The following is a 144,179-nucleotide window of genomic DNA, read 5'->3' as shown; positions in this document are numbered from 1 at the left end:
ATCTCCACTTCATCAAAGATTAAAAATTTATCATCATCAAAAGAGGGGTTCATCTAATAGGATAACAAATTGAAAAACCAAAACAAAAAGCTTTAAACGAATAATGTCTTCACATGAGAAAAAGGTAAACACACTTAAGAATGACTTTTTAATTAAATTTTGCGTCAAAACATTAATAGCATAATTAAGGACCTAAATAATAATTACATAATAATGGACCAGAATGAATGAAAGGGTACTCGTATCATAATTTTGAATAGCAAAATAAAAACGGGGAATTCCTTGATTCTTGATATAATAAAATTAAAAGTACAGACAACGCAGAAAATAGGAAACGATATGAAAATATTCCACAGCGAGAAAGCCAGTCCTAATATTTCTCTCACTTTGCATACAAACTGAACTGAAATGAGTTGTTATCTGATGAAATCGCTTAGTCATGTTATAACGAAGGACGACTGTAATAATTCCAAGGACATAAATTTAATGTGACCTCATCAAATATTCACCCCTTTTCGAGGAGGGGAATTAATATGTGCATAATAAAAATTCCAGTATCATGGTGCCAGCCTCATATAAAAACATGACAATCACTATGGAGCTAACAGTCTGAAATACATATTACATAGATTACAAATTACATTTTAAATGAGAAGATTTATCATTTAGATATCACCAAAACCGTGCCATATACATAAAAACAAAATTTCTAACATTAGAACATGGTACCACTTATTTAAATATTCCATAATTCTATACAAAAAATAAATAAACTCAGTCTTCACATAATTTTTACACATAATTTCACCTAATTTCAGCAAATTTTTATGCAAAATACATATAAGTGCATGATATAATTATGGTACGTAAAATTTTCTAATAAACCGTATTGTAAGTACACAGTACACAATTATAAATGAAAAATTTCTATGATAAAGCAAAAAGTAATTTTTGTTTATTCCCAGTTACACTTAATTAGATAAATCACATACAGGATGAAGAAACAATACAAACTTCTATAATCACATCACATCAGGAAATTTTGAAATCAAACACTTTTATGCACTTGTTTATGTTAGGCACAATGTCGTTGAATCTCGAAATGATATTTAAGGGTGATCAAGACTTAAACTCTAATGATTATGCTCACACAATCGAGAAATCAACAAAAGACGCATAACAATCAATTTCGAACAATATTAATTAAACATACTGCATAACTTGTAATAATGTTCTATGATAATACATAAGGATGAGAGGAAAAAAAAAAAAAAAAAGAATTAAGTGTACTGTCAATTTCTAAGATTATATTGAAGGGTGGGAGAATCTTTTAGGATCCAAACGAAGACAATTGATGTGAACTCTAAATGGCTGAGAAAAAAATCATTGTCAAGTGCACAAAAACATAATTTACATCTTTTGCTTTAGAACAAATAACATAAAAAGTTTCTGAAAAGATATGCTTGAATGTAACCTTAGATTTCACATACACTATATCATTAACATTGAATGATCTTAATTTGGCATTTTTCATTTGACGAGTATTCTATTCTATTTGCTTTATTCCAACATCTCATAGGCATGCTCATAACTTAGTTTTAGTTGTGTTCAAAGATCACACAAATAATGTGATTTATCCAACTGAATGGCCTTGGATCAGGATTAAACATATTAAAAGGTAACAATAAATTTCTTCTAAAATGCAGAATATTAGGAGAATAACCAGTTGGAGTATGAACAGTACCATTGTAAATATTTTGATGGACGAGCAATGCATTTTCAAATGGAATACCTTTTTCATGAAGTATAAGCAAAGAGCTCTTGATACAGGCATTAACACGTTCCCAGTGGGATAATTTAATATCCAAGGATTTGGTAATCGATTCAAACATCAGTGAAGGGTATTGTGTGCCTAAATAAATTAAGATCATTTCTGGTCTTCCAGGTACCTATATTGTAATAAATGTGCTGTAACAGTTTCAGCAGTGAGATTTTTGAGAGGTTACTTATACTGTTAAGGAAATAGACAGAAGCATATTACCCTACGAGGAGAAAATTTTAATTTGTTTAAATCAATGGATCTTGGCCATTACACTTAACTTCATGTCGAAACAGGTATTCAGTAGATGATTAGCTAATTTCTCCTATTCAAGACCATAATTTTGTACTCATAATTTCAGAGGCAGCAGTATTTTATAGACTAAGTGCATCAGTTGCAACTTAACAAAATCTGTGAGATAATTAACAATCTGATGCACATAATACTCATGCCTGCCTATAGAATATGCCTGCCATTCGTCAATCATGATAGTTATTCCCTCTGCCATGTGCTTCTTAACAAGACACTTGTTGTTTTCTTTCCTAAAGCATGAAACCAATGACAATGAAATATGCCTGATCCATTTCCATTGAGACATGATTTCATGCTATGTCTCTCAGAACATGTTTATGATTGAAAAATAATCCTGTGAGACACTGCAGACAAGTATCTTCATCTCTGACAATTTCCTTAATTAAAAAAAAAAAAAAATCTATCTATTCATAGCTCAAAAACTCTAACGTAGAAATCAGAAAAAATGGCAATAAAATAAGTGAAGAATCAATTACACGTGGGAGAAAAAAGCAATGAAGGTATTGCACAGTAGTACCAAATGCAATTTCATGCACAATACTGAAATTATAAAAGTGTCAAAAGAAAACTAACCTTATAAAGTATTTCTCCTGCCTTTCCAGCGTGCCTTCGTGGTGTAGTGGTCGGCATACTGAGCCAGTATTTCAGAGGTCCGCGGTTCGATTCCCGGCGAAGGCGATTGCTCATTTTCATTCTCTCTTGCTTCCAAAAATCCTAATGTCTCTACAGTGGCGCCCGAGCTAAAAAGTGGACCATTTTTGGGAAAAGTTGTAAAATCAGTTTCACCTCCTTCAATATACTCCGTGCATCTCAGCCAATGGTAAACAGGTTGAATTCGAATCTAATGGCTGTTACACCCACACATTTTCACCTGTCAGCATTTCCAGCGTGATGTATTTGCGACAAGATATATCAATACTAGCACCTGAATCCCTTAATATAGGAACTTTATGACCATTTACGTAACCCATACTAGTATGAGGTAATAGAAATTTATCCTCTGGTTTTGTACTAATTCTGTTAAGATTAGCAGGAGATTCGGTACTATTCTTAAGTTTTGGACATTGGTCTTAAATGTTGATAGGATCCACACTGATAACATAACATTGTGGCGTCTTTCGTTTTTCATATTTATGATCTAGATGTAGATGTAGGCCTATGGAACCAGCTTTTCGAATAAGATCAGGATGATAATTTTTTTTTCACTTCTATTTTATTATCTGAACTCACTTTACCTTGAGTTAGTGCATCGTATCTTTCTTTCTGCCGATCCACTACGGGCCTTTTTTGAAAGTTTCTGCGAACGTTTTCATAGGCATCAAGTTTTTCAGCGAATTTTTTAGATGAAATCATCTCTACCTATTCATCAAGAAAATGATCTCGAATTTCAGGAGGAACTCAACGTTTAAGTTGGTCAATTACCATCAAATCTAGCAACTGATCAAAAGTCTCTTCTCCTAGACCAGTCACCCATTCTTTGCAATAATTTTCGATTTCAGAGTTGAAATTGACTAATGTGGATTCGGTACTCTTTTGATGTTTCATAAATTTCTGCTTAAACGTTTCCGGGCTTAGCTTAAACCGTCTAACTAATAAATTCTTCAAGTGTTCATAGTCTTTAGCTTTATCGGAGGGTTCTCTAGCTATTAACTGTGTTACTTCGTGTAATAATCAATGGGTGGTGTGCGCAATAATCCAGAAATACTGGATAACGTGCAGGATGAAATGTGTGATCTGAAAAAAAAATATGGAATCAAAGTGACTTACCCCCAAAGGATGACACTTCAGATAATGTGAATTATGAGAAATTTATTATATCTTGACATATTGAAATTTTAAACTAATGCTAGTATAAATCAAGAAAACATAGCCAGACAGAAGATAATAGACCGCGAACTACTGCAGCAAGTAAATATCAGTCCTAACATTTTGAGTCCTAACCTTTCGTTCAGGAAATGCGTAATATTCCAATCTAAGTAAATCTCAGTTCATCTTCGTTACACAAAGTTACATGATAACAAAATTCAATTTTTATAACGAAGGAAATTGAGTTGACTGTTTATTCCAATATATTTTTGTAGAAACACAAGGCAGATTCTCGCACCAAGATGCAACATGTGCACATGAATTCCTTTCGAGGATATCTCAAGTCGTAGAACATCATTAATTTACTGCAGAAGTCAGCATCTAGATAAATTTAGTTGAATCTTGAGTGCCAATTTTTTTGTATTAGGCAAAATGCATTCTCTTCAAACTATATGGAGATGGTCGTCAGAAAGGCACGAAAAAGAACAAAATTGCGGACACGCATCATCCGCGGTGAGGACGGACAGCAGCCTGTCCTACACCTTCGGCGTCTAGCAGCAGAAGAGAAAGAAAACCGGTTGTAGTGGTCAATCTTGCTTTGTCATTGAGCGGTCGCAGTGAACAGACTTGATGTTGAATAGATATGGACGCTTGCCTGCACACTTCGTAAGGAAGTAGTCCTAGGACCCTATTCAAGACAAGGAGCTTAAATAAAGAACTTCTCTTAATGGACGACCGCTAAATTTCACGGCTCCAGTAACCGTAAGGACTGTTGGTTAAATTGGCATTCGTGACAACGACCGTCGGAGGGATCCTTACGGTATTTAACCTTCGTTCGAGAGTTGAGGAAGTTCGTTAAAATAAGCCAATCATATTACAGCTACTAGAGATACAGGTTGACTCATCAGCCATGTTCAAGCGTGGGCCTCGTATTATAGCCACGCTTTAGGCTTGTATTTCAGGTTTGGGGTGCCATTTTTAACTCTTTAGCGGTGTTCGCTAAAACGTTATTATTTAACATTCTAGGGTATCCAAACTTCCGATTTTTTGCATTCATATAAAGATGTGTGGCTTTTGACCCCCTTTTTTTCTCTGCACTTCAGCTTCTTTCTTGTATTTTTTTTAAACTGCCAAATTTCTCATATGATTCAAGTTATTTTAAAAGTTTCTAAAACATTTTCATATATTATATTTCACATTTGTATATTAGTTAAAAATACTTTCTTTACTGAATTTTCAATTTTTACTTTTAAATACATGTATAATGTTAAGCCTCTCAAAATCTATTTTTTGACAATAAATTTCTCCCAGCTGTATGCTTAAATTTTTATGAGGTTGTACTGGATTTATAATCATACTTTCATAGTTATTTAACTTTTTTCCTTTTAGAATTCAAGGTAATTTCATGTGTCATATAAAAATTAGAAGTCTCTCAGTGCTCTATTTGTATGATAATTCTTAATTTCTCAGCTATGGCATTTCAGTACTGATGGAGTTAAGCATATTACTTTTATTTACATTACATTTTAAAATATTTAGAGGTCATTAAAGCTGTGGGTACAAATTGGTATGAATACAACTTCAGTAATTTTTAAGTTTCTAAAGCTTTCCTGAATCAACAGATAATTTTCTAAAATTGTCAATAAATTTTTACATGATAAATACATAAGTGCATGCTGGCGCTTTAATATATCTAGCAAGTTTACAGTTTAAACTTCTGAAAAAAATTAATAGCATGTCTGCATATAAAACATGTTTTTTATTTTAAATATGCTATTTGAAGTTTGCTCATATGGAATCTAACATCTATTATTGTAGCAAACTGGTTAAAAATGTTATTTTGCATGTGTTTCCAGAAAAGGCAGCTAAAGACTTTATGATTTTAAATACTGGTTCAAGACATGCACCTTTAAATTAAAATGCTTAGATTGAAGTGCAGAATGCTGTAAAAAATACTTCAGTTCTCTGATGGCAAAAAAATAAATTTTTGTATAGATTTAGTAGAGTAAAAATTCCACATCAAAAACATTTTTTCACCTTTATTTAGGTAAAACGAAGTTAAAAAAAGAATACATAAATAAATACATACATACATAAAAATAATACTTTGACATACGGAATTTGCAGATATTATTTACTAATTAATTATTTGTTATTGATAGCTACTTTTTATAATACATAGAAAAACTACTGATAAATGTATAAGAATTTACATGCATTAAATGATGAAAAAAACATACGTATGCTGTTAATATTACACTTATCTGATTATTTAATGCTTATTCAATCTATACCACTGCAAGGACAATGCTTAAATCACAGTTCTTCTTATTATTTAATTTCCATATGTAAAAACATAAAAATATCATTTAGCTACAGATCTATAGATTAAGGCCTCTTCTAACAAGCATATGCAAAACACATATAATGAAAATAATGCAAAAATAGAAATAAATTGCACTACATTAGGAAAAAGACTTTTCACTCTTTTTCCATTATATTAAAATAAATACAGCAGTAATTTGATATTTTTTCTATTATAAATCAACAGCTTTATATAGAATGATCTTACTTTACTGGATTCTTATTTAAATGAATGTATATGGAAATATCAAAATAAATGGGGGGGGAAGGTTTGAATAAATCTTAGCCAACACTGCTAAGATAATATTCTTATTTTCAATAAAATGTTTCAAGGTATATCATTTTAGTTTAGTTCTTTTTCTATTAAAGCAGCTAACCTAGAGCATATACCTCATTAATTTGTTAAAAATATAGCTTAAGAAAGTTTTATGTGCATACTGAGAAGGCAGGAAAAAATAGCCTTGATTTAAAACCTGTTTTAAAGCAACAAGTATATAAAATACACTGGTTCTATTTGCATGTCAACAAACAAACAACCAAATAAATAAATAAATAAATAAATAAAACACTGTTATGTACTCTAAAAACAAATCTCAAGTATCACATTATGATACATTACACTCTTACAAAAGAACTATCAGATTAGGAATACACTCTTTTATGTATTTGATAACAAAGAAGAGTAAAACATATGCAACATCACATTATGAAAAATCCTGCAATTCATTACAATAATAAGGTAAAAATTATTTGATCATTCTTTCACAGTAGCACTAAGTTTTCCAATCAAAATTATGAATACGCCAAAACAAATTCACTGTCGGTGCCTAAAAATTAAGGTCACACAAAAGTAAATTTGATTTAGCTGAACATAAAATCTTCCACGAGAAATTTATGAACAAATTGATTTTCTTTAAAATGTACTTGCAAATTTAACAAAAACATGCATGAAATTTAACATTAAAATCTAAAGCACTAGTATTTAATAACAGTTACATGTATTAAATGAATTTAACCACACTTTTAAGAATGCAATTTTCTGATAAATTTTAATTTTTATACAAAAATAGAATTAATTTTGTAAAGCTGCTTAAAACATATTTCTTGTTCACACATTTAAATAAATTTAAAGTAAGTATACTTAAAAATACAACATGAAGATTTACTACTAGATAAAGCATGATATTGGGCTCAAAACAATTTGTCGAATATTTAAATTAATACTTAACTTCTTCAAAATTCCTAAAAAACACAGAATATATTGATCTTACTATAAAGAAAAAACAAAATTATTTATAATTTAGATCACACTATCAAGTTTTTAACACTGGCGCCAACTAGCAGATTTGGCGACAATATATTAGAATCAAAATAGAATGCTACTTTAAATTACCAGTCGTACAGTAAAATTAAATAAAAATAAGGCGCATCCCATTTTTAACCTTTGTGATAACCCAGCACAAAGTTTACATGAAATGTAGGATACAATTTTACAAACAGTATAAACTATTTGCGATAATAAAAGAAACATCACAAACAGTATTAGCAGCGATATTTTACTGCACAAACATATGCACATTCCGCAATTGATTTTGTATTTATAAAATCAATTGATCGTCAATAAGTGACAGTGAAATTAAAATACTCATTTTGAAGAAATACGAAAAGTAATTTTTCTAACATTCTATGGATTCTAAAATACGAAGCTGAACTTACCTCACCAACGACACTCTCCTGGGCCCGGAAGACATTAATCTTGACGATAATTAATTATCCATTGTCTATATTGTATGTAAATAGACCGCATTGCTTCGATCACGGAAAATTCGCTGCCGACGCAGAGAAATTCGACTGATTTCATCTAAATACGCTTCAGCTAAAACTGACGAAAAACTTCCGCCATGTTTATTGCCGGAATTATAACCATCTGTTTATTTAACACGAAGGGTCAGACCTGTCCTTACTTTAACAGCCTTCTCGTCAATTTAACGGTCAAATTTAACGCTAGCTTTGATGAGAATACCAATACTTGCGATTTAACTACTTGTGACGTCAGAGTACCACGTGATTCCGTAAATCTCACTTAACGCTGTGGTTAAAAATGTCATGAATCATAAAAAAACTCATGATTGCTTTACCTTGTACTGCTCCGTCTGCGGGGCGTCTTCTTGTCTGGCCTAATTCCTAGGCTTGCGGCATCTTGCTCGCCCCCCTTCTGCCTCACCTCATTCTCTTAACTCCTACCACGTCAAACTTCTTACCGTCATGTGCCTACACATCATGTGCCGCCTGCCTCTCCTCATGAGCTGGAAACAGCGCGCTTCGCGCGCTACTCCAGCCATACTTGTTCGGATCACATCGGATGTCATGAATCGGGCCCCTAGTAAGTGAAATACAAATTCTTCTTTATCAATTTGAGCCCATTCTGCTTGCCTTAAAAATAGTAGCAAATATAGACTGATATCTCCTTTCTTGTCATCGAATTTCTACACAAGGTGACGCAGCTCCGTTTTCGGCCTGACCTGTCCGGTAGTTTGAGAATTTTTCTCTGCTTCAAGTCTTGAATCTCCCTAATTCGTACTATTCTTTTCTTCTCCGCTCTTCTGCTTCTTCCTGCCTCTTACGTTCTTCTTTTTCCTCCCTCTCTTTCCGTTCTTCTCTTTCCTCCCTCTCTTTTCGTTCTTGTATTATTGTGTCTAAGACTCCTTTGGCGAATACTTCATCATTATCCCTGCTTTCAACAATTTTCTGCTTTAAATTGATTATTTTCAAATCTGCAGTCACATAAACTCCCAGTTCAGCAGCGAGATTTTGCAAATCTTCCTTACGAGCTCTTCCTAAGACATTGTTTCTATGTTTAAAATGGAACAGCTTCAATATAGCCCACCTTCAAAGTTTGGCGAATTTATTTTGGCGCCAAAGCGCGTGAAATACGTTGTTTTTAAAAATAGTTACCATCGAGATTTTCGACGAAACTCTGTGTTTCAAAAATGGCGGTTCAAGGAGTGATTAATGAAAATGATTAAGGTTAAAAGGATCTAATTTTAAAAACAACACTGGAAACCTTTAGCTATTTCACCCTTAATAAATAATTTGATAAAAGCACAGACTAAGCTGCACCAACAAAGTTGAGAAGGCGGAACTGTGTGACGTCTATAAATGGCTGGGTCTAAGTCCTGGTCCTAATGGGGTTTCTTATAAGGTGCATGGATAAAACATTGTGACGTCACAATGTTTTATCCATGCACCTTATAAGAAAGGTCCATGGTCTTATAAGCTCCATGGTTTTATCGCATTTACACTACGCGTACTTTCTATTTTCGCTTAAGGCCAACCAGCGGCCGAGCGGTAAAGTCGCTGAACCCTGGTAGTTCGGTCGGAGGTTCGAATCCCGCGAACGGGCTGGTTGCATGAGCGTTTTCATGGTTTTCCCCATGTGTAACGTGTATGCGAGCCAGTTTCCCTTAGGAAGTCCTCCACGAAGGCATCCCTCCCTTTAGGCAGATTGCCCTCGAGGCTTTGCCATAATCACATACACACACTATTTTAAAAATAATAATATTGAGTTGTTTATTATTGTAAATTAATATCAAATTCTTTACTTTTAATTTACATTTATATCATTTAAGCTTAGGCGCTACTGAAAATAAGTATAATAAATTGTTTATATTTAAAATTACCACCATGATACCGTAAGGGAATTCTACCAATTATTAAGACCATAAACAACTTCGCAGTTTCTAACACTTGTATTTCATACAAGTACTTCATGCGTTTTATCAAGGAAGATCGGTCTACGTTGTTAAGATTTGGAGTCTCACTGTTGCTGTCTTCGTGGATAAACATTCCTGGTGTCAGTGGTGCCAATTCACACGGGTCGTCTTGTATGTAGGTCAGAGGTCTAGCATTTATTACTGATTCACAGTCACACAGGATCGTGTGGAGCTCTTCATAATCTACGTGGATTTTCCTAACACTCTACGCAGAAGTTCCTTGAGCAGTCTTACCATCCGCTCTCACCACCCACTCCATCATGCGGCTGTGAGTGGAATAAATTTCCGAGTGATCTTCTGAGCTGTTGAGTACACGGCTATCTTGTTCCAATGTAAGGCTTCTAATGCACTGTTTGTTCCTACAAAGTTCGAGCCGTTATCCGAGTAAAGAACTAAAATCCTGCCTGTTCTTGCAATAAATCTTCTTGAGGCTTGGATGTAAGCATCTGTAGTGAGTGACCGGATTAATTCGAAATGTACCGCTCGGTATACAGCGCAAGTGAATAATTTGATCCAAGCTTTACCTTCTGACTTTAGGTAGAGAGGACCAACGTAATGCACACCAGATACCTCAAAGACTCTTGTCTGAGTAACTCTATCTCTAGGTAGTGGAGCGAAAGGAACTTTCAAGGGATCTGTAACGCTTGCGCGTTACACATTTAGAAAGAACTTGTTTTACTAACGTTTTAGCTTTCAGAATCCAAAACCTATCCCTAAGCCTGGCAAGTAAGATTGAAGGACCTGCATGCATTGTTTTTTCGTGCTGCTCACGGATTAACTTGAGGACGATATCACAGGCAGGCAAGAAAACTGGGTAGCTGAAAACATCGATTTCAGGACTGTTCAAAAGTTTGGTTCTTATTCTTAGGAGCCCTTCTTTATCTTTAAAGGCTTGCATTTTCGTAAGAAACTTCTCATCTTGAAAAGTCCTTAACTGTATGAACTTGAACAAGAGAACTTCTGCCTTTTTTAAATTCTTCAAAACTAAAGTTACATTTTAACTTATTTTCATGTGAAATGTTATGGAGAAAACGCAGAATCCATCCCGCTACTCTGATATTTCTACTATAGGTGGAAAAATAATAGCTACAGATTTTTGTTACTTGAATATTTACCAAAGAAGACACGATTTCTTTTCTTTTCTCTTTAAGTACTTCTTCTTCATTGACATCTAGTTCTGCTTCGGTACCTGGCCATTCACGAGGTGGAAGATACGACCAGTTGGGATTTTTTCACTATTTTGGATTGCATAACTGTTGCGCTGAACAACCCCTACAGGCCAGATCTACAAGGTTTAAAATTCCGGGAACCTGTCTCCATGATTGAAGAGGTGTCAGATTCCTAATTTCCGTAACACGATTCTGAACAAATAAACCCCACGAGTCTTCTCTTTTTAGCCAAGCTAATACCGTTGTAAAGTCAGTCCAGAAATAAACATTGTCGATTTGAAACTGTTTTAGGATCTCCGAGGAAAGACGAGCAGAAATAGTAGAACCAAGAAGTTCCAACCTAGCAATTGTTGTATCTTTTTACCCACAAGGAGTAATTCTAATTTTACTCTGTACCAGTTGTACATGAGCAGTGCTTCCTCTCGCAACTCATAGAAAGACTACAGTCGAAAAAGCAATTTTGCTCGCGTCACTGAAAAAATGTAATGAAATGTGCTCGAGTCCTTCATCACACAGGAACCATCTTGGCACCTTAACATGCAGCAAATAATTAAGCTCATTTAGCCATTTAAAAAAATCTTGACGCGTTTTTTGTATCAACTTCTTCATCCCAACAAACTTTTAATTTCCACAAGTTTTGTAGCCAGGGTTTTGGACGCAATATCACTGGACCAGTTATGCCGAGAGGATCAAAACTTTGTGCGAAACAGCTAAAATATTTCCTTTGGTGATTACTACGTTCGTTATTTCTTTCATATCAGGGATGTTTATGGACAGAGTATCACAATGTCTGTCCCACATCATTCCTAGATCATTTGTTGGACTTGCTATACATTCAGATGGGTTAGTGTACTCCCACCCTCGTAAATCAAATTTTCATCCAGCCATAATTTCAGTCGCTACTTCAATAAATTGCTTCAGGTCTGATTCAATTTTGTCACTAGTCAAGCAATTATCCGCATAAAAGCTGACCATCAGTTGTCGGATAATATCTTGAGAATATTTTTCATTCTCTTGCTTGGCTTTAGTTTCCTTTATACATGGTATCGAATAGTTGATCCAAGTAAGAACGGACTACAAGAAACACCAAAAACAACTCTGCGATGTTCATAATGTTTGAGATTCCCTTCTTCATCGTACCACAGAAATCGGAGGAAATCTCTATTTTTTTATAGAGACTTATTTGTAAGAACGCTTTGCGTATATCAGCTGTTATGCCAAATTTATACAAGCGAAACCTCGTTAATATGGAAGTAATTAATACTAACACATTCAGCCCCTTCTCAAACAATCATTGAGAGTAGGAGTTCCCTTTCCTTTAGAAGAAACATTAAACACAAGTCTAATTTTAGTCGTACTGTTTGCCTTCACCGCATGTCGATGGGGCAAATAATGACAAGATGACTTAATTTCTTCTTTAGGAACCTCTTCGATGATACCTTCTCGCTCCCATTCTTTGAACACATCTCTTTACTCTTCATATAAATTCTCAGTTTTAAGCTTACGGGTGGTCACTTGTAAGCCTTTTAGTGCCAGATTAAAATTGACTGGTAGAGGTAAATGAACGTCAAGCCATGATAAACTAACAAGAAAACGTTGATTTTCATCAACTTTGACAGTCCTTAAAAATGTTCTATAGAGGCCTCATAAAGTTCTTTAGTTCTTTGTTCTTAAGGATCTTGTATCCCTAAAGAATCCAATTTCTACATTTCAGAAATATCTATTTCTTTCAAAAAAGGGAAGTTACGAGCATAGCATTGGTTGAAGATAACTCTTTATCAGGTAATTTTCCTGATAAGATCCAACCAAGTAAAATTTCTATTGCTACAAGTCTACAAGTTAATATTTTACGCTGACTGGTCATAAGTTTTCCTATCACGTCAGCTCCAAGGAGTTACTTGAACAGGTTGTGACTCTTTGCCCACGTCTGACAATGCTAACTTCATTTCTTGAAGCTCTTTGATCCATGGACCTGAACTAATAGGTGTAATATTATCCCATATAGAGGGCTGTTCTAAAGCTTCCATGTTGCAGGTTATATTATTTTGTGGATTCCCTAGTCTGATTCCATAACACGTGTGTTCACATTTTTCAGAATCAGTTCCTCCAAGTAAAGAGTGAATAAGAATTTCTTTTGTTACTGGACTATATCCCATTTCTTCCGCTAGATTTTTTAATAGATATGTTTTTTGGGACCCTGAATCTAGGATTGCTCTAATAAGTACTTCCTTATTATCTGACACTAGGTTTATTTTCATATTTTGAAGGAATACCTTTAGGCCATAAGTGATGTTAGACATACTAATTTCAGAACTTGCACATTTTTCACCCCTCTCGTCCGATTTCTTGTTTCGAGCATCTGGAGTAAGTACATATAAGTGGCACATGTTTGTTACCCCATACTACACATTTCAGAAACACTTAGCTCTTACAAACTGGATATCCAGCTGTCAGTCAAGCGAAGCAGCATTGTTTATCTCTTAAAATATTCTGCTTCTTAGCTAAACTCATCTTTTGAGCAGAAAAACAGCCTGAGCTCGCATATTTTCCTGAAGAAAAAATGCATGCTTTCTTCACATTCTTTGAAGCTGCAGAGAGTAAATTGGCAGCTGTAGGTACTCTTCCTGTTGTCAAATGCCTTCCTTTTTTCTTAAAAGATTAGCGATTTTCACTTAAACATGAACCAAAACCTGACATGGCTAAATTTATTTTTTCTTCTCCTTCAGTTTCAGTCTTAAGGAAAGACATCAAATTAGTCAACCGTTCCTTAGCATCAGTTGAAAATGCGGAAGAAGCACTTCTGTTCCATGTTTTTAGGAACTCTTCTTTAAAACAAGATTCAATCATAGGCCAAAGTTATCAGGACTTGTATTTCTCTTGATTTGCGTTGGAAACATAAATGGTCCTGAATAGGAACAGGGAGCTTACTCAAGCTATGTTCAAGAATGTGTGAAGTAGACAATATAAGCAGGAAGGGTATATGAAACCCTTTATTTTCAATACTTTACAGGTGTTCCCGAACTTCGGGATACAGAGACCAACTACTTGTGGTCTGAACGTCAGAATATAAAAACTACTAACTAAAACTCTAACTAAAAGCTAATTTTGAATTAGTATACAAATGCCTAGCACTAAGATTGGCCTTTAAAAGGTACGTATGTAGTACTCCGAGCTGCTAAAACTACGATACGTCTGCAATTATCAAGAGGGCTAAACCTCTGGCCTTAAAGGCAACCCGCAATAGAGTGAAAACTCGTAAAACTACAGTGGCAAGCGGCTTGCTTCCTATAACTCCTTCCTCTCTCTCTCTTGGCAAAAAGCCACAACTTAAGTACTTGGCGTTAGCAAGACAATTTGCATAAACAAGTTAAAGCATATAATTCTGTCCGGAAGTAGAAAATAAGGAGTGATAGTACAGTTTTAAAATAAAATAAACGTTAGTAAAACTTAGGATCCTTACAAAGTATTGAAGCACATTTATCAGTAGTCACTCCCAGGGTTTCTAGTGCTCTAAGATATGTTTCGAGTTTATCATACAGATATGCAATTGAAAGTTTTTCATGTTTTTGAACCGATTTAAGTGAAATTTAATTTAGGTGCAATTTCTTCCTCATTATGAATGTGTTGGAACTGACAGACTAAAATAAAGAACTTAAAAACCTTATTTTTATTTAACGTTATTTTTTAACACCCCTGCGATGTTAAAAAAGACAGTGTTCCTTAATGTTCCTCAGAGTTTATTGAAAGATAGAAATTCAAAAAGGCATGTTGATGTTATGTATTTTGAATTCTAAAACATGAAAACTACTGAAAGCTTTCCCAACAGATACCCTTGGTCTTGCAACAAGTGCTATCATGATGCATTAATATTTAACAGACAGCGTTTATACTCCCTGATTTCTACGTATCCTTCGTCATATATTTTGGGCAGAAGACCAAATCTGGTATTTGGGTAATTTTGGGTAGAAGACCAAATTTGTGCACGAGTTTAGATACTCCACAAAACCGTAGTGGCTAATCGCACCGACGGTGCGAATAGCCAAGAAGCTATTCACACCATCTACGTTCGCGCATGCGCACAATCAGCCCCGGTACCAGCATTTTACGCCGATTTCTGTAAGACAGGCGGTAGAGAGAGCGAAGGTTGTTAACCCTAACTCAGCAGTAGGGTTGTTAATAGTTCAGTAGCAAGGGTTATTAATAGTTCACCAGCAAGAGAATAATTTGCAAGTAATAATTATCAGTACAAAGACGAGGTCAATCTATATACATGATAATGTTCAAGAAATGATTAGATAAAATAGGTATTTAATGATAGTTCTAATTGCAAGCGAGGACGTGTGATTAGTTAAAAAATCTTTAATGTATTGACAAAAAGAAAATTTCAGAAAATATTTAAATTCTTTTATTTATTAGAGGAATTTTTATGCAAACTTAGACCCTAGTCTTATAGGACTGTCAGAATTTATTATTCAATAAGAAAACTTACTGAAAATTATAATATTTTCAGTAAGTTTTACTGAAGTACTTACTAACTTACAGTAAGTTTCAGTAAGTAAAATCGTCACTTTTTCAGTATCCACACATGTTTATAGGTTCAAATACCATATTTAAAAATGAGAATTATTTATGAAATAAAACCTTATAAATCATTTATGTCTGCAAATTTTTAAATCTAAATCTCTTACACTAAATTAATTTTGTCTTTTAAATTACATCCCGTTATTTTTTAAATTTGATTTATTAACGTGTTTGTACTAATATTTCAATGTTCTTTGAAATACTTTTTGTTTCCCGATATTGCCAAGTATTTCTATAAAAAAAAACAAACAGCAATACAAAATTGTTAATAACCAGTATTATATGGTTAATTATTCATTTAATAGTTGATATACTCGCCTTTAACTTATTTCATGTCTAAATTTTCCAGACAGAAATCCTCTATCTGATTTTTATTATCTTTTCTAAGACGAAAATTTTCAAATAGGAATGAATTCAAGTCTTGATTGTGCAGAACATATCTTTGAAGCTAAATGTATTCTAAGAAGAACAAAAAATGTGAACAAGATTTTGTCCCCCTCCAAACCAGTCATTTAAACTATTCCAACCGTTCAGGAAAACGATAAACATTGTGAACATAAAAATCTGCACTTTCTTATATATACTTTAATAAAAGGAAATTTTCCGTTTTGTTAGCGCAGGCGATAAATTCGCCAGTAATGGTAAACTGATGCCAAACTGAATATCCTAGCTGGTAATCTCTTACGCCTCATTTTCAAAACAAGTCACAACCATTTCTTATCAGATTATTGTCTTTCAATATTGGCATACAATTACATAGAATTTTTACTAGATAGTCCAATTTTATGCCCTAAAGGCATTCGCGGGAATTAATTAGGATACAATCACACGGCTCAACCGAAGGCGATAATATAGAAAAGGCAAAGGTCAAGGGTTAAATTCATCAATTCTAATGAAAATGCACTAGCAAAGTAAGGCACTGAAGTTTTACATAATTTCTGAGTAAGCTATTCGTACGAATTGAAATAATTCTTGTATTCCTTATTCAGATTTAACTGGAAATTAATATAGATAATTATTGAGAAAATTAGCTTTTTGTAACGTAGTTTTCGTCATGGACCTTATAAGAAATAGACCAACCCAAAAGGCTTTTCTCCCTCTTCTGACGCATTCCCGATTGTCACCTTGACCACATCTGGAGGAGTAGGGACAACTTGCAGAAACTTAAATGGTTGGCTATTGCAGTGTGTATAATTGCCAAAAAAATAGTTGGTTGTAGCGCCTCATTTCACAAATTAGAATTGTTAGGTAATCTACATGAATACATGTATGTTTCTCGCACTGTGAAAAAATGACGGTATCTGGACTCATCAAATTTTGAATAACGTAATCCTCTACTCGAAGAGCCGAATTATGAATTTGTTTTAATCCATTTCATATTTTGTAAAACTTTAACGAATCTTTGATTAAGAAACTCAACGAGTTCAAAGCGAGCAATGGCAACAATGTACGGAAAATAACATTTTTATTCAGGCAATGGTACTAACTTTATGGTAGGTAATAACCTTTTCCAGAAAATTAATTGCAAGGAAGGGGAGGGAAACCCCACAATTAAGAAAATTTAATGGAAATTTAATCCTCCTACATAGGCATAGTGGGAAGGTTGGTGGGAACGACTGATTAGAATTATAAAGGACATGTTGAAGAGTATTTTAGGCAGGACAAGCCTAGATTACGAAGAATTACTCACTGTGTTATATGAAGTTGAAAAGTCGTCAATTCCCGTCCTTTGACATACATATCGTAAGACAATCAAGATTTAATGCCTTTAAATCCAAATATGTTTTTAATGGACACTGTAGAAGGTTCTACGATTGAATTTGATCACATAAATGGAACAGAGCTGAATAAGCGTTGGCAGTATCGTCAGAAACTCAGACAAGATTTATGAAAAAGATTCAGAGCTGAATACTTAGGACGACTTAAAAATTCTAAGAAAGCCGGTAAAATCAAGGAACAAGTGAAATTAGGAGAAATAGTTTTGGTTGGGAATGAAAAGAGTAAACGGATTGATTGGCAGATAGGAAGAATGATTAAGCTATATCCAGGGAAGGATGGACATGTTCGTGTTGTTCAAGTAAAAACAAGGAATGGTGACATAGTAAGACCCGTGCAGAATATTTATCCTTTAGAAATGGGTGAACAAGCAAACAAAATGACGGTTGTGCAGTCTATTCCGAATGGAAGAAAATAGGAGAAATAGTTTTGGTTGGGAATGAAAAGAGTAACTATTCCGGATGGATGAGTCAAAGCAGACCTGATATCCAAGAAAAGGAACCCATTTTCCTTTCTAATCTTTTGAAAGTCGCCAAATGATTGGGCTCAAATGACGGAATCGACGCATGAGTGGTTTATGTTAGTGCGAATAGTTCAAGCGGCTAATCGCTCTGGTTTAGTCTTAAACCAGAGCACGCATAAAAATATTTCAGTTGATAAGAGATTTTTTTTTAAAGTTCTGTATCAATCGTAGTAATTTACTTAATTCATTATTGAAAAACATGAAAACAGTATCTTCTTAAGGGTGGAAGACTTTCATGAAGAATATACGAGTATTTAAAAGAATATGACTTCTGTTCATGCGACGCAAGAGAAATATCCCATGCAGCTAGCCTGTCCACCAGTGTTCAAACTATTAGTGCTTCCTAGTCTTATCCGCTCGAGTGCTGATGAATATTAATTATGGAAGTTGGTAATAATTTTTCTCAGTGTGAAACTTTTGTGACCATTTTATAGAAGGTTTCTCACTCTAGTCTGCTTCAGAATCTTCGGATGAAGTTGTCATTACATGATATATCATTTTTTTTATATTGAAACTGATTGGGAAACTGCATATTTTTTTCATTTGGAATAATTGTTCCTAGTAGCAGAATAACTGCACACAAAGGACTCTGTTTATAATTGTTATTCTCCAAGCAGATTTAATAAATTAATATAATTTAGTTTATTATGCCATTGTTGTATAAGGTTCAAAAATGGCTTTAAGACAAATGGGTGGTATCTGAGTATAAGTGTGCTTTTAATTACAATAATTGACATTCATTTATTGTTCTACAATGGTTTATAGTAATGTTATGTTTTCCTAATATCTAACATGTTAAACAACAATTCTATTTTGCTTGGTTTAAGGTTGGTTCCAAAGGACCAATGCTATATTTAATACCTTAAGAAATGACTGATGAAATGTTAAATTGGTAAAAACAACTTATTTGTACATAGAAAACAAACACCTGAAATTTAAAACTTCAGGATATATTTTGTGATTATGCATATGATCCATGTACAAAATATATTTTAAAATATAGTATTAAAAACAAAATTTACAGAGTTTAAGAATTTATAAAAAATATTCATATTATTCAACATAATCTGATGTTTTGAGCAATATATATTAAATTGTAATTTATCAACCTAGATAAAATTGTGATTAAAATATCTAGTGGTGAGCTATTAAAATACATTAACAAAGAGCACATACTTTATTTTATAAAATCAAAATACCAAATTATGTTTAGTTTTTAAATGTTTTAAATTTTGTTTTAAATGTTAAAATTTTTTACAAAAACGGAAAACAAATAACTGTGCATTAAAAAAATGAAATAAGAATTATGATGGAAATTACATAAAATAGCAAATATATTTCATGATGTGCCCAATTTGTGCTAAAAGTTTCCACTCACTGTTTTCTTCTCATCTCAGTTTATAAGGTATTTCTCCCACTTTCCTAGCGTGCCTTCGTGGTGTAACGGTAGCACGCTGGGCCGGTATTCCAGAGGTCCGTGGTTCGATTCCCGGTGAAGGCGGTTGCATATTTTTCATGTTTTCTACTTCCAATTAACCTAATGACTCTACAAGTGTCGCCCGAACTAAAAGGGTTGTGGATGATGATTCTCCGCACCCAGGATTTGGCGACTAGGTCCCCTAAAACCCTAGTCGCCCTTTAAAAAGGGGAGTATATAAGGTATTTCTCCCACTTTCCTAGCGTGCCTTCGTGGTGTAACGGTAGCACGCTGGGCCGGTATTCCAGAGGTCCGTGGTTCGATTCCCGGTGAAGGCGGTTGCATATTTTTCATGTTTTCTACTTCCAATTAACCTAATGACTCTACAAGTTTTGGAAAGATTTAAGAATCAGCAGAGATTTTTCAAAAAGTTTTTACATTCTGCTAAAGGTTTCCCCATTTGGCATTGTCTTTAAATCTAAAACTTATTGTGAGTCAAACAAGGTCTTATTGTGGAAACGCTTTTTATAAAGCTTAAAGTCTGCTTAGCTTCACCTCTATTAATACTAATAATCTTCATAATAACTATACCTTTCTTTACACTATTAGGAATTCCATTATGCAATTTTCATGTTAAAACCATCTCAATGGAAATCCTAAAATAATTTATTTATATTTCATGTTTTAATGTAAAATTTAATGCTTTTTAAAGTATGGTTACAACATGCAAGACGTTTTCCCTGGAATAAGTAATAAGCAAACAAAAAGAACATGGAGTTTGCAACTGCATGACAAACTGAGCAAAGGACGCGTGCAAACTTCGTAAATTTCATCACTGAAGATATCATAATGGACTTTTTGTACCCCGTTTAATGTTGCAAAAACCTAATATTACTGATACTAAGAATAGGCTAAATAGATTTCACTTGCATATATATCAAAGCTATATTTGCAGACATCTTTAGAAATTTCAAGACACTTTCAACTCAGAGTAATCGCCAAGGGTTCATTTCCATTGTAGAATTTATGGCAATGAAAAAGCTGATTTCATCACACAGAAAGAACAAACTTACTGAGTGCATTAGATTTCACTTTCTAAAGCTTCTGACGAATTTAATTTGTAGATTTTTCATGCACAATCATTGCAGGCATGTAATCGAAGAACTTGGAATGCTGTTCGAACAAATCCACCTGATATCCCAGGCTGTCAAAAATATATAGTTGTCACAATTCAAAATTTGGCAGGTCATGAATTTAAAGATTAAAATAAATCAAAAAGGCTTAGACTGATGTAGAGTTTGTATAATTCTTATTAATTTTGAGTGTTATCTAATATATGTTCTTCAAAAAGCCAGGAATAAAAACCTTTTTTCATTTTTACTGAAGAGGAGGACCTATGTTAGTTATTTCTTAAAACTGACAAGAGATTTTATGTTAAGCTGCTATTTTTGCCTTACTTAAATTTCACATGTTTTTGTTAGTTAAGTATGATATATTTTTATCTGCTCTTGAATGTCAGAAACTTTAATTTTTCTAAACCATGGGTTGTATCAAAATAAAGTACTTTGGAAGTACATTTAAGCAAAATAAGTATGTTTCACAGAAGACTATAAGTATTCCAAAAATATAAATTCTAATTGTACTGGAAGCCTATAACTTTAAAATACATAATTACAAATGTTTGATATGTACACTGCTAAAAAAAAAAAAAAAAAATGGGACAGTGCTGTATCTCCCGTTCTACTGGGGCGTTTCACGAAATTCAAATTGCGTTCTTCGTGTCTCGAAAGCGCGACTTAGGATATATATTAGATTTATAGATAGCACTATTCTAACACAGGTATTTTTACACAAAATCGGACTTTTTCTGAAATAACATACCAATTTTTTTACATATTTCGATTCTACGACTCAAATTATCCCAGAATACGAAGTTTTGTAAAAATCGTACGAGTAGTTTTTGCATTATTAGCTCTCAAAATTTTAGCTCCTCAATGTTAATTGAATTTGGCAAATATTTATTTATATCTCTTTTTTTATTAAACTTTTTTGATTTTTTCTCTCACATTTCAAAATTTAGGTTCATTGTAAATAAAATTTACCCATTTTTTGTGTTTTATTTTTTTAATTTCTATTTTTAAATAATTTTTATAAATTTTTCGAAAAAAATTTTGAATTATAACCTATAAAATTTTTACCATCATCTTAAAGTAAGTATATTTTTAAGCATATCTGCAAAAAATTAGACTTTTTTATTCAAAATTTTCTAAGATATACACAAATTTACATATTTTCGCGATTTGAAATTTGGCATCTTTTTTTTTGAGCGATAATAACGCCAAATATGGTCTATGGATTTTTGTTACACTGTATTCCCACAGTTATTTTTAACCTTAAATTTCAAGCAAAATTTTACGGAGAATTTATTATATGACATTTTTCCCTCAATGATGCGTAATAAATATTTATTAATACTATATGAAAAGCTATTTTTTTAAATAAATTTTTTAATATTTTTTTAAATTTCTCTCTATCTTTTTTTAGTCCAAAGGGACTTGAGTCCCGAAGGACTATTACTTTCGTTTTGGCATTTTGCGTCGGACGGATAAATGTCGGTTCACTTTTCAAACTGTTGCCATAAAATGTTAGAGTCCTGCATTATATTTGAAGAAATTAAATAATGAAAATCTGCGTAAATGTATGTATATTTCTCACATTGTCATAAAATAACGGTACATAGAGTCATCAAATTTTGAATAACGTAATCCTCCAACAAATATGAGCATGTGGAAGACCAAATTTGAAATTTGAAATTTGTTTTATGATCGATTTCCTATTTTTTAAAACTTTGACGAATTTTTGATTAACAAACTCAAGGATTTCAAAGCGAGCAATGGCAACGTTGTGCAGAAAAAACATTTTTATCTCCAGCGCGTGAGTCTCTGTATCGGAAATTCTAAAGATATGCTCGTTTTAAAACTATTTTGCGATATTGCTGTTGCACTGGATATAAAGAAAGGTAACACACAAAATGGAAGCACTTCCGCAGAGAACCCGGTAAATGCAAACATCGCCAACTTTGGCGATAATAGTTCAAATCTGGTAACCTAGCTAAATCATCCTATTCGCTTGTGCGAAGGTTGTCGTTGTTCGCATTTGGAGATTTATATTCTTCTTCTCTTATTGTTATTTTTTCTGAATTTTTTAACAACGAATAGATAGAAATATTTTCGCATAATTAAAGAAGTTTTCGTCGAAAGATGCCGGTTCTCGGCTCGTCAGTTCGGGATCAAAGGAAGAAAATATGGCGGGAGAGGTGAATGCTAATTTGTAACATGCCGTTCACGTTATGTTCTTAATTATTAACAGTTGTAAGCACGCAGAACCATGAGGTTTCCAAATCCTAAAATAATTTTAAAATGTATAAAGTTCTAGTTTTATTAACTTAACAATGCTACTGAAGAAAATTTCATTACTGTTGAAGGTTATTTGTATTGTGAAATATATCATGAAAAAGGACAGGTATTTGTTGCAACGTAAAATGCTTTAAGCTGTATGCAAGTAACTTAAAAAAAAAAAAAAAAAAAAAAAAAAAAAAAAAACTACTGAAAACTATGTAAAATGGATGTATTAAAGGTCATGTATTCATTAATTTATTACATGGGCATGGCTCTTACCGAAATACATCAATCAACAGGCCAAGTACTTAATAATGAAAAATGACACTTGTGAAAGAAATATTAGTATTCTATATGAATTAGAGAAAATACATATAAGTATAACGTAAACGTAAGTATAAGAATACTAATTTTTATTTTTTAAATGAATTTCTATTTCCCGTTATGCTTAATGCACTGTTTTCTGTGCTAACTTGAATTTAGTACAAATTTATTTCGTATATCACGTTTAACCTGTTAGTTTTACATCTACACACTTATTATCTGTGAATTTTTACTACCATTGTCTGCTAGCTTGAATTTACATACACTAAAAACCACGTTTACGGCTCGGCTCATCGGAGCTTGGCGAGTAAAAATGCAACGGCGCCAACAGGTTCTTTCCCGAAGCGCCAACGGGTTCTCTGCGGATGAAAACCCCACAAAATGTTAAAAAACGCCCCTTTGGACGTAATTTAAAATCTGAAACATTTCAGATTTTTTTTTTTTTTTTTAAATAAGAGTAAATTTTTGTAAGAGTAAATTTTTATCTTCGGCGTTTTATCGTCTGCTACTTTACTTCGTTTAAATCAAATTGTCTAAAACTGAGAATTTTCGTTTGATGTTTATTTGAATTTTATGACATTAACTGCACAATTTATTTCTGAACAAACTGATGCTTTTCAAGTGGCTGAAAGAGCGGCTGGTACTATCATCCATATTTTTAAAGCACAGTATATTTTTATAGAAACATAAGATTTAGAATAATCATTTTTATAAAAGTCAAATTAGGATATAAATATACAACCCTCTAGAGACTGAATTAATGGAATTTCAATGGTTATGTAGAAATAATCTGCAGCTACTTAATCGCTGGATAAGTCAGCAGATTCCTTGGACAAGTAAGAATAATTATATAAAAGACACCCAACATTCTGAATTCAATTAACAACGAGGATACGATGTTTATTAAATGAATTCAAGAAGTTTTAAAACATAAAAAATCAACTCATTTTTTTATCCTAAAATGTATTTTTGTGCGTAGCGTATTTTCATTATTCTAATTTAAAATTCTAATAATTCTTAAAATTCTAATTTAGAATGTAATTGTCAAGAACTGATTCCTAATCATCAGTAATATAATAAGTAATTATTACGGTTATTAATAAATCCTTCTTATAAAGTAATTGCAAATATTTCAAAAAACTTTCTGTCTGAATGCAAATATTTTCCTGTGCAAATATTTTTAATTTTATATTAATCAAGATTGCACACGATATTATTTATTTGCACTTCAATTCTTAACTTCAGTTCTAGTAGAAGTTACAAATCAATTATATTTAATTAAGGATTGGATTGGATTATTTAATTAAGGCAAAGCACAAGAGGGCTATCTGCCTAAAGGGAGGGATGCCTTCGGGGAGGACTTTCTATGGAAAACTCGCTCGTATACACGTTACACATCGGGAAAACCACGAAAACACCCATGCAACCAGCCCGTTCGCGGGATTCGAACCTCGGACTGAGCAACCAGTGATCAGCGTCTTTACCACTCGGCCGTTTGTGGGCCTTTATGAAATGGAAGGCGATAACTTTATGTAAAATGTTTGTCAGAAATACGAAAATGTTTCGAAAAGTTGGGTACTTTTTAACATACTTTCAGAATGCTTAAAGAAAAAGAGAAGAAAAATAAATTTTTTCGTAAAATTTAGTATTTGTATTTTTTTAAATTTAAAACTTTTCAATGTTATGATATTTGATTCTTGCGATTTCAAAAATAAAATATGTGACTAAAATATGAATAACATTTTAAGAAACCAAATGTAGGATAAAATTGTGTAAAGCAATGTGCAGAATGATAAAACTGTTTAAAGCAGTGTATGTAAGTCATCCTAAGTTAAAATGTCGGTTATACATCTCTCTTATTTATATATATCTTTTCTGAACGGAACATTGAAAGGCGTGTAAAACTGTGCTTTACTGTATTTTCTCTTTTAATATAGTATGCAGTTTTCAAACTCATCGTAGTCTCGGTTACAAAGTATTCTTCCGAAAGAAACGCAGTTCAAATAAATAAAATCAAATTCTGGAAAATTGATATTAATAAATATATTTAAAATGCTCAGTTCGAAGAAATAAATAGAAAATTTTAAAACAATTATCTGAAGAGACAATGCAACACAAACAATTAAAATAAAAGTGTAAAAATTTAAAAATTACCTAAAATAATAACTATGACGAAAAATATATATAAAGAAAACTATTTGAAAAAAATAAACGCTGCACCTTTATTTACGCAGTTCGAATAGGTAAATAGAAATTTTTAAAACAGTTATTCGGAAAAAAAAAAAAAAAAAAAGGTGCAACTTAAACAATTAAAATAAAATTCGAAAAAGAAAAAATTACTTAAAATAATAAGTTATAATTAAAAATATAATATAAAGAATATTATTTGGAAAAAAGGAACGATGGTGACTTTTCTTCCTCTCACGGGAAAGGAAACTAGGTTGCCATATATTAAGAAGTTCGCCAAGTGAAGTATTCTTGGCGCTAACTGACAAAAAAGTGCCAACATAAATTTGTGAATTTCTCCGTAAATTTCGCTCCAAATTTTACAAAATTTCATAAATAGGCGTAATTTGAGTCGTAGAATCGAAATATGTAAAAAAATTGGTATGTTATTTCAGAAAAAGTCCGATTTTGTGTCAAAATACCTATGTTAGAATAGTGCTATATATAAATCTAATATATATCCTAAGTAACTAATACTATAAAGCGCGACTTAGAATATATATTAGAGGTTTTGGTTTATTTAATTATGACAAAGCACACCAGGGCTATCTGCCTAAGGGAAGGGATGCCTTCGTGCAGGACTTTCTAAGGGAAACTGGCTCGCATACACGTTACACATGGGGAAAACCACGAAAACGCCCATGCCACCAGCCCGTTCGCGGGATTCGAACCTCGGACCGAACTACCAGCGTTCAGCGACTTTACCGCTCGGCCGCTTTTTCACCAGGAGGAAAAAAAATCCTCTTTAAGTGACACCCACATACATCACTGGATAAACTCCTGAATCTTCAAATAATTCGAATGAGAAAATCATGGGATTCTCCATTTATGGTACGATATGATGTTCTATAACGTAATTTAAATTTATACAACTATATAGTCTAAAATCAGTTATTCTTCACTTTAATCTGCAATGATGTCATTTTTGTCTTGTTAACCACAAGCTCAATTGATGGTATTTTCTAGTGTACACGTCCAAGTGTTTTCTCTTTGAGCACCTAAATTCTTTAAAGTATACTGAAAGTATATTCAAAAGCGTCCAACTTTTTGAAACATCTTGGTATGTCTGACAGCAAAATTTCCCTGCAAATTTTTGCTTTTTTTCTCCCTAATTTTCTTCTTTCCTTCTACAGTTGTTTTCAGCGCTCACACAAGAAAATTAAGATTTTTCGATTGCTAGATTTTCATAAATTTTGCATTCTTGTCAATTTTTTAAAATATCAATTGCATCAACTGTGTTTCATCTGAAGACAGCTTTTCATTTTCTAGTCATTTTAAATATAAATAAAGTTTAAAGCGAAGTCCAAAGGATAAAATGACAAAGAAATAAAACAGTCCAGTAAGGCTTATTCTGTACCACCGAGTGACTCGATTCTTATATCGGCTGAAACAATCTAAATCATATTAAAGATCATGTTTTTTTATACAATCTATAACGCGAGAAAAACAATTAAGAGGATTAATATAAAAGATTATATTTATATTTATATTTTTAAAGCTGGGACATGAACCAAACTGTCAAACTTTTAAATTTACATGGTGGTTATAATTAAAATTCCAATTTGAAATGGTCATAAAAGGAAAACTACCGGACCAAATATTATCAAACTTGGGAATCGTGTAAAGGAGGTTATGGGAATTTATTTTCCGAGAAAAAAAAAAAAAAAGAGTTCCAAAACTCACCACCAGGGCGAAAATGGCGCTGTATACAATATTGTTAAATGAAATAAGACACGAAAACATCTGTTAAAAATGTGTTTAATAGTTTCCGAAAGGTGTTACAAAGCATGTTCAATGTAGCGTCCAGCATTTTCCGAAAGCAAGTTAAATCCTGTTACTGCATTCTCAACAGCAGCTCTTAGCATATCAGGAGGAATGTTACGGACATGTCAGTGTATCACATTTTTCATTTCTGCCAAATTGTTTAGATTATCACCATAAACAGTGCTTTTGAGATAATCCCATAGCCAAAAGTCACAGAGGTTGAGGTCTGGTGGGAAGAGGGGAAGTGTTGGCCTACAAGACATTCATTCGTGAAATGTTGCCTAAGTAACTATGCGACACACGTGAGGTTAGGCCCAGCTCTGCATAAAAATCGTAGTATCTAAAATGCCACTTTACTGCAGTTCAAGTATCACGAAACATTTTAACATTGACTCTAAGTGAGCTGCAATCACAGTGGTCCAGCTGTCGACTGCTCTTCAGAGAAAAATTGTTCAATTATAAAACTAGCTGTCATTCAACACTAAACGGTGTGGAATGACTGCTATGCAATCGAATGCAGTAGGAGAATGCAATGGAACTAGGTAGATAGCATGAGGGACTTCTTTCGCCCAAATCGATTAAAAGCGTTTTGAATCAGTGTCTTCATGTTTTAGGGCCGAATTCAGGGTTCAAAAATTACAATTTAGCGATCTGTCAGAAAGCGATTTCCAGATAGTACGCACTTGTGCGAGTGATTTGCGTTCTCACATTTTCTAATCGCTAATTCGTGGTTTTCACGGACGAATTTCTCACTTACACGGATGGCGCACTCGATGTTTATCGAATTTAACGCCTTTAAATGATATATTGCTTAATTCAAAGTTTCTTAAGGGTATAAAACATATTAAACTCGTGTAACAAAAGGTTAAGTTAGATTCCGACCCATATTTCGTTTAACAATATTGTATACAGCGCCATTTTGCCCTGGTAGTGAGGTTTCGAACTTCCTTTTTTCGCGGAAAATAAATTCCCATGACCTCCTTTACACGATTACCAAATTTGATAAAATTTGATCCAGTAGTTTTCCTTTTATGACCGTTTCAATGTGGAACTTTAATTATAACTACTCTGTTTATTATTAAATTTTAATTTGAAGCTATGCGTTATATGTATACCATGCGTAAATTTTTTGCTTTTATGGAAAAATAAAGCAAATATACTTAGGGTAATGGACCAAAACTGAAAAAATTTCCCCTCCCTCCGAAAATCAAATATTGAAACTTCGACCTTGAATTTATTGGGTTATCGAAATATTTAATTTGACTTATTTCTAAGTCCTAGTTCTGACAACAATGCCGTCAAGAATTCTGAATTACTTAAGCTGAAGTAAAAGATTTAGTATATATTCACTGTATGTTAGTAAAGTAATCAGAGTGTAATAAAAATAGATTATAGAATTTACGCTGATGCAACTTTTTGTCTGACTGCACAACATGTAATGGAAGAGAAGGCTTGTCTGTTTTTGACATGCCTCTAAAAGTAGATGTCATACTCATTTTGTCTCTTCAATATAAAAAAACTTTCCTTTGAGAGGCAACTTTAGTTTTTGTGAAAGAAAAAAATCACAAGAAGACAAATTTGAAAAACATGCAGGACGATCAAGTACACATACTTATTTTAGGAACACAAGCGGTTCTCCGACTGGTTATTGAATAATGAAAAGATGCATTGTCATGCAATACAAAACATTTGGAATACGTTTTCTGACTGAATAACGTAAGATTAAAGTCATCTGCTTAATTCAGAGCCATTTACAAGTCAACTACTCGGCAATTGCAGAATCGTTTTGATCCTGAGCTTGTAAGACAAACCTAATATCACTGGATTTAAACACTTCTTTAATCTTGCGAGAACATTCCTTCTTTAGCTCATATTCCAAGAATATTAAGTGAATACAATTATTGCAAAGGAATTGAATATTCATTTGCACTACGGCTTGGTAGTTAACTAACGAATTAACAAAACTTAAATTCTGCTTTTTGTGTCTAAGAATACAACAATATTTTTTAAATATTTACAAATAAAATATTAAATTGGAGATTTACTTGGAGCCTCATCAGTTGCCTGGCATTTGAAGATTGTTAAATACTAATTGTTTGTTGCAACGTCTAACCCAGGCTTGCATGGTTGGTTTTCATAGTTTTCTATGTTCTCCTTACAAAGGTTCTCTATGAAAGAATCTTAATCAAATAGCTCCCATGTTCCTTCTACGTTCAAATAACCAATTAACCAAGTTTAAGCGCAATTTCCAAGTGAAGTTACTAGAAAAAACCCAAATACTCATTAAAAATCATGTAGCTTGCCAATCGAAAGTAACATGAAAGATACGGCGCCAATAATTGAATTGCTGTTACGGTACGCTGTTTCTAAACTTAGATGGTCATTCCTTAATTAAATAGCCCATCAGCGGCCGAGCGGTAAAGACGCTAAACACTGGTAGTTCGGTCCGAGGTTCGAATGCCGCGAACGGGCTGGCCGCATGGGTGTTTTCGTGGTTTTCCCCATGTGTAACGTGTATACGAGCCAGTTTCCCTTAGAAAGTCCACCACGAAGGCATCCTTCCCTTTAGGCAGATAGCCCTCGTGTGCTTTGCCATAATTAAATAATCTAATAATCTAATCCAATCCTTAATTACACATAATTGATTTGTAACATCTACTAGAACTGACGGTAAGAATTGAAGTGCAAATAAATAATATCGTGTGCAATCTTGATTTATTTAAAATTAAAAATATTTGCACAGAACAATATTTGCATTCAGAAGTTTTTTGAAATATTTGCAATTACTTTATAAGAAGGATTTATTTAACCGTAATAATTACTTATTATATTACTGATGATTAGGATTCAGTTCTTGACAATTACATTCTAAATTAGAATTTTAAGGATATAATGAACATACGCTACGCACAAAAATACATTTTAGGATAAAAATGAGTTGATTTTTTATGTTTTAAAACTTCTTAAATTTATTTAAGAAACATCGTATCCTCGTTGTTAATTGAATTCAGAATTTTGGGTGTCTTTTATATAATTATTCTTACTTGTCCACAGAATCTGCTGACTTATCCAGCCATTAAGTAGCTACAGATCATTTCTACATAACCATTGAACTTCCATTAATACAGTCTCTAGAGCAGGGATGTCAAACTCATAGGTACACTTGGGCCAAACAAACAAGGTTTAACTTTAGGCGGGCCGGAAAAAAAAAAAAAAAAAAAAAAAAAAAAAAAAAAAATCAATATTCATAGAAACGTAGATTTATTTCGAATAATACAATAATAAACATTAATATATATTTATATAGAAAAGAACAAGAAAAATTTAATGTTTACGTCCTGATACTTGACATCTCTTCTCTGCTATTATCTTTCCTATTTCGGGAGAAATTTTGTTTGCAGTGATAACTTTCAACGCTGACCCAAGGTGAGCATCATTAATACGGTTTCTAAAAGGAGACTTATTACTTTTCATGACTGAAAATAACTGCTCGCACCGATAAGTGCTACCAAACATGGAAATAATTTCATATGCGAATTTTCGAGTATTTTCAAACCTGGCTGGTAAATATTTGTAAAATTCAGGCACGCCCACTTCAATAAATTTTGCTTTCAAATTTGAGTTGCATTGAATCTCGATCACCTCCATTTGCATATGGCTAGGTACTGAGTCAATACTTATTGAGAAATTCGAAGAAAACAAACAAAAAAAAAAAAAAAAAAAAAAATTGTCTTCGAGGGAACTAAAATCATTAAACCTCGTTTCAAATTCGGTTGTTAAATTTGCAATTTTTTCTGCGTATTTTTGATACGAACAAGTATCATCTAAACTTGATTTGTCCATGCTGCACGTCGGGAAGTGCGTCAAATCTTCATTTTAAAGTTGTTTTTCCCAAAGAACTAGTTCCGCTATCGGGGGATGCGTACAAGTTCTGAGTGCACGTGTCCCCCAAAAGCCGAAGGTAGCTGAACGCAAACTGCTCACACGCATTTGTAATTTAAGTAGTGTGTGTGTCAGCTCGCTGTGAGTAATCTAACAACTCTGAATAAAATATCGTTAATTACTTAGCAGTAAACATTTCATTTTTTTCTTCGTCGATATGTTATTTTATTATTATATATTACTATTTGCCGATATATTGGCCGGGCCGCAAATATATTTGTTGTGGGCTGCGAGTTTGACATCCTTGCTCTAGAGGGTTGTATGTTTATATCATAATTTGACTTTTATAAAAATGATTATTCTAAATCTTATGTTTCTATAAAAATATACTGTGCTTTAAAAATATGAATGATAGTATCAGTCGCTCTTTCAGCCACTTCAAAAGCAACAGTTTGTTTAGAAATAAATTGTGCAGTTAATGTCATAAAATTCAAATAAACATCAAACGAAAATTCTCAGTTTTAGACAATTCGATTTAAACGAAGTAAAGTAGCAGACGATAAAACGCCGAAGGTAAAAATTCACTCTTACAAAAATTTACTGTTATTTATATATAAAAAAAAAAAAAAAAAAAAGAAGATAGAGAGAAATAGTCAAAAATTTGAATAATATCATCTATAATTTAAAAAAAAAATAGTTTATTACATTGTATTAAAAAATATTTATTACGCATCATTGAGGGAAAAAATGTCGTATAATTAATTCTCCGTAAAATTTTACTTGAAGTTTAACGTTAAAAATAGCTGTGGCAATTCAAAAATCCATAGACCACATTTGGCGTTATTATCGCTCAAAAAAAAAAAAAAAAAAAAAAAAAAAAAAAGATGGCAAATTTCAAACCTCGAAAATATGTAAATTCGTGTATATCTTAGAAAATTTTGAATAAAAAGTCTAATTTTTTGCAGATATGCTTAAAAATACACCTACTTTAAGATGATGGTAAAAATTTTATAGGTTATAATTCAAAATTTTTTTCGAAAAATTTATAAAAATTATTTAAAAATAGAAAATTAAAAAATAAACACAAAAAATGGATAAATTTTAATTGGAATGAACGTAAATTTCGAAATGTGAGAGAAAAAATCAAAAAAGTTTAATAAAAAAAGAGATATTAATAAATATTTGCCAAATTCAATTAACATTGAGGAGCTAAAATTTTGAGAGCTAATATTTTAAAAACTACTCGTACGATTTTTACAAAACTTGGTATTCTGGCATAATTTGGGTGGTAGAATCCAAATATGGAAACAAATTGGTATGTTATTTCAGAAAAAGTCCGATTTTGTGTCAAAATACCTATGTTAGAATAGTGCTATATATAAATCTAATATATATCCTAAGTCGCGCTTTCGAGACATGACAAACGCAGTTTGAATTTTGTCGATCGGCCCAGTAGAACGGGAGATATAGCACTGTCCCATTTTTTTTTTTTTTTGAGCATTTTACATTTCTTATGTGTTGAAATTGGGAAAGAATTCCAGATTTTATTAGATAAACAAAGCAATTTAATAAAATTTCAGGCAAAAGTGTGCAGAATCGCCCACTTCTTTATTTGGTGTTTGTTTGGCGCTTTTTACAAGAGTAAGAAGAATTGGATTTTTGTCAATTTTCTTTGACTTTTTAAGTGAAAATAGATCAATGTGTACATGCATAAAGTCAAGGGAGTGCGCAATGCCATTTTTTGTGCAATTCTGGCATTTTTTTTAAAGTGAACATAGGTTGATGTGCACATGGATACCGAATTAGTGCAATTCGTAAAAACGCGCCAAGCAGTGGACGATTCTGCACTTTCCCCAAATTTCATATTAATCTTTTCAAAAATGCAATATATTTGAGACTTTTACTATCAATTTATTCAACGTGTTACATTTCTTAAAAAAACAATACAAAAATGCAATGCATTTTAGAAAAAGTTCAATTAAATTATAATTTGTTAGTATTTAGGAATATTCGAATATATATATATATATATAAGCATGTGGCTTTGTTGGCTAAATTTGGGTACCTAAAAATGAAAAAGCAATACATCTTTTGCACAGGACAACTGGAGAAAGCTTTTCTCATGTGCATATTTTACTTGGTGATCAAAAAATAAATTCTCTCTGTAATTTTCAGTGCTACAAAACAAAGTGAAATATCCAATTTAGCATACAATTTTTGCAATACAACACTGTACACCTTTTTTTTGGCGGGGACAGGCTAGAAGTTTTATTACAAATTTAACGCGAGAATCCACCGAATTTTCCGTATTCACTCCGGTGTCTTTTATAGAAATAAAAGTTAGCAAATTATTATAAACTGATGTGAAAAAGAAGTCATCAAAAGATACGAAAAGAGGATTATGAGCGGAAAATAAATCCAAAAAAACAGTCTCCGGCGATGGCTTATTCTGATTAATTGAATTTCTTCACTTCCCGGCGGATTTTAGCCATAGACTTTCTTTGTTTTAGCCGCCCGTCAAAATTTCCCTTTCATCTCCAGAGTCACTTCTGTGCAACTCAACTCCAGCAAAGTTTAGCTGTTGTTTTCCTTGTGATTGTGAATTGTTGCCGCAGAGTAAATAATGACAATGGTAAAAATATCTGTTATAATCTGTGTTGCAATTATTAAAATTTAGTATGTTATTCCATAATTTAGATCTGAGGTTGAAGTATGGAATAGATCGCTGTTTATTTTGTTTATTACGCATAAAAGTATTGACATGTGTACCGGTAATAGCCGGGCTGTCATAGAACATAAATACATTTCATTGAACTTTTAAGAATTTTCTGTTGAAATAATTTTCTTATTTTATTACCTTTAAACAGTTTTCTCTTTAGAGTTTTCGGTGTTTAATGCTTTGTTATGTGTAAACGAAATAAAAAAGTTATAACCAACGATGTGAACACAATTCGCACCCCACCCGCTTGCAAATTTATTAATGTGAATTCTTTATGTATACAATTTCGTGTATTTTCGGAAGCAGTTAGTTATAAAATATAGGAAATATAAATGTGATACAATGAACCTGTATTGCTGTAATTTTGAAAGATATATGTAGAGCATTTAGTGCATTCAAGTACTATTGCGCAATCTTCGTATCTCGGCAATTGCCTTTTTTAGATAATAGTTGATTTCTGTTAGCCTTGTGATATGGATCTGCTTTTAGTAAAATCCTAGTATACGGTGCAGCCTTGCGCTATTTTGAAAATTATCGCCAATACCAAAAATGACCCAAACAACGTCTATGTACTATACACTATATACATACTCAAACAACGTCTATGTATATAACTATACACTATATACTGAGTATACACTGTGTATAACTATATATATTCTTTGAATGACCCGTTTACTACTCATCGTATATGTCCCTTTTTATTGCTCATCATAAATTCGCCAAAAGTAGCCAAATCCCGTGTGCACCGGATACTAGGATCAAACCCTGCTGTTCTTTAAATTAGTTATATGGCATGCTTATTATGTAATTTTTGTGGTGAGGTAAGACTTGCAAAATAAAATTTGTATTATTTCTAGTGTCTGTAGTCCAGATGCATTTTAAAATGCAATTTGTTGTTTTGTGTTGAAATTGATTTTGGATACTCCAAAAGTATAATTTCTGCAAACAGATAATCGTTTTGTATATTACATTGTATGGAACAGTTGCTTAACCTCATAAGTGTTGTATATTTCAGAAAAACGCACCAAAAATGGAATTTTTTTTTTTTTTTTTTGCTGTTTAATTTAGTTCTTTATATCAATATAAAAGTTAGAAAATAGTTATTTAGTAAAAAAATAAAATTTTAATTGCGTTAGCTGATATAAAGGTTGAAGCTATACATCGTTTGGGGTATCAACTATTGCACCTGCTTGTGTAGACCGAAGTGGAAACTTTGGAGAGGCAGGAGGAAGGTTATCAAAACGTAATAGCTTCTAATATCTACACAGAGAAATATCATTATCATCCTGACTTTCTGTATATTTATTGGTAGAAAAATCTGTATTCGATCCTGAAGAACCTGAGTGTAAAGTGCAGAATTGCCCACTTATTTGTTTGACACTTTTTTACAAGAGTGAGAAGATTTGGATTTTTGTCAATTTTCTTTGACTTTTTAGGTGAAAAATTGGTCGATGTGTACATGAATAAAGAGAGTGCACAATGCCATTTTTGTGCAATTCTGGGATTTTTTTTTTTAAGTGAAAATAGGTCGATGTGTACATGTATAGAGTTTGTGCAATTCTTAAAAACCCGCCAAGCAGTGGGCGATCCTGCACTTTCCCCGAACCTAAACTATACTCATCTTTGATGTCAGACTCAGACATCGGAAGAAATGAAACCTTTTATTATAAAATTCACAGAAAAACAACAAAAAGTAAATGTGTGAAAGCAAAACTCTCATTCTTAACATGTTGATATTTAGATTGAGCAGCTGAACACACCCATGCCTTCTCCCGACTGAAATCAGTGTAAAAGTATTACCAATAATGCAATTATGAAAATAGTGAATTAAGTCTTAAGTGAATAACCTAAAGCAAAAATAAACTTAGTTCAAGCTTCACAAAATGGAAACACTAATTTTTGTTCTTCCCGGACTCGGTTTGCACATCACAAATACTGCACTTTATAGTTGCCCGAACTGAACTCTTGTGACATTGGTAAGAGGTAATAAATACTGCTTCAGAAAATGCCATAGTAGAAAAGTAAATTCATAACTACCTCTTAAGTCTGGTAAATGTCCATTTCTGGATAGCTGAGCTTATAAGAAATGAAGTTCCCTTAAAAAAAATCCAGTAATTTTCTGTTATGCAACTGCCATACATTTTGGGATTTGTGTGCATAATGGAAAAGTAACTATTGTGTGCATGTGCCATCTGTAAATTATTGTCAGTGGAATGCCAGATGAGTGGGAAAAGTGTCCCTTCTAAAAACAATTATGTTTGTAACCAGCTGAATATTAAAAGTGCACATTTAAAATTATATAAGATTAAAAAAAAAAAGATTTCAGACATGAAAGCTGATGTACTTTGTGAGTCTTAAATATGGAAGTAAAATATCTAATACAATTATGGTTTGGTTTATTTAATTATGGCAAAGCACACAAGGGCTATCGGTTAATCTTTAGATATGAAAACTTGGCGACCAACCCTGCTAGAGCAACCTGCTAGTTTTTGTTTGGACGCCATTTTGTTTTCACGAAGTAAAGGCATTTTTTTTTTTTTTTGCTCAGCATTTCCAACATTCTGCTAGCCGAATTACGCTTATGCTAGAACTTTTATGGAACAAATGTGCTTAATCATGATGAAGATTAGGTGCGAAATTGGGACAAAGCGCAGAATCGCCCACAACTTGCCGCTTTTTTACGAATTGCACATACACGGTTTCATCCATGTACACGTCGAACTATTTTCACTTAAAAAAAATCCCAGAATTGCACAAAAATGGCATTGCGCACACTCTTGACTATATCCATGAACACTGCTAAAGTCCTAGCTAGTAACATTTATCGCCTTACCAAAATGTCGCCAAACTACCTGTGACCATATTCCAAAGATTAGCAGGGCTATCTGCCTAAGGGGAGGCATGCCTTCGTGGAGGATTTTGTAAGGGAAACTGGCTTGTATACACGTTACACATGATGAAAACGCCTATGCAGCCACCCCATTTGCGGGATTTGAACCTTGGACCGAACTACCAGTGTTCAGCGACTTTACTGCTCGGCCGCTGGTGGCCCCTAATACGATTATGAAACTGGAGAACGAGAAAGTTGACAGATGTCACAAATCATTCTGGCAGAAGTTTAAATGAGCAGGTCATTTTTTTATTTAGTTAGATAAAGAAATGCAAATTACTGCTATAGCGTATAAAAAGAACTTAAATTACTTGTAATTTTTCGCATTACATCACTAAAGTTGTATCTGTTTTCAAAGCAAGGCATCCTTTTTTTTTTTTGATGCCCTAATTTTGTAATATATCACTTCATACCATCCTAAGTATTAATAATTTTTCCCATAGTGTCAGGAAAAAGAAAACAACTTTTATTCTCTAGAAAAATTAAACCTTTGTATTGAGAACTAATAAAGTAAGCATTCAACCAAAATGAGCTTTTTGTGTTTGTGTTGTGATATTTTGTTTATCCATTATTGGCACTAAATCACACTATTGGGTGACAATATATAGCTATTAATAGTGCTATGAGGTCTATAATGGCTTTAAAAAACTCTTAATTTACTTAATTTTTCAGGGGGGAGTTTCTAAAATTTTAAAATATTCCAGTTACTTTAACTTTCTTCCACTTAGTTGAATGCTGGATAGTCAAACATTTACTGTACTAAAAATGTACATAATTTAATAAATGAACTCAATTATTATTCCATGTATTTAGATCCATTTTATTGGAAAAATCACAAAAATATAAGATGGTGAAGTTAGTTTAAAAGGTCTCCGGAATCCGGAATTTTCAGATTTGTGAAATGTATACTCTGTAATTGTAAATCAGTAAAATCAAAACAAATTTTTAGAACAAATACAGTTCAAAGTCTTTAATCTGTATTTCCATAATCCAGAATGATCTATAATCAGGACCTCAAAGCAACTAACTTTCTGCGCATGCATTAATGGACGGTGTAAGCTAGGCTAAAATTATCTATTTCAGTTAATGTTGCAGATTGCGTTGTTCCTTAATCTTAATTGCATTAAGGAATGCAGATTGCGTTGTTCCTTAATGCCTAATTAGATCTGGCTTATTATTTTTTGCAGATTTTAGAACAATTTTATAAAAAGTAAGCTTGAACTTTCGATTATGTCAAAAAGAGTTTCTGATTCTGGAGCTGCCGAAGGATCTACAAAGCGAAAGCATGTTTCGATGTGCATCAAACAAAAAGTGGAATTGCTGCAAAAAATGGATAAAACCATGAAGAAAGTGACAGAGAGGTAAGTGAAAATGAAAAAGTTTCTATTGACAAGTTGGTATTCTCAGCACAGCAATTACAAGACTTGAACAGCGGAACTGTGTAACTAAACAAAAAATTATGTCTGGTTATAGAATTAAAGAGAAAGTATTAGCACATAAAACAAAGCAATTTAAACAACTTACATTGAAAGAAATGTTTAATAAAGTAAACAAATAAATATTAAGCCTTTTTTTTTGTAAATTTTGATACCCTTTAGATCATAATTGCTCTTTATTTCATAAATTATGGTTTCATACCAGATTTAAATTGATGATCTATAATCCGGAATCGCCGATATCCCGAGGAGTTCAGATTAAAGACTTTGTACTGTATATCATTCAGAGATTAAACCTTTTAGACTATTCAAAATTAGATGAGCGGTCAAACTTCCCGTTAGAGCAAACAAAGTTTCTCCGGTTGCCCAATCAGGATAATTGTTAGCAATGCTGACTGTTCTACCAAAGGGCCTTCCTTCGAATCACCTAGAAGGCATAGATGTTTGTAAATATTCTTCAAAATATCAGTAAAATTTAACTGAGTTAATATAATTAATATGAAAGCCTAATTTATGAAATAAAGAGCGATTATGATCTAAAGGGTATCAAAATTTACAAAAAAAAAAAAAAAAAAGCTTAATATTTATTTGTTTACTTTATTAAACATTTCTTTCAAAAATTGTTTACGTAAAGTAAGTTGTTTAAGTTGCTTCGCATTTTGTGCTAATACTTTCTCTTTAATTCTATAAACAGACATAATTTCTTCCACTGTTCAAGTCCTGTAATTGGTGTATCGAGAATACCGACTAACTTGCCAATAAAAATTTTTTCGTTTTCAATAACCTCTCTGTCACTTTCTGGACTATTGGAAGCGTCAAAACATGCTTTCGCTTTGTGATCCTTTGGCAGCTCCAGAATCGGAAACTCTTTTTAACATAATCGAAAGTTCAAGCTTACTTTTTATAAAATTGCTCTAACAGTCTGCAAAAAATAATAAGCCGGATCCAATTAGAAGATTAAGGAACAACGCAATCTTCAACATTAACTGAAATAGATAATTAGATAATTTTAGCCTAGCTTATACCGTCTGTTATACATTAAGCATGCATGCGTAAATGCGTATGTGCATGTGTAAAGGCGTGTGCAGAAAGTTTGTAGCTTTGAGGTTTGGATTATAGATCATTCCGTATTATGGGCATCTGGATTAGACTGTATTCTAGGGTTTCTTTCAGGAAATGACTTGCAGATATCTTCTGTCATTGATACTTGAATTTTTCAGATATTTTGGCATGGAAAAGCAAGGTCGTCTAGAATTCCACTTTGCTATTTTCTAATTCTAATTAATACAGTTGATCTTCATAAAACTGGCAGCAGGACTTTGCTAATCCATTAAAAGTATCTGAATAATCTTGTTAAGTGGTGTCTATTATAGAAGATCCATACTTTATTTTATCAGTTATGTTTTGGAACTGCTTTCCTGTTATTATGATTTGTAAATTTCATGAGTTTGTTAACTTTCCTTTATCCAGTCAACTTTTAGCTTCAGACAGTGTGACCAGAAAATTACTCCAAGGAACACTCTGGGCTGAGTTCAGAAATAATTAATCATAAGAATTCTCAATATTTTTGCTTTCTTCAAATATAAATGTACTGCATTAATATTTAGCTGTAATGATGCTGTCTCTAAAGTAATGTGTGAGGTGCTTCACATTGCTTCCAGATGATGTACTCAAAATTTTGTCAGTTAGCACTTTTATTGGATATATGCATGTGGAATTATTGGAGGTACTGAATTATTTGTGAAAATTCTGGAAGAAATGAATTGACATTTGAACGTTCAGCAAAAGATTTTTTTTATATGCATGTATTGTTACTAATGATATGGCAGCTCCAATTACTGCCACCTTTATATTTGAATGAAATACGTGACAGATTCAGTCTTTATTCCATTTTCATTTCTTTCACAGAAAAATTTCAGGTTATTGCCTTGTAAAGCATCATTAAACCAACTGTAAGTTGTGAACACTATAAAGAGAACAATTGTCAAGAAATAATAAACTACAAAGGAAATTCGGATTCCTCTACCAAATTTGATTTTACTTTGATCTACTCTATATTTGTGTTATCATGTTTAGAGATTAAAGCTGATTAATCTTAATTCCTGCTTATTTGTATGTTTTAATTAAATTAATTACACTAGGATAATAGTTGGATATTTTATGCATTTAAGAAATTTATAATTGAAAAAGCAAAATGTGCCCTCCAAATACTGGGCATTTGGTAAACCTTTTCTAGTGACTGTTATTATAGAGAAGTTGAAAATTGACAGCTAGTGAATCTAAAAAATTCATTGTGTATTACAAATCCTTTCTACGCAGCGTATATGCATGCGCTGTGGAATAGCTAATTAATATTTTTATTATTCATACATCTCTCTTCTGTCAATTTGCAAAAAGCCATTAGTTCTTTATTATGATTATTGTTGCCTATATATCAAAGACTGGTGCTGAAACTCTGCAACTGTGTTTAGCTATAAAGTGTTAGGCAAAATTAAGGAAGATCTGTCTCAGAGAACCCAGTAAAAATCATGGAAAATGCTGATAACAATTCAAATTTAGTAATCCCATCAATATGCTGTTTAGAGATAGCAACCACAACCATTCCTTTTGTGTTCTTGCTTTCTTTCATTACTGTTCCCAGTTTGCATTTTATGTTATTACAATATGCAGATTGTTATATATCTTACTATATTAATTATTATATTCATCTTTGCAGTGTGAGGACTGTAACTTATGCCCTACTTTTTATTATTATTTTGTCTGGTTTCTATGCTATCTTTTCTAAAACTGAAGTTGCCAGAAAGTGCTTTTCAGAAAGAAAATATAGCAGATCACTTGCTTGATTACTTGTTTTAGTGTGAAATTAAATTAATGGTCAAAAATTACACATGGAAATTTCAGATGCTATTAAGGACTGTTACCAATGCTGTCTTAATGAAGGGAAAGGTTGTTCAAAGGGAAAGGGAGGTGTTTAAGGCCCACAAATCTAATGAAAAGGAAATGAGGTATTTCTATATAGATTACAAAGTCCAAAATCTGGACTCATCGGGACTTCGGTGATTCTGGATTCGGGATTTTTCCGCATATTAGATCGTAAGTTTAAATCTAGTAAGATGGTATGTAGAAATTATAAAATTAAAAATATGAAATTGTAATTTATGAAATAATGAAGTATTAATGATCTAAAGGGTATCAAAATTTACAAAAAAAGTTTAATATTTATTTGTTTACCTTATTAAACATTTCTTTCAATGCAAGTTGTTTAAGTTGCTCTGTTTTTCGTGCCTAATACTTTCCTTTTAATTCTGTAGACAGGTGTAATCTCTTGATTAGTTACATTGTTGAAGACCCGTAACTGGTGTTTCAAAAATTTCGACTAACTTGTCAATCTAAATTTTCTCGTTTTCAGTAACTTCTCTGTCACTTTCTTTACTATCGGTAGCGGTATTTTCTGGATCTAGAACCATACTACAGATTTCGCTATTCATTAATTGAATGATGATTGAGAAGCATTGTCATCACAATGAAAAATTTCATTTATATCATCTTCATTTATTACTGCTTCTCCACATTTCTTTACAAAATCCGTTAATTGGAAAATTTCTGCGATATCCGAAAACCTTTAAAATTAGTGGCTATCATCATCAAATTTAGCTATCCTTCACTATACATATTTGGCTCTGCATCATGAGCTTGCCGACTTATGACAAGTTGTTCCGTTAAATTTTATTTTGCTTCTATCAGGCACTGAGGCAGTTAAGCCTGAATTGTATTAGTTATTTATTATTATTATGTCTTTTTCTTGCACATGCTTAAGGCTTATCAGAGTTCTGAATAAATAAATTCCCTTATTGAGGGTCGGCGCTAGATATCTTACTGCCTGATGCAGTCTCTGTGGGTCCTAAATTCTGCGACTCCTTGCGGCCATACGAGCCCTGGCGCTGGTTCTGGGTTTATGTGAATAACAAATCAATTATTCTTAATTCAAATAGCCCTAAATGTAATCTTTCTGTCTATGAGTATCATCAACAAAATCTATTTTTAGCATATGGAAAGAAATTTTTAGTAAGTTTTCCTCGTGAACAATTTTTAGCTCATTTAACTTAAATCTGTAGTCATCGCCAAGCGTAATGTCAACATAAAAGGTTACCATACTCCATTATTATTCAGTCACTAACATAAAAAAGTCATTTAGGCATCGCTACATGAGTCGTTACTCAAGTTGTCATGCTTTGATAAACATGTGGTGATGAAAAGAAAGCATAATAAATAATGATTCGCCAGTTAGGCGTCAGATCAATGATGTATCTATGCGGAATATTTTGGTTTGAGATGTGTGCCAAGCAGATATGCAGCAGTGGAGCCAAATTACTGATCGTACAAATATATGCTAAATTGATTGTTTCTTCAATAACAAGGTATTTTATTAAGTGTCAAAATGAAATTAAGAGTCAGACTCTCCAGATGTTTTATTACGTGCGGAGGGAAGACTCAAATGCGCATATGTAAAACCTCTGGGAAAAAACCTTTTTAGTGAAGGTCCGAATTTTAGATCATTCCGGATAATGGATGTCCAGATTTCGGACTTGTACTATATATGTACAAGCATTTTTTAATTCATTTCTAATATTAGAATTCAAATTCGATTTCCATAACTAACATTTACTTTACTCTTCTTTTATGTACCTATGTTTTTTTCCCACTGATTTTGTATGTCCAAAATATAGTGCTTATCATGTTAATTCTTATTTATGTATGCCTGATATAATGCTTTTCCTCCTAGCTTTAATTCATAAAAGTTAAATTTCATTGTTTAAAAAGCTAAATTGGACTTGTATATGATTAATTTCTAGTTTTTTTTTGCTAATTTTATGCTTAATATCTTTTTTTTAACTTTCTCTTAACCATATGTAAATTTAGCTTATATGTCCATAATGTCATGCTTTTCTTTATTGTCATGTTTTTAATTTGTATGTGCTAAATAACATGTTTAACAAGCTAAATTTGCTTTATATATGAATATTAACATATATTTTCTGCTAAATGTTATGTTTTTTATACCTAACAAAAACTTAAACTTAAGTGTTAGAACTTAAAACATTGTGGATTTGCTGTTAGCGAGCCTGACAAGTAAAATATGTACTGTCGCCAAGTGATTTTTGTGGTAATAAACCCAAAATTAACATTCATATTTATTTGATGATACCCAAGAAAGAGGGTTAAATGAGAATGCATTGAATACTTGTAATTCCATGCTGAGTTTATCAGAAAGCTTTTTTCTGAAGATATTCCTTTTCTAAAGTAGAAAGTCCTGAAGTATTATAGCATTATGTTTTTCTGTTTAAAGCTTCTTTAATGTCTTTGATTTGTTGTAATAAAAAATTACTTCTAGTTTTTCTCATTATGTTAATTTATTTTAGAACGGCCCAATTATTCTTTTAAAAGAAGGAACAGAAAATAGTCAGGGGAAGCAGCAAATAATTAGCAACATAAATGCCTGTCAAATAGTTGCTGAAGCAATTAGGACAACATTAGGTCCCCGTGGCATGGATAAATTAATCGTTGACAGCAAGGGTAAGTTTCTTTTATTTGCATTTTAATGACAATCTGTTGGGCTGCTCAAAAAGTAATTTAATTTTTTTGGTGATTAAAACACAATTTGGTAATGATCTAGTATGCAATCTACCACTTCTAGTTATTTATTTTTTAGATGAGGCCACTAAAATGCTCTAACAACTGATTTTAGTTCTACCATCTGAAAAATAAATAATTAAAAGCTAACATGATTGCCGACACTTTCATAGGCCCATATCACACATGCATTTATTTCACACGAACAACTGTTTCAAACAATTTTTCTGAATGGTTTGCTATTGAAAGAAAGACATGATTTTTTTCTACCTTTCTGGAAAAAATTGAAAATTGTTCGTTTTCATTCAATAAGCCTTGTTTCATATGAACAATTTTTCTGCCTGGTTTACTATTGAAAGAAAGAAGTGCGGTTTTTCCCTTTCTTTCGGAAAAAATCACAAGTTTTTTGTTTTCAGTCAGTAAGCCTTGAAATGTCAGCTGTCGTAATATTGTTGCATTCTATGTGTTCGAGGATTTGGAGTGATTGATAACAACATTTGATGAAAAATCAAAACGCAATTTATTTACTGAGTATTACTCAGGGCAGTTCCGAAATCACATTTACAGTCATCGAAAAACTACGATAAACATGCTGAAACAATCAGCAACACAGTCTTCCAACTATCAGGCTGTAATGGTGAACACAGCTTCATGACAAAACATTAAATACAGATCAGGATTCGGTCGATCGCTCTCAGAGTCCACCACACTCAAGATAAAACTCGATGATACACTACGATATGCTCAACAATGCTCACTCTTGATGCACTAACTCGATACACTGCTACTCAGTGTACAGGCAGGGTTTATATAGCTTTTTGGCCTGCCTTCAAGAATATTCTGGGCTAAACCAGTAAGAATTCGTTTCTAGGATGTCCGTCTATGGCACATTACCAAATGTTACCAAATAGAGTTGGTTAAAAATATAACTTATCCTTGGGAGGAATTCAATTACTTCCTGATCAACCAAGTATGCAGTTCAGCTTTGAACACAATATGTGCTTGAATTGCATATCTTCACTTATCGTCTCATACACCTTAAAATCTCAAAAAAAGTGATTTTTCAAATTTTTGGCTCATTTTAAAGCTAATTTTTTTCTGCTTATTTTGACACCACTCCCAATGATATAACTGCAGTAGTTTTTCCCCTATGACCAAATATAAAAAATCAGTCAGGTGCCATTTTGTTGATTTAAAGGGCTGGCCTCAGCAATGCAGCTGTCTGTTTGGGTTTCAAGGGCTATCAACACGGATTTTTTGTAAACATTTTTTGCACAACTTAACTCCTTGAGTTTTTTCTAAGCTGTGTGTGGAAATCTTACTCCAGCATTGGATTAGCGTGAAGCGTGATTGTTTACAAGCTCTTTTGCAATTTCTAAATTTCTTTTGACTTTTTTTGAAGGTGTTTTTATTATAACATTGCAGTTTTTGTTTAATATTTTTATCACCTGATAATTATGGAAAATTGTGAGGAAGATGTAAAAAATAAAAGATCTTCTGGTACTCGACCAAAGAAAAGAAAGTTCCAGGGAAATCAGCATAATGTTACAATGAGTAAGAAGTGTGGTGTCAGTTCTTCGTTTAAAAAATTAAATGGTGACACTGTTTTGCCACCAAGAGATAAAGATAATTTAGAGCCTAATTTTAGTGGTTATAGACTATTTGATTTGGATATCCTATTTCAGTTTATTGAAAATAATTTATGTTGTAAAATTTGTAAAGGTTATGTTCATTTAAGTGAACTATTTCATCATGGTTTAAGCTCAAAATTTGAGTTACTATGCTCAAAGTGTTCATGTAAAAGAACTTTCAGAAACTCTAATATGTTGGGTGTCCGAAAAATATATCAGAGCTAAACAGAAGATTTACGTATGCAATGCGAACTCTTGGTCAAGGGAAAGCTGCTATGCAGAAATTCTGCTGCATTATGGATCTCCCTCCTGTGATTGCACATCGTTCCTATAATATGCATGTAAAGCATATTCTGTCTGCGACAACACATGCTGCGGAAAGATCAATGAAGAAAGCTGCACAAACAGAAGCAGTTCTTTCAAATTTGTCGTTAAATGTGACTGTAAGTGGAGACTGTACGTAGAAGATTCGAGGACATACGTCTTTGGTTGGAGTCTGTTCTGTAATAGGGTCAGAAAGCAACAAAGTAATCGATACAGAAGTACTGTCTTTATATTGCAAAGGTTGCGAGTCATTTCAAGGAAATGGCGTAAGTGAACACAAGGCCTGTTTGAAGAATCATGTTGGTTCTTCAGGAAAAATGGAAGTGAATGGAATGATAAACATTTTTTTTCACGTTCCATGTAAAAAAGAGGTGTAAAATATACTTCTTATATTGGTGACGGTGATGCAAAAACGTTTGCAGGTATAACTGACACCAAACCATATGGTTCATTAAATATAGAAAAAATTGAGTGTGTTGGACATATTCAAAAACGAATGGGAACAAGGCTACGCAAATTAAAACTTGAAAGAAAAAAAGTAAAATTAAATGATGGTAAACCTCTTTCTGGGAAAGGGAGACTAACAGATAAGTTAATAAATGAAATAACTTCGTGTTATGGTAATGCGATTAGAGAATATAATGAGCCTGTTAGTGATATGAGAAAAGCCATTTGGGCAATTTACTACCACAAAATATCGAGTGATGAAAGGCCGATTCATGACTTTTGTCCTACAAATGAAACCACATGGTGCAAATACAATAAAGCTAAGCAAAATAAAACTGATTATAAGCATATAAATTCTGTACCAGTTGCTGTAATGGAGGCAATAAAACCAGTTTTTATAGATTTGTCACAACCTTCGTTATTGAGACGTTGCCTTGGCGGCAAAACACAAAATAATAATGAATCATTTAATTCTTTAATTTGGAAATTTTGTCCAAAGACATGTGGTGCTGGTAGTAGGATAGTTCAAATTGCTGTAAATGAAGCAGTAATTGCTTTTAACGAAGGGTCTGTTGGTAGACATTCTGTAATGAATGAGCTACAACTTTTTAGAAGTAAGTTTTCTATTGAAGGATTTTTACAAATTGATAGCAAGAGAATAGATAACGTAGAAAAGAAATGCTTGTCAGAAACAAAAGAACAGTGTAAACTTTTAAAAGGCAGCAAAAAATATCAAAAGTGCAGGCCTCCATAAAAAAATGATGGGGATGTTTATTGTGCTGGTGCGTTTTAATTTGTAAATAAAATTTTAGCAGTTTAGCGTACAATTTGAAGTAAGTCGTAAAAAGTTTTTTCACCCATGTTAAATAATATATATATTATACAATATAATACATATCATATGCTTAAATGCTTGAGTTTATTTAACTAAAGTGGTTATATAAAAATAAATTATTTGTGCAAATATGCTACATGTATTTTAATATATGGCTATCATTCTGTCATGGTAATGTATATAGTAAGGTAAATTTAATGTGTTTCATACTAACAAAAGCTTATGCAATTTATTAGGATTTATACTTTTTAAATATATCATTTTGAAAATAAATAGACTATGCACTTTATTATTAGAAAGTTATATACTGAAGTATTTGCATTAAAACTCGAATTTCTTAAAATACGGTTTTTAGCAGTTGTATACATAGCATTTAAAGTATGCTAAAGTTACCCTGTGGAAGAACTATTAAATGTTTTATATGTTTGATGTACAGTAATATATTACAGAGAACTTTAGCTAAGACATTTGGCTATAAGTAAATTCTAATTTGTAAGGAAGTTTTAGTTGTATCATTCTTAGTCGATATGTTATACTTCGATGAATGTAGCAGTTTAGCATACAATTTCAAATAAGTCGTAAAGGGTTTTTTTCCCACCTATGTTTAAATAATATTGCATAATACGATACATATCATATGCTTAAATACTTTGAAAGTATTTAACTGAAGTGGTTATATAAAAATAAATTATTTGTGCAAATATGCTACATGTATTTTAGTACACGGCTATCATTCTGTCATGTCATTGTATATAGTATGGTAATTTTAATGTGTTTCATATTGACAAAAGGGCTGATCTTTACAATATGGTAACTGGTAGTTTGGCGACATTTTGGAGGCGATAAAGGTTACTACCTGGGACTTTGGTAATAATGTGAGCAGTACTCAGTTCCGATTATGCATTATTTTATGTGAGGGAATTGAGAGATCATGTGATATGTCATGTGATATTAATGGACGAATTACGGTTCTTTAATCGGAAAAGGGGGGAAATCGGGAAAAAATCTGGAAATTTTGTATTTGCCTTTATTCTGTGTTGTGTGAAACAGTGTTCGTTAACTTTTGGATCCCATGGCCCTAACTAAAGTGAATTCAAAATGCGTATTTAGTGGGATTGAAAGGGGTAATAAGTGTTTCTTTAAGGTTGTGCGAGATAGAAGTAAAGATGTTTTATTAAGTTATTTATTTTACCTGGTACCTTGCTGTGAACTATAAGTATTTTAAAGATCCTGAAACAGAAATAAGAAAAGGTTATCAGACACGTAATCAAGATTCTGAAGAAGAATAGGTAAGTTAGTATTTTTAATTATTTGAGGATATTATTTTTATGCATTGTTCTAAATGTAAGGTGGAAGTAAAGTAATTTGCGTAAACGTGCATGGAAATAATTTAAATATCTGACGCTAAGTATTTGTAACCATTTGTAATGAAGTAAAGGTAGGAATTAGTTAGTGACGTTTGTAATATAATAGATAATGTAGAGGTAAAAGTTTTTGGATATTTTATTTATTTTATACGGGGAAATGTTCATATTTGGAAAGGGTATGTACTTTTTCGCGATCAGGTAATTTCATATATGTTCTTTTTACCGGGTTTAAAGATTCAGAAAATTGTTATGCATTTTCGTGAAATTTTTCTAATTTATGAGCAAAAAGCAGTGTACATGGATATAGTGAAGAGTGTGCGCAATGCCATTTTTGTGCAATTCTGGGATGTTTTTTTAAGTAAAAATAAGTCGACGTGTACGTGGTTTAGTGATATTTTAATTAAATGATAGTTATTTTGTGAATTTTATGTTTGTAGGAATTTGGTATACGTTTAAGTTGAAGTAAACATGCATGGAAATGATTTAAATATTTGACACTAAGTATTTGTAATGCTTGCAGTATGAATTCGTTGGTAACGTGTATAATATAATAGATGATTTAGAGGTAAAAGTTTTTGGATATTTTATTTATTTTATATGTGGAAATTTTCATATTTGGAAAGGGTACAAACTTTTTCGCGATCAGGTAATTTCATATATGTTCTTTTTACCGGGTTTAAAGATTCAGAAAATTGTCATGTATTTTCGTGAAATTTTTCTAATTTATGAGAAAAAAGCAGTGTACATGGATATAGTGAAGAGTGTGTGCAATGCCATTTTTGTGTAATTCTGGGATGTTTTTTTAAGTAAAAATAAGTCGGCGTGTACATGGTTTATGTGTATGTGTTATTTTAAAAAACGTGTAAGGAGTATGGTATTGTGCACTTTTTTCGAATTTTGCAGTGAATATTTGTCATGATTAAGCAGTTTTGTTAGATAAAATTTCTAGCATAAGTGTAATTCGGCTAGTAGATTGTTGGAAGAAGTGTTCAGTAGATAAAAAGAAAAGAAACATGTCTTTACTTCGTGAAGACAAAATGGCGGTGGGAAAAAAAAAAATAGAGGGTTGCTGTAGGAGAGTTGGTCGGCAAATTTTCGCCAAAAAAACGCCAAGTTACCATAATGTAAAGATCAACCGACAAAAGCTTATGCAATTTATTAGGATTTATACTTTTTAAATATATCATTTTGAAAATAAATATACTATGCACTTTATTATTAGAAAGTTGTATATTGAAGTATTTGCATCAAAACTCAATTTTCTTAAAATATGGTTTTTCGCAGTTGTATACATAGCATTTAAAGTATGCTAAAGTTACCCTGTGGAAGAACTATTAAATGATTTATATGTTTGATATACAATAATACAGTACAGAGAACTTTACCTGAAACATTTGCCTATAAGTAAGTTCCAATTTGTAAGAAAAATTTTAGTTGTATCATTGATTGCGTAGAAGTTTCAAATCATTTTTAGTTGATATGTTATACTTTGATGAATGTAGCTTATTTTACATTAATTATGCTTATACCAACTATTGGAACTTGTATAATATTACAATATCACTCAGAAAATAAGCATTTTATACATTTCATAACAAGAAAAGTATTTAAAAAAATATATTTACATTAAAACTTGATTATCTCAAAACATGAATTTTCACTGTTGCGCGCAGGATATTTTAAAAACGGTTCTCGGTACACACTTGAAATTTGATGGACTTCTTTATACGAGTATTATCATCTAACTGAACCAAAAATACATTGAATATTTTAATAGTCGAAAATTTTATGCATGGAAATAATTAAATTTTTTTTTTATTAAAATGCATTTAATAAATTGAGTTCTAAATAAAATGAGAATTTAACATGAAATTCTTAAAATTTTTGGTTCACAGTAGTCTTTAGATGCTATACAAGCTATATATTAACTATGAAGTTAAAATATATAACAGAATGTTTTAAATTGTGCGTGCAAGGTGGGAGTATTACGTGAACATATAAAAAATTACCTCACAAAGAAGATTAAATTATAAAAATATTTGTGGCAATACAAATTATCTGCTTACTAATTCACAAAGCAGCTGTGCTATCTAATCAGCTGTAAAAAACTGGAAATAATTGCTTTAAAAATAAATATCCCAATTCTTACAACAGTATCATATTCAGAGGGTTTTAAGGTGTACGAGCCTCTTAACATTATGATTTTGATAAATTTATTGAAAAATTTCGTGTACTGTTTGGACTGCTGTGTGTGCTGTGTGGAGAAGTAATGAGAGTAACACATTGAATGTTAATTCTGTAATGATTAAAATTTGAGTAATGGTGAATAAATGACTGAAATTTGATTATGTGGTTTATGGTGGCGACTCATATGAAAAAATTCATTCTCCTACTCATTTTGTGAAATATACCATTTTTAAACCTGATGAATCATTTGTAATAACCAGTGCCCATACATTAACCCTTTGACAGGCATCCCGCCTTTTTTTATCAGTTTTTATTTCCCTGATGAAAGCTGCAAAATTCCATTTAAAATACATGCAAATATGCCTTTTAGTTTTCTAAATGTATAACAGATGGCAGCACTAGAGTTCATTCATTGAAATAATGTAAAATAAAAATTCTTTGCAGGTCTAATTTTGAAGCAATTTTTTTTTTTTTATTTATTTCTAATGCAATTTAAATCGTCTGAACAACAACTTTTGGTGTCAGAATATTTTTATGTGAAAGTTCCCTTTCCTAAAAAAATTATTATTTGAATTCATATACATTAATTAAGAATTGTTGAAATTAAAAGGTGGAACCAAATACGTTCCACTGCACATGTAGGAATTGCTGCTACTAGATGGCAGCAGCATTCAAATAATTTTAAATTCAAGTATCATGTTCGTTTTATATGTTACTAATGCAAATCTATATTTTTTAATAAATTGCAATGTTAAAACTTAAAAAATATTTAGTATTTTTTCCGTAAGAAATGAAAATATGACTCTTTAACATGAAATGTCATTGAATACTGAATGGATATGCAAGTATAATTCACCATAGAAAAATATCCTAAGCAGAGGAAAGAGAGGCGAAATGTAAATCATGGCAGCCTTCTAAATATCTTCCTTTTCAAACCTGTAGAAAATAAAGTACTGGAGCGAAAATCTTCTCCGTTTCAAATCTATTATGAAATCTTTAAAAAAATATCTAAAAAGTCATATGTGCTGCTTGAATCAGAAAAATTTCACAAATGTGAAAAAAAAAAACCCTGCTCGTGTGAAAAAATCTGCACAAAGAACAACACCGTTGCATTCAAACTCGCATGCAAAAATGAAATGTAAAAATTAGTGGTACAAAATGTACTAATAGCATGTGCTGATGTTATTGCATATTATTTTGTATTTTATTTTAATATTTCATTTCACATTTACTTCATTATAGGAAAAACAGTTATTTCAAATGATGGTGCTACAATATTGAAAGAATTAGAAGTTGTACATCCAGCTGCCAGAACATTAGTTGACATTGCAAAATCTCAGGATGCTGAGGCAAGTTTTAAATACAATATTAAATATTTGTAAAATATATTACTTGACCCGGTTTAAGCAAATTTTTAATGAAATCTGGAATCATTTCGACTTCAAGGCTTCTGGATTTCAGAAATGTCCGTATTTTTAGATCATTCAGTTTAAAACTAGTAAGATGCCATTGCAGTAGTCCTAGACTATAAATACTTAGCAAGTGTTATTTGCATAAAGAAAGTTTCCCCCTCTTAATCATCGAAATTGCATTTTAGTTTGATTCTAGCAAAATGACTAGAACTTGAATGACAACTTGAAACCAAAATGGCAATATTTTCTGGCCATATATCCATTGGTGTGAATTACAGATGTATGGTTTCTGGAGAGGAGTTAAACAGCGACTTTATCATTGACAACTAATTTTGATAAGATTAATAATAGATGAAACAAAGTTATAAGCTGCTGTAAATCAGAGTTGAGTGAAGGGTACACTTTGCTATATTAATGGAAATTAAGTTTCTCAGAATCTGTCTTCACTTCTCTGCTGCTGTGCTCACAAAAGGAAACTAGCATGGGCAACATCTGGCTCTAAATAAATGTGTCTTGGGGCTTCATTTATTGTTTAGGTTAGATCAGAGTTTCTTAAATTTTTTGGTGTGGAAAATATTTATAAAAATTGTGTTGGACCCCATAAGCATTGTGCAAATCTAATACGCGTGTGAGTGAAACTACAGTTTCTTCACTTGTACTGTAATATACAATTGTAGTTTTAAGTCGTTGAGATTGATATTTAAAGTAAAATGAACGTTTCTGTGATTAAAAAAAATGCGTCAAAACATTTTTATTTTTTCTTTGTTTTTATTATCTTTATCTATTTTTTCAGATCCATTATGTAAAAATATTTGGTAATTGTAAAATTATTATAATAAGTTAAAGAAATATCAAAATTGCTAAAATTTTTGGCGACCCCCCCCTGCTGCAGGTCCTGTGACCCCAATTGGGGTTGCAACCCATAGTTAAGAAACTCTGGGTTAGATGGAAGAATGCTAACTCACTCGCAGCCACTTGAGGGTGGAAAGTGTGGTTTCAGTTCTTAGTCCTGAAAGCCAGCCCCAGTATGTCAATGTATTATTGGCCATGATGTAATTCCCTAGGCAACAGGTTTTGGAAGTGCTACAGGAATCTGTTGGGAGAGAAGTCTTTTTTTAGGACATAATTTTTTTTTCTCATGAGCATTATATTATCCATTTTTGGACCTTGAAAGGGGAGGGAAATGGCTGATGGTTCAGAAGCTGGTGGTATTTCTTTTCAGATATTGGATGCATGGATTTCGAACCTTGTGCTGTATATTAAAGAAATAGCATTGTATGATATACTGAATTTAAATGCTGCTGTGTAATTTTTATATTTCAGTTTACTTTTGTTCTGCTCATTAATTTATGTTAATTCATCATTTTAAATAAATGTTAAAGTTGGATTCGGTTTTCAGACATATTTATTTGAAATTAATAATTTTTTTAGTACATACTTTGAAGAAGTTCTTTGGGTTTATGCTGCCATATATTTTATTTTTTTCATTTAATACTGAAAATGTAGTACAGTGGCTTGAGTGGTTAGACTTTCAAAACATTGATAGTTTGCCCAGTGTTCTCTTACAGCATTTGAAAGGGCTTGGCTATTTAGTGTTTTCCTTATGTTTGACCTAAAAAATAGGTTGCCTTAAAGTCTGCTACAAAGGCATGCTTTTGCTTTTTCATATGCTAGTTATCTTAGGCATAATTATATAATTTGTCTAGTCTGTTTGAGAGGATTTTTTAATATATGTATTAATTAGGAAAATATTTATAGGTGGGTGATGGGACCACAACAGTCACACTGTTAGCAGCAGAAATTTTGAAACAATGCAAGCCTTTAATTGAAGATGGTATTCATCCTCAGATTATCATTCGGAGCCTTCGCACTGCTCTACAAATGGTAAGTTCCCCTTCAATTTGTTATGTGTTATAAGTTTATAATAGTATTTTTAATGAGTAATTAGATTGTTTTGAATATAGGAAATTTAAAGTGCTTTGTCTACATTCAGTGCGTAAAATATTTGGCATAAAATTGTTCCTGCAACTTTTATTATAATTGCACTGTAAGTTGATGAATCATAGCTGTCCTCATATGTCTGTAATATACTATATAATATATTTCAAATTATAATGGTATATTTTTAGCAGTACGGCAAAGTAAGGTACTTTTCAGTTTCGCCAGCGAAAATCTCGCCAAGCAGACTTTATTCGTGACAGCACACAGTATATATATATAAAAAATGTTAACAAATATTAGTTCTAAGAATTTTTTTATTTTGACAGCATAAATATTTTAATATCGTTTAAAATTTTTTCAAATGGATCTTTTCTGTCCTTTCGCCACATAAATTCGACAAGGTAACTTTCCAGATGATGACATTATGTTTCTTATTCCGCCATTTCGTGCTACCCCATAGTCTTTCTATTTTTTTTTGTGTGTGTTCCCTTTCTGGATCGACAAAATTGTATTTATGGTTCACTTTGAAATGTTCAAAACTTTGTTCTTCCAGCTTTTCAGTGCAATATAATTTCCATGAATCAGAATATATAGTAGTTCCTTTTCCTTTATTGCCTTTAATATAATACTCATGGATCGATTTGGCACCTTCACAAGGAAACAGTCATTTGTTTCACAACAAACTCCACCAAAGATCCGCTGTTGTGGTAGAGTCCTTCCGGTGTTGTTTTTGCGCTTCGTGAACATACTTTCATCCACTTCAACGATCATTCCAGGTCCTCCTATTTTGCATTGATGACGTTTAAGTAGAGAATCTGCACAAACCTCTTGCATGTAGTTATTCCAATCCACAACTGTTCAGTGACTGGTATCTAACTGCTTTTCACACCATTTTACTGAATTAAAGTTAATTCTTCACTCCAACCATAAATAAATCTTGCACACTTCAAGAAACTCAATCTCGATGACTCAAACCATGTGCCTTTCCGTATACTTCTTTTACTATGGCAAGTTGAAAGTTGCAATGCCATTGAATTTCGTCTCAGAAATATAATTTCATTTCATGATTATTATCACAAATAGAACTTTTAGGCAAAACGCTTTTCACTTGGAAGAATTTGACAGATTCTTCCTCTGTATTGGGCAAATCCCAAATTTTCATTGGTTTTTTTCATCCATTTTTGACATATTTGTAAAAAAGATGTTAATTTAAGAATTTACTATGTTTTAATGGTACAACATCCTGATTCGCCGGTTTGTATCACATGATTCCAAATGATCTCATCTCATGTAAACTACGCTACAAAAATCTGATTCTCTCAGTAATTATCTACATTAATTTCAAGTTAAATCTCAGTATGGAATACAAGTTTAAATGCAAGAATTAATTTAATATTATAATTTTAAAATTCTATGTAACTGTATGCCCATACTAATAAGAAATAGCGGTGAATCTTTACATTACGGTAACTTGGCGATTTTTTGGCGACCAACCCTGCTACAGCAACCTGCTAGTTTTGTTTTGGACGCCATTTTGTTTTCACGAAGTAAAGGCAATTTTTTTTTTTTTTTTTTTTACTCAACATTTTTTCCAACAATCTGCTAGCCGAATTACGCTTATACTAGAACAAAGTGCTTAATTATGACGAAGATTAGGTGCGAAATTGAGAGTGCCTACTTGCTGCGTTTTTAAGAATTGCACATGCACGGTATCCATGTACACGTCGACCTATTTTCCCTTAAAAAAAATCCCAGAATTGCACAAAAATGGCATTGCGCACAGTCTTGACTTTATGTACATGTCGACCTATTTCCACTTAAAAAGTCAAAGAAAATTGACAAAAATCCAATTCTTCTTACTCTTGTAAAAAGCCCCAAACAAATAAGTGGGCGATTCTGCACTTTAGCAGCGAAATTGTTTCTAAGTGCTTATTAGCTAAAATCACGATCATAATTTTCCGGAAAATGTCACATTACATGTCTCAACCTCTCATTTCTCTGAGACAAAATAATCTGTGATTCGAACTGTGTACTTCTCAGATTATTGCTAAAGTCCTAGCTAGTAACCTTTATCGCCTTACCAAAATGTCGCCAAACTACCTGTTACCATATTCTAAAGATTAGCCGAAATAGCAGCGATTTGTTTTGAAAATGTGGCATGAAAGGTTATCAGCGAGGATATTCCATTTGGCATCAGTTGTACCATTTTTGGTGACTTTATCGCTTGCGCCGGCGAAATGTAAAATTGCACCGGTGAAACGGAAAAGTACCATAAGTAAATATTACTTCATATCTATTGATAGCATTTGGATGAATCATACCAACTTCTATGTGATGCTGCTGTTCTTTGTTTTTAGATGGGAATGAGTAGTTACCATCAGAATGGAACAGTTCTTTTTCTTTGTCACATATATTTGCTTCTAAATAAATTCATCTGGACTAGATATTCATCTAGATGACTGTCAGTACTTTTTATTTCTCTTTTTCGCAGATCTCCAGACACTTTCCTCACAAATTTACTACTTGAACTGTAAATATATAACCAACTTTACAGCAGTTGTGAAAGATTTCAAATATTTTACAGTATTATCCTTTATTTTGTAAATTGAATTTTTAGCATTGTGGTCAGAAATTTTTATGAGGGAAATTTCACCTATTTCATAAAGATGCTCCAGTTGAGCATTGTTCTAGCAGATTCTTCCAGCTTTCTTTTTGCATTTTGTAAACATGCTCTTGGTCTTCATGGCATGTCTTGAGGCTGTCTTATTAAGAACACATTTCTTTGTTAGATAATTATTCAAATTAATTACACTTTAATTACACTTTTATTCTCCGTATGCAGTTCTTGGCAGAACTTCATAGTAATTGAAATATACAGCAATTTTATATGTTCGGAATGTGTATAATTATTTAAGGTACACAAGTATTTTCTTATAAATTGAACCATTTGCAGCCCTCTGATATTGTCCACGCCCCTCAAATTAATTTTAATTTGCCACAGATCCTGTCATAAACATTCCTGGAGGTCTGCAGGAATTACTTTGGAAATCACTGTCATAAATGAATTCAATGCAAAACTTCTAAATTAAGATATACCCAACAAATATGAAATTAAAGATATCCAGATTCATTTTACTGTAGTTACATGTCTAGCTTACATTCTTAGTATTTTATTTTTATGTTTGTATGCATACATTTTAGTTATTTTATATGCTAATTATTTTAATTAATACCCAAGAAAAGTGCTGAAAGTGTTTTTTCATTATTTTAGCGATTTTATGAACTCTTAAGATGTAATAAAATCTCTCGATTTACATAGCAGCATATGTTCAGAATTCCAAATGCATTGTTAAATGTTGCCATACATTTTTATATTTTTTCAGTCTTTTTTAAGTGCATCGTGTCAATATCCAGTTTTAGTAAGATGGCTAACGAAAAAATATTATTATTAAAAAATTATTTTTTATTTCTTTTTATTAGTAACTTTTTATGTGTTAATTTTATTTATTAAATATCACGTTCTTTGCACTTCCATCACATAAATTTGAATTCAATAGAAAAATAACCAAACATTTAAAAACAGCGTATCTTTACAGTTCCCGAAAGGCAGCTTAGTGCGATAGTGATAAAAATGTTTTATTTCGAACAGTTCTGCCACTGCTCGCAGAAATCACTTAAATGAATCTGGTTATGAGGATACAAATAGATAGCTTGATAGATGTAAGTTTGTAATTCATTTAAAGTTGTCAAGTTCTTATTTTGTTCTTGTTCAGTTTCACTAATAAGGACTTCTTACAGCTGCTTTTGATGAATGAGGGAAATACAATGCTGTTTTAATACTGTTAAATTATGAATCATTTATAGCATTCTATAGCACTTTTAATCCAAAAAAATTATTCCTTAAAACCTTGGATTTTTCGCCATTAATTCACACTTTTACTGTCCACAATAGTAATTCTTTATCATGTTTTTCATAGTCATTTACTTCAATAAGATTAGGAAAATTCAAATATTAAAATGTTAAAAGTCTGATTTGCACATTTCAAATCGTTAAACTTTTTAGTGCAAGAACTTTTGAAGTTTATTTGTAGTATGCTTTTTTGTAAAATTTCACTCTAATCTTCTGATATAAATTTCTTTAAGTCTTAAAACTGGACATGGTTGGCTGGATTTATCTTTTTATCTGTGTTATTTCTAACACGTGAAAGTTTCAAAAATATTTCATTTCTTCCTGAGTGAAATTAGATAGTTCATTATCTTAATACCCTAAATTTATTACTTTTAATAGGATGAATGATAAGAAGAGATAGTTGTTTTAATGAGGTATTTCATAGTATGGGAAATAAATTTGTAATTGTATGTTATGTTCTTACATAGAAAGAAGGAAGTTCTAGATTTGATAGTACACGTATTAAGAGCATTCAAAATGTATGAAGAGTACTAGATTTAGTGTGAAAGTATTTATAGTGGTTACTGCTGTTAATGTAACTGAATTACGATGTTTTCCTGAAAATAAGATAGTGTTATATTAATTTTTGTTGCAAAAGATATGCTAGGACTTATTTTCATGAGATGTCTTTTTTTATGTACAATAATTAACATTTCTTCAGCTTCAAGAAATATATTTATTTATGTTCAAGAAACATTGATATAAATGAATAAAATCATTTATTCTAATACAACCATGTCGTCTTTTTCTGACACATCATCACAAAGCTTCAAATCAAACTCCGGTTTGAATTTTTTGCAACTTTATCTTCTCTAATCTTTTGGCCCTTATGTTGAGCAGTACAGCTTTTCTCCAATGAGCTCTTGTTCCATAGCCTGCTCATAAGGCATTGGCAACATAGCTGTCCATTATTATCCCATGCGTTCTTCAGCCAGGTAACTCATAGTGTAGGTTCCTCTACCTTTTCTCATTGATTTCTTTTTCTCTATTCTGTTTTCAATGAAGTCATTGATTTTTATGTGTAAGTGGTCATTAAATGGCTGTTTACTGCAATATCAAAAGTATGAAGATATTATTCATTCCTGGGGGAATCATTACTTGATCAATTCTTTGACTCACTTTCTAATTGCTGCTTGTGTGCATTAAGCATCTTCAGTCACAACAATGTAAATGCATGAAACATGTTCAGTTTCTTCTTTCTTGCCCTTAAAGATGGTTAAAAGGTGAGAGGTTTCTGTTCATCAAGATAAATGGCCAAAATATATGTAATGCGTGCACTTTCGTAACCAGTGGAGGGAGTGTGTATCACAGAGGCACCCCTCAGGTAGTTTAAACTTCTTGACTCATTAACACTGCAATTTCATTTATAGCAATTATGTTTGAGAGTTGGTACTTAGAGGAGTTCATGTTACTAACGAAATACTTGCGTCTCAGTGCATCTTTATGTAGCACATTTAATTAGGGCTGTGGAGTCGGTATTGAAAATGACAGACTCTGACTCGTGGAATTTTAATGACTTCGACTCCTTCATATACTATATGTGAACATATAAGCATGGACACAGCTTATTTTTTTAATATAAAAGAAGTAGTAGATGCTACAGATAAAAACTGATACATAAGAAATTTTTTAATATTAATTAGCATTTATTATGAAATGGAAAAACTGGCATTAGTAATTTCTAAGAAGCAGCAAAACTTTGGCAAGATTTTCTTTGTTAGAGGACCCTAGGACCGATTTGATGAACTTCAGAATTGAGAACTTTCCACACTGACTTGAGTAGGAAGAAGAGCTGTTTACTGTTAGGGCTACTTCCTTTAACTTTTCAGGATAGATTTTTGTAAGTTCTAAAAGAGGTATCTTGCAAGAGCAATCATATTTATCTATTTCTTCAAAGGCCGCGCATATATCTTGTTTGTATTTTTTCATTTTTATATCTAAAAGCTCTTGGTTCTTTATTTTCATTCACTTTGCCTTAGCCTTTTTAATATTATCCAAATATTTCAAAATCTAATTCATCAGTGGAAGATGATAAAGACTCAGTTGTAATATCTGCAGATTTGACTGTCCTGATTTGAATACTCCAGTTCTGAGAATGATTTCATTCTTAATGAAAGTTCATAGATGGCTTTCTTTGCCTTTTTAATTTGTTTGTCATCCAGCAAAATTCGGCATTTTGGATGTACACATATTGAACCCAGCACGATCTTATTGTTTAGCAAACTAGTTTCTCTTTTCTTCATTGAAGAAATGATTCCTTCTGCAATAAACCCTCCATTTCAGAAAGAACAAACATCACATTCTTCCAGTCTTGCCTCTTGTTACTTCTTTGCAAGAGGTTTGCAAAGAATTTGTTTTGTAAGATTGCAGCTTTTTGGTGGCTATATATGGTATGGAAAGAAGAGTAATCAATTCTGCAACTGTAGTATGATCACTACAGAAAGACTGTGGTACACAGAACCATAAGATCATACCACAGTCTTTCTGTTAGTGAAACATTAAGGTTATCTACATCTTCTAACATTCTCATCTCCTGTTAATTCTTCTGATTGAAGCTTTTTTGTGGCTATATACGGTGTTAAAAGAAGGATTTCCAGCTCTGCAAGATCATTCCACAGTCTTTCTGTTAGTGAAGTATTAGGGTTATTTACATCTTCTGAAAAAGCTCATAGTCTTAATAACCACTATATCATCAAATATGTACTTCTCCATTGCGTTGCTCCTTTTCCTGCTCGCTTTCTAAGAATGGCATCAATTTTGGGAGTTTTTGCTGCTTACCTCAATTAACCAATGAGATTAGTAACTAAATGAAGTTTAATCAATAATGGCAAATATCACACCCATCCTGCTCCCTTTATTTATTTACTAATATGTCAATAAAATAGAAAATAACTATTTATTAATGTATATCGTTCATAAATAAAAGTATTAACTCAGTTTTTAATTAATTTCAGTTCACTTTAATTTCATTTCGAATTCAAACTGTTCAACAAAAACTGGAGTCGGAGTCAATATGATTTTTAGAGACTCCAACTCTGACTCCTTTTACCCCAAAATCTACCCAACTCCGATTCTGACTCTATGACTCCGACTCCACAGTCCTGCATTTAATCACACCAGTATCATCCATTTAAATCAATGTTGTTGCTCTTAGAGATGGTTTGTATCGCTGAAGGAAGCCATTCACCTAGCGTTGTGATTCCTTGAATTGTCTGGTGGTATGTCTAGCTGTAGTGCCATTTCAATTACATACTAACCCCCTATGAACAACAAAACACTTTGCTCTTCTGTCATCAGTCCTTTCACAAATGATATTTTCTTATTCAGGAAATAATGGTGCCAGCTTGATCCGCACTAACACTTCTTGGCATTTCACTCATTGACTGGTTGATGGAGGTTATTATATTCTGATTGCCATTTTTGGACCATTTGTAGATCAAACACCTTCTCATTGCAGAAAGCTTAAGATTTTTATCCGTGTATTCTTCCACAATTGCTTTCTTGTACTTAACAGAATAGCTCCTTCTTTTTGCATTCATTTTATCTGAGCATCAAATTTTATTATCAATTTAAGTTTAATATTTAAATAAACACTCATTGCTAATGCACATATTGAGTACTGAAGATTCTAATTCATGTGTTTCAGATATGCATGTATGCTGTATCTGTACTTTATCATTCGACAATAAGACACTCACTGGCTGACAATCTTAACTTGGGGCTTATTTTGGGGGTAGGGTTTCTTTTATGAGTACCCTGAAAAATCGTGTTAGGGCTTATTTCTTTATTGGATCTTACTTTTTGGAGAAATACAGTATAAGTTGCAGGTCAAATGTAAGTGAATATATTAGTATGATGGGGAAACTGACCTGAATGTCATTTTTTCTTCTTTTCATGTACAGCAAAAATTATTTCAATTAAAAATTAATGTGTATGTTGCATTCTTTTAATTACTTTCATTAACATTCCAAAATACTATAAAAATTTGATATGGTTCTGTGTTGTTGTGGTTATAGGACAATAACACAGAACCATATCAAATAACCCATCACATAAAAACTATATCAAATAACCTATCACACATACATCACACTATAACTATTTTTATGTGATTTTTATTTGATATGGTTTTTATGTATGACATACAAAACATCACACTATAACATTGTGTTGTTATAGGACATCCCCTTCTGTTTAACTTTCGTTTGAATACATATATATTTTTCTAATTGTAGGCTAAAGCTAAAATAAATGAAATTGCTGTTAAAGTGGAAAAAGGTGATGAAAAGTAAGTGTTATGTTTGTGTTGATGTGAAATTGTTTGTTTTATTGAAGTATTGGGCTTAAGTATTGCTTGTTTTATTGAAGTATTGAAGTAAGGCCTGTTCAGAAAGTATTGAGACTGAATTTATTCAATTTATTCTGGAAAACCCCCAGCTGTGGGACTGTGTGCGTCATGCACACGCATGTTTCACCTAGTTTAACAAAAACTGGCAGGTCTGTACAGCACACCATTCAGTCACACTGACTTCTTTCATGTCGAGTGTTTCCGTGCGTTCATCGAAAACAGAAAGTGTCTGAAAACATGGAGCAGCGAATCTGTTTTTGCTTTAAGCTAGGTAAAATGGACACCAAAACCTACGAGATGATGAAAACAGCATTTGGAGATGAGGCGATGAGTCGTACTCGGGTTTTCGAGTGGTTCCGGCGATTCAAGGAGGGTCGGAAATCAGTGGACAGTGATCCCCGATCTGGACGCCCGTCCACCTCTCGCATTGAGGACAAGATTGCACAAGTAGTGATGCGCTCTGATCGTCGCTTAACAGTCCGAGAAATTGCACACAATTATGGCGTTTCCATAGAATCGTGATGAAATTTTGAGAAAAGACTTGAACATGCGCTGAGTGTCTGCAAAGCTTGTGCCGTGTCTCCTCACCGAGGATCAGCATTTCGAACGACTGGCAATTTCATCTGATTTGTTCCAAAGTGCAAGCGACGATCCGGAGTTCATGAAGCTCATCATCACTGGTGATGAGTCGTGGATTTATGGATACGATCTTGAAACAAAGCAGCAGTTGTCACAGTGGAAAACCCCGGGTCTCTTCGGCCAAAGAAAGCACGGCAGGTACAAAGCCAGATTAAAGTCATATTGCTTGCGTTTTTCGATGCAGACGCTTGTGTTTTTCGATGCAGTTCATCATGAGTACGATCCCCAGGGCCAGACAGGGAACAAGGACTTCTACTTGGACGTCATGAGGAGATTAAGAGAGGCTGTTCGCAGAAAACGACTGGTGTTGTGGCTGTCCTCTCGCTGGATGCTTCATTATGACGGAGCCCCAGCACACACCAGCAATCCTGTGCAGCAGTTCCTGGCAAAACACGGAATAATCCAAGTAGCACATCCTCCCTACTTGCCAGACATGTCACCTCCAGATTTCTTCTTCTTTCCCAAGATCAAGAACACCTTAAAAGGACACCTGTTTCAGGACATTGAGACCAAAAAACAGAATTCGATGTAGCAGCTTCAGGCCATCCTGAAGTCTGTTTCCCGTTCATCCCGAGTTCCAGGAATGTTTCGAGGATTGGAAACATCGTTGGGTCAAGCGTGTTACTGTCAATGGAGCATATTTCGAAGGAGATTGACTCAAAACCTGTTTTGCATTATAAATTCAGTCTCGATACTTTCTGAAAGCCCTCATATCATCTACATCTTTATGTAACATTATGTGTGCATATGTTTATATATAAAGGTTAGTTTATAAATCTTAAATTTTTGAACATCAAAATTCATATTAAATTTTCTTAAAATATTCTGTATCATACTGAATATACAACTTCTTGCCCATTCAAACCACTTGTTAAATATTGCCCTGTATTACTTTACTGGGAAGTTGATTACGGATACTCTGTAAGCAGCCATAGCATTTCAAGTGAGTCAAATCTGTCTGAATCTTTTCATTAATTTAAATTTAGACTTACAGGAGACAGGACAAACGATGAATGCTTTAGAAACTGAAATGGCAAAGAAAACTTAAAAAATTTTGTTTGATAATAAGGTATTGAAATGCTGTGATGTTATAGGATTCCTTGTAATTCAATTTTTGGACAATTTTTTTTGGTCCCATATTTGAAACATTTTGTAATATTTCATTTAACAGTCATTATTCTTTGCTCCTCTGTCAATATAGTCAACAATCAACAACAACCATACTGTTTCCCCCCCCCAACACTTTGCCCTCCCTTGATCTTGTTAAAAAGATCTATATTGGAAAAATTTGGTGAACTAAAGTGTTAATTAAAATAGCTTCAAATGGTTTTTTTACTCTGAACAACTTTCTGCCTCCGCATTAACTCCGCTAAACATAGCTTCAAATGCCATCTTGCTTAACCCCATGTTTTTTGTTCTACCATGAGTGGTATAGCTGGGGGGCACATCTGTCCCCAGGAGCAGCATCCTTGGGGCGACAAATCGATGTCACAAAATTTTAGAATGAAATGTTTTCCATTCTTGGCACACAGAAAGGAGCACAAAATCTTCAGTTGTCCCCATGTGCTGAAACCCTTGCTACGGTTCTGTTCTGTCTGTATTTTGAAAAAATTTTTATATTCTCTCAATATTTTGCATATGAATGGAATGTGGAATTCTGGAATCAAAACTGAATTTTTGGTTCACTTTAAAAAGAACAAAACTGGCATTTTAGAATTCTGCATTTTTAGGCGGCCCAAGAAACAGAATAAATGGTTATTCCTTTTTTTGTATTTTCTTTGTTTATATTTAACAAAGGTACTAACAAGAAATGTTTGGTCAGGTACTAATAAGAAATGTTTGGTCAGGTACTAATAAGAAAGTTTTTTTTTTTTTTTTTTTTTTTTGTTTCCTGGCAAATACTGCCAAAAATCCATCAAGGGGCAGAACACAGACAACATTATATTTTCTTTTTGTGAGGAGGCTTTCATCAATCTCTCTAAGCCTTCTTCACATTTTTAAAAATTATTTTCATGATCATATCTCATACATCTCAAATAATTATTCCCGCATTTTTAATGTTTGAAAAGTTTGTTCCATACGTAAGCAAGTAATTAATATGCTCTTTTGGTGGTAGACAGTATAAGACAGTGATCTCAAACACAAATTATATGTGGGTTGAGTGCATGGTGTGAAAGCAGCTGAACAGGCCTGACTTTTTAAAAATAAAATTAAAATTTTTTTTCAAAATAAAAATTTTTAAAAAATAGATTAAAGAATTTCTCCGATAACTAAATCTTTATGTATAAAACTAATAAAATCTCAGAAAACTGAAATTTATATTCTTATTTTAATCTAAAATTGTGAGGTGTTGATACCTGCAAGAAATTTTTATTGGCTTCATTTTGTGATTCATACTTGCTAATAGCTAAATAATAAATTTTCAGGCCGACAATTATTTCAATTAATTCAAGTTATTTAGTATAATTTGACTTACTGTATAGCTTAAAATAAACAAATAATGGCAACCTATTCTCACTCTTTTATTAAATTTTTCTTCAATACATGCCAAAAAAAAAAAACATGCAATTGTATGTAAGTAATTATAAACTTCCTTATTTCATACTAGATCTTGGCACGTGATGTTATTTAGATTCTAATAAAGTTTTGTTGCATTGTAGTAAAAAAGAGAATATTTTCTAGATTATTGCAAATAAAATACAGTACAAAGTCCGAAATCCATACTCGTCGGGATTTCAGCGATTCCGGATTTGGGACTTTTCCGGATATTAGCTCATCAGTTTAAATCTTGTAAGATGTCATGTAGAAATTAAAAAATTAAAAATATAAAATTGTGATTTATGAAATAATGAAGTATTTATGATCTAAACGGTATCAAAATTTACAAAAAAAAAAAAAAAAGCTTAATATTTATTTGCTTACGTTATTAAACATTTCTTTTAGTGTAAGTTCTTTAAGTTGCCCCGTTTTTTGTGGTAATACTTTTCCTTTAATTCTGTAGACAGACATAATCTCTTGTTTAGTTACATTGTTGAAGTCCTGTAACTGTTGTTACGAGAATTCTGGCTAACTTGTCAATCAAATGTTTCTTGTTTTCGGTAACTTCTCTCTGTTACTTTCTTCACTATCGATAGGGGTGTTTTCTGGATGTAGAACCATACTACATATTTCGTTATTCATTAATTAAATGATGATTGAGAAGCATCGTCAGCACAATGAAAAACTTCTTTTATATCATCATTTATTACTGCTTCTCCACATTTCTTTACAAAATCTGTTAACTGGAAAATTTCGCTTTTGTTTTGTGATATCCGAAAACCTTTAAAATTAGTGGCTATCATCAAATTTAGCTATTTTTCACTATACATATTTGGTTATGCATTAGAGCATGGCCACTAATGACAAGTTGTTCTGTTAAGTTTTATTTTGCTTCTATCGCACACTGAGGCAATTAAGTCTGAATTGTATTAGTTATTTATTATACTTATGTCTTTTTCTTGCACATGCTTAAGGCTTATCAGAGTTCTGAATGAATAAATTCCCACATATACTTAAGCCTTATTGAGGGCTGGTGCTAAATATCTTACCGCCTGATGCAGTCTCTCTGGATCCTAAATTCTGCGACTCATTGCGGCCATACGAGCCCTGGCGCGGGTTCAGGGTTTATGTGAATAATAAATCAGTTATTCCTAATTCAGATAGCCCTAAATGTAATCTTTGGGTCTATGAGTATCATCAACAAAATCTATTTTTAGCATACAGAAAGAAATTTTTGGTAAATTTTTCCTCATCAACATTTTTTAGCACATTTAACTTAAATCTGTAATCATTGCCAAGCGTAATGTCAACATAAAAGGTTACCATACTTCTTTATTATTCAATTAATAACATAAAAAATTGTTTAGGCATTGCTACATGAGTTGCCATGTTTTGATAAACATGGCCTGATGAAAGGAAAGTATAATAAACAATGATGTATGTATGTGGAATATTTTGGTTTGAGATGTGTGCCAAAAGGCAGATATGCAGCAACAGAGCCAAATGCAGTCAAATTACTGATCGTAAAAATTTATGCTAAAATATTTGTTTCTTCAATAACAAGGTATTTTGGTTAGTGTCGAAGTGAAATTAAGAATCGGTACTCTCCAGATGTTTTATTATGCACAGGGGGGGGGGAATCAAATGTGCATGCGTAAAGCCTAGGAGAGAAACTTTGGTGGTTTTGATGTCCGGATTTTAGATCATTCTGGATAATGGACGTCTAGATACAGACTTTGTGCTGTATACGTATTCACTGAGCACGACATCATAAAAGTACATAATTTCCCATTTATTCTGAAAAATATGCTTCTCTTCATCCAGTTTTTTAACCCTTTATTAACCCCTTAACTGCCATGGAAAACGTACAAGATTCGTTTCCCAGTGCCACTGTTTTTCACACAGGCACACATAGTTATGCGATGTATTAGGGGAAAAATAAAATAACTAAATAATAATCTAAAATAAATAATAAATAATAATCTAAAAACTGTTTACTTTCTCAAAATAAAGAATAAAAGAAAAAAGTGAATGCACAAAATTTAATGTTTTGAGTAAAATTTCTGGATTTATGAGATGCATACTCATTATCTTTCTCAAATTTAATTTTAGAACAAATATACCATTTAGATACTGTAAAAATAAAATTTTTGGACTATAAACTATACAAATATTATTCACAGATTGTATAAAGCTCTCAAATTTCTTGTATGAGCACACTGAGTTGGCTCAGATTAAAAATATGTCTTATGCACAAAAATTATTTTTGCTGTTTGTATTGAACAGAAACAAACCAAAAAAAAGTTGTGAAGTTTTAGCTGAAATATTCAGGCTAAAAAAGATGAATAGCAGGAATATCTGCTTTAAATCCATTACTTGGACCTTTTGTTGAAAGCTTATTTTTTCCTATTCCTGAAAAACATTCCTTAAACACTGATAGCCTAGATACTACACAGACTGTAAAATATTATGTATTCTTATTTTATTAGAAATACTTGTGCAGCTTTTGAATCAGAAAATCCTTCTTGAAGATCCATGTATTAAAGTTGTTAGGGATAATTTTTTGAATAACTGGACTGTTTATGTTAAATTTACATTCCATGAACCATTCTGTTTCTTATAGCTGTTTTTCATGTCCAGCACCTTAAATGAAAAGCCAATGTCTATAATGAACATAATGAACTTTCAGCTAAGAAAAATATAAATGTTTAAAAATATAAACGAATGGCTAGTTTCCAGAAACTGAACCTCTCCTGTTATAAGAATGAAAAGACTATTTTAAAATCATTTTATGACACGCAAGAAAAATGCAGAGCATTCCAGCTTATGTTATGCATCGTACTGCAGTTCATGTTGTATGCCTTTATGAGTGCAGTGGATATATAAAAAATTTATATAATCTCTTCCTAATTAGTTATTCTTCACTTTTATGTATTTTTGACCCAATATCTGCATCCCCCCCTCTTCGCACACAGTTTGAATAGTTCATACTATTTTTCATCATGCAGAAATGTGAAATACCGATGTTTGCATTGTAAATTTTCAAGGTAGGCTGTGTTAACTGTAGTCATGGTGCATTTGTAAATGTAGTGAATATTTAAGTATTTTAATATCCATCATGTTTTATATATGTTATACGTGAACATGTCACCTTGACTTAAGTTGCAAAAATTGTAACGAGTTCCTCACTTTCTCTCTTTGTTGGTGAAATTATTTTATGATTACATACTTGAAATTATTTTATTTTTAAAAAATATCAGTAACAATTTTAATGTCTTCAAATTCATTAATTATCATAATTTAAGAAGGTTAAATGAATTTAAATTAAAATTGAAATGTATTTTTCATCTGATTGTCATTACATTTGTTTAAAGAATTGTTTTATGTACTATATGCTTGTTCAACAACTTATTCTGCCATGACTTGGCTTAGTAAATATTTTTTTTTAAAATTTCTTAGGAAACAGAGGGCATTATTAGAAAAATGTGCTATGACAACATTAAGTTCTAAATTGATTGCTTCTCAGAAGGAATTTTTTGCTAAGATTGTTGTTGATGCTGTTATGCAGTTAGATGAGCTTCTTCCCCTTAATATGATTGGTATTAAGAAAGTTCAAGGAGGGGCTCTGGAGGTGAGTTTAATTTTGATAAAATAAATGCAGTGAATTTTTCCAGTATGAAATTTCAGAATTTGAATTGTTGTATTACTTATTTATTTCAATGTGTATTTTTAAAAGCTAATTATATTATATTGAATCGACCCTTTTATAGCGTAACTATTTATTACTTAAATTTTTTATTATAATTTATGGTGATTTGCTGTGTGCTTCTGTATAAATCCTATTATTTCGAGTTCTTGTCATCTTTTGATTCAGAAATATATCACATTTTGTTTTTCAAAATCATGTATCAGTAGGTATTTATTATTCACTCATCTAAAGTTTAAAAACCATTGCTGTACATAATAGAAGCTTATAGCTGTTATTTTGTGGCTAAACTGGCTATAATACAATTTATATTTTGTTTAAAAATAAGCACTTTAAGGTCATACCAATCCTTCTCTCATTTATGATTATAATTTGTGCGGGGTCATCGCAGCAGTTATTGTATTTACAAGGAAGTAATGACCTTGAAGTATGTATTCTAATGTAATAAACAGATTGTAATGTTAGCCAGCTGATGCAACTGAATTCCAGTTTGTATAGTAGTTAATCATTAATGCAGGCTTTAGTTGGCCATTTTTAGATTTAACCAGAAGAAATTAGCCAAAGTAGAAAACTGTTTTTAATTTCATTTTTGATGATTTTTCACAAAATTTGTGTTTTCAGTTGATGAACATAGTTGGGCAAATTGTAATTGCAATTAAAGCTAGATTGTGCAGTCATAATTATATTTCATTACATTATTTTAAATTACTTTGTAGTTAGAATATAATTATTGCCTTTGTTCAGCTAATAGTCTTTTAATTAATATTAGTTTGATATAATTAACACAGTTATATTATAATTATATGCTATTTATTGCCTTCCTGTAATTTACAGTTATAATTAATGATTATGTAATTAGAAAAGTAGTCACAGGAAACTTACAAAGAGAAATCAGTTATTTAACATCCCTTTTTATGTTATTTAAAAGATGAATCATGGAAAACCCATTTAGCCAACCCAGTTATTTATTAAGCTGGATTGAAAACTTAGAATGCACTACCAATGTTTTACAGTCTTGGCCACTAAATATCTTGTTGGCCTTTGTTAGAGAAATTGCTGTGCTTTCATTCTACAAGCAGCTTGCTGGTTTGATATGTGTTCTTTTTTATTAAAATCATATATTCCAGTTTTGGCACAATATTGACACATTATCCTCTCTGCTTTGGGCTTGATACTACACTCATGTCCATAAATTAAGGATAATTCAGAGTCACGTGGAAATCAAACTCTAAAATAAATATATCACCTGTAAAATCACTACGCACATCTTCAAGAACCATATGCAAATTTCAGGAAGTAACCAGATGACACTGATGGTACGTCACAATGACGAGAGTGTAAGAGAGTGATATATAAGGAATACAGGCAAAGAATTAAAATTGTTCGCAGGTGCTTTATAAGCATTTCAGTGCAATAACTGAATAGTTATGACACAAAGGATGCATTTGGATGATTTTTTACGTGGTAGAATTATCGGCCGTCTGGAATGTGGGCGTACCCAACTGAAAGTATTAGACGAACTTGGAATTGCCCACAGTGTCATCTCCAGGCTTTGGCAACAATTCCAAAATGATGGTAATGTGAGTAGACGTTACAGCACAGGTCGCCCCAGAGCCGAATGAGGACCGGTAATTTGGCAGTTACTGCCAAAAGAAACAGGCGGAGCACAGCCTCAGACCTGTTTCGTCAACTTTCTTCAGCCACTCGTACGACAATTTCAAGGCAGACCGTGTACAGACGCTTAGGGTAGATTGGTCTACATGCTCGTAGACCTGTCAGATGCATTCCACTTACTGCAACTCACTGTCGCCTGCGGTTAGCCTGGAGCAGAGAGCATGCATTGTGGACACTGCAACAGTGGGCTTGTGTGATGTTTTCCAACGAGTCCAACTTTAGCTTGCAGTCTGATTCTCGCCGGACTTTCATATGGAGAGGTCCAGGTGCCCATTACCACCAAGAAAACATCATTGAACAACACCGTTACGGTGGTGCAGGAGTGCTCGTTTGGGGTGGAATTATTCTGGGTTCCAGAACTGACTTGCATGTTCAAATTGGAACCATGACAAGCCAAATCTATCGGGATGTCATTCTGAACAACATGTACGTTTGTTTCGGGGCGCCATGGGCGTACAATTTGTGTTTATGGATGACAACGCCCATCCTCACCGTGCAAACATCGTAAGCGAATGCCCTCAGTCGGAGGATATCACCTGTATGGACTGGTCGGCATTCTCACCGGACTTGAATCCAGTAGAGCATGTGTGGGACATGCTTGGCCGACGAGGTGCAGCCCATCAGTCTTCTCCTACATGTCTACCGGAACTTCGGAGAGCATTGCTTTTTGAGTGGTGTAATATCCCCCAAGATCAGATCGATAATTTGATACTCAGCATACCTAGGCGTTGTATGGACTGTATTGCATCGTCTGGGAGACATACAATGTATTAACAATCATACCAACCATGTAATATTGGTTTTTTGTAAATAGGTTTTTTTTGTAATTTGCTCCCGGGAGAAAAAATCGCTAATTTTTTTAATAATAAACATGTAGCATCTTTTTTTGCTCTTTACCTTTTATTTAATAAATAAGCTTTACAAATAAGTCAAATTTGTTTTGCTTCTAACTCTTCCTTTGCCTGATTTTGCATTATCCTTAATTTATGGACATGAGTGTAGATGGATTCCTCCCACGTTTTTGCATATTTTTTAAAGCTTTCTCCTCTTTTCACTAAATCCTTGGTATTAATTTATCCTCGTGATTTCTGTTGATTTTATCCCTGAAACTCCCCTCACTCACTCAAGAAAGAGACATGAATTAAAAACAGATCAGGTAGATATAATTTCTGCATCTGAAATGATTAAAGTAAATATGCAAAGCTAAAATAAAAAATAAATGTAGTTAATACATATTGTACTGATAAAAAATAATAAAATACATTGGTACAATAAATAATTTTTGTTCCAGTGCCCTTCCTCCCAGTATGAATGAAGGCTGCTTAGCCACTGAGGCTTTGAGTAACATTTTTAATTTCATGAGGTGATTACTTGAACACAATCCTTCTTTATAAAAATGCATCAAAATGCATATATATATATATATATATATATATATATATATATATATATATTTAAAAAGAGTAGATTAGATAAAAAATTTAGTTGCGCAATTGATGTTTATAAAAACAATTATTGCTAAAGAAAAGGTCAAACCAAACTGCCAACACTCCTTTGTGAGGGATACACTAAAAACTAGTAAAAAAGAATACAAGTAGGAGGAGGGCAGCAAATTATATGCCTTTAATGGAAAATTACCTAAAATATTTGATAGGTGTGTTAATTATGCACCAATATTTAAATAATATATATTATAAAATTTGGTATGCAATTTTCATAACTAATTAAAAGCCATTTTGTTACAAATTGTGTGCATCAACACTGTCTATTTTATGTAACTTCAGGTAGAAATACACCCAGCATTTTAAATGTCTGCTGATGATTTCTGTAAATTAAAAATGGCTTGTTTTTTCACATCAGAGATCATCCTGATTAACTGCTCAGTGAACTACAAGTGGTACTTCTCTCGTTATGCCGCCCCCAATCTTATTTGGGTTATGCAAAGCTCTCAGATATGATTTCACAAAACTCGTGTGAATGTAAAAATAAATGACACGATAATAACAATAATACTAACATATTTTTATGAATGAATTATAACGTATAAATATGAACAATTTTGAATTATAACGTAAGGGTGCTTTTAACAATTCATCAAAAACATAATTTTCTCCTATGTACTTCGTATGTATCAGTCTAAATCCTGAAAGATACAATTTGAGGTGATGCCAAGCAGTGTCCTGTTGTTTTTTTATTATGCCATTTGACTAAACCCCACATTCTTTCCACATTTTAGGTGTGAATACTTTTTGTTTGGTCTACGAAATTGTACTTATGTTTCACAGTAAAGTGACTACAAACAGCTTCTTCAAGTAGTTGAGTTTTATATCACTTTCAACAGTGTGAATGCATTGTTTATCCATCTTGCACATGTTGAATAATTTTCTCCATAAGTGTACCATCATCTCTATTGAAGATTTGACTGACAAAGCGCTTGCCATCTTCCTGGCATATTCCTCTAAAAATCCACTGTCATGGAAGTACTTTGCCGCTGTTCTTACTTCGAACAAGTAGTTAAGTTTTATATCACTTTCAGCAGTCTGAATGCATTGTTGGTCCATCTTGCACATGTTAAATAATTTTTCTCCATAAGTGTACCATCATCTCTATTGAAGATTTGGCTGACAAAGCGCTTGCAATCTTCCTGGCATATTCCTCCAAAAATCCACTGTCATGGGAATACTTTGCCGCTGTTCTTACTTCGAACAAACAAACTTTTCAACTGTTTTACCGGAACTGTCTATTTGCCTACTGAATTTTCCATCAGAGATAGGGAACATACTTTGTGCATGTAATTGTTCCAATCAATTGCAGCATTTTCATAAATATTAAAGTGCTTGTTACACTATTTGATGGACGTCACCTCCTCTGCTGAAGAATATGTACACTGTGCAAAAAAAAAAAAAAAAAAAAAAGGTTGGGACAGTTCTATATCTTCCTTTCTACTGGGCTGATTGACGAAATTCAAATTGCATTTTTCATGTCTTGAAAGCATGGTTAGGGTATATATTAGATGTATATATATAGCATCATTTTAACAGGTATTTTGACACAAAATCAGACTTTTTCTGAAATGAGATGCCATTTTTTTCCCATATTTTGATTCTATGACTCAAATTATGCCAGACTATCAAGTTTTATAAAAATTGCACGAGTAGTTTTTAAAATTTTAGCTCCTCAATGTTAATTCAATTTTAATATCTCATTTTTTATTAAACTTTTTTGATTCTTCCTTTCACATTTCAAAATTTAGGTTCATTCCAAATAAAATTCAACCATTTTGTATGATTTATTTTTAAAATAATTTTTGTAAATTTTTTAGAACAATTTTGAATTATAACGTATAAAATTTTTACCATCATCTTAAAATAGGTGTATTTCTAAGCATACCGGCAAAAGTTAGACTTCTTTTATTCAAAATTTTCAAAGATATACACGAATTTACATATTTGTGGGGTTTGAAATTTGGCATCTTTTTTGAGCGATAATAACGCCAAATGTGGTTTATGGTTTTTGTTACAGTGAATTGCCACAGCTATTTTTAACCTTAAATTTCAAAAAAAATTTTACGGAGAATTAATTATATGAAATTTTTTCCTCGATGATGTGTAATAAATATTTATTAATACTATATGAAAAGCTATTTTTATTAAATTGTATATATTCAAATTTTTAACTTTTTAAAAATTTCTTTCTTTTTTTTAAATATTTGTAAGAGTAAATTTTTACCTTCGCTGTGTTATGGTCTGCTACTTTACTTTATTTAAATTTAATTGTCTAAAATTGAGAAAAGTTCTTTTGATGTTTATTTTCACAATGTTTTTAAGCAAACAAGACATTGACACTTTGGGTCATGTCCTAGCTTTAAAAAATATATACAGTCAAAAGTCTTTAATCCGGACACGTCGGGGGCCCACCAGCGGCCGAACGGTAAAGTCGCTGAAGACAGGAAGTTCGGTCCGAGGTTCGAATCTCACGAACGAGCTGGCTGCATGGGCGTTTTCGTGGTTTTCCCCGTGTGTAACGTGTATACAAGCCAGTTTCCCTTAGAAAGTCCTTCACGAAGGACTCCCCTTAGGCAGATAGCCCTAGTGTTCTTAAAAATAATTAAATAAACCAAAACCAAATTGGACACGTCGGGACTTTGGCAATTCCGGATTATCTGTTTTACCGGATTATATATCATCAATTTAAATCTGGTAAGACGGCATGCAGAAATTATAAAATTAAAAATATGAAACCGTAATTTATGAAATAAAGAGCAATTATGATCTAAAGGGTATCAAAATTTACAAAAAAAAAGCTGAATATTTATTTGTTTACTTTATTAAACATTTTTTTCAACGCGCGCATGCGTAAAGCATACACTATGCATAGTCGAAATTAGAAAATTGCAACTAGAAAACTATTTGATGTGTATTCATGATAATTATAACGACGAGGAATTTGATTTAAATCATATCAAAGATGGAGTACATTGAAATGAAATACTACATTTAGTAAGGAATTATAAGCCGAATAAAATAAAAACGTGCTCTGAAGATAAGGATAGTGCTGACGGATCAACTTCCATTTCATTGCGTGCCGCGATGCCCCCCCCCCCACAGAGCAGCGTGAAATTGATAAACAGATTTCGGAATGGTTAGAGAAACAAAGGATATGCCTTTATGTATTTTTTGCAGCAATTCCACTTTTTGTTTGATGGACATCAAAACATGCTTTCGCTTTGTAGATCCTTTGGCAGCTCTAAGAATCGGAAATTCTTTTTGACATAATCGAAAGTTCAAGCTTTTACTTTTATAAAATTACTCTAACAGTCTGCAAAAAATAATAAACCGGATCCAATTCGAAGATTAAGGAACAATGCAATCTGCAACATTAACTGGAATTGATTATTAGATAATTTTAGTTTAGCTTATACCGTCCATTATACATTAAACGCGTAAAGATATTACGTGTATTATTATTAAATGCGTAAAGGCATTATGCTTTACGCATGCACAGAAAGTTTGTAGCTTTGAAGTCCGGATTGTAGATCATTCCGGATTTCAGTCAGATTAAAGACTTTTGACTATATATAAACATGAATTTTTACATTAATCCTCTTAGAAAGAATGTTTTAAGTAGTATTTTTCTCTCGTGTTGTAGATTACATAAAAAACATCTTCCTTAATTTAGAAATTTTTAGGCTTAAAAACTTTGAATAATATGATTAAGATTTTTTGCACCCGATATCAGAATTGGGTCACTCAGTGGTACAGGATAAGGGCTGCTGGAGTAATTTATTTCTTTCTCATTTAACAAAAATCTTTTAATTCAAATATCTATCCTTTAGACTTTGCTTTAAACAATATTTATAGTTAAAATGTCTAGAAGCTGTCCTCAGCTGAAACGCCTCTAATGCAACTGATATTTTAAAAAAATTTACAAGAATGCAAAATTTATGGAAGTGTAACAATCTAAAAATCTTAATTTTCTTGTGTCAGCCCTGAAAACAAATGTAAAAGGAAAGAAGGAAATTGGGGGGGGGAGCAAAAATTTCATGGAGGTAGGAAAGGGAGAAGGGGCCAACCCGTGCTAAAAGTGAAGCACTGCTTTGAGGCTTGGGTCACCAGATGGGGTGTTCTTTGTTTACATTCAGAAGCTCGCTTGACAAGATTCTGATGCTAAAGCAAAGTTTAAAGTTTAAAGAAATTAAACATTTAGCAGTGGTAGCAATGATAGCTCCCTGAGTTATGCTGTGCAGACATTGAAGACAATAAAAGATTTTGAACTTAGCCAATTTATTAACAATATAATAAAAAATAAAAACACATAAAATAAATTTCAACAATATTAGAGTATTAGGCAAAACATAACATAATCATCATTCATCAAATATTTTTACCTGTACTCCAAAACACTGGCATTCTATACAAACAAATTTAAAAAAAAAAAAAAAAAAAATGGAAAAAAAAAAAAAAAAAAAATACTTGGACGCTGCCTATGGCAGTCTCTCACAGGACAGCCCCCGGAACTGAAGAACTTCAATCTGGAACCATCATCTTGTAAACCGGAATCAAGGCATCCTTTCACTGGACTGCAGGCGTCCTTTGGAAGGGGCTGGAAACCGCTCACACACCAGCCGGTAAACCAGGAACTAGAAGCCCGGTTGAGGCAGAGCGATGCGAGATACTTATAGCAGAAGTAGGAATGACGTCATCTCACGGCAACCAATCAGCTATCGGCACGAATCGGCTTTTCAGATGACGTTAACATTGTTTCGTTTTTGCATCTCAATTAGGTTGAGACAGTCCGTTTTCAATGCAAACAGTGGCAGCAAGAAAAAGAAGTAGAAGTAACTACTATGTTACATTAAAATAAGGACTAAACTAAATAAACATTTCAAGGAGGAGAGATGATGCAAAAAAATTTAGAAATAAGCTATATTTTCTAACAAATGCCCCCCACATCATCATCTCCGACCTGAAATAAAAACCGAATGCCAGTATCTTTACAAAAATTCAAAACAAGAATAAATAAATATCACAATTTCATTCAGAAATTTTTAAGAACATTTTTCTTTGGGAAAATCTTATCCCATTATTCAAAAAAAAATTTTACCGTAGCAAGAAAGTCCAACATGTTACAAAACAATACAAAGTCATATATATGATCATACGCTCAATACATTTACCCAGGGCTCTGGTCACTCATACAACATTCTACACTATACAATTTTACATTTACCTAATATCCATCACATATGACTTATAACATATTTTTCAAATTAACAAAACTCTTAATTTAAATACACACAAAAACAAATTTCATAGGAAAATTGTTCCACAAAATTTTACCAGATTATGCTTAGTCAGCGGTTTTGTCATGGGATCAGCCAGATTATCTTTACTTGGGACATATTTTAAATCAAAAATTTCCCTGTTCAATAGATCACGAATGAAAAATAGTTTCACATCTATATGTTTTGTCCTTGAGTTTTCAATGGGTGATTTTGTAAAACATATAGCAGCCATGTTATCAGGAAACAATATTGGCCTCGAAACATAGTTACTTGCAATTTTAAACTGAATGCATTCATCCAAAATGTTTTTAAACCAAACTAATTCTTTTGCTGATTCAGTCATGGAGATAAACTCAGCCTCCATAGTAGATAAACTCACTCCCCTTTCTTTAAACGTACGCCAAGATACAGGTGATTCTCCCAACAAAGCTATTTGTCCACCAATAGACACCATATCATCCCTGCTTGAAGCAAAATCCGAATCTGAATATATATTGAGCTTTAGTTCCTTGCATACCAGCTTGAGTTTATGCTGTCTGGTATTGGAAACGTACCCTAAAAGTTTAAGTAATCCTTCCCAGTGAAACTTACCAGGATTGCTTTGGAACTGAGAAAATATATTAACAGCATAAGTTATATCCGGACGAGTACGATTGCAAAGAAACGATAGACATCCCAAAACATTTCTATAAGGATAATTCATCATTTCAGTCGTTTCTTCTTGTGTACTGGGACTTTGAGACTTTGAGTATTTCACACCTTTAACTATTGGAAGGGAAGTAATTTGTATTTTAAAAGACTTAAATCGATTAACTATGTCTTCTATATATAATTGCTGATGAATTAAAACACTATTTTTCTCATATTCGAATTCCACACCCAGAAGTTTTCTTGTTTTACCTAAAATTTTCAAATCAAAATGTGAACTCAGGACTTTTAATATCCTTTTGGCCTGAACTTCACTTTTCCCAAACACAACTATATCATCAACATAAACCAACAGAATGACAAAATCTTTAAAACGATAGACACAATTACACCACTCAAACTTGATGAACCCTAGGTTACATAGTGTTCTATCCAACTCGTAGTACCATAATCGGCCACTCTGATGTAAACCATACAAGGCTCTATCTAATCGACACACAAAAGTTTCTTTATCTCGCTCTACAAAACCCTGTGGTTGGGACATGTAAATTTCCTCTGATAAAGGAGCGTAGAGATAGGCACTTTTCACGTCACATTGTATATTTGCCCATCCTAGGTGTGCAACTAAAAGGGAGAAAAAGAGCCTTATTACTGAAAAGTTGACTACAGGAGAGTAGGTTTCATCATAGGTATCGTATTTAATTTGCCGATAACCCTGAGCCACTAAACGAGCTTTAAAACGAACAATGTTTCCAAATTCGTCACGTTTAATGTTAAAAACCCACCTGCAACCTAGTGGAGTCTTGTCTTTAGGAAGTGGAACAAGATGCCATACCTTATGCTTTCGCATGTTGGCCATTTCCTCTTCCATTGCCTCTATCCATTTAAACTTTTCTGCAGATTTCATTGCCTGGTTATAAGTGTTTGGAATTGAAACATCTAGTCAGCTATCTCGGGTATACGACGTTGAAGGAGTACCAGTTGGGTCGATTTCACCACTATAAGTATTGCTTCCCTTGAAATCAAACAAGGTAGGATCATACTGAATATTATGTTCAGTGCAATACCTTTCTACATCATTTGGTGATCGTAGTCTTTGATTACACCCCCTCTCAAAATAATACACATCCGTACGAGTGCCGTCTGGCCTTGGAACAGGTTTACGAAGCCAAGTTACTTGTCTCAATGTTGATTGAGTGTCAGTGCCAATTGTAGAAGAAGGTACATTGGTATCGGTTCTTTCCTCTATTTCAGGAAAATAGCCAACTGGAGTGTCAGTAGATTGGAACTCTACCCTTTCTTCAGATTCCAAATCAGGTAGGGTGCCCAGTGCAGCTCCACTGCCACTTTTCTGCATTCCAATCGACTCTTTAAAAGTAGCATTTAAGGTTTCTACTACCTTTTGCTCATTTTCCAACCAAATCTTGTACCCTTTTGTTCGTACACTGTACCCAATCAATCGGCACTTTGTTGCCTTTGGATCGAGTTTAGAATTTCTTTTAGCCTTTGGAATTCCCACATAGGCAATCGTTCCAAATGCCTTAAGATGACGTACTGATGGTTTCCGCTTAGTGTATAATTCGAGTGGGGTTCTATCTTGGCCCTTATGACAAATTCTATTAAATGAATATGCAAAATATATTACTGCATCTGACCAAAATTCAGAACTCATTCCACTATCGTGTAAGATTGCACGTACATTATTTAGAGCTGTTTGATTAAATCTCTCACAAACTCCATTCTGTTCTGGAGTATAGACATCTGTAAATTCGTGCTTTACACCATTTTTATTACAATATGACCTGAATTGATCATTATCATATTCTCGCCCATTGTCAGTCCTAAAGTATTTCAACTTAAGGTTCAAAGATCTTTCTGCACGGGCTATATGCCTTTGAAATACTTCAAACACCTGACTTTTCTCCACAATGGGGTACACTACCACATAACGAGAATATTCGTCAATAAAGGAAACGAAATAACGTTCACCATTCCTACCTGGAATGTTAATAGGTCCCCATACATCAGAGAAAACCCTTTCAAGCGGTCTCTTTACTTGAATACCTTCCAAAGGTCTATAGGAGATTCGTCTTTGCTTATTGATTTGGCAATGTTCACAAAACAAATTAGGTGAGTGCTTTAACACAGGAAGACCTCGAACTGAATGTCTCTTACTAGTCCTGACAATAGTATCATAATTTATATGACCAAACCGACCATGCCATAATTCACTGTTATTATTCTGAACTGCGGATGCCTCACATTTTACAGATTTGCCCCCCTTTTTGATTATTTTCGGGAACACATGATAGTTACTTCCTATCAACTTAGCCTTGTACAAAGTTGAATTCTCATCATCAGTAACTTTAATTTGCCCATTTTTACCATAAAATCTTGCTCCATTGATATCCACCCTAGGTCCAGATATTAAATTTCGTCTTAGTTCAGGTGAATATAACACATCTTTAAGCAAAATAACTGTATCCCCAAATTTCATTTTAACAGTACCCTTCCCATGAATTGGAAAAGTTACCCCATCAATAGCTACTAGCATATTCTCATTTTTCACAGGAGAAAAAGTATCAAACAATTCACGATTTTTACAAAAATGATGAGATGCTGCTGTATCAAAGATCCAACTATCATCATTTTCTTCCAAATTGTTAACATTGGCTTGAGCTATAAAATGGGACTGTGCATGGGAATTATTACTTTTACTCAACTTTGGTTTATTCTTACACTTAGAAGATGTTTTATTACTACTAGATACAGCTGAGGAAACAGAAGAAGCAGGTGAGGGTGATCTGGAAAAATTACCTCTCATTCTACAGTATTTTTTAATATGACCTGGACGGCCACATTTATAACACTTGAGCCCTTTAATCTGCTTAAATTTGGATTCACAGTGAGTACTTTGAACTTCTATAGTCTTATTGGAGTTTTCCCTATCCATCTCTCTTAAATTAAGACACGTTTCCTCTGCTAGAATTTCAAGTTCAACATTTTTAAAAATGAACTTTTCATCTGGCCACCTCAAAATATTCTGAACTACTTGATCAAATTTATCTGGAAGGAACCTAAGAAACTGGAAACATATATATGAGTCTCTTACAGCCTGATTAATATCAGCTAACTGTTCAGTTACTCGTTTTAATCTAGAAGAAAAGAAACTAATACTTTCATTTGGCTTGATTTTGCAATTTAAGAACTCTGAAAACAGGGACATATGTCTTCACCTATAATCTGGCTGGAAATATTTGGCAAGCGTATTCCATGCCACTACTGGGTCATCAATTTCACATATCAAGTTTCTATATTCAGGGCTTACATTCATATAAATTAACGATAATGCCAATCGACTTCTATTTTGAAAGTCGGCAATAATTTCTTTTGCAATACCCTTAACATCATCTAAATCAGGACTTTTCTCAACACCTTTGACCAAAAGCCATGCATTTTTTTCATTCAAGACAAATTTCATATCTTTGGACCATGTAAAATAATTACATGCATCAAGTTTAGCAATATTATGCATGACACTAACAGTAGCCATATTTGAATTTTAACAAAAACTGCCCCCCAATCTCTTAAGTCCTAAATTAACTTTAAACTTCAAAAGTCTGCACTAAAAATAACTCAGGAGCTACTGGGCCCATAACCAAAATGATGCTAAAGCAAAGTTTAAAGTTTAAAGAAATTAAACATTTAGCAGTGGTAGCAATGATAGCTCCCTGAGTTATGCTGTGCAGACATTGAAGACAATAAAAGATTTTGAACTTAGCCAATTTATTAACAATATAATAAAAAATAAAAACACATAAAATAAATTTCAACAATATTAGAGTATTAGGCAAAACATAACATACTCATCATTCATCAAATATTTTTACCTGTACTCCAAAACACTGGCATTCTATACAAACAAATTTCAAAAAAAAAAAAGAAAAAAAAAAAAGAAAAAGTCCTAAATAGTGACTATGCCGCCTAAAAATAAAGCAGGCTACCCATTCCATAAGTCCATAATCAATGGTCAAGAAAACACCTGAAAAATTTAAATGTGAAACCACTTAAAACCGGCCTAACACCATTTGCACTTAATTCCACCCTCCTTGAAGAAACTTGGACGCTGCCTACGGCAGTCTCTCACAGGACAGCCCCCGGAACTGAAGAACTTCAATCTGGAACCATCATCTTGTAAACCGGACTGCAGGCATCCTTTGGAAGGGGCTGGAAACCGCTCACACACCAGCCGGTAAACCAGGAACTAGAAGCCCGGTTGAGGCAGAGCGATGTGAGATACTTATAGCAGAAGTAGGAATGACGTCATCTCACGGCAACCAATCAGCTATCGGCACGAATCGGCTTTTCAGATGACGTAACATTGTTTCGTTTTTGCATCTCAATTAGGTTGAGACAGTCCGTTTTCAATGCAAACAGTGGCAGCAAGAAAAAGAAGTAGAAGTAACTACTATGTTACATTAAAATAAGGACTAAACTAAATAAACATTTCAAGGAGGAGAGATGATGCAAAAAAATTTAGAAATAAGCTATATTTTCCAACAGATTATGATAGTATTTCGACACACGACAGTTCCATAGAAATCGAAAAAGGGACACTTTCGCATGAAAGAAACATTCATAGTGGGATGGATAATAGCAATTTGTATAGTTTAGTGACATTTACGCAAAAATCACATCTTGGTTATTTTTCGATAACTAACAACAGCGATTTTGATTATGAATTTGTTTCATAAAATTATAAGCTGTTGCACTACAAAAATATAGATTTTAAGAAAAATGTTATGCTTAAAGAATGAAAAATACCGTACGGTACATTTAAAATTGTATACGTCTTTCGATACCCTTGATAGAGTATTCGCTACTTTTATTTTATTTTCCAAATGTCAAAATGTTTTAAATAAAACAAATTTTTTTCACATCCATATATTATTGTAACATGTACCTTTCAAAATTTTTTAGAGGAGAGGCTTTACTGCTGCTCATTTTAAACCCATTGTTTTAATTTTATATATCTGAAAAATAATCACTTTGGGCTTACACGTTTTATAAATATAAAATTATGTACGTTAAAATATTTGTAATTAGGCACATAGGTCAGATTAAATAGAGTAACGCATGCAAGGGCTATCTGCCTAAAGAGAGAGATGCCATCGTGGAAGAATTTTGAAGAAAAACTGACCTTTGAGGGGGTATTAAAAATAATACTTATAATTTTCATTCAAATTATATTATATATTTTTTATGTAAAACTTTCGGGTGTATGCTAAATTAGTTTAAATTACTTTACACGAAAAATATAGTGAATGCACAGAAATAGATTTGCACATGCCGGAAATGAAAAATAGGAAATATGTATGGGTATTTATGCATGTGCTTGCAAAAAGCATGTATCTGCCTTTGACAAAATACTTAAATATTCATTAAATTATTTATAAATGCGTTGGAAATGAATTTATTCACTTATAAACAACTGTGAAAGTACTGTGAAGAAATCTAATTATTAAATACATCTAATTTATAATGATTATAAATGTTATCTAAATATATAATAACCTTAATATTGAATTGTAAACATAAATTGAAATCCTGTTGACAAATACGTTATAAAACTATTTAAGCAAGAATTGTTTGTATTGGAAAGCAATCTGTTAAAAGGTATTGTAAAGCAAATGCTATGAGATGCGCACTTAAGAATGTAATAAAGAGTTTTGGAATATGTATTGTTGAAATGAAGGGTTAAAAAAAGAATCTGATAAGTATAATTAAAAGAATTATTCCCCTTACATTTTATAATAACTCAGTTACAAGTTTTAAATAATACTTAAAAAAAAAAAAAAAAAACTTATTTTATTCCCTTTCAGAAATGTTCAGAGAAAGTCAAGTACTATTTAATACCTATTTAATTATTAGGAATTAGCGAAATACTTATTTAAAGTATTTCGCTAATTCCTAATAATTCTCTAATTTAAAATGAACCGAATAGAGCATTAATTATAAATTGACTTGCATTTTTCGATTTAAAAGATGCTTCAGAAGCCAAAAAATCATGTCATATTTAAGAAAGTATTTTAGGAAGAAGCTCTATAAATAGAAAAGAAATAATGCATAATTTTAATATTAATAATACAATAAACTTTGATCTTAATTTTTGTACCTTAACCGAATAAAATCGAATTACCTTAATTTTTTTTTCTAATGTAATTAACGAAAACTTGTGAAAATATTTCATTCAAATTAAACCATTCTGAGAAGACTGTCCTGTGAAAAGTATAGCATTTAATTCCATTCAGAATGAAATGTTTAAAAATATGTTCTTTTCACATACTTAGGACTCTGAAGTGTTATAGAAAAAGAAAATATATACATTTGTATGTATATTTACGACGTAATTACAAAATATTTACATCCGAACGCATCAAATCCCATAGAACTCAATGGTAAATGACCCAATGTTTTGGTCACCACGTAGGGATTGCTGGTGCTTCAGAGCAGGGTACGGGAGAAACCTGTTTAGGGCGACTCCATCTTACTTCCTACCTCCATGAAAAATTTAAAGGGGAATCTATTTTAAGAGAAAACACTTGGATGTGTACACCAGGAAATAACAGCAATTGAGTTTGTGTTAAAGACAAAAACTAAAAATACAGATTAAAGTGAATTTTCGACTATATGATTTTATAAATTTAATTTACTTCATAGAACAGCATATCGTATCATAAACGAAGCATACCATGATTTCTCGTTCGAATTATTTAAAGATTACGGAATTTATTGTGACATATATAAATATCAGCTAAAGACGTTTTCCCTCTTGATGAAACCAGTCTTTCCTTTCATCTCATGCCTTCAAAATGTCTAGCCTGTAAAGACTGATAAAGGCTCTGATCAAATACTGATGAAATGAATTGATTTTAATTATTAAGTTACGGCAAAGCCGTGCTATTTGCCATAAAGAAGGGATGCCTTCATGAAGAACTTTCTAAGCGAAACCAGCTAATATACATGTTAAACATGAGAAGAACCATGAGAATGCCCATGCAGCCAGTCTGTTCGCTGGGATTCAAACCCCGAAGAGAACTACCGGTATTCAGCGATTTTACCGCTCGGCCGTTTGTGGTCCCTTTTGAAATGGAAGCTGATAAATTTATTTAAAATTAATGTTAGAAATACCAAGATGTTTTGAAAAGTTGGATGCTTTTTACTTTTTAATATACTTCCAGATTGCCTGAAGCCATTAAGCAAGCCATTAAGAAAAAAATCAATTTTTGCATAAAATTTAGTATTTTTTTAAAATTTAAAACTTTTTAATCTTATGATATTTGATTCTTGTGATTTCAAAAATGAAATAGTTGACTAACATATGAATAACATTTTAAGAAACTAAATGTAGGATGATAAAATTGTGTAAAGCAATGAGCACAATGTTAAAGCTATTTAAAGCAATATATGCAAGTCATTCTAAGTTAAAATGTCGGTTATACATCTGTCAAAACGTAGCCTCACAACTGATCAATTACAATCTGCTATTGAACACACTCTCCAACGATTTGAAATTTTGCAGGTGAATGAGGGTGGTCATGTGGAGCACCTTTCCCTATATCAACCCGGTCATGATTAACAACTGCTCCTCTTGTGCAATTTCACCCTAATCTGTTTTTGTTTCTGCAAACTGAACCATTTATGTATCTCCCTTGCCTTTACTTAATGTGGTTGAATGACAAGGTAATCAGAAACTAGTCAATAAATGTTAATATTGTTACAAATTTGGTATTTAAATAGCTAATGTTAGTAGAATTGCAAATTGTTTTATTCTCCTTGCAGTGCAGCGCAAGATGAATATTAAGAAAAAGCTAAGCCAGAAAATTAAAAATACAAAAGCGCATGCATTTAACATTTAATAAATAAATATCTCTCTTTGATTTCATGAAATTGCTATCTCAGCTGCAAATGGAGCATTTGCAGCTGAGGATGATGGTTCGGTAAAACCATCGAAACCGATATAAATTTTGTGCATTCTGAGTTATAAAATGAATGAATGAATGAAATGTAACGCTGTTAAGTGAACTTAGCACCAGAGTGTCGCTATGGTAAACAAATATAGTGAATTTTAAAGAGTGCATTTATTCTATTGTGATTTACGCGCTGTCGGCGAAGTAGATTTAATTCAACCCGATAAGCTTTAATGAAATGCAAGAAAAAATGCATATAATTAATATTCTGTACAAGGAAGTCGTGGTGTACACATCAGATTTTTTTAATCAATTATCATATATCTGGTGTAATATATAAAATTGTTAAGGTCTTTTTAAGTAGGTTCTTGATTTGTGTTACATTGAAATGTATAACTACATATTATTTAAAAATGTTTTATTGCAATATTTGATATTGGAAAGTATTTAAACTATTATTTTTTAATTTAATTTCTTATTGTAATTTTTTATTTGCAACATTTAAAATCCTTTTCTAGTTTATATTATGGCATCAATTTGTTATTGAATTCAGTGTAATGAATCCAAAAATTTCCATTTTTTTAATTGATTGTGAGCTTAGAGCCTCAAATTAATAATTATTAAAAATACATGTTTTAGGTTGATGCATTAAGTAAATTTATTAAATATTTCCCTTTTATTAATATATTAAGATTTTTGTATTATGAATAAATATTTTTCTGTAATCATTTTAATTAATAAAAATCTTTCTAGGATTCGTTGCTTATATCTGGTGTTGCTTTTAAGAAAACCTTTTCCTATGCTGGCTTTGAAATGCAGCCGAAAAAATATATTAATCCTAAAATAGTTTTATTGAATGTAGAATTAGAATTAAAATCTGAAAAAGAAAATGCTGAAATCAGAGTTGAAAGTGCACAGGTGAGTAAATTACATAATTTTATTGAGTTAACGCGTGTGCTTTTTTTTTTTTCTTATTATAGTAACATCTTATTCCATACATCATCGCATTCGAAAAGAAATGAAAACTGAAAGTAAAATGAAAAAAAATGCAGTAAGACATCAATTCAAAATACTTTTTAGACAGAATTAAACAATGAAATTATTTTTTAGTTATTAATTTTTGCCTGAAAATACACTAATTCACTATGTGTTTGAAAGAAAACAGTGAAATTAATTTAAATTTGTATAGACCTTAATCTCTTTGCTCCCAGTTTATCTTACATGATAACGTTTCTGTTTCCCTCGATGGGCCCAACCTATCAAATGTGATATAGGAGCAAAGTGTCACTGGATAGCCCAGCCCTTCTTTATCATATTTAATATGTCGGAATAGAATGTTTTTATTTAATATTTTAAATGGGCATAAATTTGTCAGAATGCTATGAAACCTTATTGAATGAAATCTTAGTGGTAGCCTTGTTATAAATACAAGGTGTGGGTGGCTATTAATTTCTAGGACTGCTCTAATAACACCAGAACAAATGATGTGAAAAACATAACCTTTTAATGCTTCAAAGCAATCCCCCATCAGTCGTAATACGCTTCTGTGCTCGGCTGTATAAGTTGTGGAAACAACTTTTAAAGTCCTCTTTCGGAAGGCTCTTCGATGTCAACGTTACATTCTTCTTGATGTCTTCAGCATCCACAAAGCGTGTTCCTTTGGTCACAGTTTTGAGTTTGGAAAAAGTCAGGAGAGTATGGCGGATGATGCAGCTCCACAACCTCATGCTTGGCCAAAAACCTCTTCACTAACAATGCAATGTGGGGGCGGGACATCAAGAAGAACATGACGTCGACATTGAAGAGCCTTCCGAAAGATTACTTTAAAAATTGCTTCCACAAATTATACAGCCGAGCACAGAAGTGTATTACGGCAGATGGGGATTACTTCGAAACATATTGAGATGTTATATTTTTCATATCATCTGTTCTGGTGTTATTAGAGAAGTCCTGAAAATTAATAGTCACACCTTGTATTATTTACTATTTTATTCTATGACTGTAAAATGTGCAGTGCTTCCAATGCACATGTTGAATTTAAATATGTTTTTTGCAGTGCAAGCACCTTAAAATTTATGTATCTATGGCAGCAGAATGTAATAAACACTAATATTTAAATTGTTAAGCTTTTTTAGTTCATTATTATACTGAAATAAATGAAGTATGTAAATATAAGCATTATTATTATTGCACATTAAATTATTTTGAATTATAATTATTGAGAATTTCGGAGAATTAATGAGATTAAGAAATAATACATTTAATAAATAAGATTAAAAATAATACATTTAATAAATAATAAGATTAAAAATAATGCATTTAAGTAAAATTTGCTAGGATTCAAATATTCCATTAGAAAACAAATTCTATAGAAAGTATTTTTGTACATTAGATTTAATTGGATGTTCAATATTCCAACTTTGGGGTTGTAGCGCAAAACTTCATTTTCTCAACATCAGGAGTGAGGAGGTTAAAGCAGAGTACATTTTTATTTTTAATTGTACGAAAATTAAACTAAGAAGTCATTATTACTTACCTAGAACAAAGTGCATAACATACTTGATTAAAACTGAATTGGAATAATATCTGTTGAAATGCATTAATAAAAACTGAAAATGGAAGACCTGTTAGTTTGCAATCCAGGCTAGAGCTAAATTTTATGAGTTAATTGAACTATGTTGTTTTTTCTGTTATTTATACACTTGTGTTACAAAAATATAAAGCCAGTCACACATTGTACACATCAATTTAAATTAATTTTCAGTTGCATTATATTTGGTCTTTGCTATGCTTTAAAAAGATAGAAATTTTATTTAAAGCCAAATATAACTTGTTGATTGTTTAAAATTATAGAACATTTATTTCTGTAACATTCATTTTTAATTGTTGATTAATATTTTAAGTAAATTTTATTAGCAGTGCTGCTTTTCATTTTTACTGCAGAAGCAATCTAATGATATTTTACTAAGCAGCAATCTGATGATATTTTACTCTATTTGAATCTGAAGGTTGATATTTTATACACATAAACTATTACAGCACTTCTTAAGAGTTAAAAGAAGAGATGTTCATGTTGCAGTATTAAGCAATAATTTTTGTTGCATTTTTTTCTAAAATAAGTAGAGCTAACTTCTTTATAATTCTTTTGAAATTTTTGCTGCAGGAATATCAAAACGTTGTGGATGCAGAATGGAACATTTTATACCGAAAATTAGACAAAATAGTTGAAAGTGGCGCAAAAGTAGTTCTTTCAAAGTTACCTATTGGAGATGTTGCCACTCAGTATTTTGCTGATAGGTAAGTTATTTTTCTTTTCTGCATTTTCATTTCATGATGTATCATATTTCCAGCATTAAAAGTATTCATTCTTTTCTTACATAGTTTTGTTTTTAACATTTGTTGTGGTTTCACTGTTGTGAAATATGAAGAGATTGCTTATTTTATGTTCTGGCTAAGTGTAATTTTGAATTTTATGATAAGCTTTTATTTAGTTTATTCAATCATATTGTTTGGCATTATGGTCAAAAGTTTGTCATCAATTTTTTTAAACTACTTTCCACAAGTTATTGAGTTCAAATTTTGTACCTATAATATCTGTGGATAACAAAAGTGTGATCAAGTGATTTTTTTCAAAACTGTGTTTATATTTTAAAAATGTTTTAAATTTAACATTTCAACAATTTTTCACACATATCTCCAGTTAACGAAAAAACAAACAAATCTCAGAAATTTATTGTTTGCACCATCAAATGGAGAGAGGATGACTAAATTAAATTTATGTAAAATTTTAACGTAATTTCTAATTTGTTGGTGAATTTTTGAAAATTGTTTGATTTCCCCCTGGCTATTTGATGTGCATGATTCAACATCTAAAAATGTATCAGTGGCAAAGTTATGAAACTTTTGCAGATTATTAAATAAGCCTTCTGCATCTTTTAAAACGAGTGATAAGAAGACATTATAAGTGAGCAATTTTCCACATATTGTAAAATAAGGTACAATGTTAAGCAGAAGGCAAATTCATTTCAAGCTTATGATGTCATTACATCACACTATTTTTCTTGCTTCTGTATTCTAGCTGCCTTTTTGTAAGCTTTTTTTTTATCTCACTTATATTGTTATTTCATTGTGGTCAAAACTTTGCCATTCATTTTGAAACTATTCCTTGATAAGTTGCTGAACTAAAAAATTTGAAACATTCTCATTGTAAATGACAGTATGATGTAGCAAAGGAATTTTTTAAAGTTTGATATAGATTTTTTAAAAAATTTAATATTGAAATGATTTTTCATACATATGTAAGATATTCAGAATTTTACTGCTTACACTATTGAATAGAGTAGAAAGTAGAGCTTGTTACATGTGAAACATTAAATGATGTTTGTGTGAAATTTTTTTCTTCTTTAATGGCCAGACAGCCCAGGATGGGCCCTTGCCTTCTTCAGAGCCGAATTCCAAGCTCTTCTATCCTTGGCTTAGTTATTTTAGAAATTCTTAAGTCTGTTTCCTAAGTCAAGCCACCTAAGTTTAGGTCTCCCTCTTTTTTGGGTGCCGTCTGGCCGAGATCGTTTTAGTCACATGATTTTCATCCATTCTGCATATGTGTCCTGTCTATTTAATTCTCTCAATCCTTATATATTTTACTATATCTACTTCTTTAAAAGATTTGTAGAGTTCAGAGTTAGTTCTTCTTCCCCAGATATTGTTACATTTTATGCCACCAAAAGTACTCAAAATTTTTCTTTCAAAGACAGAAATGGTACTTGCAGCTTTTTCTGTCGTTGCCTAGGTCTCAGCAGAGTATGTAAGAATGGGTCTAATTAAGCTTTTGCAAATAAGCTTAATATCTGATTAAGCTTTAATAAATAAGCTTAGTATCTTCGTTTTTCTGCTTGTGAAGTTAGACTTCAAGTATTTTTTGAGACCGAAAAAATATCGGTTAGCATCTGTGACTCTACTATGGATCTCAGGCATTAAATCATTGAGAGTATTAACTTCTGATCCTAAATATTTAAATTTGCTAACAGTTTCAAATTTGTAATTCCCAGTTTCAAAATAGGGGCTGCTGTTATTACCACATGGCATGTACTTAGTTTTATTTTGGTTGATCGCTAGAGGAATTTTGCTGGCTGCAGCCTCTAATGATGTAAAAGCCTCTCTAAGTGACTCGGGAGTGTATGCGACTATGTCAATATCGTCAGCAAATGCAAAAATCTGAACAGAATTGTTAAAGATAGTTCCACGAGTATTAATGTTGGAGTCTTTTATGATATTTTGGAGGGCAAGGTTAAAAAGGAAGCAGGCCAGTGCATCATTCTGTCTGAGCCCATTTGAAACAACAATCTGAGAGATTATTTTGAATTTTAACTCTTAAGTTTTGTCTTGGAGTAATGGTGACTGAATTTATAAGTTTTTCAGGTATTGCAAATTCTGTCATAGCTTCAATTAAATAGCTTCTGTTTACTGACAAAAATTTTTATTTTCTCCCAAAATTGCCTGATTTTTTTCGACCAGTTGATGTAACATAAGTGTTATTCATTGAAGAAAAAAATATTTTTCAGTTCAATAATTTATGCAAGATGTTAAATAAGACAATATGTTATTACAAATAATAAAAGCATGGGGTATCTTTGATGAATTTATATTGATAATTAATAGTTTTCGGCAGTGCAGTTAGATTGATTTTTTATTTAGGCCTCTAGATTGATTTTTTACTTAGGCCTCATTCTTTTATTATTCGTGATATAAAATTGAAGACAAATTTTGTAAAGAGAATTATTTATTCTTCTGCTCTCATTGTACTATATGATAAATTATTTTTCTTCATTTAGTTCATTAATTACTTTATGAATTTAATATAAAATTAAAATAATTAGTTAAATTAAAATCAAGTTTTAAATAAAAGCTGATAAAAGGTTTTTGGGAGCTGTTAGTCTCGAAACACGATTTTGTGTCTCAATGTGCTGCTTCACTTTTCATTCAAGTCTTTTCCCATTTTGGAAAATGTTAGATATTTATTTTTCAAATTTAATCTATCTCTTATTAAGTAACAAACTAATCTGAGTAACAAACTAATCTGTTTAAAATCAATCTATTCAATTCTTAAAAATATTAATTTTTTACTTTTAATTTGGTTGATTTAAATAAAAAAGTATTTAGCTTTAAAAACATTAATTATTTTTGAAGAATTACATTATATATTTTTCACTTTTTAAATATAAAGAAGATATATAACTTTCATGTTACTCTAATGTATATCTATCCTATCAAATGTTTCATGACTGTTCCTATGTTAGTCTAAATGTACATAGGCTGTGTGGAAAGTTTCTGATGTAACAAAAGAAAAAAAGATATCTTTTATTTTTTGACATAGTCTAAGTCTTGCATTTCTCTCATTGATGCTGCCATTCTTTTTAACCCATCTGAATAATATGTGGAATCTTTCTTTGCAAAATAGTTGTTGACAAAGTTCATAACCTGATGAAAATATTTGTCCTCTGAGTGCTTCTTTTAGCTTAGGGAAAAAACCACTGAGGTGTGAGATGGACTGGCAGGTTTCATCTACAGTGTGTTGTCACATCTACCATATTCACCTGATCTTGCACCATGAAACTTCCACTTGTTACACTCTCTTCAGTAGTCTTTGCATGGTATAATATTCAGTTCTGCTGAGACTGTAAATCAGCACCTTCTTCAGTTTTTCACAGATAAGAAGAATTTCTTTCTGAAAGATGGCTCAAGGTTACTGAGGAAAATGAGCAATATATAATTTTTTGTGTCATGAAGTACACATTGTAAAACATATACCAAATGCGTTTTAACTTTTCAGACAACCAGATAAAAGCACAAGAAACAATTGTGAAACACTTAATTTTTCAAGAAATCCTTTTTTGTGTGTGTGCTGCTTTTCTCATGGATACAGTGATCTACTTTTCCTTAAAAAACACCAGAGTTGTGCAAACTTGGCTCATAAATCAGAACAATTATGTGCTGCATGCTGACTTGAGTTGCCACATCAATACTTTTTTGCAACACATTGGGTTGCCATGTAACTATTTCAGTGACTTATTCCTTTGCCTCATGAATACATTCTGCAGGAATATAGATATTCAGAAAGTAACTGTGTTTTTTTTTTTGGATGTACTAGATTGTTCAGATTGAGCACATGTTATAAAGATAACAGAATTTCTTCATTCCCACATTTTTTTTTAAATGAAACATTTATTTTTTTATTTTTTAGAGATATGTTTTGTGCTGGACGAGTCCCAGAAGATGACTTAAAGAGGACAATGAAAGCTTGTGGTGGTGCAGTTCTTTCCACCTGTTATGACATAGCGGAAAATTCTCTTGGAACTTGTGGACTATTTGAAGAAATTCAGATAGGAGGAGAAAGGTAATTTTATTTATATGAGCTAATATAATTAAATATCACTAAAATTCTTCATATACCTGTAAAAAGTAGATTTAAAAAAAAATATTTTTGAATTTTTTTTTTTTTTTTTTTTTTATTATTCAGAAAGCTTTTTTTTTTTTTTTAATTAAGAATTTGTAATTTTGTTTAGAGGAATAATTTTATTTTGGGGAAGACTCATTAGGAGTGATTGTAATTTGGATATAGTTGGCATTCCAAATTTTTTTACTTTCTTAACTTTCAGGAAATCTAAAATGAAAATATCTTTCGAATTTTGTTTTGGAACAAACATGTCATTCAGATTCCATAAATTGAAAACTTTTAGAGTGTAAAAAGTCCAGTGAGGGGTTATACTTCTTGTCTGAGCAGATGTTTTATATAGAAAAGTTTTTATGTAACTTTTTTGTTTATTTTATATAGAAATGGGGTGCTGCATTGTAATGCTTATGTTGGGTGTCCTGCGTTAACTTGTTGAGTGTGCTGAGGCCAAATATTATTGGTCAGGAGTGTTGCGCCACACTCGTATATTACATTACAGAAATGGGGGGGGGAATGTTGTTATAAAGTTTTGGCCTGATGTATAAAGATGAAAACAGAGGTATCAATATTGATAAAATGATTAAATCTGTTTTAACTTGCTTCCATAGACTCATTGCTGAAGTTCTTTTAATTATATCAGAATGATGCCAGGTGCTACTATATCAGAATGAAGAACATCTATGAACAATAATAGCTTCAATGCCTGAAATGAAATATTGTATATTTTTGTTACACAAACTCCATATGAAGCTTTTGGGCCTGAACATTTCTTTGATGGCTTTTGGTAAAGGTTTTAGTGGTAATTTATTGCTTACTGGACAGCACTTAAAGGTTTGAATTTGAGACAGTTGTCAGTACTTATGTATTACTTTGTTGATCATTGGCAGAAATTACTAACTGGACAGCACTTAAAGGTTTGAATTTGAGACGGTTGTCAGTACTTATGTATTACTTTGTTGATCATTGGCAGAAATTTTGGCAATGGCTGCCGTTTATTACTTCAGAATTCTGAATGACATGCTCATCCATATTTGGTATTAAATCACACTACTTGGCTGCTACTTTACTGGTTTCACACCCAAATTGCAAGTTGGCTAAATGCACAATCTGAAAGTAGCTGATGGATTACAATTAAAAAAGTTATTAAACAAAACAAAATTTGTTATCTAAATTAAAAAGAAAATAGTTGTCAGAACATATATAGTTTTATCTGCAAGAAATTTTATCTTTCTCAATATGCCATTCAAGTGTATTGACGGCCAAATATTAAAACTTTCAGATTACCATTTATTCAAATAATTGTAATATATTAATCACTAAATAAAGTTAAAAAAAAACTTCCCCAAAGAGGCAAAACTTGAGAATAAATAATGACAACCTACTCTCTTTTATTTATTCCATTTTTCTGTGAAGTCTTCAAAAAATACATATTTGTATGTAAATACACTGCTGGCCATTAAAATTGCAACACCAGGAAGGAATGATATGACGAATGTCAAAATCACATAAAAGGAAGAAGAGGTTGGGATATGCAAATGATTAGTATTTCAGTGCATTTAGACCATGCACGAGGGAGAAATGACGTCTAAAGCACTGACTGAAAGAAAGGTTGTGTAGTTGATTTCTCATTCGGAAAGCACTTAGTAAGGTCAGAATTTGCTCAGAATATTGTGTTATGCCTCAAATAAGAAATGTTTACTGCTAAGTGTCTTAATTCGATAGAGGCAGGATCGTAGTCTATCCCGAGAGGGGATTATCGTTCCATGATATCACCCGTCGCACTGGTCGACATCCAACCACTATCATGCGAATATGGAATCAATGGATTGCTGAGGGTCATACTGAACAACATGCGGGATCTCAACACCCTAGCTTGACTAACGCCATAGAGGACAGACATATGCGAGGTCAGCTTTGCAAAACCGTTTGACAACATCACGAACCATTAGTCAGGAAATGGGCATGCTTGCAGCATGCCAGTATCCGCTCGTAGGGTGCATCGATGTTTGCAGCAACATGGACTATCAGCACAGCGGCCATTACTTCGGCATTACTTGACAATTGGCAATTACTGGACAATGTAGTATAGAGAGATATGGCAATGCAGGTGTGTGGAACGACAAAGTTGGATACAGGAGGGGTACCATGTCGTCTTTTCAGATGAGTCCTGGTTCTGCGTGCGTATTCTGATGGCATATGTGTTTGGAGGCTCTGAGGAGATCGCACGTTACCTGCTTGGATTCGATATTGGCATAGGGGCCTGGTGTGATGGTTTGAGAAGCCATTGGGTACATGACATACATATCTCTAGTTTGGATCGACTGTAATTTGAATGCAGATCAGTATATTTCGGACATACGTCCAGTAGTTGTGCCCTATCTTCGAGGCCTGCCAAATGCCATCTTCCAACAAGATAATGCAAGACCGTATGTTGCAGGTCATGTTCTGACCTTCCTTGATATACAAAGTATTTGATTGCTGTCCTGACCTGCACAGTTTTCAGATCTGTCACCCATTGAAAACATCTGGTCATAGATTGCTGAGAGACTGGCCTGCCACCCCTCTCTAATATGGTTAATGAAGTGAATAGCCTTGAAGCAGCATGGAATGGGTTACCCCTTTCTGTCATCAGAGCCCACTTCGACTCCATGCCTAACCAGGTAAGAGTTGTTTTAGCTGCCAGGGCCATTTTTAGCAACTATTTCTACTAATTTCGCACCCCTGCAAACCCTCAGACTGCTTAAAAATTCGATCATTTTGTCTTCATGCCATACTGTTTATGCACAGTAAATATCTTTTTGTATTTGCATTCCTTCATGGTGTCGCACTTTTAACCTTTTGAGGTCGGGACTTTGGTAGCAGTAAAAGCTACCAAAGGACTGGGAATCTTGAACCGAATGCTTTTCCCCCTTTAAGAAATCATCTTCTGTTTGCAACAAAGATTCTTGTGTGTAGTTTAATGGATTCTCAGAGGGGTGCATTTATGTCGCAAAAGAAAGACCTTTGAAAGAGATAAGTGGTTAAAACCCTAGGGATGTCAAATTTGACATTTCATTCCACTTTTCAGCCTGGAAAATGGGGGAAAAAGACATGGCCACTAAAGTGGACAACCCCGTCTTTTCAAAGAGAGGACTTTATGGTCACTGTAATGGCCATCCCGTCTTCAAAAGGTTAATGGCCAGCAGTGTAATTATAAGCTTCTTTGCTTCTTACTACACCTTACAGCATTTCAGTTTTCATAAATTATGTATCCTTTGAAGAAAATTACTAGTAAGTATCTTCATCATTTGTAGATAGATGCTCACTGGTAGTTTGTTTCTTTTCGTAGGCTTATTAATTTTTAACTAAGGAAAGAAAGCTGTTCGCATGTAAATGTATTACCAAATAAAGTTTCTTACTGCAAAATTTGACAATGTAATAAAAGTTAATCAAATTTGTGTTTTCAAATCATTGAATAAGATTTATGTCCGTGTAAAAAATTAATTACCTGTTTCCAGATTTTTTGGAGCATTTACTCATGTTGGATTTTACTAGTGAAGATAATGTAATATTGGAATTGATACCATCAAAATCTTCAAATTCCTATCACAATAATGCTAATTGATTTACAGAAAATGTATTTGTGGGCTGCCACTTTGAGACCACTGGTCTACTCCATAAAGTCTTGTTGATTGTATTGAATTTTCAGGTGTTGTTTGCATCAGTATTCTGAGCTATTTTATATTGTTGAATTTTTAATGCACAAGATTTTTCATTATTTTTGGAATTGAGTCACTGTCATTCCTGTGGTAGTCATGTTAATAAATTCATGGGTCTATCAAGTTTGTCCACAGCAATTAGATTATATAGAGTGTGTTGGAAATATCTTGTAACAGTCACCCTTATAATTTTATTTATTATATTTGGTATATCAGAAATTATTTTGTATTTGTTGCTATATTTTTAAGTAACAAGACTCAATTAACCTTTGATTTATATTTATTTATTTTTGTTTTATGCAAATGATAATTTTTAATTAATGTTTTAACTTTTAGAATTAAAGTTTCAAAATTTTACTTTTGTTATGTATATAATTGAAATTCTTCCTTCCCTTCCCCCGGTTGGTTCATATTTGTTTAAGACGTAGGTATTAATGCCCACAGTCTAAATATGCATTGTTGATTATTACAGTTAGAAAAACATTAATGCTTTCTCATTAATATGATATGAAGCATTAGTAGATCATGAAAATGGTTCCTGTTTTGGTAAATACAGAGATTTCATTGCACGGTTTTTCGAAATTATCATAAATATTTGTGATTTTTATCATTAACAGAAAGACATCCAGATACATTCAAATGCAGTATTTATATCAAAAGTCTTTTTGTGTTTTAATTTCTTCATCAGTGTCACTTTTTCAGTGAGGCTTATTTTTGTGAGCATTTTCAGACAGTAAATATTACTGTGAACTTCGTTGCCTCATCGTAAATCATTGCCTTTCATCTTTTCTTAATTCAAAAGTTTTATAGTTTCGCAGTCTTATCAACAGTGAATTGGACTGTTTTTTTTATCTGAGAGGCTATGGCGATTTTTGGTGTTCTACTATATTTCAGCATAGATTAGGCATAAAGATATCGGTCATTTTAGACGTAATGTGCTAAAACATTATAAATATTTTAATTCATTGGAATTTTCACTTCACAAAAGCCATGTAAAAAATTAGGTTTTATGTTTGCAGAACTCTTGTTGAAACTTTTATTGTAAAACACAAAAGCACCATACCCTTCACACAACCCTCAGAAAATCTTATTCCTCTAAAATAAAATGTATTGGAAATGTTTATTTTGGAAAAGTAAAATGTTTTTATTGTAATTAAAAGTGCATGTCTAGAATAAACATTTAAGGAGGGGAAGCAATAATCACTGTAAATATTTGCATATGAACTACAGTTTTCTGATTTGTGTAGTCTGGGGAAATTAATGTTTAATTCAAGTAATATGGAAGAATGTTATATGCAGAGCCGTGCCAAGATATTTTTCCGCCTGAGGCAAAAAGGTAAATGCGTAGCCCTATATATATATATATATGTATATCAAAATATCTATACTTGCATTAAAAAATAAATGTATTAAATCAAGATATCATAATTCTTGTAGCATAATTATACCATAATTCTTAAAGTATTTTTAATCGTAGCTTTATAAATTCAGACAAATAATATATCAAATAATTTATAACTTTCAAATGAAAATGTTAAAAAAATTCTTTTTTTATAAGTAAGAAATAACATCGAAATGCACATTGCATTAATTTCCAGATTTTCTTGCAATTCTTCCTGTTGTTTTATTAATTTAAGTTGGCTTTATTTTCTTTAATAATAAATGACAGATTTAAAAACATAATTGAAGTAATTTTTAAATTCGTATAGCCAGTCTAGCACTGAGGCAAGTGTCACTTGCCTCACTCCCTTGTCCAGGCTCTGGTTTTTAAAAAGTATCTGAAAATAAACATTTATAATTTTATTTATATCTTTATTCTGATTTGGATGCTATTTCTTGAAATTTTGCAGATTTAATATTTTTACTGGTTGCCCTAATACTAAGACTGTTACTCTGATACTGAGAGGTGGTGCTGAACAATTTATTGAAGAAAGTGAGAGATCCTTACATGACGCTATTATGATAGTAAGACGAGCTTTAAAGAATGATAGTGTTGTTGCTGGTAAGTAAAACTTTGAAAAGGCATTCTGGTTTTTGGTTGAGGATTGAATGTTGTTAGCAGCATTGTTTGCCATATATTTTGTGAATGCATATGTATGAATTATAACATTTACTGTGTTTTGCATTAAATGTTAAATAGCTCATTTTTAAGGATTAGTTCTATTAAAAATATTTTATGTCAATCCATTTTTACTAATAAAAGGCTTTTGACTGGTATTAATTACATTTAATTAACTAATATTAGTACATTTAATATTTTAATTAAAATAAATACATCTTATTGTTCTAAAATTTTAAGTATTCTGATAGCAATATGGAATAATCTTAAACCATCATAATGGACTCCCAGAAAAATTCACTTTTATATAATTTAGTGTTACAACCACATTGTTATTTTGACTTTAGGCACAAAGTTATATGAATAGAAAAAATATATTATTACGAATTTTGTATTTAGATAGGTAATTTTTGTAGAATTATAATTGAAATTGCTGTATTTCCCCATGGAATGCATCGCGAGACAAATTTTAAGAGAAAGCTGTGCCAGAAAAGTAAGAATATAGGAGTATGCATTATTTAACTTTGAGTAAATGGATATCGGTAATTTGTATTGAAACTGAATAAATGTAATTGACCATTGTGCGGGCTGTAATTCCATCATCTTATTGCTTTCCAGAAATTTCGAGAAGCAGAAAGTACTAGAAGTTTCTCACAACCGATTGAAAAGTATAAAATGCCAGAGAGAGAGAGAGAGTATCTCAGCTCAGTTGCTTAGTTGTTGTTGCGAGTTTAGTTCTGCATGAATTGAGATATCACAGTTGTTCTATTTAGACATGTTTGCATTGCGAGGTATTTTAATGTTTTTAGTAATCTGAAGTATAAATACTGATTATACTCCATGATATTGTGAACACTTGTACGAATATCTCTGAGGAAAATTCAAGCGTTCTGATATATTTCTTTTGATAAGAATATATTTTATCAACCCATTAACATATATATATATATATAGAGAGAGAGTATATCGGATTTTTTTAACCTTTTAACTGTCATGCCCGAAATAATCTCGGGCACAGCACTGGTATTCCAAAATGTCACGCCCGGATATTACTCGGGTAAATTTTTTTTCAGTGCATCGTATTGTTATACCTGAATATATATAGTGAGAAGTTTATTTCGGCATCAGTTCAACAGACAGCAGCATTTTACTGAAGGTTTTTAAAGGATAGAGGTTAAAGTTCAAAATGCGCGGCATTTTTTTTTTTGATTTTTTGACTGTGAGGCAAACATTTCATTTTTGAAACAAAAAAAAAAATTGACAATTTATGCACCCAAACCATCAAAATAACTTGACAGTTAAAAGGTTAAAAAGGATTTTATGCAAGCATGTGCTATACTAAAAATAATTTGGATTTAAATATAGTTGTTATATGTATTATACATAACATTATCACATTTATATGTATTATACATAACATTATCACGTTTATACTGAAGTTTGAAATTGCTCATAATTCAGAAATTCTGCTATTTTATTTAGGTGGTGGAGCAATAGAAATGGAATTGTCTAAATTCTTAAGGGATTATTCAAGAACGGTTAAAGGGAAAGAGCAATTAATTATTGGAAGTGTTGCAAAAGCATTAGAAGTGATTCCTAGACAATTATGTGATAATGCAGGCTTTGATTCAACAAACATTCTGAATATGTTAAGGCAAAAGCATGCCACAGGTAATTTTTAAAAATTTTCTTGCTCTTTCTTTTATTGCATTTCATATTTCGAGGTGATTAGAAATGGTGACTGAAGGTGTCTTGATAGTAAAATTTCATTCAGAATTTAAAGATTTGAGGTTTTTTTTTTATCAGCTGGTGTTATAGATTTGATTACACTAATTCAATTTTAAAGTGTGTGTAAAATTTTAAATATATGTAATAAGTATGCACTTTTATTTCAGTGATATACGAGTTAAGAAATATATTATATTACTAATTTTTTTTGTCTGTCTTGATTTTTGCAACATGTACTGAAATTCTGCGAAATATAGTTGCAATCGTGTAGGCATAATTTTTTTTATCATAATTACGTATCAGAAAGCTGTCCAACTGTTCAATGACTGTCCAATTTATTAGTGACTTTTTCAGTGTTTAATTTAAAGAGTGTGCATTTTCTATGATAACATAAATTATTTAAAGAGAGTAATATTAGCTGTTAGTGCAGATCAGCTAGATGTTGTGGATATTTTTGGAAAATATAAGCATTTCTGTTATTTGCAGGAGTTAATCCATCTCCCAACAGATTTTGTATCCCTATTTTTTATTTCATTACTGATTTTAACATATGCTGCTGTGGTAATTTTATCACCCTAATGTATTTTTATACATAACTTGCAAAGTAGTAAATCAAGTATATCTGTACTTTAAATAAAGTAATGTGCATTATCTGAGTATTAACATTAAAAATGAGTTGATTATGTAGTGAGGTATATATTATATGATGTGTTAACCTCTTCATGATGGATGAATCATATATGTATCAGTAATTAATTCTCTTAGGCGACTGCACGCCACTTAGCACAACTATAGTTTTAACGCTTTGTAGTATTTATTATGAAAAATCGTAATTAATACATGAAATGAAAGAGCAAGTCGGAACAGTTTGTTGATACGCACATGAGCCAGAAATTGTTAGCAGAAAAAATTGTGACTGGTGAACATTACATATTCAAATCTTGGACTACCTCCAATTCTCTTTGACCTCCTTCGATTCTTACAATCATTCTCTGCTTTTGAACTTCACCTAAATGCCTTTGAGCCATAACTACTGAATACTGATCAATCCTAGACACCATATTCACTTTAAACATTACACAAAAGGAAATTTCAACATTTGTTCAATTGTGCACCACATTGTCAATCGCTGAACTTTCATATTTTTGCCGCTAATGTTGTGTGGAAATACCTTTTTTTTTGTTCAGTTGCATTTAATTAACTCGAATAATTATACTATTAGAAATTTGTTGCATCATTAACTTAGTGAGCATGTTTTTTCTCATTATCATTTAATTTTGATGACCAGTGTAGATCTATATATCAGTATAGAATATAAATTATTTTCAGTTATGAATTATTAAGAAATTTTAGCAAGATTAATCATCAGTCTTTATTCTGGGGAACTAAAAATAAAATACTGTTTGTCAACAAAAGTTCTCATTTAAGTAGTTGGTTTTCATTGTATTTTATTTTAATCAAAGTTTCATGGAAAGCCCCCCTCCCAAAAAAGTGCATCAGTTTTGTGCAAATAAAAGTATAAAAAGATCCGTGTATAAATTATCAGTGTATGAGTGATCGGTGAATCAATGTCAGAAATGCGGATGTAATTTTTTTAGACTTAAAATTGCATTATAATCTACATTAAAAAAATGTGTATAATACAAAGATTCTCCCTTCCTCCCTCGAAAGCAAAAGACTATAAATATATAAACATTTATGTAGGCATTTTACTTAAAATTTGTACGAAATTTAACAAATTAATAAAATTTTTATTTGCACAAAACTGATGCACATTTTTTGGGGGGGGGGTAGCTTTCCATGAAATTTTGATTAAAATAAAATACAATGAAACCCAACTACTTAAATGAGAATTTTTGTTGACAAACAATATTTTATTTTTAGTTCCCCAGAATAAAGACTGATGATTAATCTTGCTAAAATTTCTTAATAATTCATAACTGAAAATAATTTATATTCTGTATATTTTTTTAAATGTTTGAACATTAAAAAAACTATTGCTCATTATATTTTACAGGTGGTATTTGGTATGGTGTTGATATCCACAATGAAGATATTGCAGATAATTTTGAGGCTTGTGTTTGGGAGCCTGCTGTTGTCAAAATTAATGCACTTACAGCAGCAACAGAAGCTGCTTGCCTTATAGTATCACTTGATGAGACGATTAAGAATCCCAAATCTAATGTTGATCCACCAGGTCCTATGCCAGGTAGAGGAAGAGGACGGCCTTTTTAAAATAACTCATAAATAGAAACTGTTGTTTTGTACACTAACATTGCTATTACACTTTGCTGTGCACAGTTGCCCTGTGATGTTTCATTTCATCATATACTGTGAATAATCAAGCTTCCAATGTCTGACCATCTATTAGAAATATTGAGTATTTGTAATGGATTATCCTTTTTTCATTTTCATTGTGGGCCCATTATCTTAATAAAATATTTTATTGCAATTTGTGTTTTTTAATTAATACCAGGTAACGTAACATTATTGTTAATTCTTTATTTTTATGCTATCTGTAACCTGGCATGCATTGCAGTGCTATTTGAAAGAAAGTGTTTGTGTTTTAACTGTGTTATGAAATTTTCTCTTTACATGTATTTTTCGTGTTTCGAGGCCTGTGTCACCTGATACCAAGATTGATAATGGTTTGGGTGGTGAATTTAATTCTCACAATTTCACTTTTCCACCTACAGCATATTCTTGGTGCTTCATTCTTAAATTTAGGGCTGTGCAATACATACACAGAGTTGCCAACTCTCCCGATTTTCGACCACTCTCCCGCCAACCCGATTTACAATATATTTCTCCCGACTTTTTCTTATTCTTAAAATTTCTCACAATTTTTATGGAACTTGGCTTAATACTTCATTATATGAACACACACACGCAAAAAAAAGGGATTTTGAGTGTCTGAATGCAGCTGAATTTTCTCTAGATTATATCCAAAACCTTGCGTATCAGACGGAGAATTTCTGCTTTCTGAGCGAGCATACGTATCCAGAAACGTCGTTCTCCAATGGGCATCGAGCTCCACTGCGTGTCATTTGGCATGTATTAGCCAGTGAGCTCAAAGCAAGCTAAAGGCTGGTATTTGAATGTTCTTTAGTTATTTCGTTCATCTTGTTCTGATCTGTGTGAGTACACGTGCCTTCGGGAAATGGTTTTAGAAATTATCATCTTTTGTTATGTCTGCTAGAAAGGTGAAATACTCCTTTACGTTTCAAAAATAGTACACAGTTGACTTTCCGTCCATTATTTCCTCAAGGAAATGTAATAAATTTGCGATGTGTACCATCTGTCATTGCGATTTTTCGATTTCGCATGGTGGAAGGGCGGATGTTCTCAATCGTGTGTACACAAAAACACAAGGACAAAGTGAGTTGCTTTGGAAAAAACGAAAAAATAAGTTTTTCTTCGGAAACACTATACCAAAAAGTTATTAATGCAGAATGTCTGTTCTCTGCCTTTTTACTGGAGCACAACCTGCCACTAAATGCATAGGATCATGCTGCAGCTTTATTTAGAAAAATGTTGCCCAATAGTGAAATCGCTAAGAAATGCTCAATTGCAACAGGTGCAATTGTTAAAGAAATGGGTTTGAAAAATAAATGCATTAAAACAGCTCCGTTTTGCCTCTCTATGGATGGGAAGCAATAATACCGATTCAAAATTGTATCCATTTGGTGTTTCTTTTTTTAATCCAGAGTCTTCAGAAATTGAGTGCAGCTTACTTTCTATCCCCATTTTAGAAGGACATTCGACAGGCTTTAATATAGCACAGCTAATTATTAAAACTTTTAAAAGAAAATGCAGTCCCTCTGGATAATTGCTTAGCACTTGGTGCCGATAATGCACCAGTATTGGTAGGCTTGGGAAGACTGGTGTTGCAGGCATCTTAAGAAAGGAAAATTCAGATTTTCAGATTATGAGGTGCACCTGTCATCTCTTAAATTTAGCAGCTGAAAAAGGGGCAGCTTCTTTACCAAAGAATGGGAATGAACACATTATTGATATTTATTATTATCTTGGAAGGAGTGCTAAAAGGAAGGAAAAATTGAAACAGTTCCAACACATGCATAATACTGAAATGAGAAAAAATTTTTAAATATGTATGTACACGCTGTCTGTCTGTAAAGAAATGCTTATCTAGAATCCTCGATCAATGGAACCTTCTTGCATTTTTTAAAGAAGAAGTAAATGTTTCGAGAGTTAAGGCTGTATTGAAAGTTATAAAATACCTAAAGTAAATGGAGGTGTAGTTACTATTTCCATTGTTAAATTACCATCATAAAAGAGTACACCAAAAATTTAAATCAGCGTGTAGTGTTAGTTTGGATCAAGTAGTGTGTAATCTAGCATTTTCCAGGCTTGCTTCCTGTAGCTCATCTGTTTCAGATGAGCGGGCTTGAGCACATATTCCGGTCTTGCTTCTCATTGCTTGTCTGTTTAAGATGAACAGGCTTGAGTAAAGTGTACTCGAATGTTCCCCAGTTTTGCTTCACATATCTCGTTTCATATGAATGGACTTGAGCAGTGCATAATCAAACATTTTCCAATCTTGCTTCCCATTGCTTGTTTCTGAAGCTCATGATGCCTTTTTCTTTCATGCTTGAGCTGTAGATCAAGGAATAAATTTTCATTTTTGTGGCAAAATTTGCTGCTGTTTTTGCTTTTACCTCTTCCAACAAACTGAAAATGAGTTTCCTTCAATGTACTTCTCACTTTTGGGAACAAATAAAAGTCATAGGGAACCACACCTGGTGGATACAGAGGATATTCAAGCACAAGAATGCACATGGCTGCTAAAAACTGTATGTGGGCTGGTGTGTCGTCCTGATGCAGAACCTATGCATCGTTCTTCCACCAATGCGGTCTTTTCTTACTCTTTCCCTCAAGTTGATTAGGAATTCTTTGTAGTATTTCTGATTATAGATTTGATCCTTGGCTCAAGCGAACGCAGATCGTTGTGATGGGCACTTGCGTTTAATCACCATCCAAGCATATCACAGTTTAAATGATTTTCGAAGATTGTTTATGTGGTCAACAACAGGTAGGATCCAAGAATGATAGTCAGTAACATAGCATAACTAGTGATAAGAAGAAATGTTGACTTCATTTCAGGGAGAATGTAGTGTAGTGAGTTGAGAAAAATGTGTGTAAAATCAGCATAGCCTTACTACTACCAGCCAAGTGGGACAGAAATTGCAAGAAAGAAATGCCAGTAAACAAGATACATATTCCGGCAACAAATGTCATTAAATAGTAGGCAGGAAATACATCTAATCGTGATCTAAAGTGTGAGCATTACTGCAAAATAAGCACAAAAAACCTAAATTGTGCTAAATTCAAACAAACACAAATAAAACAGAAATGAGATTTAATATATTAATTAGGAATAGTAAGAAATAATATGAATGAACAGTTTTGAGCCTCAATCCTTTCAACCTCCTTAATGATTCGAAATAAAGTAACATCTTATCTAATATATTGGTATATTCTGATTTCAGGAATTTTACATTTGTATATAAAATAACTGGGGACTGATTGCCTTTTGAAATTCAGTCAAGACTGTAACAGGTTCAGATATTTCATTGATACTGCTATTTTCACATAATTTGGGGAATTTATTACTTTGGGTTTCTTGTGTTGCTACTGCAGCTGTATCGTGTCCCATACCAGGAGGTACCTCACAAGGAACATTTTTGGGTTTAAGTGCTTGGGCAAAACTCAGACCAGGCTTGACTTGCAAAGAAATTTTAGATTTTCTGATGGAAGGAAACTTCGGGCAGCCCCAATATGAGGCTACATGTGGTTCCTGGTAATCAGTTACTGGTTTTCTGGAATCTGACACACTTAATGCACCAGGAAGCCAATTTCAACAGCTTTTCTTTATTTTTCCATATATCATACACAATCGTGTCACAGTTTCATACGATTCTGCTATAAACCGAGGAGTAGCACCTGCCTCCATCTTTTGCAAAATTTGTACTTTTTGCGTTACCGTCAATGCAGCATGTTTACGTTTTTCAACGTTGCAAGTAGTAAAATCATGAGTGCGCTTCTTATCTGTGGTATTAAAGAGGGCTAAAATTTAAAATATTTGGATACAAAAATAAGGCAGCACTAAACAATCTCGTGAAATAACAAAGCTCAGAAAATACAACAACGTGAATTGTGAACTTGAAAGAAGAGTTGAGTGAATCGTCTGCTTTTTTTTTTTACCTCAATGCAGATTAGAGGGAAAAAAACTTTTATCATGATGTCAATAATTTGGCATTTCCATTATGATTCGCTAATTATGACGTCATTATTCGGTAAGTATTTTTTTTTTTCGATATTTCATACTCATTATTGCAGTTTCCGAAACCTATAAACTGAATGTTTATATTTTGAGAGGTAACGCAGATTTCAGGTCGGTGGATTTTTGGTATTTGACTGTAGTGACACTGCTGATTTGATCCTCAGGCAGCCATTCAGTCATTAAGACCCCTGATATTGAAAAAAACGATCAGTATTGCTTTCAGTTTTGACTTGCTCATTCATGGTGATGTCAGAGTCTTCTAGTGCATTGATTGACACTTTGTTTCTGGGTCTTACTGGAAGTTACTGGAAGATCCATGTTTCAACACATAATGATATGTGAGCAAGTCTGATTCTTCATTGAATCATTCCATGACATTAGAGCAAATGTTCTTTCTTTAGAAAGGTTTTTTTTTGGAACCATTTTTCGCACAACTTTTGTCATATTTAATTTATCGTGCAAAATTTTTTTTACTTTCTCCTTGTTAATGTTCACTGTGTCTGTAATCATCGAAAAGCTCAGATGTTGTCTTTTCTGCACAATTTTATAAATTTTCTGAGTGTTTGATTCAAATTTTGAACTCTCAGATCAATCAGGATGTTCATCATCTTCAATCTTTCCTGTCTTAATGAAAATATTTATGCCATTCATAGCATTATCACCAAATACCTCCTTTAACATATGAAAACATTCTGTTGACGAAATTTTTAATTTTATAAGGAATTTGAAGTTATGTCCTGCTTGATTTTTAAGTTCACCATGATCGTGGCACAACTACAGAACAAGGCTCAAAAGCAGACAGAAAGACAAATAGTGGCTGCTTTTGAAGGTTCAAAGTTGCATTGCAGTACCAACCTTTCCGCATGCGACCGCGATAGGAGTTTCGCATTCTCTTTATATAATTGTCTCACCTTTTATAAATATATAACAGAGATAGAGAATAATAAAAATTATCATCCCTTTAGGCCTTTGTCACAGAGGCTGAGTTTGTAAGATAAATTTATTTTCCATAACTTGACATTTCGCATATATTACACATCTTGAAATAGTTAGATACAAATTAATATTTCAACACTATGATATATTTTAAAACAGATTACAATACAAAGTCCCATATAACAGTTCTGGCAATAATATTTTTTTACAGTAACTGCTACTATTGTCGGAGTCATCTGTTTTTAGTTCACACAAAAATTTATGAATGTACGTAAACTTCAAAGCTCAAATCTTCATTTTTCACAATGAGCTAATAAAAGTACAGTACAAAGTCTGAGATCCGGACTGATTTAAAATCTGGACCTCAAAGCCAAAAACAATCTTTTTTTTTTTTGTATGCTTTACGCATGTGCATGCCATTTCCCCTCCCCATAATAAAACGTGCAGAGAATCCCGATTCTTAATTTCACTTTGGCACTAAATAAAATACCTCGTTATTGAAGAAACAATCATTTTAGCATAAATTTGTGTGATCCGAAACATTCTACATAGAAACATCGCTGATTTTACATCTGATAATATTTTATATCCCTGATGCCAACATGGCGAATCGTTATTTATTATATTTTGCTTTCATTTCTGCACGCTTAACAATACATTTGAGTAACGACTCATGCAGCAATGCCTAAGCAATTTTTTTTTTTTTTTTTTTTTATATTAGTAATTGAATAAGAATAAGTGGACATTACACTTGGTGATGATTACAGATTTAAGCTAAATGTGCTAAGAAATGCTGATAAGGGGAAATTTAACAAAAATTTTTTTTCTATATGTTAAAAAAAGATTTTTTTAATGATACTCATAGGGCAAAAGATTACATTTAGTGCTATTTGAATTAAGAATAACTGATTAGTTATTCATGTAAACCTCCAGACCTGGCACCAAAGATCGTATGGCTGCACTGGGCGGCAGAATTTAGGGAAGACAGCATTTTTGGAATTTAGAGAAGCACCGAGCAACAAAATTTTTAAAATCTAGGGAAAGCACTAGGACCCAACATTTACGGGTGGCAAAACTTTAAGAGCTTAGGGAGGCACTTGGAAGCGGAATTTAGGACCTGCAGAGACAGCATCGGCTCTTGATAAATCTTAAGTATATGTGGGAATTTATTTATTCAGGACTCAGATAAGCCTTAAACACAAAAAATAAGTGTGTGTGTGAATAATAAGAAATGAGGGGACAAAAGTGTAATAAATAACTAATAGAATTCAGACTTAATTGTTCCAGTGTGCAATAGAAGCAAAACAAAATTTAGCGGAACAACTTGCCTTTTGTCGCCAATCTTGGGAAACATAGCCAATAATGCATAGCAGACGATATTAAGCTAGGCTAGGATTCCAAAGCGAGACTAAGCATGCACAAATGCTGCAAAACTGCACAAGTCTAAACGTTTCGGAAACGATACAAGACCTTGAGCATTTAAAGGAGTAAAGATTTTTCTCTCTATATATCATGAAACTAAAAGAGCATGAATGATACAAGTGTTAATGAATGATTGGTTTGAAAATTATACTTTACTGTTTGAACTTTCAATTATGTCGAAAGAGTTTATAATCCTGGAGCTGCAACAGAATCTATAAAGCGAAAGCATGTTTCGATATCCATTACATAAAAAGGGGAATTGCTGAAAAATGATAAAGATTCCGTCTCAAAATTATGCAAGGAGTTACGGCATTGGAAAGTCAACTGTATATGACATAAGAAAATAGAAAAGTGACAAAGTGATGATTGAATAGGTCACTGTCAGAGTGAGAGCGTCCCAGTGACAGGTCCGATGCTAGTGGCTCAAGCCAAAATATTACATGAAGAAATAAGCTTAAAAACTGAGTGCACATATATGACAGGTTGGTTAACGAAATTTAAAAATTGCCATGATATGAGGCAATAAAAAAATTCAGCTGAAAAAGATTCAGCGGATACTGAACTATATGTAGAATTCATTGAACTCATTAACAATGAAAAATTATCTCCAGAACAAATTTACAATGCTGATGATTTCTGGCAATATGTACCATGGAATATCTTGGCAACCTCTACAGAAAAGGCTTCAATTGGCATCAAGGATTCCAAAGCGAGACTGAGCATGCACAAATGCTGCAAAACTGCACAAGTCTAAACATTTCGGAAACGATACAAGACCTTGAGCATTTAAAGGAGTAAAGATTTTCCTCTCTATATGTCATGAAACTAAAAGAGCATGAATGATACAAGTGTTAATGAATGATTGGTTTGAAAATCATTTCATACCCGAGGCTTGGGAACATTTGAATTCGGGGTGGGTTTACCTGATGATGCAAAAATTGACCTAGAAAGCTGCACTTCTCATATTATAAGTTTTATTGAAAAAATAATGTATCCGTATTATTCTTGCCTCCAAACTTTACGCAAGCCTCTGGATATCGGAATAGTGCACGCGCCGAAATGCAGATGTAAAGTAGCATTTTTAAAATCTATGTTAAATATGGTAATCTATGTATGTAATCTATGTTATATAGATTTAATCTATGTTAAATCTATGTTAATAATGGGAAAACTATTCAAGAATTTAAAAAAAATATTTCAGCATAAAATTTCCGCTGCCCAACCGGTACATGGTTAGCATTGCTCAAGAAGAAGGCATGGATGTTTTTAAATGTATAGTGTTGGTGCGGCATAGCCAAAAGTCCTCTCGTATGGTTTGGTGGAAGGGGTGGGAGACCCTCGAACCCGTTCCTTGTGGCTTCAAAATTGGGGGCTGAACTGAGCTAAAACACTGTCACCTGTAAGGTGCTTAAAGCTGTTTGTTGCCAACGACAGGCATAATCTTGCGCTCCTTGCCACGAGGAATTTTGTGGGCTTGGGTTGACATACGTCAGACAAGTGAGCATAGGTAACAACAACAACATAAAATGTGTTGAGCATCCCAAGATGGTGGTAATATGCGTCTCCAGATACTTTAAAAATTCTTGGCATAATTTATGCGCAACTACCATATTTCATGACGAAGATGATAGCTGCGAATTTGAAGGTTTTTGGATATCACAGACCAAAGTTGAAATTTTTCAATTAGTGGATTTTGTAAAGAAATGTGGAGAAGTAGTAGTAAATGAAGATGATATAACAGAAGTTTTTCATTGCGATGACAATGCTCCAATCATGAATCAATTAAGAGACGACAAAATCTGTAGTATGGTTCTAGATCAGGAAAATACCGCTACCGATAGTGAAGAAAGTGGCAGAGAGGTTATTGGAAATGAAAAAAGTTTGATTTACAACTTAGCTGGAATTCTCGACACAGCAATTACATGAATTGAACAATGAGAATTTTGTAACTGAACAAGAAATTATGTCTGTCTATAGAATTAAAAAGAAAGTATTAACACCCCCCAATCAACTTACATTGAAAGAAATGTTTACTAAGTAAAAGTTTAATATTTGTTTGTTTACTAAAGAAAACAAGCCTTTTTTTTTTTTTTTTTTTGAATTTTGAATTTTGATACCCTTTAGATCAGTGGTTCTCAACCTTTTGATTAATGCATACCACTAAACAAAAAATTGAAAACCTTTAGTTACAAAGTACTACTACCACCACCACTCTTAAACAAAGCTCAGATCGCATAAATTTACGATTGTTAGAGAAAAACCTCAATCAGGATTTTGGGGTTTTAATTTTTGAATTTAATAGTTAAAAATACTTTGCTTCTTTGTGTACCACCTATTTTTCTCTTGCATACCACTGGTTGAGAACCCCTGCTCTAGATTATAATTGCTTCATTATTTCATAAATCACGATTTCATAATTTTTGTTTTATAATTTCTACATGCCATCTTACTAGATTTAAGCTGATGATGAAATATCCGGAATCGCCGAAATCCCGACGAGTCCGGATCTCGAACTTTGTAATGTATTATAATGTTTTTCACAGCTTACCAAGACATTCATGAACTGTAGTAGACAATGCCCAAATGAAAATACATATTTTAAGTAAATCAAAGCACAAAAAGAAAAAAAAAAATATTCAAAGAAATTTGAGTACTCATCTGTTATTGGGACCTGATTCAGAAATTTCTGGATGTATAGGAGCATATATGTGCATATATATATATGCTCATGTATATGTATATACATCTCTGAATCCAGTCCTGATAACAAGAGAGTCCTGGTAACAGGAGAGTAGGTAAGTTTGTTCTATGAATTAGTAATGCCATCTGTGTATCGAAAATTAAATTAGAAACATGAGCTCTGAAAATGTGATGCCTGCGCCACATATGGGCAAATATGGTGTGCACAAAAAGCATTATCTGTATGAGGGTAAAAACAAAACTGCTAAATGGTTAAAATATGGCATTTATGTAGTTAAGTTATGGCAAAATTTATGGCACCTTTTAAATCACTCAAATGAACTCCAAGTTTTCCAGATGGAGGTATATGTTAATATTAAAAATTAACAAATATTTAATATTACAGTTACATACATACAAATATTCAAAATTATAGTTTAATATTACAGTCACAGTTAAATGCAGCCTTGAACTTCAAAGTTTAGGATAAGTCGAATTTTCAAATTGGTGAATGTGAAACTGAAATCCGATACAATTACACAAGTTAAAAAAAATATTTATAAAAACGTTCACAAGCCCATTCTATGAGAAATTGTTATGGTCTGATTTACTTTTGGGAGGGTGCCTTACTTTGATGTTATCAGTGTTCTCAACGGAATATTTGGGAATATTTCCAACAGATGGGCCACTTTTTCTAGAAGCCTTCAAGATGTCACTATCAATGTCACGATTTTGAATGTCACTATCAGTTTTCGTCGACATTTCTAATGGTTAAAGTCTTTGAAAAGGATGTATTCTCTCACCTTTGTAGGTTCTTACTCTCGCAACACTGTCTTTTCCGGGATAGACCACTAAAATTATTCCAAGAAGCCAACTGATGTGCCAGATATGGTCATGCACAATTAGAAAATCATCATTTCTTCTTGCTCCCTTATGGACTAAAAGCACAAGATACTCATTTCTAAATCTTGGCCAAAGATTTTAACGTAACTTCTGCAAGTACTTTATGTGTTTTATTAAGAAATTGTGAAGAACTGGAGTTTGCTGTTGCTGCTTCCATGTATAAACATTCTGGTTGTCAGAGGTACCAATTCATTTAGATCATGTTGTATGTAGGTCGGCTGTCTAGCATTTATTATTGACTCACAATCACTTAGGATGGTGCTAAGCTATTTGTAATCGACGGTGGATTTTCTAATACTCGATCAAGAAGTTTCTTGTGTGTTCTTACCATCTGCTTCCACCACTAACCCCAGCATACTGCTATGGGTGGAATAAATTTCCAAGTGATTTTCTGAGCCAGTTGAGTATATGGCTATTTTGTTCCAATCTAATGTTTCAAGCACACTGTTTGGTCCTGCAAAGTTCGGGCCGTTATCAGAGTAAAGAACGGAAATCCCGCCTCTTCTTACAATGAATCGTCTTGAGGCCTGAATGTAAGTATCTGTAGTGAGTGACTGGACTGATTCAAAATGGACCGCTCGGTATACAGCGAAAGTAAATAAAACGATCCAGGTTTATTTACTTTAGGTAGAGAGGATCAGCTTAATCCACACCCAGACCCTCAAAGACTTGTTTGAGTAAATCTTTCTCTAGGTAGCGTAGTGAAGGGAGCTTCCACAGGTTTAGATCTGCAACGTTTGCAGTTAGCTATTTAGATAGAACTTGTTTTACTAACTGTTTAGATTTAAGAATCTAAAACGTTTCCTAAGTCTGGTAAGTAAAATTGAAGAACCTACATGCATTACTTTTTCATGCTATTCACGGAGATTAACTACACCACTGGCAGGTACAAATCCTCCTTTTCATCACTGTCCACAGATTTGTTTCTTATTTTCAGAAGCCCTGTATTATATGCTAATATATATAAAGCTTTTTATTATATGTTTACTATAAAATTAAATTTGAATATAAAATAGTATTCGCTTAAATTTTCTTAAATAGACTATTCTTTTTTTAGCATGAAGTAAACAAGCAAAAAAGGGGAATAAAATGTAATAATTACTGTAGACGCTGCTTAATGTGATCGCGGCTAATGCTATCTTTCGAATATTGCTATCGAATAGCCGAAGTCCCATCCATTTGTACACGAAGGCATGGAAAATACTTTGCTTATTGTGATCAACAATTCGGTTAATAGGATAAAAATATTATAGACTAAATTATTTTAAATTGAAGTAAAGTTACCAAATAAAGTCAAAACGGATTATAAAAATTTGCTAGGGACAAAAAAATGTCGTTAAGAATTAAATCAGCAAACAGCCTGGTTTCGATTTTAATCAAACATTTAAAATTAAGCAAAAAAAAAGCCTACTTAGTTTGGCGTTCAGTTAAAATAATTCTATCGATTTTGAGGGCGGTCAAACATAAGTCTCTCTTCTTCAAGATTTAGAGAAAGAAAATTTGAAAGCTTTTTGCATTTCAGATTTTATATTACGCCCAAAAGGGCGTTGTTTTAACGTTTTGTGTTCTTTTATTAATGAAATATTATGTTCTTCACACTTAAACCACATAAAATGTAATTCAACAGCAGTATATCAAAATATTTAAAAACATCATATCCTTAGAATTTCCGATACACTATCTCGCGCGCTGGAGATAATTTTTTCCCCCCCTCGTACAGTGTCGCCATTGCTCGCTTTGAAATCGCTTAGTTTGTTAATCGGAAATTCGTTAAAAGTTTTACAAAATTTGAAATCGATAATAAAACATTCGAAATTCAGAATTTGGGCTTTCGAGTGACCATGTTCGGTTGGAGGACTATGTTATTCAAAATTTGATGGCTCTAGGTACCATTGTTTTTTCACAATACGAGTAACACATTTATGCGGATTTTTCATTATTTAATTTCTTTAAATATGATGCAGGGCTCTAATATTTGGTGGCAACAATTTGAAAAGGGTTATGGTGAACGACGCAAAATGCCAAAACGAAACTAATACCCAATTCTGGGCAAATTGTTCCTTTGGGCTAAAGAAAAAAAACCTCTTCAAATATGTTATGACAGTATTTCTTCACATAATTTCATTCTTTTTACTTCCTTCTACGAAGTAAATGAAGTACTGCAATTTAGCAAAATCTCGGGCATCATATTTCAACGGAAATATCGATTTTTGTCCATCCCCGAATCCATTTTCACAAATTTTTTGCGTGAGATCTGTGCATATGGGCAGAGTAAATGTGTTCGCCCCCCCCAAAAAAATAGGTTTTTTTCCGTCACGTCTGCGCGTACGTACACTGCGCAAATAAAAAAAAGGCAGGGAGACAGTTCTATATCTCCCGTTGTACTAAGTCGATTGATGAAATTCAACTTGCGTTTTTCATGTCTCGAAAGCGCGACTTAGGATATGTATTATATATATATATATATTGTTCTACTATAGGTATTTTGACACAAAATCAAACTTTTTCTGAATTTACATGCCAATGTTCTTCCATATTTCGATTCTACCACTCAAATTACCTAAAACTTCTACGTTTTGTAAAAATCGCACTAGTAGTTTTTAAAATATTAGCCATCAAAATTTTAGCTCCTCAATGTTAATTGAATTTGGTATATATTTGTTAATTTCACTTTTTTAATTAAACTTATTTGATTCTTCGTTTCACATTTCAAAATTTATGTTCATTCCAAATAAAATTTCCCCATTTTTTATGACTTATTATTAACATTTGTATTTAAAAAAAATTTATAAATTTTTCGATAAACAATTTTGAATTATAACCTATAAACCCTATAAACTGTTTACCATCGTCTTGAAATAGCTGTATTTCTAAGCATACCTACAAAAAATTAGAATTTTTTATTCAAAATTTCCTAGGACATACGTAAATTGACATATTGACGCGCTTTAAAATTTGGCATATTTGTGAAAGCGATCATCAAATGCGGCTTAGGCATTTTGTTATAATTATTTGAAATTACGAACGACGTGACTTCTTTTCCCACTCATGCACAATGTAAAAAGGGAAATAGGTTGCTATGTATTAAGAAGTTCGCCAAGTGAATTATTCTTGGCGCAAACTGAAAAAAATGAGCCAAGATAAATTTTCGAACTTCTCTGTAAATTTTGCACCGAATTTTACAAAATTTAATATTTAGGCATAATTTCAGTCGTAGAATCGAAATATGGAAAAAAAAATGGCATGTCATTTCGGAAAAAGTCCGATTTTTGTGTCAAAATATCTATACTAAAACTATGTTATATATAAATGTAATATATATCCTAAGTCTCGCTTTCGAGACATGAAAAACGTAATTTGAATTTCGTCATTCGGCCCAGTAGAACGGAGGATATAGAACTGTACCTTTTTTTTTCGCAGTGTACGTGTACGTCGCATAACTCAAAAACGATCAGCAACAAAACGTTGAAAGTTTGCATATGGGACTGCTATAATATCCAGTTGCACACTTTTTTTCCTATTGCATTCGGCAATACCAAAAGTATGTGTGTGTGTGTGTGGGGGGGGGAAGTACAAGAAATTTGACTACGGTACGACAAAAATTAACAGAGATATTTTATTTCAAAATTTGCGGTTTTTGTTGTCAATTTCAGCTTGCCGTGATGAATCGGCTAATTATGTTAGAATAATTAGAGGAAATAAGTTTAAATGAAAGGCAGCAAAAAATGTGTATAATTCAATAGGCTGTACAAGGAAGTCATGAGGTGTCAACATCAGACTTTTTTAGCCAATCATAATTCTGCGATAAATAAGAGAGGAAAATTATGTGCGTAATTTAATTTTTGAAGTATGCGGATACAGTGAGAATGATGAATAAATTGCAAATGAAAACTATTCAGGGATAAACTACTGGTAAGTATCGCAATATTATTTCTTTGAAAGTATCCTTCTGAGAATTCCGATAAGAATATTTGCATTTAAAACATTGTGGACAGTTCAGAAATGCATTTTTGCCTTTTTCTATTAAAATGCTGTGAAAGTTAGTATTTATACGTTTCTGTTATATTTATATTAAATTAACTAAATTCCACTGCTATTTTGAGTGGAATTTTTTTCATCGTTTAATGTTATCAAGCTAGCCTTGGACAAATATGATCATATTAATCCCGCCATCTTTAAATAAGTTTTAGAGAATTATTCTGTGTTAATGATAGCAGAATTTAAATTCAAAGGTCTCGAAGCGTGGTTGCTGTACTTGGTTTTGAGTGAAAAATGAGTGAATTGGCTTTTAATGAGTTATTGCCTGAAATTATTTTCCAGTCATAGCTCCGAATGAGATGAAATCAGGTATTCTAATTAATTACTTAACTGTTTGCCAATAATTTAGCTTGGTTTATTATTTTTTATTTATATGTTTATATATTTATATTTAATTCAATTTTAATTACTTATTATCTAATTTACTCTTCCTCATCTTTACCGACGGTGTTGGAACTTTTCATAGTATAGAGGGCGCTGTTGCGCCAAAAGAATTCTGTGTTTTTTACATTATGTAACTGTAGTTCGCCATTGCGATGTATGTGTATTGCTGTGATATATTTGGTGCTTTCATTAAATATAAATGAAAGATATCGTCATGAATTTTTTGTATCCAAATCAAGATCAAATTTACCACTGATGCAAATTCGTCGAAACAAAATTAGCGTTCGAACAAGAATCGTCAAATTATTACTAGCCTGTCGAACTACGCATTAGATATCGTTATTCGCTTCGTAACATGTGGTGCATCGGCCGGGAATTATCGTAATGGTGGGGTGAGTAAATAGTTTTGTTGAAAATTTGGTTGAATAGAATATTTTGTAATTGTTGAAGTAGTAGGGTTGTTTGATGTTGTTGATCTTGTTTGGTAAAAATTTACAACTTTAGGTTTCGCATTTACTGAATATTTGCATTGGTATTTGAAAATAAGAAAATGTTGTGCTTTCTTAGAATTAGAATTTGTTGTTAATGCTTGAAGTGTGATTTGTTGTTGAAAATTACAGTTTGTTTTCTTAGAATTCTAGAATTAGAATTTATTGTTAAAGTATTTGAGGGGTAAAATTTGTTGCTAGAAACTGTGAAAATGGCTAAATTGTTAAAGCTTCGAACTAAGCGTGACACACATCGTGAACAAACTTTAAAGTTAGTAGAAAAAATAAACATATATTTGAATGAATCAGATATTGACATAGATGTATGTGATTCATATTTAGAACAGTTGAATAGTAAAATTGAAATTATTAACATACTAAATAGTGACATTGATGAATTGTTGAAAGAAGAACAAGAAATTAAGGATGAAATTAACACAGTAGATGAATATAACGAAAAAATAATACCAGTTAAAGTAAAGTTGCAAAACAAAATTAAATCAATTGGAAAAGTTCCATATCAGTCAGGTGAACAAACAGTAAATCCAGAAAATGTTCACGTAGAAAATAAAAATTTGCATTTAGGAAACAAAACTAAACTTCCTAAACTTTCGCTTCCTCGATTCTATGGTGAGCCTTCAGAATATTTAGATTTTTGGAATCAGTTTGAGAATTCTGTACATAATAATTCTAATTTAACTGAGGTTGACAAATTTTGCTATTTAAAGTCGTTATTAGGTGGTAAAGCCCTAGCTAGCATCAAAGGATTCTCAATTACTCCAGAGAATTATAAACAGGCTGTTAAATTAATTTCTGAAACATTTGGCCAAAGAGACATTTTAATAAATGCTCACTTGTCAAATTTATTAAATCTGGCACCTGTAAAAAATGCTTCTAACATTCAGGCTCTTCGGAACCTTTATTTTGAAGCCCAAACTCAAATTAGATGTTTAGAGGAATTAAATGTCAAATCGGAAACATACACAACAATACTGACTAACATAATACTAAAAAATCTGCCAGGAGAATTGACTCTTGAATTTTCGAAGCAAAATATAAATAATTGTCATGATTTACAGGAATTGATGAAGTTTTTACACAATGCTAATAGTGCAAGAGAAAAGGCATTCCCTATTAATTCTAATAATGTATCTTCATATAATAATTTTCATTCTAACCAACACAAACAAAACAATTTTCGAAATCAGAAACGAAACTTCTCTCTGAGTCGCAATAATCAACACGCGTCAGTAACAGAATTTATGGCGAAAACTTCCGAAATTTGTTTATTCTGTGGTCAAGGTCACTGTAAGACTGAATGTGAGAACATGACTGTACAGCAAAAAAGGGATAAATTAATTAAGGAAAGAAGATGTCTGTTATGTTGTAACACAAACTGTTTTGTGAAAAAATGTAATGCTAAACAGTGTTCATTCTGCTTTGGTAGACACGCCAAAGCTATTTGTTTTAAATTTGAAAATTCTAGCAAGTGTAAATCTAATTCAAAACCGGAAGAAGAAAAACCAAAGGAATTGGAAATTCAGCCTACTATTTCGAATTCAGTTGTAAATGATAGGAATGTGATTTTATTGCAGTGTGTTAGGACAGAAATTGTTGGTCGTAAATCGTCAGGTACAGTTATTGCAATGTTTGATAACGGTAGTGAGAAGAGTTTTATTAAAAGAAATGTGTCTATGAAGTTGGGATTAAAATGTCTAGGGTCAGAAACATTAAAGATTTATTCATTTGGAGCAAAGGATCCTAGGTTGCAAACATGTCGCAGAGTTGAAGTGAGATTGCGAAATATTTTAGATGGAAATGAAGTCGTAATACAGGCGTTGGAAACAGATGAAATTTCGAGGGCGGCGATTAATTTGCCGAATGAGCGTACAAGAGCTGAAATGGAAGCCAAGGGATTAACTTTAACGTGGGGTTATAATCAAGCGTCAGATGATAATGAAATTTCCTTGTTAATAGGTATAGATTTTTATTGGAAGTTGACAAAAGGTTTTGAAAGGTTAAATACGTCTTTGGTAGCTGTAAACACAGAACTTGGATGGTCCTTGCAGGGAAATTGTGGTGATATGAGTAAACCGGCTGCTGTGAACTTAGTTTTAGGTGATCAAAGCACTGTATCAGCTGAACTCAGGCGTTTCTGGGAACTGGAAAGTTTAGGTATTGAAAACAAGGAAGCGGAGTGTTTGACTAGTGGAACAGGAGATACTTGATGAATTTAATAATTCTGTTGGGTTCGTAGATGGAAGATATTGTGTAAAGTTGCCGTGGAAACCAGGTATGCAGGAGAAATTAGCAAATAATAGAGAAGTGTCTCGGAAACGTTTCGATGGTCTGGTTAGGAGATTTAGAAATGATACAGCTTTTTATGAGGATTACAAAAAGGTCATTGATGATTATCGTAGGGAAGGTATCATTGAGAATTCGTCGTCAGATACTGAAGTGTCATATTCTGAGCAGTCATTCTACTTACCCCACCACGCTGTCATTCGCGAGGACAAATCTACTAGTCGACTTCGAATCGTGTTTGATGGTTCTTCTCATGAAGGAGGACAACTTTCAATTAATGACTGTTTATTTAAAGGACTAAACTTGTATCCAAATCTATTTGAAATGATTTTAAAGTTTCGACAAAATACAATCGCCTTCACAGCGGATATAAAGCAAGCGTATCTACAAATTTTGATCGATCCTAGTGATAGAAAATTTACGAGATTCTTTTGGACTGATGATATCGGTTCTAATTCATATCAAGAAATGAACTTTAGTAGAGTTTTATTTGGACTAAAACCAAGTCCATATTTATTAGCTGCAACTCTGAAATATCATTTTGATAAATGTAAAGAAGAATTTCCTGATACTTGCAAATTACTGTCAGAATGGTTTTATGTCGACGATTTGATTGGAGGCGAAGAAGACTTGCAAGCGGCTTTGAAAATTACGACTGAAAGTGTAGAGATTCTCAAAAGATGTGGCATGATATTACGAAAATGGAAAACCAATTCCATGGAACTGCGTAAGCTGTGGAAAGATGCTGAGTTCGACATCGATGAGGAAAAGAGCTCAAGTACGGGACTTGACTCACCATCCAAGGTGTTGGGTCTAGTTTGGGATCCAGATGCGGACAGTATATCTTTTAACGTGAAAGAATTATCAAAGTTCGTCAGGAACGGAACTGCTTCGAAAAGGTTTATTCTTCGAGTAGTGGGTCGTATTTATGATCCTATCGGATTTCTTGGACCTTTCATCATAAAGCTGAAGTGCATTCTACAGGAACTGTGGAGTCATGACATAGACTGGGATGATAAACTTCCATCGTCACTGGATCACAAGTGGCAGTTGTGGTGCAGTGAAATCGAACACTTAGAAGATCTCCAAATTCCTAGATGTTATTTTTCAAATTTGAACTGTAAATTTATTTCATTTGAAATTCATTCTTTTTCAGATTCATCTCTTTTAGCCTATGGAACTGTATTGTATTTAAGAGCTATATCTGAAGATGGGAGGATAAGTATCAGTTTTATTTGTTCTAAAAGTCGTGTAGCTCCTCTGAAAGGTCTTACATTACCAAGACTGGAATTAATGGGAGCTTTATTGTCCGCAAGATTAGTCCATCAAGTAAGTAAATGTCTTAAATTTAATACTTCTAGTTATTTTTGGACCGACTCGATGATTACATTATGTTGGATTAAGGGACAAGCTAGTAAATACAAAACTTTCGTAAAAAATAGAATAGAAGAAATTCAATCTTTATCAGATACCAATAATTGGGCTCATTGCCCTGGTAAGGATAACCCTGCAGATATCTTGTCCAGAGGAATTTCTGCAGCAAATTTAGCTACAAACTATCTTTGGTGGCACGGTCCACCGTGGCTAAGCCAATCACCTGAATACTGGCCTACTGAAAGAGAGAACTTAAAATCTACAAACGTAGACTTAGAGCTAAAAAAAGAATTTGAAAGTACAGTGCAAAATAACTGTTTGGTAGAAAATTCGAAATTTATTTTAGATTTAAGGAAATATAGTTGTTTGTTAAAAGTACTAAGAGTAACTGCACTAGTTAAACGGTTTGTTAATAAACTTCAAAAACGACAAACGACTGCAGGTCCCCTCACAGCAGAAGAACTTCAAAATGCTGAAATAGACTGGATAAAACATGAGCAAAACATAGAGTTCAACTTAGAATTGCAGAACCTTAAAAATGGTAAATCGATTCCTAAAAACTCACCACTTTCAAATTTAGCCCCATTTCTCGACAGTCGTGGTATATTGCGCATAAAAGGAAGGTTAGAACAAGGAGCGTTTACAAAGGATGAAGCTCATCCTATACTTCTTCCTAAGCAGTCTAAATTTACAGAGTTAATTATTATTCGAGAACATAATAAAATTTTTCATGGTGGAGTTACATTTACGCTAGCCAAAATTAGGTCTAGATTTTGGATTCCACGAGGTAGACAAATTATAAAAAGAGTATTAGGTAACTGCCTAATTTGTCGAAAGTATAAGTTGAAACCAGCTAAACAAATAACTAGTCAACTACCTAAATGTAGAATTACTGAAAACCCTCCTTTTACTGTAACTGGCATAGATTTCACTGGCCCAGTTTTAATAAAATCAGGAAAGGATACGCCTCAAAAGGCTTACATAACATTATTTACATGCAGTGTTACTAGAGCTGTGCACATAGAATTAATCACAAATATGTCAACAAAAAATTTTATTTTGTCATTAAGGAGATTTTTTAGCTAGGAGAGGAAATTGTAAAGTTATCATTTCCGACAATGCTAAGAGCTTTAGAGCCACTAATGAAATTCTTAAAGAATTTGCAATAATTATAATAGATTCAAAATTGAAAGATTTCATATCAATAAACGGCATAACGTGGCAATATATTACACCTCACGCGCCTTGGTGGGGTGGTTTTTATGAAAGGCTTATGAAAAGTATCAAAGATCCTTTGAGAAAGGTTCTCGGAAGGGCTCTTCTTAACTTTGAGGAAATGATGACTATTCTATCAGAAATTGAGTTAGTTTTAAATCATAGACCTCTTACTTATGTCCATAATGAAATAAAAGAGCCAGAAGCTCTTACACCTGCCCATTTCTTGTTTCCAGGGCAAGAAAATATTTCTTATCCTGTACATTTCGCCGACCTTTTCAGGAATGAACCATTGAACAGGCAGACTTTGACTAAGAGAAAACTGTATCAAACTAATCTTTTGAAACAAATTTGGAAAAAGTGGAAGGAGAATTATCTCCTCGAATTACGGTCTGCGCATACTTTTCTAAATCCATCTCCTGAAAGGAATCTTAAAAAGGGTGAGGTTGTATTGATGGAGGGGTCGACGAAATCAAAATTTTTATGGCCTATTGGAATTATAGAAGTTTATAAAGGTAGGGATGGGTATGTGCGTTCATGTTTGATTCGTACTTCTCAAGGACTTTATCGAAGACCCGTCCAATTAATCTATCCTTTTAAAGTTTGAAGTTATATATATATATGTTTGTTTCATGTATTGTATTTAATTTGCAATGTAGTTTTCAGTATTAATTTGTGCATATTGATTTTTGATTATATCTAAATATATTATTGATATGTAAATTTAATGTGCTCTTAAAAGAGCACAGGTGGGGTGTGTTGGAACTTTTCATAGTATAGAGGGCGCTGTTGCGCCAAAAGAATTCTGTGTTTTTTACATTATGTAACTGTAGTTCGCCATTGCGATGTATGTGTATTGCTGTGATATATTTGGTGCTTTCATTAAATATAAATGAAAGATATCGTCATGAATTTTTTGTATCCAAATCAAGATCAAATTTACCACTGATGTAAATTCGTCGAAACAAAATTAGCGTTCGAACAAGAATCGTCAAATTATTACTAGCCTGTCGAACTACGCATTAGATATCGTTATTCGCTTCGTAACAGACGGCTTTCCATAGAGGACCAGTGCTTCTAATTTTAATAATTAATCCCTGGAGTTGGAAGTGTAGATTTCGAAAGTACTGGTTGTTTCTAGATTTACTTACTGGTTGCAAATGAAACAAATATTTGTTTTGCTTTAAAAATTACAGAAGAAACTGTAACACTTCCAAACGGACTGCATAGTCAAAGTTATTCTCTTCAATTTCATAACAATCCTAGCAGTCGTAGTAACGAATTCTACTTTTCTAACAACAAAAGAACGTTTTCGCTGTAAAAGGAACGTTTCAATAAACATGGCTGTAAGTAAGTACCCAACAAAAGAAAAGGGAAAGTGTACCAGCGAAGTAAAAAAAAGAAAAAAAGTGGTAGTTATCCCAAAACAGAGCTTTTATTTGTTTGGCGTTCGAGGCTGCCATTAAAACGATCCAAACAACGAACATAAAGGTTATCATTGTTAGCTACTGCTCTAGAAACTCCCAATGTAAGCTGAGAATCAGAAGCCATTCACTGAAAGAACAAGTTCACTGAAACAACGCTATTTCGTATGTCTTCCTTTCGTCGCATTCAAAATTCAACGGTTTATGTAAACAAATCGTGGCATTTTTTTGTCTTAAATATGCTCTTGCGGAATTTGCCAGTAATGGAAGAACTGCTGTAAAATTTCTGCAGGAATACAAAATTTTGCCGAAACTTTTCTAAAAGAGAAAAATTGTTTTAAATCTATAATTAAAGCAGTTTCCACGGAACTTCACCATAACAGAAGAAATCAAAGCCACAATGTACGTAGTTATAATAAGTAAATTTTAAAATAAGTAAATTTAAAATTAAATTGAGTGCTGAATTGCATCATTATTCTTTCTCATCTACAAAAATTGCCAAATTGCACCAAGGTGGTTGCACTAATAGCGTGACATGTATAAGTTTAGAGGGCACACATTACTTGCCCTAGGTAAATAGGTATTAGTTCCTTACTACGTATCTCGAAAACCAATCTCCTCCCAACGTCCTTCAGTCGTGGTGAAACAGCCAAAACCACAAGCTCTGTCATCTCCAACGTTGTCACCAGCTTTCCTACCTTTGAGCAATAATTTAGCTGAAGGAAAATATGTGACATCACAAAGCACACATAGCAGTGTATAGTTATTGATGTGCACGGTTGAGAACGCAAGCATACAAATTTCAACTTCGATTATTTAATCGACAGCGAGCAGCGAGTTCTTAAATTATTGTAGATTAGAAGGCAACGGTGGTTATCTATTAGGTGCCTCCACAATAAAATGGTCACAATTTCTGGGCCGTAAGAATAGCTAGTACTGAATCCAATGCAATTCAATAAGAAAAATATTGTCGTCCAAGCGTTTTTCCTTCACTCTTGAATGGCTGACAACACGGACGGAGGAGGCCTTGTATTCGCTCTTTTCTGCTACCTGTGTTAAATTGTGTGTGGAATTTTTCTTCAAGCTTGTAATTTGTCACGATGGAAATTAGCTAGCAAGTGGTTACAAGAGTTGGAGAATAATCTCCGAGTGCCTTCATTCCGTTCGCCACGAGAGTCAATGTGTTGACTACGAGAGGATCACGTTGTGCTATATTTGATTTTGTCAACTAAGTTTCGCTAGTTAAGATTTCCTAAATGCCGTTTTTATGAGGATGAAATTAGATATCTACATAGCTCCATAATCTTCAGTGCAGGACTTCATTGTGCTCGGACTCATAAGGACTGTTAAGAGATGAATGGTGTTTGTATTTCCTCTTTAGTAATCTTTTGCATTGCCGCACTGATAAGTTTTAAGTAGCTACTGGTAAATAAATAATCACATGTGAAAAGTCGTGTTCCTGATTGGCACTCCAGTGTAGAGTAAGTGCAGTTTTTATTTTTATGTTGTAGCCAGAGTCGTGCCTATGTATTTTTTCACCTGAACCAAAATCGTAAATGCGCGCTTTTATATGCACTCGGTATGCTTTTATATTCAACAAAGGCAGTTTAAGTAAAATGAAACTTCTTGCTATACTCTTAATCATAGATTTATGTAGTCAAATATTCAATACATGCAATAATTTATTATTTTTTAATGAAAACGTCAAAAAGCATATTTTTATCTGATAAAATAATGATATTTAAAAGCTTCTGTTCAGGAATGATGAGAGTCTGTTTTCAAAAACTGTATAAACTGTTTTTATTGTTTTAAGTTTTGGAAGCTTCTTTATCCCTAGTGCTACACTACTACCAATAAGTATTTTGGATGCCCATGTAAATACCGATATCTGCGGCCGTGATATACGTCCCACCCCCCACCAATAAATATCGTGTAGGAAACAACATTGGCATTAATGGCATGCAAAATGCCATTATGCATGATAACTCTGCATGCTACATTGTTGTTAGTGGCATGCGGAGTTATCCTTACGGTGCATATCTAGTGAGCTGAATTAGCCAAATTCGACAGTTACCTAAGTGGAAGGTGAGCGGTGATTATCAGAATATGCTTCGACTCGGCAGACCCGCGAAACTGGGAGATAGGAATCGACGGGTGTTGCCCGAAGAATTCAGACAGCACCAGAAAGAATGAGGGAAATTCGGAAGAACTGCACCCATCCGATCGCTCACATACTCCAGGAATTTCAACAGGGAACCGAGAGTGTTGTTTTGATGAATACCATTCCTAAGAAAGTACGTCTGCTTGGTTTTCATGGTCGTGTTCCTGCTCATAAGCCTTTGATGAAAAGTCCAAACGCGCTGCTCGGTTTATGTGGTGCAAATCACGCCGACAGTGGACCACTGAAGCGAGTTCTGTGGAGAAATGAGTCAAGATTCACCCTCTATCGTATCGTTCGGATGCAGGATATGTTCCTGGCATCTGCCTGAAGAATGCCTCTTACCAGAATACATTTTGAACAAACAGTAAAGTTCGGTGGAGGTAAAATTATGATCTGTGGGTGTTTTTCCTGGTATTTACTGAACCCTTGGTCCAAATTCATGGTAAAGTGAATACTGATGCCTCAGCACTAATTTGGTGTTCTTCCTACGTTATGGTCGTTTCGCGGGTTGGACCGATATTACATTTAGGACGACATTGCCAGCTGTCATGTTGCGAGGTCCACAATGAATTGATATTGTTGCAATGGGGTAACTGAGCGGATTGACCTCCCCCCCTTCCCCGCAAAAAAAGCCAAGACCTAAACGCTATCGAGAACCTTTAGGACGAGTTGAATCGTTAACGGGTGCAAAACCGTCCGATATCGGTGAAAAACTGACATGCCTTCTCCAAGCCTAAGTACAAGTGCTCAAGAATACAAAGCCCTTTTTATTGCTTTAGACTATCTATTTCGTAACTGTGTTTCTCGATGTCTTTCAAAATTGGAAATTAACAGTCATCATAATTGGTACTTACGTATTAACGCAACCACCTTAGTAGAAAACGCCAAATTCTCAGAATGTGCCAAACTCTGGCAACCATACTCATAACAATCCTACAGTCAAGCAACGCCGCCATTTTTGTATGCTTTCTTTCTTGTTGTAATCCAAGTTCAAATGGTTTATAGGAACAAATCGTGATATTTTTTGCCTTAAACTTAGTTTTAATATATGAGTTTGTGAAATTTGCCAGCAAAGGAAGAAACTGCAAAATTTCTGCAAGAATACATAACGTTATCTTTTGTTAAAAATTTTCTAAAGAGAACAACGAGGAAGTACATTTCCTAGTAGCCGCTGTTGCTGAGTTTCTCTGATGTGTTTTCAAGTGAAAATAGATAGCCGTATAATTCGAGAAAAGAACAGCGAAAAAAAAAATAAGAGAAAGATTTGGAGAAGAATGTGTTTTATTTTCTTAATGTATCACGCAATCTTTATTGAATAAGTAAAATTTGTATTTTAAATTGCTAAGGAATGTTTTCTTTTCATACGTTGATAGTGTTGATATTACCGACTTATGATAAACATCTATATAATTCGGACATCTTTCTAAAACAAGAGTGCGAAAACCATCATCTTACACTCGATAAATAACTTCTACCTTTTCATCTGTAAATTGCGCCAAGGTGGTTGGGTTAAAGCGTAAGTACCTTATAATTTATTCTTTTAAGAAAGGAATTTAAAATTTTAAGTACAAAAATTTTTAAGAAAAGGTTCAAAGGTAAGGTTTTTCTAAGATTTCGCAGCTAATTTGACGCCCCTCCTGGTCGTTCACCCGAGGCCAATGCCTCGCTTGCCTCACATTAGTCCCAGTTCTGGTTTTAGCAATAGGTTAAGAAAGATTAATTTTCATCATTCCTCAAATTTTGGATTATTGCATCAATACAATGCAATGTATTGGTTTATATATAAGGAATATTTATTTATTGGGCACATGCAATTTTTATTACAACCACCCGTTATAACGTTTTGCTGCTGCGACTCTTTTCTTAATCCATGCTTCATGACATTATCTACTGTACTCAGTACAGGCATCATGTTTCGTGGCATAACATACAGTACATGGAACAGATATCAAGTTTCCCCTTTACAAACGCTTTTACAACACTGGCCTGTTGACATGAATGTTTACAATAAAAAAGAAATAAGAGCTACAAATTTGTATACAAATCTTACCTCTGTCTACATAATTATATTTATTGCATACATTTAGGTGATGTTGCAGATTTATGCTTCTCAATTTTGGCGACTGATTATGTACGGTTACATATCCTTTTGCAATAATTAATTTACAAAATTTACATTATGCGGTACATATAATGATACATTATTATTCAGGTGCGCATTTCATGACATTATATTTTGTAGTGGGTAGAGGCAACTTGTGTCCTATTTAAAAATCCACCAATCAAAAGGTTAAAAAAAATCAATTCTGCGTACTTATGCTTACTATATTTTACCAACTTATTTTTCTCAATTTATTAAATGCAACTGCGGGTGCTTTTCTAATAAATCTTCTGTTGCGCCATCGAACAATGGTTATTTTTTGCTTTAAACGCATACATCTTTGTTTTCCGTTCTGCATTATTTACATATCCCAGGTGGCCTATTATCCCTAAACACAGTAATCTTCTGTTGCGCCATCGAACAATGGTTATTTTTTGAACAACCGTGAATAGCAATAACTTCGATATAAATAAGCAACCACATATGAATTCCCTTTTATGCCCAGTAACTTATTTGTTAAAGAATTTAAAAATCCTAGTTTTGGAAGAAAATAAATGAACAGAGAAAGAACTTGTAGTATGACAGCAGTTTATTGTCTCGCAATGCGACTGCTCTTTGAATATTAAGACTTGCCCAGTTTAATTCTTTTAGAACACCTTTCTCCAAGCAATTAACTGCAACTTTCTACTTGCGTGCAGAGAGCTTGTAGTTGGAAGATTCTTTCACCCACTTTATTGTGAAATGTTGATTTGTGATTCGAATGCATTTCGGGTTAGACTAACTCTCCCACTTCATCCTATCAGATTTTGATATAGTATTATTCTTAATGCTTTGAGCTTTTTCTAACTTCGCAAATAATTTTTTTTAGATATTTATTTTTCATGTCAAGAGTATTATTATCCTTATGTAACAGTAACAAGCCTCAGTATTTTATTCACTTTTTAAAAATCTAGCTTAAGCCGATACTAATTTTAAATTGTAATATATTTATTTACTTCTAGAGAGTATGGCTGTTGGTGAATTTTCTCAAACATCGCAAATTTCATTAATTAAAATTAAATACTAAAGCAAATTTAAGTTAAATTATTTACACTGCTGGTCAATTCAAAATGCAGCGCAGTGAAGAATTAGGAATATCAAAGCTATAGTGTTTACTGCCCCCCCCCCCAAATATGAAGTACAGGAGTGAATTAATTAAAATTACAGCCCATTCAACTTGCAAAAATCAGTATTTTGTATTACCTCCAGGCTGGCAATAATTGCTACCATATTCCTCACAGCCTGAAACAAGAAGTTTTGGATGTGTATGAGATATACAAATCCATATTGTTTCAACACGTTTCCGAAGTTTATCTTGCGTGACACAGCTAGGGTATCTCAGCCTCAACATATGAACAGAAGAAAGTGGCGCAAACAAAAGGTTCAAGTTCAGTTTCAATTTAGCATTTCAGTATCCAAACAAATAGAATAATTTACACAATACACACCAAAGAGAGAAAACACATGTTTTCAAGTTATGAATTGCGGTTTGTTTCCTGCCTTATGTGTGTTCTTCGACATTGTTCGCTATATTAAAGACTCCAGTCTTCCAAAGCAACTCAGACAGACAACGCCATCTGGCGCCCGTTTTCCTAGTTCCTACAGACCCTAACGCCAACTTGACAAATCGATAATTAAATTTTAAAGAAACAAAGTATGATTACTGAAAAAATAAAACTTAAATTAATTCAGAGGAAAAAACTTACCTTTGACCTAATCTTTCTCAGATAATTCCCTGGAGGTCAATTCGACCTTTATTCTGAATAAATATAAAGAAATCAGAAGTAGCTAGAGCTTTTGCCGCTTCTCTAAATATACACCAAAACTATCAAAAGTATAAAATGTCAAAAAGACATACAGTGAAATAAGTAAAAGCTGTGTGTTAATTTTTTGAATGAAATCTTAATTCCGACATTTTAAAGTGCTATTTTTTTTTCCTCTAAGTAAAATCATCTGTGACCATTTTAGAAGTTTTTTTTTCCCATCACTCGAGTTGCTCTTCTTTAGGGAGTATAATATTTATTAAATACAAGATACTCATTAGGCGCTTCTTAACTCTTTATATAACTTCAAGAACTGCTGTCACAAAAAAAAAAAAAAAAAAAAAAAAAAAAAAATACAGGAATCGTGAGGAAAATTCGAATCAGAATTTCAATATTTCGAGTTTCGTTTTGGTGAGTGTATTTTAGAATAAATTATAAAAGTTCAAAGAGATTGTCCTTCCACCTCTCAGTTTCGTCTTCACGAACAATAATAGAAATAAAACGTTGAAGTATTCTTTTCTCAGTGAGGAACTTTTTCTTATATTTACCATTAAGATCATATACTATAATTGTTACTCGTAGTTTCCATTCAAAAGTTTTGACTTAGACTCTATAATTGACCGAGCTATTGCGAAGAGCAATGTTGCCGGTTCCAAAATTAAAGCCCAAGGGCACTTGACATAAATAAATCCGGACGTGGAGAAAATCTCAGATGAGAAAACGGAGATAAGGGGAAGAAGAGAAGTACCAAAAGGAGCAAGACAATCCAATCGGACAAGTTCGCAAAAGGTGACGAGCGATCATAGCTTTCAAGGAGGACCCAAGACAATGGAAATCAATGACAACAATACGAGAAGATACACTACAGCAATAGCTCCAATGACAGATTCAAATATAATTAAACAACATCAATCAGTAGTGCTAAATACAACACAATACAAAACAACTATAAAACACAATTTAAATACAATTATTCAACGAAGCAACAGAAGAACTTCAATCAAAATCAGATGCATTGGAAGTGTAAATAGCTAACAATTGAGGATCTAAGTGAAAAAGTTGTCGTCTCCTCCCATGAAGGTGTGAGCTGCAAGTGGTCTGACGCTTCTATCTTCGAAGAGAATTTCATAATTAAAAACTTGGGAGTAATTAACAAAGTCACATTGCACAGCTTTGTTGAAGAATTTTTCATTAGATCTTCTGATGTAATCTGGAATCGTCTAAAGTTTTAAGTCTCTGTGTAAAAGTTTATTGCGGATAAGATAGTGTGAATCAGTAATAATGCGCAGAAATTTGTTTTGCACTTCTTGTAATTGATTGAGCTTGAGTGACCGTGTTCCAAGCAGGAGCAGCATAACAAAGTATCGGTCGAATGCAAGTGGTATATACAGGGGTTGGACAAAAATATGGAAACACCTTTAAAAAAGCATGTTTCTTTGCTTAATATGGTGTAGGAAACCCGTTGGCATCCAAAACAGCTTGCAGTCTTCTCAGAATGAATAAATACAGTTCCTGTATGTTGGCCAAGGGAATATTATACCATTCTTCCTGCAAAACGGTGGCAAGTTCAGATAACGATGTTGGCGGTGGATAACGAGAACGCACTTTCCGTTCCAATGTAGACCACAAAGGTTCGATAATATTCAGGTCTGGTGACTGTGGTGGCCAGGGGAGATGGGACAACTCGTCCTCGTGCTCAGAAAACCAGTCCTGGACAATGTGAGCTGTGTGAACAGCGGCTTTGTCGTCTTGGAAGACACCATCACCATCGGGGAACAAAGTTTGTACGATGGGATGAACTTGATCGGCCAAAATGTTCACATAAGTCTTGGCAGTCATGTGCCCTGACACAGTTATCATGGGCTAGCAGAGAACCACGATATGGCTGCCCAAACCATAACAGAACCCCCGCCATATTTAACTCTTGGCAACAAGCAGGCTGTAGGCTTGAGATGGCGTTCTCCAGACGTAAACTCGGCCAGAAGTGGGAAACAATGTGAAAGAAGACTCGTCAGACCATATTACTCGCTTCCACTGCTCTATAGTCCAGGCTTTATGACTTAAACACCACCTTTTCCTGTTACGAGTATTAGCATCACTGATGAGTGGCTTCTCAATTGCAGCACGGCCAGCACTTCCCTGTTTATGAAGCTCCCTTCTAATTGTTTTGGTACTCGCAGGGTTCGGTAACACAACATTCATTTCAGCAGTAATTTTTGCAGCTGTGGTCTTCTTATTTTTCAACACAATTGCCCTTAATGATCGTCTGTCACGATCACTCAGGACACACTTTCGTCCGCTCTGTGATTTAGCAGATGATGTTTTTCCGCTTTTCAAATATGCGGAATAAATCTTCGATACAGTACCTCTTGAAACACTAAACACCTCGGCTACCTTACGTGCACCTACCATACGTGCTCCAACAATTTGCCCACGTTCGAAGTCTGTTAACTCTGACATAATGCAATGACAACCTCACATAACAGTACTCCGACAACAACTGAACTGTTTAGCACATTTACAAAGTTGTATAGGTGGCGTCAGTAGTGAAAAACGCCAGCGCCACCTACATATTTCATTAAAATCAATCTTTCTTTTCAAACATGCATTTCACAAGGTGTTTCCATATTTTTGTCCATCCACTGTATATGTTTTTTGGTGTGCAAGCTAAGATTTGAATATTTTCCAATGACCGGGAGAAATCTGCATATTATGCCCATAGCTTTGCTCTTGAGACTATTAATGTGATTAGACCATGTGAGCCTTTGGTTCAAAATAATTCCTAAGTATTTGGCCTTTGTGACCAGAGGAACAGCTTGCTGAAAAAGGTAGAGATCTTTAAAAGCAATGTTTTTCTTCGTTTTGCTAAGAATTAAAAGTTGTGACTCACTAGCATTGATTTTTACTCGCCAATTTGTGCACCAGTCTTCTACGGCATAGAGGTAATTTTGCATTTTGTCTATTGCATGATTAGCTTGAATGGATTTAATTGCAATCGCCGTATCGTCGGCATAACATGCTAACAGAGAGTAATTGTCCAAACCAGGGTGAGGAAAATCTGATATGTAGAAAAGATATAGTACTGGACCGAGAATACTTCCTTGTGGGACGCTGGATCTTATAGGTCTTGAATTGGATTTTTCATTTCCTTGAGCGACGAAGAAAGTGCGGTTTTGCAAAAAGGAGAAGATCAGAAGAATGAGCTCTCTAGGAAGTCCCAAGTTGATAAGCTTGAAGACGAGCCCCTCATGCCAGACGCGGTCAAAGGCTTTTGCAACGTCCAGCATAAGGAGCGCAACACTTTGCTTGTTATGGAATGCAGATCCCACAAATTCTACAATTCTTACTAGTTGTCGAGTAGTACTGAGGTTTTTTTCTGAATCCGTACTGATCATTAGGTAGCAGGTGAAGAAAAGGTTCCAATCTAGTGAGAATAAGTCTTTCATAAATTTTACCAAGGCTGGATAACAAACTGATAGGACGATAGCCATCAGGCTTGGTCACATCTTTACCCGGTTTGGGAAGAAGAAAGATCTTGGCTTGCTTCCAAGGATCAGGGAAATAGTTGAGAGCAAGACAAGCGTTGAGAATACTAGCGAATTTACTGATAAGTTTTCTAGGTAAGTTACGAAGCATTTTATTTGTAATTTGATCACTTCCAGGAGCTTTTTTGATGTTGAGATATTTAATAATATTAGTAATTTCCATAGGAGAAGTAAGCCTTGGGATGTTATGAGCCGAAGAAGAATGAAGCCAGGAATACACATAGTTTTCGAGAACATCTTTAAAGGTCTGATTCATAGGCTCCATATTAAGAGTAAACTGCTTTTCCAGGTATTCAGCGAAAATATCGACTTTATCTTTAAGTGAGTAGGCAATTTTAGTATCCGTATGAATAGGTCTATTATTAATACTACTTCTTTTAAGATTTTGAAGATACTTCCACAGAGAACCATCATTAATATTAAGTTTAGATATAAAATCTTCTCTTGTTTCCTTTTTAAAATCAGTGATAAGTTTCTTGATTCTTCTATTAAAAATATTGATTTCTCTTTTAAGGGCAGGGTCCCAGTTACGGTGCCAAAGCTTCAGCAATCGGTTTCTTTCTTTGATAATGTCTCTGATACTGCGAGGAAGTCGAATATTATTGTTAGTTAACTGAATGATAACTGTAGCATCTCTGAAAGCTTTCAGTATACAGTCAGAGAAGATATGAATGGCAAGATCGATATCCTGTTTGGTAGAAAGTGTAGTGAAAATAGGAGGATGTTTGATTAAGATATTGTGAAAAGTAATCCAGTCAGTATTATTTCTGGTAATAGGAGGGTCTTCTTTAGAAACACCAAGAGAAGCAATGACAGGTACATGATCAGATGTAAGTTCTGCCTTGACTTCCAAGGAAATAGGGATAGAAGTATTTGTAAGGATAATATCCAAGATGTCCGAGAGATTTGGAGAGGCAGGACGATAAGTGGCTTCAGAAGGTACATGTAATGCGACAGGATGATTGCAGATAAAATTATGCATAATACGTCCATTGGTGTTAGAACGACGACATCCCCATTCGAGGTGCTTAGCATTCATGTCTCCGGCAATAATAACTTGCTGATCTTCAGGAAGTAAGTTTTTTAACATATTTTCAGAAAGTCGGTTTCGTGGTGGATTATAAATAGCCGTAAAATGGATGGTACCAAATTGTGGGAGTATAACAGCAACAGTCACACTTTCGAATCCAGAAGCAGAGTTTGTCGAGACAAGACAGGATTGCAGAGAGTTTTTAACAAAAATTGCAGCTCCTCCTCTTCTTTGTGAAAGACTATCACCTCTGTAGGTGCGATAATTAGCAATATATAGTCTATGGGCAGGAACAACATGCGTTTCAGAGATCATGCCAATATCTATGTTATATTCTATAAAAAAGTCCGAAAGTTCATCAATTTTGTTAACAATGCCAGCAGCATTCCAATAGCAAAGTTTAAGCGAATCTGACTTATTGAATATGCTGGTCAGAATTAGTTTCATCTGATACTGTATTAGTGGCATTTTGACGGATGTTTTGCGCAAGGAGTTGTATTCCTGAGTTTTTCAGGAAGGTGACTAGAGTATTAAGGTCATCAAATATCTTTTTTGCTTCTGCAATAAGATTTGGAGAAGGATTGTTATTAGCTTTGATGGCTTCAGCAAAAGACTTATTGATAATAAACCTATCAGCATATGATTTGATTTGTTCTTTTTTAGCTTGCTACGGAAACTTTTCACAACCTTTAAATGGAGCTGTGTGGTCTAGACCACAATTTGCACATTTAGCAGGTGCATTCTTGTCTTTTTGACAGGTTCTTGAGTCATGGTTATCACCACATTTAACACATCTAAAGTCATTGTGGCAAGCAGCTTGTGAATGGTGAAATCCTTGACATCGGAAGCACTGGACTGGGCCAGAGCGTCCTTTATATGGTTCGACTTTGATATGTAATCCACAAATTTTGGTTTCTTTAGAAATTTCTTTAGATTTTTCATTTTTCTTCAGAGTGATAAGAAAAAGTGGAAATTTTTTAACTTCTCCTTTAAATCTACGAGAGAGTTGACTGACACTTATAACTTCGTAATTTTGCTTAAAAGTTCTTCTTTGATTTCATCAGGATCTGTGTCCATTGTAAGATGACGGAAGACCACTTTATGATTCTTCTCATCAGGCAAGAGAAAGGAGTGATATTTAATTTCCTTTTTGTTCAGAACACTTGTCATTTCTCTATGAATGTTGACATGAGAGACTTTAATTTTAAAGCCTTCTTTTTGAATATAACCTGTGTAATCAAATTTGTCTGATAATTTATGTTCTGCAAATAACGCTTTTAGTTCTTTCCAATCAAATTTTTTATCATTTATACAAATGGCAGGTGGCGCTTTGCCTTTTTTGTTTTGATCGTTTTGTATTTCTTCATTTATCTGAGATTCATTTGGAACAACAGAACTAGTGTCCATTGATTCTTGGCTATTAATGGAAGGAGTAACAACTGGTTTGAGCTGAGAAGGATTAATGGGACGAAAATGACCCTTTTTCCTTTTACCCACACTACGATCTCCTTTGGGTTTTTGTTCAGTTTCGTTACCTGAACTATCCGTTTCTTGTTCGAAAGGAATTTCAGTTGAATTGTCTTTATTTGGCTTATTAGGTGAGCCTTTCATACGTTTTCTTTTGACAATTTTCCATTCACTTTCTGTAGGTGTAGGAGTTTCTTCTTGATGTTCTAATGACTCTTCAATTTCTTTGTGAGCAGTAATTAAGGCATCATACACTTTTTGAAGTAGATCAAATTCTTTGTCTTCTTTGATAGAAAGATTTCCATTTTGTTTCTTAACTCTCAGCTCCTCAACGGTAGCCGCAAAAACTTTCAAAAATGGTTCCATCATTCATAAGCAAATTAATGGAGTCCGGCGCTCCGGAACCAGACCCACACGAAGGTGTTCTGGATCAGCCAGCGGGACTTCACAAGGCCCTTGTCTTCAGCACTGATAGTCAAAGCTAAAGAGTAACAATCCAAAACAGTAAAAAATCGAAGGATCGAAATCCAACAATTCAGTGATGAACGATCAGTGGCACAAGATAAGCAACCACAAAGCGAAAACGCAGACGATCTCCAACACCGAGGCGGGAAAACACGTCATCCAATTACGGGTAGAACACGCAGGTGCAACTCGCAGGTGGAAAAGAGCAACGTCGACAGACAACCTACCCTTACCGCTGCTCCACTGCAACTAGAAGGGCAAAAGTGTTTTGAATGCGTATGAAAGGGATATAAAGAAAGTAATGTTTTTTTTTTTTTTTTTTTTTTACAATTTCTTTCAATATACAATCCAGTGTAAAAGCAATTCTCTCCTCAATTCAGTTACGTAGGTCCACCAGCGGCCGAGCGGTGAAGTCGCTCAACACTGGTAGTTCGGTCATGGTTTCGAATCCCAGCGAACGGCTTGACAGTTTCCTTAAAAAGTTCTCCACAAAGGGCATCTCTCCTTTTTGGAAGACAGCCCTCGAGTGCCGAAATAAAATAGTAAACTAAACGAAACCAGTTACGTGTCACATTCAGCACTTCATGATTCTTCACCTCATCAATGATCGAGTGAATAAGATGGTTAAATACTGGTAGTTCGAACTGGGTCAAATTGTAAACAACGGGCTGGATGCCTTATGTAGTTTACCTTATCTATAACGTGGGATATGTAGCATTGTATTCATGTATGCAAATGACATTAATATATGAGCCTTTCGTAAAATGAATATGAGCCAGTTCCCCTTTCGTAATGTGAATATAATTAACCCAGGTTGGGATTGAGACCTATAGAGGTCCTAAGGACTTAGATTCTGGTGTTCCCACATACAGGTATATTTACGCCAGATTATTTTTTCTTTCCTTCTATCTGTCGGTTTTGGTGTAGCCGTATGATGCATTCCATGATAATAAAAACGACAAAAAATTCCCCTTTCCTGAATATCTATATATTTCGTTGTTTTCCTTAATGTTCTAACCACGTGCTTATATTGCTTAATGATTAACTCTTATAATATGTTTTACATGAAAAATCCCGTCGCCAAAAGTCTTCCCTCCGCCCTCCCACTGATTGTAATGAGAAGTAGACACAGATAGTAATAACAGTACTAACTCAACATAAATCATTATAGCATATTCATCACTAATGAAGAAAAATATAGTTATTTCTACAGTTGGTATAATTTTAATTTCTTCTTCTCAACCAGTTATTGTTACGCCAAAGGCGACAAGGCGACGAACATTATATGCGCACACAGGTTGTTTAACAATTAACGGAACACACCGTCAACATACTCCGGATAGAATTCATTTCCGCAGAGCATTTTCGGCAAAACCGTAAGTAACTGACAATCTCTTAGCAGAAGTTCTTATTTAAATACAATAACTAAATTATACACTATATAAATAAACAATAGCTTTCGTTTTGTTCTACCTTTAGGGGGAAAAAAACAAACAATGTAATCGTATGCATAATAATGAAATCAAACAAAATAATGCATAAAGTTCTAATGAAAATATACAAAGCTTATTTAAAAGTAGTTAACGTTATAAACAAATAATACAGAAGTTTAACAACACTTTTTGGCACTTACGTATTATCTATTATCGCAACAACCTTTGTAGAAGTAGCCAAGTTTTCAGAATGTGTCAAACTCTGGCAACCATGCGGATAACCATTCTTCAGGCAACCATGCTCGTAAGAATCCTTTAGTCAAGCATCGTGGCCATTTTCGTATGTGTTCTTTTGTTGTATACCAAGTCCAAACTGTTTATACAGACATATCGTGATATTTTTAACCTTACCTTCAGTTTTAAACTAGTGCTTGTGGTGAAATTTGCGAGCAACGGAAGAAAATTAACCAGCATATCCGCAGGAGTATAGTATTTTATTGCAAAATCGCTAAAGGGTATAATGATGAGATGCTTTGGGTAGATAGTCGCTGCGCAGGGATGCAAGTGCTACACCTGATTTTTGAGGAAATTCACGGGTTAATAAACTGAAATAATTATGGACTGTGGATTTCGTGTCATAACATGGAACGCAAATGGCTTAACCCACAAAATTGATGAATTACGTCTGTTTATAAATGAGTATAGCCTTGATATTCTACTCCTACAGGAACACAAGCTTGGTCCTGCAGTGTCATTTGAAATTGCTAATTATGTGCTTTATCGTCTCGATCGCAGGAGAATCAACCGTCACCCTGGAGGGGGGTTAATTATCCTAATTAAGCGCTCTATCGCCCATTACCAAACAACACTGCCACAGCTTTTAGCCCTGGAGGCCCTAGCTATCACAGTCACACCACTCACCACACGACCAGTCACTTTTATCTCTGCCTATGTCCCATCAAACAGCAGATCACATGTAAACATTGTGCAAGATTTTGACGCACTTACTAAACTCAACAGTTAAATCATTATAGGCGGAGATCTTAATGCAAAACACCGCGCGTGGAACTGCACCCACAACACATTCCTTGGAAATGTGATACACCGCTTCGCTACTAAGGCCGGTATCACAATTGCAGCTCCACAAACCCCAACACGTTACGACGAAAGGTCTGCTTCAATCCTTGACTTTTTCTTGCTCAAGGGTTGTACTTTTAAATCCGTTGACAGTTTGAATGAACTGTCATCGGACCATAATCCAGTCCTGATAGATCTTGACCTCATCGTCTGTAACACACCACACAAAAAGGCCTTTATTAATAATTGGTCTGGATATACCAAAGCCTTAAACAACATCACAATACACATTCCAACAGCACAAACAGGTTATGAGTTAGATGCTATAGTCAATGACTTCACCCTGCAGTTTCAGAATGCTCTGAAAGCCAACAGCAAACCTGCACGTGACAGTGGTAAAGTCAAAACCAACAATGAAATCAAGCAACTCATTCAACGAAGAAATGATGCAAGGAGAGAATGGCAGCGATCAAGATACCCTCCCGATGGAGCACTTCTCAACCAACTTAACCGCCAGGTCAGGTCCCTTACACGTAAACAAACAGACCACGACTGGGCCGTTTACCTTTCATCACTCTCCTCTGATGAAGATACTATTTGGAAAGCCACTAACCAGCTTCTGAGATGCCACACAAACATTCCGCCCATTACCGGCCCTCAAGGAATTGCCTAGACCGATACTGAGAAAGCTGAGTCACTTGCTGATCACTATGCTACTCAGTTTTGCACTAACAACATACCCCACTCTCAAACAGAACACCTTGTTTCACAAACAATAACAAAGTTCCTCTCAAAACCACACACAACCAACACTCCTCCTGCCAGGCCTTCAGAGGTCTTTGAATAGATCACAAAACTCAAGACCAAGAAAAGTCCTGGACTTGACCTTGTAAGTAACAAGATGCTCAAAAATATGGGAATCCTCATGATCTTAAAACTTACAAAAATTATCAATAGTATGCTGCACCTGGGGCACTTTCCTTCGCCATGGAAGACTGCTGTAATATCACCAATTCTCAAGCCTGGAAAACCTATCACAGACCCTGTGTCATACAGGCCCATCAGTCTACTATCCTTGACAAGCAAAGTAGCTGAATTTTTCATACAGCAACGTTTACTTCAGCACCTGGATGACAACAGTCTGCTCATTAACGATAAGCATGGTTTGAGGAAGTTACACTCGACGAACCACCAACTCTACAGAGTTACTGAACTAGTGTCCCAAGGTCTACAGGACAAGTCCATCACAGGAGCGATTTTTCTTGATGTTTCGAAGTCCTTTGACAGAGTCTGGCTGGAGGGCCTCATATACAAAATCATAAACCTGGGCTTCCCAGATTACATCACACACATCACACACTCTTACCTTATGGGTCGACACTTTGTCGTTCGTGTTAACAACACCATCTCTACCCCCAGGCCTATCAGGGCTGGGGTGCCACAAGGGTCCATTTTGGGCCCGCTTTACTTCAGTATTTACACGAACGATATCCCACACACACAACACACCACCCTAGCAATGTATGCTGATGATACGGCAATTCTATCTCAAAATGCATCTCACGGCTCAGTCATACAACAACTACAAAACCACATCACACACTGGAGTCCTGGCTAACGGCTTGGAAAATTAGCATTAATGTGGAAAAATCAGATGCCATCCTCTTCACGAGGAAAAAGAACATTGACTACGACATCCACATTAAAATGTATGGCACGCCCATCCCCTGGACCAAGCAGGCCCAATACTTAGGTGTTACATTGGATCAAACTCTCACATGGATCCCACACATTACAAAGCTTATTGAAAAGTTCCGGGTTCGTAAAGCTACACTTGCCCCCTTAATTGCCCGGAACAGCGTTCTCTCTATTGATAACAAATTACTCATTTATAAAGCCATATTACGTTCCATCATCACCTATGCCTGCCCTGTCTGGGGGTATACTTATGATACTCATGTACAAAAACTACAAGTTCTGCAAAATATTGTGCTAAGGCAAGCGGCGGGTTGTCCGTGGTTTATTAGAAACGCGGCAATCCGGATTTATTAGAAACGGACTCGGTTGCAACTGGCATTTCTTTTTCTACTCCGCACTTGCCCTCGCCCGATGGGGCGTGTTAGCTACTGCGGTGGCTCAGTCTCTTAGGATCACATTGGATTATCACCATGAACTTCACATCCACTTCATGCATTTATTCGTACCTGTTCCAACTTAGGAACTTTACGTGCTCGAAAATCGTCTAGAATGATAATCTAGGGTAGCGCACCACGCGCGGGCACCTGAATGCAATGTACTGACATACTGACGCTTGATCCGAGGTTATACGCGATGCCGAGTTCGAGCAATTCTCTGATTTTTTTTGGACGAAAACAGATCGGTATTTATGGAGAGAAAAGCAGCGAAAAAAAAAACTACGAAAGCATTTTGCGAAAAATATTTATTTTTTAATGTGGCTCATACTCCTTATTTCGTAATTGAAATTTGCATTTTAAATTGCTGAAGTGTTTTTTTTTTTGTGACATACAAATGTTTTCACACGATAAATATTAATAGTTAGACAATCCTAAAAAAAATCGCGAAAGTCGCCCCGATAAATTAATTTTACAATTTCTTCTATAAAAAACCCGGCAAATTGCACCAAATTGGTCGCATTAATACGTAAGTTCCCATTTTATATTTTTTGAGCTGAATATTAATCAGGAGTAAAATACTCAAAACTATTTAAATTTTCTGTTTTTTTTTTCTTTTTTTATTTCTACTTTAGGTTTTTTTTGTGACCGTATAAAATCTATTCATTTACTTTGAAAGTCTGCCAAGATGTTGATGTAACTGCTAACACTGAAAATAATAACTAAGTTAATAAATAATAGGTAAAGTAGGCAACTCTTGTCTTAAAGCTCAGTTATCTCATTTTACTATCTGAAAACTAGTATCAAAATATTTCGCAGAATGCAAATCATAAAATTAGATCACAATAATGAGACTTGTAATAACTTATTGATTGCATTGGAATCTTAAAATTTCCAGTTTTAAATGTATAACATCCTACCTGCTTTTCAAAATAAAACTCTTAAAACTTAGATTGTGTTTTAATTTGCTTTACAAATTATTGCCAGCCTCAGCTTCAAAACAAAGAATAATTAAATTAAATATTTTGGTACTTTAAAATGTTTTTAAATACTGAGTTTGTATTTTGTGTGTTAACAGTTTGTATAAATTTTATGAATAAATATACCAGAAGAGAGGGGGGAGCAAAAATTTGAAACCTTTTTTATATCTTCAAGCAGTAACAGATTTTACAGGTGAAGAAATCTGGAGTAAATTTGAATGCCATCATCAATTTATTGATCAGCTGAGTGCGTCCACGCCATATAAAATTTTTTTTAATATAAGATTCCTTTAAAATGACCAATACTTTAACAGTTACTGTCACAGATTTAAATTGTTAAAATGTATTTAAAAGCTTAAGATAATGGAAGATATTTAAAAATATTCCAGAAAAGTTAAGTAATAAAAAAGTATCTGGAATTTTTTTCTTTCCTTCGTATCATTTTTGCCAATAGCTCTTCGTTTCTATTGTAAATTTCTAGTTCTTATTTTCTTATTTCCAGCTTTTCATGAGTATTTTGTAAGCTTCTAACTTGCTGTAAATTATGCAACAAAAATTTAAACTCACACACATAAAAAAAAAAGAGATCACTAAGGAAAATATTTGAATACATTTTTAATGAAATAAAATACTGTGCCAAATATAAAAGGCAGGTGCAGAAAAATTCAATGTATATCTTGTATTCTTCAATGTATGGGTGTATTGTATCTTGGAGCATAATGTAATTGCAAAAGGTAATCGTATTATTAAAAAATGAGAAATTTAAAATTTCTCTTCTCATATAGGAAGATTTATATTAATTTTCTGCGTTTTAGTACAAAAGCTGTAGTTCAATGGGAATCTAATTAAGCAGGCAGGAGGAAGAAATTCAAACTGAGAAGAACGGATATTACTTGTGTTAAATTTTGTCACAAATAATTTTCGAGCAATGGGGTTTGTAGGGAGGAATGAAATTTGAAAACTGTGGATATAGTTTTATAAAAACTGTTATCAGTTCCAAAATAAATTTTTTTTATAAAAAGATTAATTTATTTGCTATATGAATGTCAGCTTCGTGGTCTAAACTGGACTTAAGAAATAAAATGGGCTTAAGAAAAGAGTATTTGAATTTTGTTTTGCTCGTTTAAAAGACAGAATGTAACTTTTGAGAAGATTAATTTATTACCAGTTTTCTGAGTACATTTTGTTTTCTTTCTTAATAACTATTCGCTCGCTATTATTTCACATAAACTGTCTAGTGTATGTTATTTTACGCTTGCCGAATTGGCAATTTATCATTAGAATAATGATCGATACTCCGATTTGTCGTTTAAAAATCCATTTTGAATACATTTTATAATCTGTTTTGGAATAAAAAGTTATTTACT

The 144,179-nt window shown here is 33.0% G+C and overlaps 1 protein-coding gene across 1 annotated transcript; it reads left to right on the top strand.

Moving 5' to 3' along the window:
* Window positions 1-33,625: 33,625 nt before the first annotated feature.
* CCT7 (chaperonin containing TCP1 subunit 7) lies at window positions 33,626-103,600 on the top strand. The gene is made up of 12 exons (XM_035352888.2): window positions 33,626-33,766; window positions 43,603-43,756; window positions 51,847-51,953; window positions 53,775-53,900; window positions 62,142-62,194; window positions 68,891-69,062; window positions 86,967-87,131; window positions 89,377-89,510; window positions 93,454-93,606; window positions 99,212-99,363; window positions 100,903-101,091; window positions 103,166-103,600. Exons 1-12 carry the CDS (start codon window positions 33,758-33,760, stop codon window positions 103,381-103,383), a joined length of 1,632 nt encoding a protein of 543 aa, XP_035208779.1. The 5' UTR covers window positions 33,626-33,757; the 3' UTR covers window positions 103,384-103,600.
* The last annotated feature ends 40,579 nt before the right edge of the window (window positions 103,601-144,179 follow it).

Source organism: Stegodyphus dumicola, chromosome 10 (assembly GCF_044657685.1).
Source record: "Stegodyphus dumicola isolate Sdum_Otavi_A_Nest chromosome 10, ASM4465768v1".
Classification (NCBI taxonomy): domain Eukaryota; kingdom Metazoa; phylum Arthropoda; class Arachnida; order Araneae; family Eresidae; genus Stegodyphus; species Stegodyphus dumicola.
This window is presented reverse-complemented; position numbering and strand designations above follow the sequence as displayed.

Bases quoted from the DNA above. Each gene is read 5' to 3' on its own strand.
- CCT7 (XM_035352888.2), top strand. The intron at 43,757-51,846 runs GTAAGTTTCTTT...ACTTCATTATAG, and splicing joins ATTAATCGTTGACAGCAAGG to GAAAAACAGTTATTTCAAAT. The intron at 69,063-86,966 runs GTGAGTTTAATT...AAATCTTTCTAG, and splicing joins TTCAAGGAGGGGCTCTGGAG to GATTCGTTGCTTATATCTGG.